The following is a 128,064-nucleotide window of genomic DNA, read 5'->3' on the forward strand; positions in this document are numbered from 1 at the left end:
GCGGATCTTGACTGGGCTCACCCATGTGTCTGCAGCTGTGGGTCTTAGTTGCTTCCAGGTGCTGTCTCATTCTCCAGCAGGCTCAGCTGGACTTGTTCACATGGCAGTCACAGGGGCGGGAGAGTAAGGGTTCACGTGCAAGGCTTCTTGAGTCCTGAGTCAAGAGCTGGCAAACCATTACATCTGCTCTATTTTATTATCAAAGTAAGTTAAGAGTCCAGACACTTCCTGAATGCAGTTACAAAATCACATCACAAAGGGCATGCACAGAGAGAAGCGAAAACGATTGTAGCCATTCAGATGGATCGCTCTGGCTCTACAGGGTGGAGAGCAACAGCAGGAAGCACTAAAAATTTGGCCCAAAAGTTTATTTGGGATTTTCTGTAAAATGTGCTAGAAAGAAACCCAAAGGGGCCTTTCAGCCAACCTAAATAGGATCCTCAGTTAGCCCAGGTAAAAGGCAAAGGATAGATCCTTTTCAGACAAATGCTTTTGAGTCAGTTTGCCTCAGCAATTCTGAGGTGCTAAGTACTGAACTGGTTCCATCTTGGAGCCTGGGGAGGTCACCTGAACCAGAAGGCATTTAATCTCAATTTGAAGGAGGAATAAGATTTGAGAATCTCCACGCCACACCCGCTCCCCCTCCAACCCCCACCCTGGCCCCAAGCAACTGCTTCATGGTTAGGGCCCTAGAGGCTGCAAGAGACAAGGGAGCAATCTGAATGCTGTCCCTGGGTGTGTTGGCTCAGGCATAGTCACCATTCTTTGGGATCATTGCTGAGAGTCTTGCCCTGGGTTGGAGGTCAGCCACCACCCTTGAAGGAGGGATGGTTATTATTGACACTGCCCACAAGAGGGCAGCAGAGAATTGTCAGTCAAATGGGTGCCTTTGGCCAGGCTCAGGCATGAAGTTAAACATAAGAAGCCCAGATAAATATCTTTAAACCATGTTCTGTGTAGGAAGGAAGAATTACTTTGCACCTATGGACTCAGGTTCTAGAGTCAGACAACCAAGCGTCGTATCCCAGCTGTGTCATGGATGTGAGACCTGTGCTCTTATACAACAACCACTTTCAGAAGCCTCCAGGCCCTGTGATTGCTTTAGTACTCTATTGTAATCTTGAAATTCTTAACAATTTTAAAATTATTCCCTGTGCAGTCTGGTCCCTTTTAACTAATCTTCACAAAAGCCTCGCTGTCCACATCCATGCTCAGTCACTTCAGTCATGCCCAACTTTTTGCGACCCTTTGGACTGCAGCTCACCAGACTCCTCTGACCTTGGGATTTCCCGGGCAAGACTACTGGAGTGGGTTGCCATTTCCTCTTCCAGATCTCCCCCAACACAGGGACGGAACCCAGGTCTCCTGTGTCTTCTGCATTGCAGACAGACTCTTTACCCACTGAGCCATCAGGGAAGCTCAAAGACTCACTAAGTAGACATTAATATGTCCATTTTACAGATGAGTTAACTGTGGAGATGGAGTCAGCCAATATGGACTTTCTAAAGGTGGAAAGCAGCAGTAGGGGACAATCATCTCCTAATTTGTTCTTACTCTGTTCTTCCCCTCGGTTCCAGGCCTCTCACAGTGTCACAGCACCAGGAAGGGGATTAAAGCCCAGTGCAGGCTGGGCTGTCAGACCACTGGTGGCCGGAGCACTGGCTCTGGACTCAGGAGACAGAGACAGAATTCAGAGCATGATTTTCCAGCTGACCTCGGGCACGTACATTTCCCTCTCTGAGCCTCAGTTTTTCCATCTGTAGAATGGTACAGATGCATTCCGAGGTCCCTTGCTGCATCCTTGTATTAACCATGTCCTCTATGTCCCGTATTCTGATGCTTTGACAGCTGGAGCCTTGAAGATTCTGGGGGGACTGCCCCTCCCAGAGTTAGACAATCCCTGGAGATAAAAATGAACTTTCCCTTCCAGCCTGCCAGAACCTGTTCCCCAACTTCTTTCTTTATTAGGCCCTCCACATGGGCCACTGTCATCCTGTCCTAGTCACTCGAGGTCAATTCAGTTCAGTCGCTCAGTCGTGTCCGACTCTTTGTGACTCCATGAATTGCAGCACGCCAGGCCTCCCTGTCCATCACCAACTCCCGGAGTTCACTCAGACTCACGTCCATCGAATCAGTGATGACATCCAGCCATCTCATCCTCTGTCGTCCCCTTTTCCTCCTGCCCCTAATCCCTCCCAGCATCAGGGTCTTTTCCAATGAGTCAGCTCTTCGCATGAGGTGGCCAAAGTACTGGAGTTTCAGCTTTAGCATCATTCCTTCCAAAGAAATCCCAGGGCTGATCTCCTTCTGGTTGGATCTCCTTGCAGTCCAAGGGACTCTCAAGAGTCTTCTCCAACACCACAGTTCAAGGACCTGACAACTGTTGGTAGTCCCTAAGCCCCAGAGCATGGGAGAGTGGGGGCGGGGAGCTGGCTAGCTCCTTCACCCTGCCTCCCACCAACCAAGATAAAGTTCTTACCTGCAATTCCTCCGTCCTTCCTCTGCCTCTGACACACCTAGTGCTTTGCCTTGTGCCCACCAGGTGGCGTCAGCCCCCTCCTCTGGGGAACTGGGAGTAACAAAACCCCATGGGAGTAACAAACTAGCTCTTAAATAGCAGTTGGCTCTTGATCCATGGACTTTATCACACCTCAGAGTGTCTGTTAATACACCACATGTTAGAACAACTTCTTTATTTATGAATCCCCCCCTAGTTTTTACTTTGCCCATTCTATGCACTTTTAAAAATAACCCATTTCAATCTCACAACAGTCCAATGACAACCCAGTGGTCACTCCCATTTTAGATGTGCAAAACTGAGGCACAGCAAAGGGACATCCCCTGAGTAAGAACACACACCTACTAAGTGTTGAGCCAGATGGGAACCCACACATCCTGGCTCCAGAGTCGGTAATAATATTCTGGTGAGCCACTCTCCATAATTTGGCCTCATCCATACTAACAATCAGGGCTTCCCTGGTGGCTTAGATGGTAAAGAATCCACCTGCAATGCAGGAGATGAGGGTGCAATCCCTGGGTTGGGAAGATCCTCTGGAGAAGGAAATGGAAACCCACTCTAGTATCCTTGCCTGGAGAATCCATGGACAGAGGAGCCTGGCGGACTACAGTCCATGGTGTCGCAAAGAGTCAGACGTGAGTGAGTGACTGGCGCACACACACACTATACTAATAATCAAGAGGAAAATAGGAGATGCTCTCCCACATTCTCAACACCAAGGCAGGAGTTTAGCTGATTTTTCTCTGCACGTGTCATAGCCCGTGCAGCTGTGACTTGGGGTGTTTACCCTCCCCTGTGTCTCTTGAGGCCGCCGGATTGGCTGGGTGCAAAACTCCAAGTCCAGAGGGCGTGCCGCTGCTAGGGAACATTTACCCTATATGCATCTCTGGCACCTTGCCCGGGCTAAATATTTCCAAACGTCACCCCGCTCTCTGCGCTTCAGGAGTACTCATTCCAAGCCGTGGAAGTGGAGAGCGAGGTCAGGATCAGAGCAAAGAGCCACAGTGCAGAAAGAGCGCAGCCCGTGTGGCTGCAGGTCTCTAGGAGTTTGGAGGGGCAATGCAGTCCCGTTCTCAGCTCTGCCCCCCTCCAGGTCCCACCCTCTCCATCTCTGGCCCTAGCTCCTGCCCTCCCCACCCGCCTTCACCCCACCCCCACCCCTGGCCACTTTTAAGATACTCTCCCCACGGAGTTTGCCCTCTTATATCAATATATTAACAGCCAGGACAAAAACTCTGCAATTACAGGTAACCAAAGACTCTTCAAACAACTTGTTTCATAAGTGTTTCTCCCTTCCTGGACTCTAACCTTCATGCTCTGTGAGATTCCCAGGGCAGGCGCAAGCAGACAGAAGCCTTCAGCCAAGGGGAGGCTTTGGTCTGGGGTCCTCAGAACAACTGGAAAACTCTCAGAGTGACTCCTAGCCCCACAGATGCCAAGCTGGGGAATTAAGGGCAAACCTTTTCATTTCCCTGGGCTTCTATTTCCATGCACTTATTTAGAGCTCCATAGTCTTATTTTGGAAGCATCCTGAATTTCTTTCGGTCTCCCTTCTGATGCCCGAATTAACTTTACAGTGTTCCTGCCAAGTCTCAGCCTCCTGTTACACAACTCCAGGGTCAGGGAACTCATTACCTCTCCAGGCAAGGATCTCTGGAGAGAATGTCCTTACAGTAAAGGGACTCCATCTCTCCATCATCTTTGGCTCTAATTATTCATCCATCCATCGATTCCTCCATCCTTCCTTCCTTTTGTTCATTATTTCATTTATTCTCACTATGCTAAGTGTTATAGATTCAAAGATAAATCTCAGACATGTTCCTGTAAACTGGACTGGATCCTGAATTCTAGTTTCCTCAAATATCTGGCCATGGCTCTCCAAACTAAAGCTTCAAGGGTTTTCCCCACCCTTCTAATTTGGAGTCACTAAGCACAAAGACTGCTCTTGGATCTCTTTGGAAGGGAACATTTTATATAGCAAGTTCTCCTCACTACCCAGATGACAGCCAAATATCACGGACTTAAACCTTGGGTCCTCATTTCTCAACTTCAAAGGACTCCTCTAAACTCTAGGAACTGCACACCAGCCAGAGACTTCAAAATTGAATGGACTAGGAAAAGTAGCTGATATTGAAGTAGACTACCTCCTGCCTTTGGACCCAGAAAGTTTCTTTCATTTCTCCTTCCCTAATTTACCATCTTTTCCTAATTCCTACACCATGAAGTTTTTTTAAAAATTTTTTAATTTTTAATTTTTTTTGACCTTGTAAAAGATTTATTTCTTTGTGACTGTGCTGGGTCTTTGTTGTTGCACACAGGCTTTCTCTCGTTGAGGTAGGCGGGGGCTACTCTTTGGTTGTGGTACACAGGCTTAGTTGCTTCTTGGCATATGGGATCTTTCTGGACCAGGGATCGAACCTGTGTCCCTTGCGTTGGCAGGCAGATTCTTAATGACTGTACCACCAGGGAAGCCCTATGATCTTTTGTCCACCTTTTGTCTTGTTCTGGCCTGGAAAGAGAATGCTGTTGTTTAGATATCTGACATTGCTGCTGCTGCTGCTAAGTCGCTTCAGTCGTGTCCAACTCTGTGTGACCCCATAGACAGCAGCCCACAAGGCTCCCCCGTCCCTGGGATTCTCCAGGCAAGAACACTGGGGTGGGTTGCCATTTCCTTCTCCAGCGCATGAAAGTGAAAATTGAAAGTGAAGTTGCTCAGTCGTGTTCGACTCTTCACAACCCCTTGGACTGTAGCCTACCAGGCTCCTCGGTCCATGGGATTTTCCAGGCAAGAGTACAGGAGTGGGGTGTCATTGCCTTCTCCGATCTGACATTGCAAATAACAGTAGTCCAACTGACTCAGTCGGTTAAGAGTCAGCCTGCAATGCAGGACACCTGGCTTCAATCCCCAGGATGGGAAAGTCCCCTGGAGAAGGAAATGGTAATCCACTCCAGTATTCTTGCTTTGGGAAATCTCATGGACAGAGAAACCTGGGCTACAGTCCTTGATGTCACAAGAGTCAAACAGCTGAGCAACTAAACCTACCTAACCTCCAGATGACTGTTGGGTTTGTTACGATGGTGGTGATTCTGTAGTTTTTCCTGTCACAAACTTATCCTGATTTCCAATGCCTCAGTTTCCCTGGAACAAATTCAGCCCCCTCTGTATTGTATCAGACAATCTGACCTGGGTTGGTGGGTGTCCATTTCCCTGTCTGATTTCCTGCCTCTGATCCCAAATTCTGTACAAAAAGACAGACTGAATAAATATGCCTGTGTGGTCTCCAGGCCCTCACATTTTCTTAACCTCCATGGGCGATGCCTTTCGAGCCCTGAGACACAGACTCGAGTGGGATTTATCAGGACACATTCATGATTCAATATTAGCTTCAGTGTCAGACTTTATTTTTTCGGGCTCCAAAATCACTGTAGATGATGATTGCAGCCATGAAATTAAAAGACGCTTACTCCTTTAAAGGAAAGTTATGACCAACCTAGATAGCATATTAAAAAGCAGAGATATTACTTTGCCAACAAAGGTCTGTCTAGCCAAGGGTATGGTTTTTCCAGTGGTCATGTATGGATGTGAGAGTTATACTGTGAAGAAAGCTGAGCGTCGAAGAATTGATGCTTTTGAACCGTGGTGTTGGAGAAGACTCTTGAGAGTCCCTTGGACTGCAAGGAGATCCAACCAGTTCATTCTAAAGGAGATCAGCCCTGGGTGTTCTTTGGAAGGAATGTTGCTAAAGCTGAAACTCCAGTACTTTGGCCACCTCATGCGAAGAGTTGCCTCACTGGAAAAGACTCTGATGCTGGGAGGGATGGGGGTCAGGAGGAGAAGGGGACGACAGAGGATGAGATGGCTGGATGGCATCACCGACTTGATGGACGTGAGTCTGAGTGAACTCTGGGAGTTGGTGATGGACAGGGAGGCCTGGCGTGCTGCGATTCATGGGGTCGCAAAGAGTCGGACACGACTGAGAGACTGAACTGAACTGAAGGCAGATTACTACTCTTCCAGGTAGTAAGTGCAAATGAGGCTATGATCAGGAACCTCTCCTCATCTGTTAAAAGTATTGCAGGATCTGGGGACTTTCCTGATGGTTTAGTGACTAAAACTGTGCTTCCAATGCACAGGGCCTGGGCTCAATCCCTGGTTAGTGAACTAGATCCCCTATGCCACAGTGAAGAATAAATATTAAACAAACAAACAAACAAAGAGGGGATTGCAAGATCTTCTGCTAACACTATGGCTGAAAGCCTGAAAGTGTTAGTCACTCAGTTGTGTCCGACTATTTTTGACCCCACAGATTCCTCTGTCCATGAGATTCTCCAGGCAAGAATGCTGGAGTGCGTTGCCATGCCCTCTTCCAGGGGATCTTCCTAACCCAGGGATCAAACTTGCATCTCTCATGTCCCCAGCATTGGCAGGTGGGTTCTTTACCACTGGCACCACCTGGGAGGCCCCTACCCAACAAAAATCCTTAGGCTCTCTGAACAAGTTGTTCTTGATAATAAAGTGCCCACTGATTATCTTTTATTTGAACAAATAGATGTCTGTGTTGTGGTCCAGAACACTTGAGACACCTGGATTAACTCTTCTGGGGAAGTTGAACATTACCCGAGCATGAAATCTTTGAGCAAGCCGTGTGGCTTAAGAAAGTGATTCTTTCAACGGAGCCTTTCCTTGACATATTTGATTTTGACTGATTTGGGTTTTGGAGGCCGGAGCTTTAGGGTATGTTCTAGGGATTGGGAATTATCTGGCTTATAATAATCAGAGTAATTTCCCAAGTGTGTTGTATCCTCTCAAAATCTTGAACCGCATATTCACAGCTACTAACCCCCAAGCAAATGATTTCCCCAAGACTGGAATATCAGAAAAGGAGCAAAGAGGGTAGGAAGAATTGGGAGATTGGGATTGACATACATACGCTACCATGTATAAAATAGGTAACTAATGAGAACTTACTGGATGGCACAGGGAAGTCTGCTTAATGACCTGTGGTGACCTGAATGGGGAGGAAGTCCAAAAGGGAGGGGATATATGTACATATATGGCTGATTCATTTTGTCGTACAGTAGAAACTAACACAACATTGTAAAGCAACTATACGCCAATAAAAATTAATTGTTTAAAGAAGAAAAGGAACAAAGAGAATAACCAAAAAAAAAAAGTGTGACTCAAAAACCCTGACCCCTGAATACCGCAGAGATTCCACAAAGAACATCACGGTTTGTGACTACCATGGCACATCGTGACCTGTGAATGTCACACTGAAGATCAGCAAAAACTTCAGAAGGGGCAGCTACGAGCGGCCTGAGATGTTTGCCACACCTCTTGGTTAAGCCGAGTCTCTGACCCAAAGCAGAAAATTGTCTACAGAGATAATGGTCCCAAAATGGGGTCACTTGCATTAAGCGCCTGTCACCAAACAGATTTAATATCTGACATGATTATAGCTTCAACTTCTCCCAGGCAGAGAATATTAAACCAGTCAGTCCAGAATTGCCTGGTTGTGTGCCCTCCCTTCATGGAAGGGAACCACGCCAAGAGAAATCCACTCTTACTCAGTTAATTCCTTGTCCTATCTCCTCCTGCCTGTGAGAGTCTTTCATTTTGTATAGCTCTCTGAGCATCTTTCTTCCTGCTTGATGGGATGCTGCCCAATTCGTGAATCAATGAAGAGAGCCAATAGGATCTTTCAATTTTACTCAGTTGAACTTTTATTTTTTTTAACACCTTTAATTCGTGGCAACTTATAATCTTCCATTTATGGCAATGGGTAACATTTTCTTCTTGAACAATTGTATTAAAACAAAAAGAATGCATTCATTTAAGAAAAATGGTTGGGCTTCCCTGGTGGCTCAGCGAAGAATCTGCCGACCAGTGCAGGGGATGCGGGTTTGATCCAGGAAGATCCCACATGCTGTGGCTCAACTAAGCCCGTGAGCCACAACTACTGAAGCCTGTGCTCTAGAGCTCTTGAGTCACAACTACTGAGTCCATATGCCACAACTACTGTAAGCCTGCATGCCCTAGAACCCGTGCTCAGCAACAAGAGAAGCCACCACAATGAGAAGCTCGGGCGCCACAACTGGAGAGTATCCCCAGCTCTCTGCAGCTAGAGAAAAGCCCAAACGGCAACAAAGACCTAGCACAGCCAAAAATTAATAAATGAAATTTTTTTTAAAAAAAAAGAAAGAAAACTGCTCATAATAGTATACAGATGGCGTGCTTCTATGGCTGAAAGTGTGAAGTTAGCATGAGAATAGCAGGTTCCAGAAACATGGTGTATGTCTAGGCTGCACTGAAAATTTTCATAGAATTCTAGGTTCATGGAGTATTGATTCAAGGTGGATGAAGACCTCACCTCACCCGTAGCCACCCCCCACCTCTCACCACTCCTTTTTCATAAAGGACCTCCAAAATCACCCTGTGGGTTTCCGGGACCTGTAGTCCCCTAGTGTGGCACTGTTCACCTTGAAGGCTGTGCCTGATTAATCCCGTGATTAATTAATACAGCCCAGTGAATGGTCCAGGCGAACATGAGCTCAGACTCGTCCAGTGCTTGTTCTAGTAAGTGTTCTCCATGCATCTGTTGAGTGAACTGATGGAGATGGTGAGGGGGGTGGGTGGCTGATTTGGAGTTTAGAGGGGTCTACTCTCCTAAGACCTGCCCAACCACTTAAGCATAAGGGCAGTCTAGGATTTTATTCTTCAGACCATCTAGTTCTATATGGGGAATTTGAGTTTCCAAAGTTAAAAAACATATCTTTACCAATTGAAACTGAATCAGTTTACAGCTGGTATGATCCCCGGAGAGGGCACAGGTTAAGCAAATTGAGATTTGGCTTGATGCCTCACCTATTTCTGCAGAGTCATCCTGAGCCAGGAGTGGGCCAGCGTTAGGCTGCAGCCAGATACATCAAGGTCTGGGCATTGCTGTCCATGTTTGCAGAATTGTGGGTGTCACAAGAAGGCATGTGTCAGAACAGGGGGACTGGGAGAATAATTCATCCTTACCTTTTATATCTGGCTAATGCAGCTGGATGAAGCGCAAGGTGGATTTAACAAGCTGGAGAAATATCAATAACTTCAGATATGCAGATGACACTACACTTATGGCAGAAAGTGAAGAAGAACTAAAGAACTTCTTGATGAAAGTGACAGAGGAGAGTGAAAAAGTGGCTTAAAACTCAACATTCAGAAAACTAAGATCATGGCATCCAGTCCCATCACTTCATGGAAAATAGATGGGAAACAATGGAAACAGTGACAGACTTTATTTTGGGGGGCTTCAAAATCATTGCAGATGTTGACTGCAGCCATGAAATTAAAATACACTTGCTCCTTGAAAGAAAATTTATGACCAACCTTTATTAAAAAGTAAAGACATTGCTTTGCCAACAAATGTCCATCTAGTCAAGGCTATGGTTTTTCCGGTAGTCATGTATGGATGTGAGAGTTGGACTCTAAAGAAAACTGAGCACTGAAGAATTGATGCTTTTGAACTGTGGTGTTGGAGAAGACTCTTGAGAGTCCCTTGGACTGCAAGGAGATCCAACCAGTCCATCCTTAAAGGAAATCAGTCCTGCATAGTTATTGGAAGGACTGAAGCTGAAACTCCAATATTTTGGTCACCTGATGCAAAGAACTGACTTATTGGAAAAGACCATGATGCTGGGAAAGAATGAAGGCAGGAAGAGAAGGGGATGACAGAGGATGAGATGGTTGGATGGCATCATCGACTCGATGGACATGAGTTTGAGTAAGCTCCAGGAGTTGGTGATGGACAGGGAAGCCTGGCATGATGCAGTCCATGGTGTCTCAGAGTTGGACACAACTGAGTGACTGAACTGAACTGAAATGAATGCAGCATCCTGGGGTCTTCATAGTCTGAGAGCCAGGATTGCATCACAAGTTGCAAAGGCCAGCTGAGCAGGGAAAAGGGCAGAATGGTTATGACTTGACCACTGTGTGGGGGTGGGACAGGCACACATATATAAGTACTAAGGCACACGCATGTGTACAAGAGCTAAGTGATTAGAAACAGGCTTGTTGTCTACTTTGGAAGACGGCCTGGATCGTTCAGTGTGGACAGAGATAGGAGTGCTCTTTATTAGGGTACCCTTTAGGGCCTGTGTTTCTTTCCTGGTGAAAGGGAGGAGCCCCAGCCCAGGTTGGTCTTTGTAGAAGAAGTCACGTCTTGGGGCTGACTTCGCTGCGGTCCCGAGCTCTCACCCCTCACCGGTCTGCCAGTTGCCAGAAAGAGTGCAGATGAGCATCACATTTAGAACTTGGGTCTCCAGAAGGTTCATTTCAGTCACAATCCATGATCTTGGCCAAGAACTCATCAACTTTTCTAAGACTGTCATGTGGTTTTTAGTTGCCCAGTTCTTCCCAGGCATTGCTCTGGCCTGGACCAGGTCAGCTTTGACAAATGATCATTGGAAGCATGGAGAAGGCAGAGCTTCCTCTTCAGTCTGCTGCCCTGGAGACAGTCCCTTTATTTCTGCTCCATCTCGTTCGCAAGGAGGAGCCTCATACCTCAGGACTCCAGTTCCCACGATGTTTAGAGTTGGGGCTGTAACATTGTGCTGTTGTAGTTCAGTTCTCAGCTCTTCCTCTTACTTACTGTGTGCCTGCGGGCCATTTCCTTGTCCTCACTGAGCACTGGGAAATCATGATATCAATTCACGGGTTAATTTTGAGAACTGAGTGAGATCCTGCATACACACCCTCCACACAGCGATCCCCACACTGTGCGCTCAGTGAGCACGGTGAGCTCAGTGAATTGTCATGTGAATGTCCGAATAAATACAAATGGAACATGCAAATAAGTAAAAACACATTTAGCCAGGACATGGCTGTTGCATATAGAAATTCAATACCTAACTTTCCAAATTTTTTCCTACAAAAGAAAGATATGTACTTTTTATTACGTGAATGAAAGTCACTCAATTGTGTCCGACTCTTATGACCCGCATAGACGGTAGCCCAGTAGGCTCCTCTGTCCAGGCAATTTCCCAGGCAAGAATATTGGAGTGGGTAGCCATTTTCTTCTCCAAGGGATCTTCCTAGCCCAGGGATTGAACCCAGATCTTCTGTGTTGCAAGCAGATTCTTTACCATCTGAGCCACTAAGGAAGCCCAGTTTTCCTTATTATAATGGGATATTATGCACGACTAAATTTTGAAAATATTTCTTTATTGAAAGATAATCCACACACCATAAAATTCATCTTTTAAAAATATATTTATTTATTTTGGCTACACCATGTGACATGTGAGATCTAAGATCCCCCACCAGGAATTGAACCCGCTGCCACTGCACTGGAAATGTGGAGTCTAAACCACTGGACCACCAGGGAAGTTCAAAATTCACCTTTTAAGGCTTACAGCCCAGGGGGTTTTCAGTATATTCACAGAGTTCTGCGATCATCACCACTATGTAGTCCCAGAACATTTTCATCACCTCAAAGAGAAGCCTCTACCCAGTAGCACCACACCTCATTCCTCCCCACAGCCCAGGCCCACAGCAACCTCTGAACTACTTTCTGCCTCTATGGATTTGCTTAGTCTGGACATTTCATATACATAGAATCACACAATCTCTGTCCTTTCATATCTGGCTCCTTTCATTAGCATAATATTCAATATTTTCAAGGTTCATCCCTGTTTAGCATGTACCAGTACTTCATTTTTTTTGTGGCTCAATAATACTGCATTGTACAGACAGATATTATTTAATTTGTCCATTCATCAGTTCTTGGACATTTAGATTCTTTCTACTTTGGACAATGACAAATAATGGTCCTATTTCAGTTATTGTAGGTATACACCTAGGAGTGGAATTGCTGGGTAATGTGGTGACTTTGTGTTTAATTTTTTGTTAATGTTTTGGCTGCACCACATGGCATACAGGAGCTTAGTTCCGTGGCCAGGGATCGAATTTGCTCTCCCTGCAGTGGAAGTGTGGAGTCTTAAGCACTGGACAGCAGGGAGGCCCCTGTGTGTGATTTTCGAGGAACTGCCAACAGTATCCTAATGCAGTCAAAACTATATTATAATTGTTTTCCCTTCACAACACATCATGCCTGCCTTTCCCTGTTAAGAAACAGAGGTGTACATCACTCATTTGAGTAAAAGCATAGTATTGCCGTAGCCGGCTGTACCAGAGTGTACTTAGAGAATGTCCCACTTACTGGATGTATAATGACTCTGTTAGATGGGCTTTGAGCATCTTCCTCTTTCCCCTAGTAGGTAAGGGCACTGTCACAGGTGTACTCAGAGCACTCTGCATCCCTCTACTTTGGTGCCGCCACATTGCATTGCAACCCACCTATCACCTCTCCCTGCCTCTGTCTTATCACATGGTGACTCCTCCAGGAGATGGACTATGTTTTATCTTTGTATCCATAGCACTTAGCATAGTGCCAGGCATTTGGTAAATGTTTGGAGATTGAATGAATGAAATAATAAATGGAAGGATGGAGGGATGGATAATTAGAACCAACGAAATGGAGAGATGGAGTCCCTTTACTGTAAAGACATTCTCTCCCCAGATCCCTGCCTGGATAGGTCATGAGTTCCCTGACCCTGGAGGTATACAATGGGAGGCTGAGTTACTTCGCAGGTATATTATAAAATTAATTCAGACATCAGAAGAGAGACTGAAAGAAATTTATGATGCTTCCAAAATAATAGCATGGAACTCTGAAATTGAAGCCAAAGGAAAGGAAAAGATTTGCCCTTAATTCTTTAGCTAGGTAGCTGTGGGGCTAGGAGTTGCTCTGAAAGCTTTCCAGTTTTTCTGAGGACTCCAGATCAAAAACTCCCCTTGTCTGAAAGCCTCTTGTCTGTTTGTGTCTGCCCTGGGAAGGTCACAGAGCTCTAAGGTTAGAGTCCAGGAAAGGAGAAGCACTTATGAAACAAGTTGTTTATAGAATCTGCAGCTACCTGCAATTGGAGAGTGAAGTCTGGGTTCTTGATTTCAACGAGGATAAACTCTTGGTAGGCGTGGCTCACACATTCCAACCACCCACAAGGAAGGGAGGAGAGATTTGCTTGTTATTGAGCAGCTGGAGCGGGAGCTTGTGGAGGGAGCTGAGGGCCGGGACTGAAACAGCCCCTGTGAGCAGCACAGACACCTGCGTGCACAGGAGCGGCTCTCTTTCCAGGATGTGGCTCTTAGCTCTGGTCCTGACCTCCCTTGGTTCCTTCACAGCTTGGGGTGAGTCCTCCTGAAATGCAGATAGCAGGAGCACCTTTGGAAATCCTTGTAGGGGAAAGGATGGGCACAGGGCAAAGCAGTGACAGGCCGGGTTCTGCAGCAGTACACGCTCTGTGAACTTGGATGGTCTAGCCCAGCCCGTGCCCCATGGCAGGAGACACAGGGGACCAAGCACACCCTAGACTCGGCTTGGCACAGCCACACCAGAGGAGGACAATCAGCTCCTCTCCCACATCCCGCTGAGGACTTTGATGAGCTCCTCCATGTCTTTCCCTCTTGATTATTAATGTGGACATGGAGTGGGTCTTTACCAGAATCCTGCAATGGATCTCTGTTATTGTTTAGCAGCTAACTCATGTCCAACTCTTTTGCAACCCCATGGACTGTAGCCTACCAGGCTATCTGTCCATGAAATTTTCCAGGCAAGAATCCTGGAGTGGGTTGCCATTTCCTACTCCAGGGGATCTTCCTGATCCAGGGATCGAACCTGTGTCTATTGGCAGGTGTATTCTTTACCGCTGAGCTACTTGGGAAGCCCTGAAGGGGTCCTACCAGAATATTAATACTGGTTCTGGAGACAGAGCGGTGTGGGTTCAGCCCTTAGGGGCTGTGTGTTCTTACACATGGCATGTCCCTTTTCTGTGCCTTGGTTTTGCATTTTGAAAATGGAGGTGACAACTCTACCTCTGTGGACTGTTTTGAGGTAGAAATGGGCTGTGTATTCTAAACAGTGCCTGAAATAGAGAAAGTGAAAAAAGAGATAAAGGAGTTGCTTTCAAAGACACTGTATTACTGCTATATTAAAATGGTTAACTAACAAGGGCCTATTATATACCACATGGAACTCTGCTCAGTATTATGTGGCAGCCTGGATGGGAGGGGAGTGTGGGGGAGAATGGATACATGTGTATGTATGGCTGAGTGCCTTCGCTGTTCACCTGAAATTATCACAATGTTGTTAATCAGCTATATCCAACACAAAATTAAAGGTTTAAAGCTTAAAAAAAGAGATATGTATTAATAGACTATTATGGTATTCTAAATGATGCTAAAGCTGAAACTCCAGTATTTTGGCCACCTCATGAGAAGAGTTGACTCATTGAAAAAGACTCTGATGCTGGGAGAGATTAGGGGCAGGAAGAGAAGGGGACGACAGAGGATGAGATGTCTGGATGGCATCACTGACTCGATGGACGTGAGTCTGAGTGAACTCCAGGAGTTGGTGATGGACAGGGAGGCCTGGCATGTTGCGATTCATGGGGTCACAAAGAGTCGGAGCGACTGAACTGAACTGAAGGCCCACAGATCAGGAGCCAATTGCCTTTTGAAAAGGTGGTTTATGACTCACATTTTCATGGAGGAGAGAGCATGGCCCTACCATGGTGTGCCAGGTGGTAAACACCGGGGTGGCTCACGAGGGAAGAAAAGAAATTGGGAGTAAGGGTATTTATCTTGGTCGCTGATAGGGAAGGAAGAGGCGAGGCAGGATAAATAGGTTTGGGAGTGACAAAGCAGAGAATTTCAGCAGGTTAGGGGTGCGCACAGTTTTCAGGTACTTTGTCCTGGAGTGGTTGGGGGGTGGTGGCGAATGTGGAGGACCTGATAACAAAGGGAATTGGGGTACAGGCTCTGGCAGGCTGGAAGGGAAGTTCATTCCTGTCTCCAGGGATTGGCTAATGTGGGGAGGGGCAGTCCCCCCAGAATCAGCAAGGTTCCAGCTGTCAAAGCATCAGAATACAGGACATAGAGGACATGGTGAATACAAGGGTGCAGCAAGGGACCTCAGATGCATCTGTACCATTTTGTAGATGGAAAAACTGAGGCTCAGAGAGGGAACTGTACGTGCCCGAGGTCTGCTGGAAAACCACGCTCTGAATTCTCTTTCTGTCTCCTGAGTCCAGAGCCAGTGCTCCGGCCATCAGTGCTCTGACAGCCCAGCGTGCACTGGGCTTTATCTCCCTTCTGGCTCTGTGACACTGTGAGAGGCCCAGGACCGAGGGGAAGAGCAGCTATGTGTTAGTCAGTCATGTCTGACTCTTTGTGACCCTGTGGACTGTAGCCCACCAGGTTCCTCGGTCTAGACAAGAATACAGGAGTGGGTTGCCATTTCCTTCTCCAGGGGATCTCCCCAACCTACGGATCAAACTCAGGTTTCCTACATTGCAGGCAGATTCTTTACCATCTGAGCCACTAGGGAAGCCCTAATTAGAAGCTGATTGTCCCCTTACTGCTAGTTATCCCCTGGCAGGGTCATACCGTTTCCACCTTTAGAAAATCCATACTAGCTGGCTCCATTTCGTCAGCTACCTCATCTGTAAAATGGACATATTGATGTCTCCCTAGCCAGGCTGCTCTGATTAGAGTGCCCATGTGGTACATAGTAAGTGCTCAATACACATTCATCACCTACAACACAAATGGTAATCGCTGCTGTCACCATCATTGCCTATACCTCACAGCCCATCACCCGCTTTTTCACTCTTGCCAATTGGGCATCTGTCCACGTCCTGTCTCTTGAAGGCTGTGTCTATAAGACCAGGTCTGGGTTATTCTTCTCTGTTCTGGCCACACACTTTGAGGGAGAGGTTGGCCTTTCATCTGTATCTAAAGGAGAACAATTGGGAGGGTGAGAGGTTGGAAATCATTTCCTGTAAGGATGCTTAAACAAACTGCAGCTGTTGAGGACGGACAAGAGAGAACTTGAGGGACGAGCGTGAACAGGGGTTGCTAAGGCCACCTGCCTCATGAAGGTGCAGGATGCCCCTGAGCAGCAAGGACCGGGCCTGACGTGGCAACTGCAGGAGACGCATTTAAGCTCAGTGAGAAAAAACCGCCTGCTCCATGGGAATGGGACAGATAGAATGTGCCCCCGAATCACCCTCCCTCTGATGACTCTGTGAGTTAGGAAAGACAGCTTCACCCTCTCTTACATAAGAAGCTGAGGCTTAGAGAGTTGAGAGGACATTCAAGATCACATGGCAAAGTATCAAAAGTGGCAAAAGTAACAAAATCCACCCAGAATCCAGTTCACTGTCACCACTGACGTGTCCTCATTTCCTCCCAACGTCCAGCAGGGCTGCCACCCTCACCGCCTGTTGTGGATACCGCTCAGGGCAGAGTCCTGGGGAAACATGTCAGCTTAAAAGGGTTTGCTCAGCCTGTGGCCGTCTTCCTGGGAGTCCCCTTTGCCAAGCCTCCTCTTGGATCCTTAAGGTTTGCTCCACCGCAGCCTGCAGAGCCATGGATCTTCGTGAAGAATACCACCTCTTACCCTCCCATGTAGGTCAGGGGTGTGGTTTTGGCATCTCTCAGTGGGGATGTTAGTCTCAAAGGGGTGCAGAAGGGAGCCAAGGCGATCCTCTGAGTGGCTCATGCTTTGCTGTGAAATCCTCACGCTCTTGTAGATCCTCACCAGCATTCCAAAACTCTCACAGCATTCTAGAGCCCTTTATTCAGCTAGGAGTTCACATGCTGTGACTAAAAGACCACACGTGTCACAGCCAAGAAACATGCAGCCGAATAAATAAATAATTTTTTGAAAAGTGAGGATGGTAAGTAAAATTAAGACAATGAAAATCATACACAATTCCACCACCTAGCAAGAGCTCCTGTTCATATTTTAGATTCTATTTTTCTAGTCTTTTATCTGTTCCATAATTTCTCCCTTAAAGTGGAATCACATAATTTCCTGTACCCGATTCTAATGTATGTGTGTGTTTCCCACACCAAAAAGCAATTCTTGCACACCATATGTGTGTCCAACAATTCAACTAATTTCTGACACTGTTTTGCCAGAGATAGCATCAGATTCCATCCGTGAAGGGCTCAGTCCCACAAAACCTCCCTCTCCTTCAAATGCCAATTCCAAGTTGTCAACTGTGCATCTGACCAACTGGCTATAATTCAGAGGTTCCTGTGACCCCCTTCCTAGGTTATATTAATTTAACAGAGCAGCTCACAGAATTCAAGCAACTAATTTCCTCACTAGATTACCAGTTCATTATGAAGGATATTGAAGGTTACAAACCACTAGCCAAATGAAGAGATCCATAAGGTGAGGTCCCTGACAGAGGACCCAGCACGGTGGCCTCCCTGGTTGTCCAGTGGCTAAGAATCTGCCCTTCCACTGCAACGGATTCAATCCCTGGTCAGGGAAGTAAGATCCCACATGCCACGCAGAGTGAAAAATAAAAACAAGTTCTGGTTCACCAACCAGGATGTTTTCTGAACCTATCCTTTTGAGTTTTTACGGAGGTTTCATTACATGGGCGTGAGTGTTCATTGCTCAGTTGTGTCCAACTCTTTGCAACCCCTTGGACTATAGCCCACCAAGCTCCTCTCTCCACGGAATTTTCCAGGTGAGAAAACTGGAGTAGGCTGCCATTTCCTCTTCCAGGTAATCTCCTGTGTCTCCTGCATTGGCAGACAGGTTGTTTACCTCTGAGCCACCTGGAAAGCCATTACATGGGCAGGGGATTGAAGTCATTGGTCACTGGTGATTGATTCCCCTCCAGCCCATCTTCTCTTTCCAGAGTTCAGGGGACTATGACAGAAGCTTTCCTTGTTGTAATCATGAGATTATTCCTCTGGCAATTGGTTCCCGCCCTTAGGTGTGGTCCAAAAGTTACTTCATTAACCCAACAGTATACACTGCTCAGGAAATTATGAACACAAGGGTTTCAAGAGCTCTTCAGCAGAAACTGGCCAAAGATCAAATACATCTTACAAATACTTATTTTTCTTAAATCACAGTAGCGTATTACATGGTATAGATAATTTAGATGAAAGCAGTAGATGAAGTTCATGAAGGTATCATGAACACCATTCTGTGTCATTAAATATCACAACCTGACATTTAATCACCATATTATATTGAGTACTGAATCATAATTTCTTTACTCCATCTCTTATTTGGAGTTCTTCACTGTTGTTGATATTTTTTATACTATAAATAGCACTCTGATGAACATCCTATACCTAATTTTCATGCATATTCATTTTTTGATAAGTTCCAAGACATAACATTTTGGAGTAAGAGTATTTTAAAATTTCCCTTCAGAAATATTCCAACTGCACTGTTTTAATTCATATATGAAAACCTCCATTAACTGAATTTTTCTCAATGCTTGGAGTCATTAAAATGGTTTTTATCTACTGAATAGGCAGAATAATGTTAATAATTGTTATCATCACCATTATATACAAAATTATTCTTTTTATTCTGTTTGTTTGAATACTAGTGACACTGAGTATTTTTCCTTTTTAACTCTTAATCTTCTTTTATGAACATTATGTCCCTTGCCTAGGTGATCTGGGGAAAGTCCCCACAGGATGGAAATCAAGAGGTTCTCTTTGAAATTGTGATTCTGTGACTTGACAGCTGAGTCACCCAAGCACATCAGTGCCTCAGTTACCTCATCGACACACTGAGGGAAGTCATGCCTTTTTTTGTGGAGGCACTGAGATCCAAAAATGTGGCTTATAATATCCTTGAAAACATAAACACTACAGAGTATGATTCTTTCTAGCTATGTCACCTTGGGCAGGTTCTCTAACTTCTCTGTGCCTCAGTTTCTCAACTGTAAAATGAGGATAATAGTAGAACCTATATCATGGGGCCAATGTGAATTTAAATGAGTTAATATATAAGAAGTATTTAAAACAACAGTTGGCAAGTTGTGAGGACTCAATAAACATTAAATATTATAATATCTGTAGCATCTTTAAAGTCTCCTATTGGGACAACCAATAGCTCTTGCCTGTGATGAGTTGCTGACAAATATTACCATGTCCATGTCGCTAGACCCTTAGAGAAATCACTCCCCTCATTTACATCAGACAGATTGGGACCCAGAGCAGGCACGGCATTCACCCAAGGAAACCCAGCAAATCAGGCTGAGGCAGGACTAGAATATAGTTCCCCTAATGCTGCCCCACTAATATTTGACCCTGATCTGTTGTATGCCCTAAATATCTGCCATTTGATTGATTTCTCCTGGTTCCTGGAAGTCTCCTGTGGACTAGAACGTGTTTCCCTGTGGGCAGAATATAGGCACTCTACAGCGGGCGTCATACAGTGCTGGTGTGGACCCTGGGATGTAGGAAATGGTCCTTTCTCACGCCCATCAGCACATAGGGCAGCCTCCTCCCTTGACCCAGGGTATTCCAGAGACCCCAGGAAGGGAAGAGGATCAGGTCTGACCATACATGGTCCTGGGAGACCTTGGTGAGCCTGAGCATCCCCATTGTATGCCCCAGGTATGGTAAGAACAACTCTATTTACTGGCCTGAAGCTGCCAGTCCAAGGCCTTTGATGACCACAGGAGACATCTTGTTCAGCTCTGATTGAACCTCAAGAATTCTTCTCTCCTTGCCCCTCACAGGTGCTCCCAAGACCCAGTGGGGGCGCAGTTGCTCTCGGATCTCTTTACCAACAGAAAGGAGAACATTAGTCTCACGTTTTCTGAAGACTGTCTTTACCTAAACATATACACCCCCGCTGACTTGATGAAGAGAAGCAGGCTGCCGGTAAGCGGCGGGAACCACTGGGCAAGGCTGGGGTAGACTGGAAGGGGATGAAGGCAGTGTTGGGTGGGGGCGTCTTGGGTCAAGGGTCTTCTGGGGCCCCAGGGCTTTCTTGTGCACCACAGCCAAACCTGCCATCAGGGAGCGCAGGTGGCCCACACCTCTGTTTCCCCTCGGCCAGAGTGGGGCCCCTGGGGGAGATTGCTGCACATATGTGATGCACATTTCATTTTTCCAGGGTCTCTCATGCTAACAGATGGACAAGAAGGATGACTCTTAATTTGCTAGATTAGGAATCTGATACCCAGAGAGGGTAAAACATCATTTCCATAAAGTTAGAGCTGGAAGGAACCTTGGAGATAAGCCAACAAGCCAACCCTTCCTTTACAGACAGAGAAACTGAGGTCCAGTGAGGGGAAGGCGCGGTCACAGAGTCGGGTTGGCAGGACTGGAGCACGGGGCTCCTGGAACAGCCGGGAGCGCTCTGACACGCGCTAGCACAGAGCCTGTGTGTGCCTTTCCTCAGCACACAGAGGCTTTCTCTGACAGCTTTCTGTGTCACAGGTTGGGGGGCAGAGCCTGGAGAAACAAAGATGTATTTCCCTTTGCATTTGCCAGCTATCAAGATTTTCTTGTAGTTAATTTCACTTCCTAATTGTTTTGGCTAAAGCTGACGACCCAGTGAGTCAACATTTCCAGAATGCATGGAACCCCAAGACAGAGCTGACTTCTAGATTCAGGCTGGAGATCTTTGGGGCAGGTCTGCTGGAAAAGGAGGGGTTAGTGGGGGTAGAGACAGGTGGGCACACCCAGCCATCACCCAGGAACACCCCTGGCATTGTGCCCAGATGTGGAGGAGGGTGTCTGTGAACTTGTGACTGGAAGCTCAGAGAGGTGGGGACAATTTTTCACTCATTCAGTTATGCATTCATTTCTTTTCCCTATTATGTACTCAGTGCTCCCATAGACACAGCTAGAATTAAGGGTTAGGTGAAAGGAAAATCATAAAACCACAACCACACAGCCCCTACCTTTGAGGATCTGCGCAGAACTGGACTGGCCTCTTCAGCAAATTACTGCTGAACAGCCCCTGGCTCAGCCTGGTCTCAGAGATGACTGCAAACTCAGTCCCTCCACCCGGAGGCAGGCAGGGGTCAGAGGTGTCGGAGGAGCAGGGGCTCCGGAAACCCGAGGTTGGAGAACCACAGGGTCTGGGTGTAATCCTTGTTCCACCTTTTACTGTTTCCTCAAATTGGGGATAATCACACACAAGTGTTCAGTGATGAATATAAAGATTTATGGCAGTGTCTGGCACAGCACCTGAGGCTAGTCTTCCTGATGCATTAGTTAGAGTTGAAGGGAAGGAATTCCTCCGGCCCCAAGAGCCAGCCTACGGCAGCACGGCCATTGGCTGCTGGGTGCTAGGTGGCTCAACATGTGGACTCTGCAACCAGACTGCCTGGGTTCAAGTCCTACCTCCACCACCTATTAGCAGTGTGACCTCAGGGTGGTTAAGTGCCTCAGTTTTCTTGTCTATGAAAAGGGAAAATAGTAATTCCTTTCTCATGGATGGTTTATTTTAAATGCTTCAATAATACTTGTCACATAATTTATATATGAGTTCTTTGAATTTTTTATTAACCAAATATTTCTATTATTTTAGTCATTCTCACTTTCTTGCTATGTGAACTTAAATTGAGGGCTGTGTATTAGGAATTATCATGTTCACTCTCATCCTCCGTTCTTACTCAGGTGCCCCTGGCACCTAGTAGGTTTTCAGATCATATTCATCAAATAGCTGAAGACTTCTTGGAGGAGGTGGTTTTAGCTGGGCTTTGGAGGATGGATGAGATTCGGGGAGGGGAGGAGGTAGCAGAAAGTCATATTAAGAAGAGGTACCACCCATGACATGTTCTTCTTGACACGATCATCCATTCACTTGAGAAGCTGCATTCGCCACTCAGAAGGCAACTAAGAGGAAGCTGAAACAAGCTTCTAGCCAAGGGCCTCTGCACGCTGAGTGCACTGAGCTGGGCGAGGGGTCCAGGAGTGAGGGTGGCGGGAGTGCTGGGGAGGAGACGGTGCTCGAGCCTTGGCTGTTCCCGTGATGATGTTCGCAGCATGAGGAGCGCTGAGCGCAGGTGGCACTGGGGCGGGGGAGACAGGCAGGGGCAGCCAGGGTGCCCTGAGTGGGGTGCTGGCCTGGGCCGCAGCTGGAGAACGGGTAGGTGACCAAGCCTGCCTCTGAGGTCTTCCCCAGCTCTGCTTCCTGTAACCCTGTGGTTGCATCCCCCCATCCAGGTGATGGTGTGGATCCACGGAGGAGGTCTCATGGTGGGCGGGGCATCAACCTATGATGGGCTGGCCCTCTCTGCCCATGAAGATGTGGTGGTGGTGACCATTCAGTACCGCCTGGGCATCTGGGGCTTCTTCAGGTAAGACCCTGGACTCTCCTGGTGGCACACTGCCCCCAGGGTGGGGGTGCTAGGACCCCACTCTGGTCATGCACGCCCTCAAGGGGCTCCTTGCTAGGCTCCCTGCTAAGGCATCTGAGTGCCCCCCTAACTGGGCTCCACCTGCCTTCTCGTTCCCCAGCCACCCTGGTGCACTGACTTCTGAGCTCTTCCCCATAAAGCACCCAGTCTCCCTGACGCACTCCTATCACTCCTACCAAGCCCAGCCCAGCTGCCGTCTCCTCTGAGCTGCTTACCCCTTTCCACTGTGCTGCCTGGCGTGCTGCAGCATCTTCAAGATGACGGTCACCATGCAGCACAGCACCTAGAGGCGCGCACAGCTTTCCTCCTGGGGAGGTGAAGAGGGGTAGACTCGTGGGAGCTCCAGGAAGTCTAGTAGGTGAAGGAGCGGGTGCCTGGAACTGGGAGGCTGTAAGGAGCATCTGACTCCAGGGGACATCTACTGGGAGGAGCCTTGGGCCCACTCACCCCATTTCCCTCCTGGAATTTGGCACATGCATGAGTGAAGGCTTGAGTCTCCTGCATGGATTCTCTGGGGACAGGAACCAGGTTTCCAGGAGGCAGTTACTGAGCTTTTCCCGAATGTACTGGTGCCAGGACCCCTTACCCTGAGATGCTGGAGGGTGGGCCGGGGGAGGGGTGGTCACCTCCTTGGAAAGACCTGTGGGCTGGGGGAGGGTTGTCCCAGGGGAGTCGTGTCCCAGGATGTTTCCCTTTCACGGAGACCCCTCAGCTCTTCCCCCCACGGCCCGTGTCTGCTCCCTGTGACAGTGTAACTGCGCGTACTTGCCCCACTTCCTCTCCCCTGGCCTCTCTACCACCTGAGCCAGGGTTGCACCCCAACCGCAGCAGATGCTCAGTCAGTAGATGCAGGATGGCTCTGCAGAGCCCTGTAGCAGAGCAGGACAGCAGGAGAGTGAAGACCCCGTGTCAGGGCTGTGGAAGCCCAGTCCTTCCAGAAGGCTCCCCTGGACCCCCAGCCCCATCTCTGGTCCTCAGGGCCCTGCCAGGACATCTCTGCTCCCAACCCCACCCTGTCTTCTCACTCACAGCACAGGGGACGAGCACTGCCGGGGGAACTGGGGCCACTTGGACCAGGTGGCCGCGCTGCAGTGGGTCCAGGAGAACATTGCCAGCTTTGGAGGGGATCCAGGCTCTGTGACCATCTTTGGAGAGTCAGCAGGAGGGGAAAGTGTGTCTGTTCTTGTAAGTCTTCCTGGCCCTGATGTGGCTACTGATGGGACCCCTTGCAGACCAGCCCATCTAGTCCTGGGACCTTTACTTCCAAGACCTGCATTCAAGGCTGACCCGACTCTGTGCAGCATCAGATGGTGGAGAGTTAAAGGCCAGACTCCCCTTGGCCCCCAGGAAGCTCAGGGCTCAGCTCAGCCTCCGGGGCCGTAGCTGCAGCCACAGCTGCAACAGACACTCTCTTCCTGTCCTGTGTCGGTTGAGCTCATCCTCTCCTTCTTAATCATTTTAATGTTAGGAGTCGCCTCACTTCTCTTGAGATTAGGGGTGGGTGTAAGTGATTAATCAGAGGAGCCGACCATGAGGTTGGTCTGAGTGTCCTTGTCTGACTTGAAGCCAGGCCTACAGTTCAGGAGACACGAGCACTAGGAACAGGTTGGAGGCCCCCTCTGAGGGCCCTGGTGGCTTGTCCATGCCCAGGAAGGAGGGCAGCAGTCTCTGGGGCTGAGGGATGGAGCTGGGCTGGGGAGAAGGAGAAGAAGAGGAGGGATGGGGGATGGGACAGGAACAAGGGACACAGACAGGACCTGGGAGTGTGGTGTGGGGAATGGGAATGGGGGAGACAGCGAGGGAAGCAAAGCCAGAAAGCCAGATTAGAGGGTGCTGGGAGCCGTGGGAAACACTCCAGCTCCCTCACGTTTGAGCAGAGGGTTAGTGCTATTACTGTTTTTTCTTTTTTTCCATCTCTTGGCTTGTGGGATTTTAGTTCCCCAACCAGGGATCAACTGGTTCCCCAACTCGGTTCCCCAACCGAGCCCCCTGCATCAAGAGCTTGGAGTCTCAACCACTGAACCACCAAGGAATTCCCTATTACTGCTTTTTAAAAATCTATGTTGGTTTCACAACTGAACACTCAGAGGAAAATGTTTTTATTTTTCATAAAGTGGAGAAATAAAAGTACAGAAAACCTCAAAGAAGAGAAAAATTCATTCACAATCCTGTTGTCTGTGGAGACTCACCATGAACATTTTGATTTGTATTTTTCTAATTTTTTTCCATGATTCTATGTATTAATCTAGGTGGAATTTCTAAAATACAAATTTTCCTTAACATTATAAAACAACATAAATGTTTATCTAACAATTACACACCCTTTCATATTTGTGTGTATAGTCAAGTAGTTCCACGGTAGGAATAAAAAATAGCTTAGCTGCCCAGTCTCACAATATTGAAACCTTGGGTTATTCCCAGTGTTTACTCTTATAAACAGCATGAGCAATATTAAAAGTTGTGTACCTCCATGCTCATTTTCCTTAGGATAAATTCTGAGTAATGGAAACAGGAAATCAGAACTGTGCCTTTATTTTATATTTCCCCAGCCAGGTTTAAAATTTTTTATTTACTTTTATTTTTTTAATTAATTCCTACTGGTGTACAGTTGCTATAAGAACTGTGCCGCTAAAGTGTTGCTAGGAGCTGCTGAGCTGCCCTTCAGATAGTGTTGATTGTTTCAGTCAGTGGGCTCCACGCACCGCCTGTTCTGTCCCTCACTCTGCTCCTGCCTCCCTCCAGCTGAGGTTTTCTCACAGATGCTGGGCTCATGGTCTCCACAGTCCAGGACAGGGTTGTGGATGGGTATAGTTCTTGAAGACCACCCTCCCCATGAGCATAAACTCCCTTCTCAACACGGTCCTCCAGGTGTTGTCCCCCCTGGCCAGGAATCTCTTCCACCGGGCCATCTCAGAGAGCGGCGTGGCCCTCACTTCCGCCCTGGTCAAGAAGGACATGAAGGCTGCAGCTGAGGTAGGTCTCACGCTGGACTGCCCGCACACCATTTGTTCTGCTTTCCTGGAGTTGTCAAGGGCTGTTCTTAGAATGGAGTCTGGCTGACATCCTTGAGGAATCACAGCGGTGAGGGTGGCTGAACATGTAAGACAAGGACACACCTCTCCCCACCTCCCCCTTACGCCACTGAGCAAACCAGGAAGAGAGCTGAAGCACTTGCCAAGCTCAGAGAGTGATGAGGGCAGAGCTGGACTTAGGCTCGTGACTCTGGGCTGCTAGCCCCGTGCACTTTCCACTGGACATGTTTCCCAACGTGTGCCAGGTGGGGTGAGGGGCTGCACAGTGGGCAGTGGCTGGTCATCTGTGTTGCCTTTCTCAGCGTCTGAGATCTGCTAAACTCATTGGCTCCATGTGACTCTGGAGTGGATTCTTCCTGGGGGTTTATGATTGGAGTAGTTTCCTGGAGGATTCATTCACTCAACAAGTAGTCTTGATATAATCTGACATCTAGCAACCTCATGAAGCTTCTATTATAATTTCAGTTCAGTTCAGTCACTCAGTCGTGTCCGACTCTTTGCAACCCCATGAATCGCAGCACGCCAGGCCTCCCTGTCCATCACCAATTCCCGGAGTTCACTCAGACTCACGTCCATCGAGTCAGTGATGCCATCCAGCCATCTCATCCTCTGTCATCCCCTTTTCCTCCTGCCCCCAATCCCTCCCAGCATCAGAGTCTTTTCCAATGACTCAACTCTTCGCGTGAGGTGGCCAAAGTACTGGAGTTTAGCTTTAGCATCATTCCTTCCAAAGAACACCCAAGACCGATCTCCTTTAGAATGGACTGGTTGGATCTCCTTGCAGTCCAAGGGACTCTCAAGAGTCTTCTCCAACAATTACACTCATCTCACACGCTAGTAAAGTAATGCTCAAAATTCTCCAAGCCAGGCTTCAGCAATACATGAACCGTGAACTTCCAGATGCTCAAGCTGGTTTTAGAAAAGGCAGAGGAACCAGATATCAAATTGCCAACATCCGTTGGATCATCGAAAAAGCAAGAGAGCTCCAGAAAAACATCTATTTCTGCTTTATTGAATATGCCAAAGCCTTTGACTGTGTGGATCACAATAAACTGTGGAAATTCTTCAAGAGATGGGAATACCAGACCACCTGACCTGCCTCTTGAGAAACCTATATGCAGGTCAAGAGGCAACAGTTAGAACTGGACATGGAGCAACAGACTGGTTCCAAATAAGAAAAGGAGTACATCAAGGCTGTATATTGTCACCATGCTTATTTAACTTATATGCATCATAAGAAATGCTGGGCTGGAAGAAGCACAAGCTAGAATCAAGATTGCCAGGAGAAATATCAATAACCTCAGATATGCAGATGACACCACCCTTATGGCAAAAAGTGAAGAGGAACTAAAAAGCCTCTTGATGAAAGTGAAAGTGGAGAGTGAAAAAGTTGGCTTAAAGCTCAACATTCAAAGAAAACAAAGATCATAGCATCTGGTCCCATTACTTCATGGGAAATAGATGGGGAAACAGTGGAAACAGTGTCAGACTTTAGTTTTTGGGACTCCAAAATCACTGCAGATGGTGATTGCAGCCATGAAATTAAAAGACGCTTACTCCTTGGAAGAAAAGTTATGACCAACCTAGATAGCATATTGAAAAGCAGAGACATTACTTTGCCAACAAAGGTCCATCTAGTCAAGGCTATGGTTTTTCCAGTGGTCATGGATGGATGTGAGAGTTGGACTGTGAAGAAAGCTGAGCGCTGAAGAATTGATGCTTTTGAACTGTGGTGTTGGAGAAGACTCTATTATAATTTAGGAGGCAGTTAATAATTATATAATTGCACAACTTAGAAAATATCAGCTGTGACTGGAGCAGTAGAGGTACCTGATGTCAACAGAGTCTGAAAGCAACACGTAGTCCAGTTTGTAGGGGGAGGTTATTATGAAAGTTTTCTAGAAAAATAAAATGATCATGAGTTGAGGTGAGAAGGATTGGTAGTGTTATTTGATAAGAAAAGAATATCCAGGAAGAGGGAAGAGTCTGTGCAAATGTCCTGTGGCAGGAGCAGGTATCTCAGGATAGAAAGTGAGGAAGGCTGATGTGGCCAGGGCAGAAAGTGCAGATAGGACCTGGAGAGAGCTGAGGATGGGATCATTGGCAGGGCCATGCTACATAGGACCGGGTGAGGGCTTTGTCTTTATTTGGAGACTGTTACAAAGACAAGAAAGGATGAGCAGCACAGAGACCCTGGTGAGGAGTGTGCCTGAGTGTCAGTGACATGGAACGTTTGGTCCGGCTGTGAGAGCTGGTTTGGAGGAGGGGTGGGGGCAGCAGCCAGACTTAAAGGGATGACTGGTAAGTAGGAGAAGAGGAGATAAGAGTCCAATAATGTTTAGAATTTTGGGGAACTTTTTTCAGAATTGTTTGGCTATTAACAACAGAAGCCCATTAATCAGGCTAAAGTTAAGAAGGGGGAGTTTATTCAAAGGAAATGGATGTGGTAGGGACGGACCTGGATTTTGCTATCGAACAGGACCAGAAACTGCAGAATAAAGAATCTTAAGTCCCTTATTTTGCGCTCTCGTTCTTACTCTCTCCTCTACTTCTTCCTGTGCCTTTTTATTTTCCACCAAATACATATTGAGCACTGATGTATGTCAGACCCAGGACCAGGCTCTGGGCAGCCCGTGCACACTCTCCAGGGCCCCGTCATTGTGGCGCCTGACTTCTCTTCTTCTGCATCTTCCCCTCTGGCTGCAATTTGCAACTGACTGGCCTGAGGCCACATGGCTATTAATTGAATGAGCCAAGATTTGAAATTAGAAACTGGGATTCTGGATTCCAGCTCTTTAGCACCCCCTCCATGCTACCTCTCTTTAGATGTTCAGCCTTGAGATCATTCTGCCCATGTTAACGGAGATTAGGCAGCAGAGGCTGAGGAATATAAGTGGCATGCCTGGGACCCAGGACCTACTGGTCTGGAGTATTTTCTGCTATCACAGGCTGCCTATAGAAACTGAGGTTGGGACAGAATACTCGGTATTGATGGAGGGAGAGGCATGGCTCTTGAATTCTGCTGTCGCCTGTGATTTCTACAGCAAATTGCTGTCATTGCTGGCTGTAAAACCACCACCTCAGCTGTCCTTGTTCACTGCCTGCGCCAGAAGACAGAGGACGAGCTCATGGAGATAACACTGAAAATGGTAGGTGCATCTACTCTCTTGGAAACACAAGCCCCCTACCCTAGAAACATGGCCCCAGGCTTCACTATTTCAGCTTCAGTCCTCTTGCCCTGGAAAAACTACCTGGGACAGTTTCTCACCTCCCAGGATGAGTGTCAGCCTCTAGATCTGAATGGGAAATTTCTTTCTTTCCTTCCCTATTACAGACTATCTCAGATGTTAGCAAAGACAAAAAAATAACGTAATAAACAACTGTGTAATGACTCCTCATATCTGTCAACACTTACTTGCTCCAATATTGTTTTTCTAATATTTTTAAAAATTTTATTTATTTATGGCTGTGCTGGGTCTCCTTTGCTATGTGCGGACTTTCTCTAGTTTTGGTGAGTGGGGGCTACTTTCTAGTTGGTGGTGCTCAGCCTTCTCATTGCCATGCCTTGTCTTGTTGTAGAGCACATGCTCGAGGTATGGGGGCTTCAGTTTCTGATATGTTTTTAAGAAATTAAACATTACATATTCTCAGAGATAATTACCACCCTGAATTTGAGGGATGGGACTATTTCAAACAAAGATTTTCAGAAATATTGTCACAATTTGTTTTGGTTAATTTAGAAACCACCTCAGTTATAACCCAGTGGTGGTCAAGTTTTCTAGATTTTCTGTGTCTGCCTCAGTTGTGACTCTAATAATATAACTGTGTATCTACCCACTCATCCACCCAACCTTCCATCCATTCATGCATCCATTCATTCATTCATCATTTTATTTTATCTTTCCATCCACCAATGAATCCAATTTATCGGTATTTTTTCATCAACCGTAAATAATATCAATTCATCTATAGCATTCATTCATCTGTTACCAATCAACCATATATATGTATTTCATCACCCATCTCTCTAAAATCAATGATGAATCCATCACCTAGTCTGCTGGCTATCATCCATCTATCCACTTATCCCCCCAGTTCACCCATACTCCTTGGATTGACTAATTTCATCCATCCAGCCTTCTCTGCTAAGTGTATGCAGGGAGATAACAGAGTAGGTGATGCAGACGTAATTGGATATAGTCCCTATTCACAAGGAACTATTCAAGGAGAAAGACACACATTGACTTAAGTGGATTAAGTGTGGTGGGGGTACAGAGAGGGGAAGCATTCATTATAATAAGCAGGGCTACTTCACAGAGAAGGTGACATTTCAGGATTGATGGATGGCTATGGTGGTGGGTGGTCACAGGAAGTTACAGCATGACAGATACCCAGAGAACACCAACTTTAGAGCCAGTGGGAACTGTTGGAGTAGCCTGAGCACCTGGACTCTCTGTCTGGACCCTGGAATCCTGAGGCTACTCCTGGACTCTCCAGGGCTAGACTCTAGCACTGGATTCTGCTCTATTTCCATGGGTTAAGTCCAATGTAGCCTTGGATCCCTGTTTCTCAGGCTCAAATAAGGTGGCCACTGTGCTCAAAGATAAAAACACAACTGTTTTCTGGTTGTGTACATTTATTTCAGAGGTAAATTTCTTTTAGAAACTCTCCATGTGGCACAAGAGATCTAGCTTATAAAGGGAGATTCGGTGAGTTTGGGAAAATCCAGAGAACGTAAGAGTCCAGGTTATTCTTATGAGATCTTCTGAGATCCTGTGGAAGTGTTTCCAGGATTATCCTCTCTCCCCAGTACACACACACATACAAGCACACACACGGACACACACACATCCCTGGACTGTGGGCCTACAACACACAATGGAGGGATCCTTAATGGGATTTCCTGCATACTGGTCAGGCCTGTTAGCTACAGTGTCACAATGAAACTAGCACAGTCTTGGTATGGGGTGGGCTGAAATTCAGTCAGCTTGTATGAGTCAGAATTTTCTAATGCAAGATAAGTAAACTCATCTCAAAGTGCCTTGAGAAGAGAAAGGAATATGTTGCGACAGAATCTTCAGGTAACTCACTGACAAGTCCAAGAGTGGATGGCTTCAGGCATGGCTGGGTCCAGATGCACATATGATGTGATTAAGAAACTGTCTGTATATCTCAGCTTTTACCTTTCTGTGTTGGCATCATTCTCAGACACATTTGTCCTGGGGAGGTTAAAGACAGCAACACTACTCTAGTCTTATATACTATCTTCTTAGAAACCCTATTTCCCAACAATTGCAGCAAAAATTTGGGTAAACTCTATTGAACTGACGTGGGCACATGTCCACCACTGAAGTAGTCCCTGTATTCAGGGATTTGGTGCACCTGAGGTCACATACAGATTCCTGTAATCATGTAGTGAGAGCGGGAAGAGGGGGTTCCCCAAAGGAAAATCGGGGTGCTGTTGCTTGGAGGAAGAAGAAGGGGAAATGGGTGGAGGGCAGGGCAGGCACCAACAGCAGTCCTCTGCAGCGCTCCCCTCCCCCACCCCACACTTGCTCCCTGTGCTGGTGCCCGGGGGAGGGTGTCCTGCCCGTTTCCTTTCAGCCCAGCCAGGGTGGCACCAGGAGGGAGAAGTTGATATCTTTGAGCACAGCTCACATAGGCCAGCTTTTCTCCCAGGAAGCCTCCTCACCACAACCGCTGTCTTTGTCTTCACAGAAATTTTTCACTCTTGATTTACACGGAGACCCCACAGAGGTAAGGACCTTTGGTTTCTTGAGTACACGTTTTAAGTCTTGACACCTTTGCTCAGTCGCTAATTCGAGTCCCATCCTTTGCAACCCCATGGACTGTAGCCCATCAGGCTTCTCTGTTCATGGGATTTCCCAGGTAAGAATACTGGAATGGGTTGCCATTTCCTTCTCTAATTGACACCTTTAAGCTCCAGTTAATGAAAAGGAAAGAATGAAATAATTCTTCTTTGTAGAATCATGGTATTTCCTTGTGTTTATATTGCTGAGGCCCAGAGAGGGGCAGTGACCCTGCCTGGGTCACACAGCCAGGAAGACCAGATATAGGACTGGAACCAGTTTCCCAGACTCCTAGTCCAATGCCCCCAGTTTTTTTTTTTTTTAAGCTTTATACAATGTTTATTTTTTATTATTATTATTTTTTTAATTTTAATTTTTACTTCATTTTACTTTACAATACTGTATTGGTTTTGCCATACATTGACATGAATCCACCACAAGTGTACATGAGTTCCCAAACATGAAACCCCCCTCCCACGTCCCACCCCGTATCATCTCTCTAGATCATCCCCGTGCACCAGCCCCAAGCATCCTGTATCCTGCATCAAACATAGACTGGCGATTCATTTCTTACATGATAGTATACATGTTTCAATGCCATTCTCCCAAATCATCCCACCCTCTCAAATCATCCCACCCTCTCCCTCTCCCTCAGAGTCCAAAAGTCCGCTCTACACATCTGCATCTCTTTTGCTGTCTCGCATACAGGGTCATCATTACCATCTTTCTAAATTCCATATATATGTGTTAGCATACTGTATTGGTGTTTTTCTTTCTGGCTTACTTCACTCTGTATAATCGGCTCCAGTTTCATCCATCTCATTAGAACTGATTCAAATGTATTCTTTTTCATGGCTGAGTAATACTCCATTGTGTATATGTACCACAGCTTTCTTGTCCATTCATCTGCTGATGGACATCTAGGTTGTTTCCATGTCCTGGCTATTGTAAACAGTGCTGTGATGAACATTGGGGTACACGTGTCTCTTCCAGTTCTGGTTTCCTCGGTGTGTATGCCCAGCAGTGGGATTGCTGGGTCATAAGGCAGTTCTATTTGCAATTTTTTAAGGAATCTCCACACTGTTCTCCATAGTGGCTGTACTAGTTTGCATTCCCACCAACAGTGTAAGAGGGTTCCCTTCTCTCCACACCCTCTCCAGCATTTATTGCTTGTAGACTTTTGGATCACAGCCATTCTGACTGGTGTGAAGTGGTACCTCATTGTGGTCTTGATTTGCATTTGTCTAATAATGAGTGATGTTGAGCATCTTTTCATGTGTTTGTTAGCCATCTGTATGTCTTCTTTGGAGAAATGTCTATTTAGTTCTTTGGCCCATTTTTTGATTGGGTCGTTTATTTTTCTGGAATTGAGCTGCATAAGTTGCTTGTATATTTTTGAGATTAGTTGTTTGTCAGTTGCTTCATTTGCTATTATTTTCTCCCATTTAGAAGGCTCTCTTTTCACCTTGCTTATATTTTCCTTTGTTGTGCGGAAGCTTTTCATTTTAATTAGATCCCATTTTTAAATTTTTGCTTTTATTTCCAGTATTCTGGGAGGTGGATCATAGAGGATCCTGCTGTGATTTATGTTGGAGAGTGTTTTGCCTATGTTGTCCTCTAGGAGTTTTATAGTTTCTGGTCTTACGTTTAGATCTTTAATCCATTTTGAGTTTATTTTTGTGTGTGGTGTTAGAAAGTGATCTAGTTTCATTCTTTTACAAGTGGTTGACTAGTTTTCCCAGTACCGCTTGTTAAAGAGATTGCCTTTACTCCATTGTATATTCTTGCCTCCTTTGTCAAAGATAAGGTGTCCATATGTGTGTGGATTTATCTCTGGGCTTTCTATTTTGTTCCATTGACCTATATTTCTGTCTTTGTGCCAGTACCATACTGTCTTGATGACTGGCTTTGTAGTAGAGCCTGAAGTCAGGCAAGTTGATTCCTCCAGTTCCATTCTTCTTTCTCAAGATTGCTTTGGCTATTCGAGGTTTTTTGTATTTCCATACAAATCTTGAAATTATTTGTTCTAGTTCCGTGAAAAATACCGCTGGTAGCTTGATAGGGATTGCATTGAATCTGTAGATTGCTTTGGGTAGTATACTCATTTTCACTATATTGATTCTTCTGATCCATGAACATGGCCTATTTCCATCTATTAGTGTCGTCCTTGATTTCTTTCATCAGTGTTTTACAGTTTTCTATATATAGGTCTTTAGTTTCTTTAGGTAGATATATTCCTAAGTATTTTATTCTTTTCGTTGCAATGGTGAATGGAATTGTTTCCTTAATTTCTTTTTCTATTTTCTCATTATTAGTGTATAGGAATGCAAGGGATTTCTGTGTGTTGATTTTATATCCTGCAACTTTACTATAGTCATTGATTAGCTCTAGTAATTTTCTGGTGGAGTCTTTAGGGTTATCTATGTAGAAGATCATGTCATCTGCAAACAGTGAGAGTTTTACTTCTTCTTTTCCAATTTGGATTCCTTTTATTTCTTTTCTGCTCTGATTACTGTGGCCAAAACTTCCAGAACTATGTTGAATAGTAGTGGTGAAAGTGGGCACCCTTGTCTTGTTCCTGACTTTAGGGGAAATGCTTTCAATTTTTCACCATTGAGGATAATGTTTGCTGTGGGTTTGTCATATATAGCTTTTATTATGTTGAGGTATGTTCCTTCTATTCCTGCTTTCTGGAGAGTTTTTATCATAAATGGATGTTGAATTTTGTCAAAGGCCTTCTCTGCATCTATTGAGATAATAATATGGCTTTTATTTTTCAATTTGTTAATGTGGTTAATTACATTGATTGACTTGTGGATATTGAAGAATCCTTGCATCCCTGGGATAAAGCCCACTTTGTCATGGTGTATGATCTTTTTAATGTATTGTTGGATTCTGATTGCTAGAATTTTGTTGAGGATTTTTGCATCTATGTTCATCAGTGATATTGGCCTCTAGTTTTCTTTTTTGTGGCATCTTTGTCAGGTTTTAGTATTAGGGTGATGGTCAATGCCCCCAGTTTTGAACTCTGTGTCCCTGTCCCCAGCCAGCCCCTGGTCTTGTTTACATTCCTAAAAATGCCCTGTTGGGAGAAGGTGAACGAGAAACCTCCATTGTGGGCAGTGGAGATGACTGGGTAAGGGGCTCCTCAGGAGCCTTCACGAGGAGCCCAGATTATCTCCTGTGGGGCTGCAGGGTTGACTGGCTGTGCAAGTCACTCTATTTGCAGGCATGTGGGGAAAGGAGCCATGAATCAGTCCTCAGGACACCACCCCCTCCCAGTCATGCAGGAAGCTCCAACAGCAGTCTCCCCAGGCTGAGAAAACATTGAGGCCTTGTTGGTTGGTGTTTTATTATCAATAAATATTACACATAACTAACTGTCTGTAAGAAATGTATATTACATAAGGTGTCTTTAAACAGGAACATACACAACACAAGGTTGAGAAAATGTGACCAGAGGCTCAGGAACCTGGCCCCATATTTCCCCTGTTGAAGTGACAGAGCAGTCCCTAAATCAGAGTCATGGTGACTTTACAGAACTTAAGTGCTACGAATAATGAAGAATGTTACCAAACCAATCAGGGGTCTTGCTCCTTACTGGTTATGAGATCAAATACATACTCACAAATCGTAAAAAAGAAAGGTGACTTTAATCAGAATGCAGCAATCTGGGGAGATGGCGAAGTCAGCATCCCCTCAAAACTACCTCCCAGGTTTCTGTTTGGCCATGAATCTTTTTGTTGTTGCGGCATGCAGGCTTCTCTCTAGTTGTGGTACGTGGGCTCAGTAATTGCATTGCGTGGGCTTAGCTATCTGAAGGCATGTGATATCTTAGTTCCCCAACCAGGGATCAAACCCAAGACCCCTGCATTGCAAGGCTGATTCCTAACCATTGGACCACCAGGCAAATCCCTGGTCATGAAATTTTTTAAAGAGCAACAGAGAAGTAATCTCAGTTCACCACTGAGATAGAAGGTCAGAGTGGTTGCCATTCCCCTCTGTCTGCAGACTCATATGCAGGTTGTTGATTCCTCATGATCTTCTGGATATCATCTTGTTCACACAGTTTATTTTGGAGATTACTAAAGGGGAAGTTAGGGAGGAGACTTGGTCATCTGTTAATTACTTATTCTTCATTTCTACTTCTTTGGTCTATGGGAAGGACCAAAAAGTTAGGCAAGGTATTGTGTGATTAAAAGATCTGAAAAGTGTGCTTGGACTGGAGATGAATAGAGCATGGCACAGGGGCCTGGTTGAAAAGTTGGTTATCATATAGCTTTGCTAAAGTGACCGAAGTAAAGGGACTTCCTGCTGAGGGTGGTTTCCTGTAAAGAGATGCTTGCAAGGACTGTAGATGGAGAAATGCACATAGATATGTTACCATGTACACTTCAAATTAAATGCACATTATATTATATATTTTCATACCAAGTTGAGTGGCGATCTGTCCCTATCACATGACCACTGATGTCCCCTGGTCAGAGTTCAGCCCTTTCGGATCTGCAGACTTAGCCCCATATGTTAGGACCCAGGTGTGTGGCCACCACCCACAGGCACCCAGGTGTGTGATACTGGCCTTGAGTTCCAGCAGGTGGTGAGGGGGATACAGGTGTGACTTGGAAGGGGAAGCATAGACACTCCCTCGCTCTCTTCCCCAGAGCCATCCTTTCCTGCCCACCATGGTTGACGGAGTGCTGCTGCCAAAGCTGCCCGAAGAGATGCTGGCTGAAAAGAATTTCAACAATGTTCCCTACATGGTGGGAATCAACAAGCAAGAGTTTGGCTGGATTATTCCACTGGTGAGAAAGCTCAGGCCTTGTAGACTTGTCTCCCAGCACATCACCCTCCCATCTCTGGTCACAGACCTCTCTCTAGGACCAGGCCAGCTGTCCCCTTCATACAGTTGACATTTCTATGGAAACCATCTCTGATGGTCCACACTGTCATCTGGGAGGTGCAGTTCTGGGGACCCATGTTCCCACACACTCTCTAATCGTCCTCCCATCCATGGATCCTGAAACGTTGGTTCCAACCACTGAGCAGATGAAAACCCAAGGCCTGGAAAGGGGAAGGGGCTCGGGAGTTACGGAGAGTGGGGCCTGGAACCTGCAGCCTCTCGCCTCGGGCTTGCTGCTTTCATGCTTTTTCCATAAATTACCTCCACCTCACCCATGCTCTCACTCATCTCACTGGAAAGAGTGGGAGGAGCCTGCTTCCTTCTGAGTTAAAATTGACTTCTAAAAGTTAGAAAGGGCTTTCCCTTCTGACAGAGATAAACAAAGCCAGACACTAGTTGAAGTGGTAATAGATTTGATTCAGTTACATCCCTGCTAGAGGGAAATGGTCCATAGTGAACTGAACCCAATCCATGAAATGAAAGCCTGGAGCCTCTTTAAGGCATAGGTGAGGCGGGGCGGATTGTCTGTGTGACTGGGCTCCCTGGATTTGTCAGCTGGCATTTATGTGGAGAAGAAACAACTCCTGCCTTTATGACAGGAGGGAGTGGTGTAAGTAGAAGCAAGACCCCCACTGAAGTTAGGCCTTTATCATCTCACAGGGACTGGAGGACAGAGCAAGATTTATCCCTGAATGTTTGTTTTTCATAAAGATGGCTCTCAGATCCTTGAGGAAACAGTTTTGGGTGGAAGATTTACATCTAAAGGGGCAAAGAAAAGATTTAGAAGGGGTTCATGGACCCACCTGCCTATCACCAGGTTTGGGCTGGAACAAACAGTAAAATCTCCTGGCAGCCCAGAGCTCTTTAAGGGGGCCTGCGGTCATCCTGGGGACATGGCCTTAAGCTCCCTGAAGCTGTCCTGGAGCTTGGTCAAGTCTCTTAGGACAGAGTTTTGATGGAGTCATTATGTGCAGAGTTCTGTGGTTCTTCAGCATGATTTCAGAGGTTTTACCAAAGGACCAAAGTTATAATGGCAGGATTTGGAGCTTTCTCAGATATCTGACACAGGCAGGGTATTTGTGGAGGTCTCTGTCATCTGCCCCAGAGTCTTCCACTTCAACACTAGGCTGGCTGAAACCTTCCCTTTCTGTCTTGATGGTTATTGTGGGGATTCTAGACTAATTATTTGTACACACACACACAAAGACTGGGGCACCTTCCCTTAACAATTACTTTATCCTTCTTGCACTCCTTGATCTCTAGATATAAAGTCCATTTGATTCATTGGTTTTGACCAACTCATCAAAGAGCCATGCCACTCAAGACATGACAAAGTGACCTTAAGTCTGCATTGGTTTGGTCTGTTGGGTTTTTCCTGCCATTGCTTAATGACTCACGGTTGTTTAACCTTTGTTTTAACAGCTCATGGGCTACCCTCTGTCTGAAGACAAGCTGGACCAGAAGACGGCCACATCACTCCTGTGGCAGTCCTATCCTCTCCTTGTAAGACTCTAGGAATCATAGGAACTGGTTGAGCCCCAAAGAGGGCCAGAAGCTTGTCCCCAGTTGCAGAGCAATTAATGGCAGAATGAAGACTGGAGCTGGGGGATTCTGATCCACTTTTTCTACTTTTCTTATTATTACTCAAGTTGAGGGGTGGGGGAAAGTTTCAAGTGGGCTTAAAAGGCTCACCATTAACCAAACAAGAGATGCTGTGGTGATGAGGTGCAGGGGTGGTGAGGTCAGAAATTGAGAAGGAGCAAAATTAAAACCACCAAGTGAATGAATAATATTTAGGAAGAATTTATTGTACATAAGCACCACTTTTCTCTCTGGGAGATTCCAACTTCAAAGGCTGATAGGTTTGAGGACATGAAGTTACAGCAAGGCTTCTAAAGTGAAAATGAGGAAGTTGTTCACCTTTTCAGTGGTTGCTTATTACAATAGAGTTTTTCAGGTGTCAAGGGAATGGTGAAAAGTGATTCTCTCATACCATTTTAGGGAGATGACTTAAGTTTATTTTGTGATTGTCAGAGGGCTTTACACAAAAATAACCTAAATTAGATTTTGGTTAGGTGCATGAAATAAGTGAGAGTTAGTTTTGCTTCGATGGCTTAAATGGTTTTGTCTGCACAGATAATTCATAAGTCTGGTCTCTATCTTGTATTTAATTTTAACAGTGGTCACTTTCACTTGATCTATTTCAGAGCATTCCTGAGGAACTGGCTCCAGTGGCCACTGAGAAGTATTTAGAAGGGACAGACGACCCTGTCAAAGAGAAAGACCTGTTCCTGGACTTGATAGCAGATGTGATATTTGGGGTCCCATCTGTGAATGTGGCCCGTTACTACAGAGGTGAGTCCTGGACAATAGGCAGGAGAGGGTCACCACCATTCCACCTTCACTGATTCCTGCCCGGCCCTCAGCACAAACACATGCGTGGAAACTGTTGAGAGTGATACATCTAACACAAACACGTGCATGGAAACTGTTGAGAGTGATACATCTAACACAAACACATGCGTGGAAACTGTTGCGAGTGATACATCCAATACTAACTACATTGGGCCTGAAATGCTAAAAAATAGGTGGAATTGAAAGCACCTGTTGTGCTGCAGGTATTCTCTACAGGAATGAAAAGCAGCCTGCTATCAATGAAATGTAGTGGTGTTTCTGTGGACATAAACTGTATGTATCTAGATGTTCTGGAGTGAGAATGCATCAGGGTGAAGAGGCTTATATGAATTGACCCGATGCCTCTATAATGATAGTTATTTTCAATCAGTTTCCCCATAGTTTCAACATTCATTTATTTATTCATTCATTTGCTCAGTCATTGAATAAATACTGGTTCAAATGTAGTTCCACCTCTACCACCAATGTACCCTTAAGCAACTCATAGAATTTTTTCCAAGCTCTTTATTCTCTACGGTGCTAATAACCAGGGACTTGGTGCAGGAACACACAAGGTTGGCACACAGTTGGTTCTCACAGTGGGCAGCTGTTATTAATGCTCTTGTTGTTCACTCAGGACCAGGCGTGCCCCTAATTTTCTGACTGCTCATGGCCCCCTGGAGCCCCTGATACTATCCAGTTGTGTGTCTGCTGAAATGAACCATGTATGAATCCTTGTTTTCCAGATGCTGGAGCCCCCACCTACATGTATGAGTTTCAGTATCGCCCAAGCTTCTCATCAGAGCTGAAACCCAAGACAGTGATAGGGGACCATGGGGATGAGCTCTTCTCTGTCTTCGGAGCTCCATTTCTGAAAGGTGATGGCCTTTTGGTGACTATAAACTTGGAGTTAGGAGCTCCTGGTCCGAGATTTGATTTGGTGACCTTGGGCAAGTTCCTCCTTCTCTGCAGTTCTTAGTTTCCTGAATTCACCATAACAGGGTGGAAGGACAAAGGGCCCCAACCATTTTTTGTTGTTGTTGTTCTACCGTACATGATGAAGAATGCATATCCTTGTACCCTCACCCATGGTCACTCTAGAATCCAGACCTGGGCATCAGCAAGACGGGAGTGTGTCACCCGCAGGCCCTGCTCAGGGGTAAAAGGCCATTATTCACGCCACACTCACTAGAGCACATCAGAGTGTGAGTGACCCTTGACTGTATATCCAACTATCCATCTGAAGCTCGTATCTTTTTAAATTAAATATCGTTAACATTATAATATTTTAAGGAATAACTCTCACAAATGTCTTTAATGTCTTCACCATCAACAGTTAACAGACAGCTTGTGTGTGACACACCCCAGGGCTGTGCTTCTGGACACTTTCTGATGGATAACTATATGGGGATCTTGCAGCTTGGTTATTCGTCAGATTCTGTGAAAACATATATGGGTGAAGGAAACTGAGAAAAGGCCCAAAGGAGAGCATCCCGGGAGGTGGGGTTAGTCTAGCAGCAACCCTGGGGTGTGTCCCTGAAACACTGAAGGGGGAAGGGCAATCGAGTGGGCACAGAAGACAAGGCAGTCAGCCCTTCACTGAGCCCAGCCTCAGTTGGTAACTGTCAAGCTTAAAGTGCATTTGAATTACCCAAGATCTTATAATGCAGGTTTAGACTCAGTAGGTCTGGAGTAAGGCCCCCATTTCTGAATTTATTAAAATTTCTCAAGTGCTTCTGTTGCCCATGAACCACACTTTGAGCAGCAGTGGCTTTGTCTCCTCCCCACAGATGGTGCCTCGGAAGAAGAGATCAATCTCAGCAAGATGGTGATGAAATTCTGGGCCAACTTTGCTCGGAATGGGTGAGCTGCTGGCAGAGATGGAGTAGGGTTGGGAAGGGACAGGGAGTGTCTATTGGGTGGGGGGAGCTTCCAACGTGCGATGGTCAAACACCAGGCCCTGTGACATGAGAGCTCCCTGTGATGGACTGGGTGCCCAGGACATGGTCAGCCTCCTGTCTCTGGCAGCATATGAGCCTTTGGCAGAAATGAAGCCATGGTGTCCCTGACCATCTCAGAGGGTTGTTGGGACCAAACCTTTGCTTTGGTGAATTTCTATTTGACTCTGTTTCAGGAACCCTAATGGGGAGGGGCTTCCCCATTGGCCAGCGTATGACCACAAAGAAGGGTACCTTCAGATTGGTGTCAACACTCGGGCAGCCGAGAAGCTGAAAGACAAGGAAGTGGCTTTCTGGAACGAGCTTCTGTCCAGGGAGGCGGCAAAGAAGGCACCACACTTAAAACATGTTGAGCTGTGAACGGGAGGCTCAACTGGGCCCCCAGATGGAGGTTTCTCTAGAAGTGTTTATGTGTCAAAGAGGCGTCTTATTGTGAAGTCTGAAGAATTATCTGATGGGAGTGGCAAAGGTCCGGGAGGGGGAGTTTCTGTTTCTGTGGCCTCAATTTGGAAATAAATGTTCTTTTGGAGACAAAGTCAATGTCTTTGTCTTGTGCTGAAATAAAGTCATCCTCCTCAGTGAGAGAAGGATGAAGACAGTGGGCACCATTGGCAGGAAGGAGCTCTGGCCGTTCTGGCTTGACCTCTGGATGTGCAGACTGGAGCGGGCTGGGCCCTGGGAGGTGCTGAGGGGGCTGCTGCATTGCTCCATGCCTCTGGGCCATCCACAACTCCAGTGAGAGGATGTGGGGGACCAGAGTGCCATGTCCTCCTCCATGCGGAGCTGCCTGTAGAGATGGAGGCGACACAGACTGAGGATGTCCTGGAGTGGGAAAGAGGGGGACGGGGCATGGCAACATGTGGCATGGCTGCCTGGCCCTTACTGGCCCTCCCGCAGGTCTGCACTGCTTTCTTCAACTTATGTGTTATCCTTCCAGGCCCCTCCCTGGGGCCATCTCTTCCAACAACTCATATGAACCCTCTCTGTGGCCTGGACCACATCAGGGCCAAGCAGTGACCACTTTGGAGTGAGTCCCTGAAGTGTCACCTGAAAACGGTCTCTCAGAATGCCTGGGGTGACTTCTGGCTTCTCCTGGGATGTAGAAGTCTCTAAGAATGTTACAGCCACCATTTCTGCAGGAAAAATCCAGATTATTCCCAGTTTCATGACTATTTCTGATTCATTCAAAGAGGTTGCAGGGCAATTACCCTGAAGTCTGAAGGAAGACGGGCCCTGTGGAGGAGAGATGGGACATGCACCCTGGCGGACTGTCTGCTGACAGGTGGAAGATGGAGTCACCGTGTGTGTGAGTACAGTGACTCTAAAACATGAATCGAGCCTAGAGGCCAACTGCAGTGAGTATCAGAGCCTACTGTCCTCAGGAGCCACTCACCCACAGGGCAGTTCACACTGACGGCAGGCCCTTCTCTCGACCTCCATCAGGGACCCATGAGAAACACTGGTGACAGTTGTTTCTGCTCAGTCTGCAAGTCATGTCCGATTCTTTGTGAGTCCATGGACTGCAGCCCCCAGGCTCCTCTATCCGTGAGGCTTTTCAGGCAAGAATACTGGAGTGGGTTGCCATTTCCTTCCCCAGAGGATCTTCCTGACCCAGGGATTAAAGCTTTGCCCTCTGCATTGGCAGGTGGCTTCTCTGCCACTGAGCCACCAGGAACGCCCAGCAGGTAGTAAGATCAGTGAAAACCTGCCTCAGGAATGCAGGATTGAAGTCCTGCTCAGGCACTTCTCCCTTAAAAAATAACATCCCCAAACCACTGAAAGACCAGCATACCCACTTCCCTTGGGGCCCTGGGTAAGATCTATTGTAGCTGAGTGAAAGGAAAAATTTTAAATTTTGTATAGTGATAGAAAATGTTAGGTAAAATCCTAGTACAAGTGATAGCAGGAGTGTAGGTACCCTCCCACATCTCTTAGGAGAACAGGGGCAGCCTCGATAGTGGCTTTACATCCCTAGTGCCAGCTCCTCATTTGTGGAAAAGATGATAACCCTCTCTGGACCACGGCACAATCACATGTAGTTTTTGAGAATGAAACAGGACACACAGCCATGAAGAGCAGCCCTGGGTTACTGGTTTGGAAGGTGAAAAATATCTCCTGTAATACGAATGATAAGAAGTAATATCTGATAGTTTGGTTGCTCAGTGTGTGCTAGGCTTCATTCTAAGACTGTCCATCTCTTAAATATTTCAATCTTATTGCATTCTTAAAAGTTTGTTCCCTAAAGTTAAATTCTAAAATAACCAGGAGTTATTGTTGTACCTGCCACAGAAGAGGAGACTGAGCAGAGAGGTGATGTCACCTGACAGGGACACAGGTGGGACCGGCACTCACGGTGGGTGAGTGCAACATCCTCGCCCTCACCCCTACCGGGCACCATGTCATCTCATGATTGGTAATCTGTTCCTGGTGAGGCGGGTGCCAGGAAGTCTGGTCAGTGTCCTGCTCCCACCTGCTGAGCTCCAGGTCCCTCCTTGGACTCAGCCCAGACCCCAAGTTCCCAGAGGAGGGCCCGCACTCACTCTTCTTGCAGGAGGGGCATCTGCAGGCCTTGCAGGAGCAGGAACCAGACAGGAAGGGAAAGGCCAGCAGTGAGCAGGGGGGAGGAGGAGCCACGCAGCCGTCAGCAGGACCCTCCCCCTCCTCCTGGGTCAGGACCAGCCCTGGGAGAGCTCGCCGCCACTCAGGCAGATGGAGAAGCCCCAGCTCACCTCCTCGGGTCTCAGGAAAGAAGATCCCCTTCCCAGGGAAGGCCCCAGGTTCCAGACCCAGCCCAGGTTGACTGGGGCTGGGGACCAGGTCTATGTCCTGAACCCCAAGAGGCACCATGTCCCCTCCTGCCATCAAGGCCCGGCAGCTCCAAGGTCTCCACCCAGCACTGGGTCCCCGTCTAGCTGTCCCCTGACCCCCTGGGTGAGGACAAGAGGTACAGTCTGGAGCCTCCGTGCCCTGAGATTTAGAATGGAGGCCAAGGGCGCCTGAAATGCTCTCAGGAGCCGGACTAGGAAGACATTCCTAGACCAGTAAGTGACAGCGGTCCCCCTGCGATCAAACTCCACACATTCCCTTCTGGAACCCTAGACACCCTCCGTCCTGTGCCTGGGAAGCAGGCATCAGTAGGGCTCAAATCCAGGGGTCCCTCACCAGTGGGGCAGGAGCACTTGCGGTCCATCAGGAGGAAAGGCGAGGTCCAAGGTCCAAAGCAGTTGTGAAGCAGCCCACTGGTCCGGTGGGAGGCCTTGGAGCCCAGTCCTGTCCCGCCTTCGGAGGGGAGGGGCCCGCGCGCAGAGGCCCCGCCCCCTGCGCCCGCCCCGCCCGCGGCGCCCGGGCCGAGCGCGCGGCTCCCCTTGGGTGCCGGCTGGAGCCCAGGGCCCTGTGCCCAGCGGTAAGCGGGGTCCCATTCGCCCCGGCCGCCCGTCCCCGTGTTCGCCACGTAGGCAGCCACGTGTTTCCGCGCTTCTAGGAACAGGGCTCCTGTGTCCTCGCGGCTTCCCCGCCACAGATCCCCGCGCCGCCGGCCTCGGGTCGCCCTTGCCTGGAGCCAGTGAGCCACCCCCGCCTCCCGCTGGCTGGTGTCCCGCTTGGCAGAGGCCGGGGAGTGGTGCCCCAGACCCAAGGTGGAGGTGACCCTCGCCACCATTTCCGCTTCCCCGGGGTCCCTGGGGATGGCCTGCCTCGGGCCCCACCACGGTCTCTTGGCTGCAGTTTCCCTGTAACGTCTCCTGTAACAGCCCCGCGACCCACAGTTCCTTAGGCCTCTGGTCGTCACTTCCGTTTTCCTTTCCTGAAGGGACAATGGCGCGTTTCTCCAGGCGCCCCTTTGCCTCAGTTTTCCAGCGGCTTCCCTCAACTGTAACGGGGCCTCTGCACTCCAGGATGGAGGTTCCCTAATCATAGGATGTCCCCTGCATGCCCGCCCCCCTGGAATTAGGCAGACCTGGCATTCAGTAGGAAAGACCAGTGGGTATTACCATGTCAGACTCCATCGGGTACACACCCTGGAGTCTGTACCAAGCCTTGTTAATTGCTTTTGCTCTTTGAATTCTCACAGCAACCCTGAGGGAAATACTAGTTAGGATGGCTTTTCTCAAAGGCAAAACTGCGCACAGTACAAGGAGGCTACTCAGGCAGGCTCACGGTGCTGGGAGATGGTGCCCTGCTTCTGGCTTTTTTTTTTTTCCACTTCCTCATGGAAAGTGAGAAAGCTTCCCTTTAGCCCAGAACTATGTCTTCAGCACTTCTCACTGTGTAAGGCTCAATCCTGGGAGTCACATGTGAGAAAGAAAAGAAATGTACATATGATGTTCTGGTTACCTACTGATTCTCTTTTTCACTAGTGGTCAAGGGTTTGGTTTTTTTTTTCCATATATGTAAGAAAGTGTATATTAATCTCATCTAATGTATGTAAGAATCATTGAAAAGAAAATGGTAAGGAAACCCTGAGGCAGGTGACAGCAGAAAGGGCAGGCTCCTTCTGTATCTGTTAGGAGGACCCAGACTGCCTTGTAATGCCTCTTTTCCTGAATGGAGGGTAACCCTCTCAGGGGAACTGGTCACATGTTCACAGGGTTGATGTGGATGACACAGAACCCAGAGCTAAGCCTCCTGTCCCTACTTGATTGTCTGGAAGGAGGAAAATGGCTCTTATGCTAATAATAATAGTAAATAAATAGCTGACATTATAGATACTCACTAAACATATTATGACAGTCTGCACATGTATTGCATTCTTTCATCCTGAGAGCCAGACACTATTATTTTGCCCTTTAGAGCAGAGGAGACTGAGGCCCAGAGCGGTTACATGACACTAAGTGACACAGGTTGGACTGACCCTCTTGCAGGCTGACTGCAGCCTCCTCTCCTCCCCCTGCACCAGGCACCATGCCATCCCAGGACAGGTGAGGACACTGAACACCTGGGGGGAAGCCCTGAGGTGGCAGTCAGAACCCTCTGCATACTTGGTGAGCTCTCTGGCTTCATCCTCCCATCTCTCCAGCCAGGAGCACAACTGGACCGTCTCTGAGCACTGTTGCAGCTCTGAATAAGGAGAGGCAGGGTCAGCATCCAGTGGCATCATCATCAACACAGCATGGCCAGGCGATGAGACCATGTGGTTTAGATTCAGCCCTCTGACTGGGGGCTATGTGACCTTAGGCAAGTTGCTTTACCTGTCAGTAACTAGCAGTCACTCCAGACCATGCAGGTCCACTTAGTTTGCTCAAATGATGGTACAGTGACTTATTCTGTGGGGCTTACTGAAGGACATGCACAGGCCCTAGGGGCACTGGATAAGCAAGGTTCCTATCTGTCTGTGGCCTCACCCTGAGCAAGGTTGCAAACCAATGAGCCTTTCTCCAGGGGCTTATTGGGAGCTGCATTAATGTCATTGTGGATATAGAGATCATAATGGACGCTGTTCAGGTAGCCTGTGCTAGGAATCAAGCCACTGTCTCATTTATTCCCCCACATAGAAATGTCATCTTTTAAATTACTTGTTTACTTATACATATTTGGCTGTTCTGGGCCTTCGTTGCTGAGTATGTGCTTTCTCTAGTTACAATGTGCAGGCTTCTCATTGCAGTGGTTTCTCTTGTGGGGGAGAACAGGCTCAACAGTTGTGGCTCACAGGTTTAGATGCTCCATGGCAGGTGGGATCTTCCCACATCAAGAATCCCACCCATGTCTCCTTCATTGGCAGGATTCTTTACCACTGAACCACCAAGTGAAGTCTTATTATCTTCTTTATAGGAAAGAGGACATGGAATTCCAGAGTGTATCAGTAACTTGCCTCTTTCAGGAAGTGACAAGGTGCCTGTGAACAAGGATGCCTGACCCCCAAACCCATGCACCCTGCACAGGCTGGCTCTTCACAAAGGGCACTTGTAGGCGATCTGAGACCTGACTTCTGAGCCACGTGACTCCCCTTTTTCTTGAATATCAAATAGCAATTCCCTCCAGCAACCGCCAGGGGACGAAACACCTGGAATTAATTGCCAGTCACTTAGCACATAGGACCCTGACAGGCTATATATAGTCCACAGAGTTGCAGGACTGAAGCCACTTAGCACACAAGCACCAGGCCCTTCAAACTGCAGAAAAGCCATCACCCTGAAGAGGAAGGTATGAAGTTCTCTGTCTGGACCCAAGTCTCAGGTACACTTGCTTTTGCTAGAAAAGAGACTGGAAAATCCCTCCAAATCTAAATCACTTTGCGACTTTCAGGTAGCACAGGACTGAATTTTCAAGGAAGGGTGGACCTCAGCCTGACTTAGGGAGGAACTTTCAAAGATTCAGAGCCAAGTCAGCACAGGGAGCTCTCAGGAAAAATGGGTGCCTTGTCACTGGAACTGGCCAAGCCAAGACTGATGTTCCCTCTGCGGATGCCAAGCACAGCATCTGAGGCATGTTTGGTCTCACAGTGGGGTATTTGTAAAGTGTTTCCTGCCAGGCTCCTCTGTCCACAGATTTCTCAGGCAAGAATACTGGAGTGGGTTGCCATTTCCTCCTCCAGGGGATCTTCCGGAACCAGAGATCATATCCGTGTCTCCTGTGTCTTTTGTATTGCAGGAGGATTCCTTACCCACTGAGCCTTCAGGAAGACTAGATTATTAAAATATTTCATTAATGAAAGATAATCCACACACCAGAAAATTCATCTTTTTAAAAATTTGTTTTATTCATTTTTGACCACACCATGTGACATGTGAGATCTTAATTCTCCCACCAGCAACTGAACCCACACCCGCTGCATAGCAACCGTGGAGCCTTAACTATTGGACCCTCAGGGAAGTTCAAAATTCACCTTTTTAAGGCTTACAGTTCAGCGGTTTTTCAGTATATTCAGAGTTGTGCAACCATCACCACTATATAATCCCAGGACATTTTCATCACCTCAAAGAGAAGCCTCTACACAGTAGCACTCACACCTCATTTCCTGCCACCCAAACCCCAGGCCTGCAGCAACCCTTGTACTACTTTCTTCCTCTATGGATTTGCTTAATCTGGATATTTCATATAAATAGAATCAGACAATATCTGTCCTTTCATATCTGGCTTCTTTCATTAGCATAATATGCAATATTTTCAAGGTTCATCCCTGTTTAACATGTACCAGTACTTCATTTTTTTTATAGTTCAATAATACTGCATTGTACAGATATTATTTCATCTGTCCATTAGTTCCTGGACATTTGGTTTTTTTACTTTGGCCATTATAAATCACTGCTACTTGTGTACAAGTTTTTGCTGGGACATATTTTCAACTATTGTTGGTATATACCTAGGAGTGGAATTGCTGGGTAATATGATGACTCTGTGTTCAATATTTTAGAAGAAAAATTTTGCCGCACCATATGGCATACAGGATCTCAGTTCTGTGACCAAGGATCAAACCCATTCCACCTGCAGTGGAGTCTTAACCACTGGACAGCTGGGAAGTCCCTGTGTGATTCTTGAGAAACTGCCAACAGTATCCCAGTGCAGTCAAAACTGTATGATAGTTGTTTTTCCCCTTAACAATAGATCATGATTGCCTTTCCCTGTTAAGAAACTGAGGTGTGCATCACGAGATTGAGTGAAAGGACAGTATTGCCTTAGCCGGCTGTACCAGAGTGTACTTAGAGAATGTCCCATTTATTGGACATATAATAATTCTGTTAGACGGGCTTTGAGCATCTTCCTCTTTCCCCTAGTAGGTAAGAGCACTGTCACAGGTGTACTCAGAGCACTCCGCATCCCTCTACTTTGGTGCCGCCACGTTGCATAGCAACCCACCTATCACCTCTCCCTGCCTCTGTCTTATCTATTATATGGTGACTCCTCCAGGAGATGGACCATGGCTTAGATTTATCTTTGTCTCCATAATACTTGGCATGCATGGTTAAGTCGCTTATGTCATGTCCGACTGTTTGAGACCTTATGGACTGTAGCCTGCCGAGGCTCCTCTGTTCATGGGATTCTCAATGCCAGAATACTGGAGCAGGTTGCCATGCCCTCCTCCAGGGGATTTCCCAACCCAGTGATCAAACTGGCATCTCCCTCTCTAGCAGGTGGGTTCTTTGCCACTAGCGCCACCTGGAAAGATGAATAACCCTTAGCATAGAGCCAGGCATTTGGTAAATGTTTGGAGAATGAATGCATAAATGAAATAATGAATAAATGGAAGGAAGGGTGGAGGGATGGATGGATAGATGAATGAATAATTAGAGCCAAAGATGATGGAGAGGTGGAGTCCCTTTAATGTAATAACATTCTCTCCAAAGATCGCTGCCTGGAGAGGTAATGAGTTCCCTGATCCTGGAGGTGTGCAGCAGGAGGCTGAGTCACTTGGCAGGAACACTGTAAATGTAATCTAGGCATCAGAAGGGTGACTGGATGAAATTCAAGGTGCTTCCAAAATAAGACCATGGAACTCTGAAAAAAGCCCCTTAATTCCCTAGCTGGGCAGCTATGGGGCTGGGAGTTGCTCTGCAAGGTATCCAGTTGTTCTCAGGGCCCCAGACCAAAGGCTCCCCTTGTCTGAAGGCCTCTGTCTGCTTGTTCCTGCCCTGGGAATCTCACAGAGCACTAAGCTTAGAGTCCACGAAGGGAGATGCACTTAGGAAACAAATTGAAGTGTCTGTGGCTACCTGTAATTGGAGAGTTAGGTCCAGGTTCTTGACTTAAAAGAGGGTGAAGTCTTGGTGGGCGTGGCTTCCACGCCCAACCACCCTCAAGGAAGGGAGGCCAGTTTTTCTGTTATTGAGCTGCTGGGATGGGAACTTGCGGAGGGAGCTTTGGACCCAGAGTGAAACAGCCCTCTGAGCAGGGCAGAGACCTGTGGACACAGGAGCAGCTGTCTTTCCACGATGTGGCTCTTCGCGCTGGTTCTAACCTCCATCTCTACTTTGACAGCTTGGGGTGAGTCCTCCTGAATGCAGATAGCCGGGGCTTCTTTGGAAATCCTTTTGGGGAACATGGGGGAGGAGATGTGCATGGGACAAAGTAGTGACAGCCCAGGATCTACAGAGCACGGGCTCTGTGAACTTGGATGGGGTAGCCCAGCCCGTGTTTCACAGCAGGAGACACAGGGGACCGTGCACAGCCTGGACTCGGCTGCGGGCCACCACTCCAGAGGAGGACAACAAGCTCACCTCCCACATCCCTCCCAGGACTTTGGCGAGCTCCTCCATGTCTTTCCCTCTTGATTGTTAATACAGATATGGAGCGTGTCCTGACCAGAATCCTGGAAGGGATCTGTGTTGTTTTCGGCTAAGTCCTGTCTGACTCTTCTGCAACCCCATGGAGCCAGCCAGGCTCATCTATCTATGGGATTTCCGAGGGAAGAATATTGGAGTGTGTTGGTGTTTCCTTCTTCAGGGGATCTTCTGCACCCAGGGATCGAACCCGCGTCTCCTGCACTGCAGGCAGAGTCTTTACCACTGAGCCCCCTGGAAAGCCTTGCCAGAATATTAACACCAACTCTGGAGACAGCTGTGTGTGTTGCCATCATGGCTCAGCACTTAGTAGCTGTGTGTCTTAGACAAGTTATGTCCCTTTGCTGTGCCTTGGTTTTGCATTTCGAAAATGGGGGTGACAACTGTATCTACCTCAGTGGGCTGTTGTGAGGTGGAAATGGGCTGTTGCTTCTAAAGAGTGCCTGAAATAGAGAAAGGGAAAAAAGAGATAAAGGAGTTGTTTTCAAAGACAGTGTATTAACAGAAAGTTTGGGGTATCCTGGGGCCCACAGATCAGGAGTGTATGTTAAGTCCCTTCAGTCGTGTCAGACTCTGTGAAACGCTATGGACTGTGGCCCTCCCGGCTTCTCTGTTCATGGGATTCTCCAGGCAAGAATTCTAGAGTGGGTTGCCATTTCCTACTCCTGGGGATCTTCCCAACCCAGGGGTTAAACCCATGTCTCTTACACCTACCTATACTGGCAAGTAGGATAAGGAGCCAACTGCCATTGAAAAGATGATTAAGACACATTTCTCTGAAGAAGAGGGCATGGCCTACCATGGTGGTGCAGGTGATAAAGACAGGGGTGGGTCTCCAGGCAGAGGGAAGACAAAGAAATTGGGGTTAAGGGGCTTTATCTTGGTTGCTGGTGACAAAAGAGGTGAGTCAGGATAAGCAGGTTTGGGAGTCCCAAGGTAGCCAATGTCAGCAGGTGAGGGAGTGTGCACAGGTTTCAGGTATTTTGCAATGGAGTGCTTGGGGCAGGGTGATAGTGCCTGAGTAGAGGGCCTGATAAAGAAGGGGACTGGGGCACAGGCTACGGCAGGCAGGAAGGGGAATTTCGTTCCTATCTCCAGGGATTGGCTAACTCTGGGAAGGGCAGTCCCCCCAGAATCAGCAAGGCTCCAGGTGTCAAAGCATCAGAATACAGAACACAGAGGACATGGTTAAGACAAGAATGTAGCAAGAGACCTCAGATGCATCTGCTCCATTTTATAGATGGGAAAACTGAGGCTCAGGGAGGGAAATGTACGTGCCAAGGTCAGCTGGAAAGTCACGCTGTGAATTCTGTCTCTGTCTCCTGAGTCCAGAGCCAGCGCTCTGACAGCCCCGCCTCCACTGGGTTTATCTTCTTTCTGGCTCTGTGACACTGTGAGAGGCCCAGAACCGAGGGGAAGCGCTGAGTAAGAAGCACACGAGAAGCTGAGTATCCCCTTACTGCTGCTTTACCTGGGCGGGTCCGTACCATTACCCCTTTAGGAAGTCCATCCTGGCTTCCTCCATTTCGTCTGTTATCTCATCTCTAAAATGGGCATAATGGTGTCTCCCTAGCCAGGTTTTTGTGATTAGAGTCCCCACGTGGTCCTAGTAAGTGCTCTCTACGCAAGCATGTGACACAAGTGTCAGCCTCTGCCGTCACCATCACTGCCTGCGCCTCTCAACCCAATGCCCACTTTTTCACTCCTGCCAGTCGGGCATCTGCCCACTTCATGTCTCTTGAAGGCTGTCTTTGGATGTGTGTATAAGACCAGATCTGGGTTATTCTTCTCTGTTCTGGCCACACACTTTGAGAGAGAGGTTGGCCTTTTGTCTGTATCTAAAGGGGAACAATTGGGAGGGTGAGTCTGGAAATCATTCCTGTTAGGATGCTTAAACAAACTGCAGGTGTTGAGGACGGACAAGAGGGACTTGAGGGACAAGCGTGAACAGGGGTCACACTAAGACCGCCTGCCTCATGAAGGTGCAGGATGTCCCCAAGCAGGGAGGACCAGGCCTGACCTGGCAAGTGCAGGAGACACATGTGAGCTCAGTGAGAAAAAACCGCCTGCTCCACGGGAATGGGACAGACAGAATGTGACCCCCAGCCTCGCCCCCCCCGTGATGAGCCTGCTCAGAGTCATCGGAAGGAGCCTCTTCAAGCTGATTGTGTGTCTCTCTCTTACTCCAGAATGGTTCACTGTCACTCATTTACCCCCTAAATAAAGCCCGAATTGTTGGCCTGGTGTTTGGGACTCTCCCAGCCTTGACCCTTCCAGGATTATGCTCCACCCCCATGACTCTTCCTGGAGTCATGAGGAAGGCCCATCGCTCTTCCTCAGGCAGGCCTTGTGCCTTGCCGTCTCAGAGCCTCCCCTCTGCACAATCTCATCTCTCTTTATACCCTTACACTCTCTCTTCCACCTCTCGGGTTCACTCCTTCCATGACTGCAAGTCCCAGATGCAAGGTCGCTGCTTCCATGCAGCCAGCAGTCAGAGGGCCTCGCTCCCATTCTGTCTCCTATGGGGCCTCACTCGGTGATTCTCCCAGGACAGGGACCACTGCTCCTTGCAGGGGGGTCAGGTGTGCGTATGCTCATTGTCCACGTAAGGTCAGATGTCTGAGAAGAGCAGCCGCCTCTTGCTCATCCTCTTATCCGGCGTGCAGCTCACAGCCAGGATCCAGTGGGTGGTTGATTCCAGAGGCTCCTAAGTGTGGAGACTGAGTGCCATCTTCATTCCCAGCAGCTCTTCTTCATGCGTTTATGTCTTATGTGATGCTGTTACACCTCCAATTGCAATTTGTTCCTTCAGATCGCCCTGTGAGTTAGGAAGGGCAGTTAGCTTCACCCTCTCTTATATAAGAAGAAACTGAGGCTTAGAGAGTTGAGAGGACATTCAAGATCACATAGGAAAGGTAACAAAATCCACGCAGACTCCAGTTCACCGTCACGACTGACGTGTCCTCACTTCCTCCCAATGTCCAGCAGGGCTGCCGCCCTCATCGCCTGTCGTGGACACCGCTCAGGGCAGAGTCCTGGGGAAACATGTCAGCTTAAAAGGATTTGCTCAGCCTGTGGCCGTCTTCCTGGGAATTCCTTTTGCCAAGCCTCCTCTTGGATCCTTGAGGTTTGCTCCGCCGCAGCCTGCAGAACCATGGACCTTTGTGAAGAATACCACCTCTTACCCTCCCATGTAAGTAAGGCATCTCTCAGTGGGGGTGTTAGTCTCAAAGGGGTGCAGGAGGGAGCCAAGGCGATCCTCTGAGTGGCTCATGCTTTGTCCTGGAATCTTCAAGATACTGCAGATCCTTATCAACCGTCCAGAACTCTCATAGAGAGCCCTTTATTTCTAGAGCCCTTTATTCAACTGATATTTATCGAGCAACTTTCCCAGGTATCTTCCGGTTTCCTGGAATCCGTTAGTGACCAGAACAAAGATCCCACCTTCATGGAGCTTGCATTGTAGCTGGGGCAGATAGTAAGAAGTACGCAAACTGATACATAGATTATGTAATGTATCAGAATATGATAAGTGCTGTGGGAAAAAATAGAAAGTGGAGCAGGTGAGGGCTTTCAAAAGTACTGATTCTGTTAACCTAAAACAAGAAAACAACCACATATTTTCCAGCAGAACCAGGGGTTTACTAGGGAGCCGCAAAGAATTGCCATTGAGGATATGCAACTATGGCAAACCGCATGCAAATTAGGTAAAACAAAGGATTTTCTTTTATAGAGGCCAAGGGGAAGTTAGGAGGCACTGTTACAAACAAAAAATCCACTGGAGCAAACTGGGAGTTTCTTACATAGTGGCTTTAATTGGCTGAGGAATGACAATCTCTCATTGGCTGAGCTGTTGCCAAGCCAGGAGTTAATCTTTCTCATAGTAAAGTCCTGTCACTTCCAGCCAGAGATGCAAAGTCTGTCTCTACCTCTTGGAATCTGTATTGAGGTGAAGCGGTATGTCCCTGAGAACTGCCCCTCCTGACCTCTGCATTTTATTTTAGGGAGGTTTCCCTTGATTAATTTTCACAGTTCTATTTATTTTCCTTCTTGAACTTCACCGCAGTGGGGAGTAGGGTAGGCCAGGAAATGTATGGGTGGTAGTGCTTTGGGGTGTTGATTGCACAAGTTCTCAGCTGCCTAGTGTGTCTTGCTGTCTCGGCACAAGCAGAGCCATGGTTGATGTTTTCTAGTTAGCTGGCCAAGTTGGGCAATGAAGCCACATAGCTGCTTCCCAAGGCATCTCGGATGTCTGCAAGCTTTGAGTCACATATTATTTATCTCAGCAAGAGATTTCCAATTCTTTCCAGGGTCCTGCGTCTTGCTACATTCTTTTCCTTCCTTCTCTTCTCTACTGTCCTTACTCCCTTCCATCTTCCCTTTCTTTTAAAAAACATTCATTCTTTTTCTTTCCTGATTACAAGTGATAAGTGGCACATACTTATTACGTAACAGTGAGGGAACTTCCCTGGTAGTCCAGTGGCTAAGACTCCATGCTCCCAATGTAGGGGGCGTGGGCTCAATCCGTGGTCAGGGAACTAGATTCCAAGGGCCGCGACTACGAGTTCCTGTGCTACAACTGAAAAATCCCACATGCCGCGATGAAGACCTGGTGCAGCCAAATATTAATCAAGAAAACTAGGTAATGTTTTTAAAGTGTGGAAGTACAGGTGAGTAAAGTTAAGAAAATGAAAATCCCACCGCCTAGCAAGAACTGCTCTTCATAGTTTAGATTCTAGTTTTCCAGTCTTCTATCTGTTGCACACTTTCTCCCTGAAAATGGAATCACATAATTTTCCCTACCCATTTCTAGCATGTGTGTGTGTTTCCCACACCAAAAAGCAACGCTTGCACACCATATGGGTGCCCAACAGTTCAACCAATTCTGACACTCTTCTGCCAGAGGTAGCATCAGATTCCATCCGTGAAGGGCTCAGTCCCACAAAACCTCCCTCTACTTCAGATGCTAATTCCAGGTTGTCACCTGTGCATCTGACCAACTGGCTATGAATCAGAGGTTCCCGTGACCCCCTTCCTAGGTTCTAGTAATTTACCAGAGCAGCTCACAGAACTCACAAACTAGTTTCCTCACTAGATTACCAGTTCATTATGAAGGCTATTGTAGGGTACAAACCACAAGCCAAATGAAGAGATCCATAAGGTGAGGTCCCTGACAGAGGACCCAGCACGGTGGCCACCTCCCTGGTTGTCCAGTGGTTAAGAATCTGCCCTTCCACCGCAACGGATTCAATCCCTTGTCAGGGAACCAAGGTCTCACATGCCACGCAGTACAGAGAAAAAGCCTTCTGTTTTGCCAGGACAATCTCTGAACCTGTCCTTTTCCGTTTTCATGGAGTCTGCATTATACGGGCAGGGTGATTGAAATAATTTGTGATTCATTCCCCTCCATTCCACCTCCTCTTTCCAGAGTTCAGGGGGTAGTGATAGAAGGTTCCTGCCCTCTGATTATGTGCTTATTTCTCTGACAACCGGTTCCTGCTCTTAGGTGCAGTCCACAAGTCACCTCATTCACCCAATAGTATACGCCACTCAGGAGATTACCGATTCAAGGGTTTTCTCTCTCTCTCTTTAGTCGCTAAGTTCTGTCTGACTCATGTGACCCCATGGACTATAGCCTGCCAGGCTCCTGGGTCCATGGGATTCTCCAGGCAAGAATACTGGATTGGGTTGCCATTTCTGTCTCCAATACAAGGGTTTTAAGAGCTAGCTATTTAGTGAGCTGGCTGAAGATCAAATACATTTTTCTTCTTATATCACAGTATCATATTACACTATACAGATAACTTAGATGCCTGTTTTGTTCATGAAAGTATATCATGAACATCATTCTGTGTCATTAAATATCACAATCTGACCTTGATCACTATATCACATTGGGTATTGACTCATAATTTCTTTACCCCATCTTGTGTTTGAGATTCTTCATTGTTGTTGATGTGTTTGATAATATAAGTAGCACTTTGTTGAACATCTTGTAGCTAAATCTTCCTGCATGTTGATAAATATTTTTGGATTAAGTTCCAAGAAATGATATTTTAAAGTAAGAGTATTTTAAAAAATTTCCCTTCAGAAATATTCCAACTGCACCCATTTAATTAATATATGAAAACCTCCATTAACTGAATTTTTGGCAATGCTTGGGGTTATTAAAAAAGGCTTTTGGGTATTGAACAGTCATTATATAATTTTTTTTATTCTGCATTGATTTGAATATTAGTGAGATTGACTCTGTTTCCCTTTTATTAAATGTTGAATTTCTTCTTTTATGAATACTATACCCTTTTCTTGGTCATCTGGGGAACACTCCCCCAGGATGTAAATCAGGAGGTTCTCTTTGGAGCTCTGACTCCACCACTTGACAGCTGTATCATCCGAGCACCTCATTGCCTCAGTTACCTCATTGACATACTAGAGGTCATCACGCCTGCTTTCTGAAAATCTGGAAATGTGGTTTGTAATATCCTCGGAGGCATAAGCGCTGCATAGTCTGGCTCTTCCTGGCTGTGTGACCTTGGGCAGGTTCTCTAACATATCTATGCCTCAGTTTCTCAACCATAAAATGGGTGTAATAATAGAACTTATGTCAGAGAACACTAAATGAGTTAATATATAAGGAGTATTTCAAACAACAGTTGACACGTTGAGAGGACTGAGTAAATATTACCTGTTATGACCTCTGGTGCCTCTTTTTCTATAAATCCACTTCTTTTACAATATATAACTTTATCTGTTCTCGGCCGTGCCATGTCTTCGTTGCTGTCCGCTGGCGCTCACGTGTTCTGGAGTTGGGTGGCGGGGGGGGGATACTCTCCTGTCACAGTGCTGGGACTTCTCGCTGCACTGGCTTCTCACTGCGGTGGCCTCTGTGTTGTGGCGCACGGGCCCTAGGGTGTTTGAGGTCCAGGCCTTGCTGCACGTGGACTTGGTCACTGTGGTTCCAGGGCTCTAGAGCGCAGGCTCGGGAGTTGTGGCTAGCGGGCTTAGTTTCTCTGAGGCGTGAGGAATCTTAGTTCCCCAATTAGGGATCGAACCCGTGTCCCCTGCATTGGCAGGCAGATTCTTAATCACTGGACCACCCGGGAAGCCGCATGTTGCATATTTAGGATATCCTGTTAAAGCAACCTGTAGCTCCAGCCTGTGATGAGTTGCTGACAGAATTTTGCATGTCCCTGCTGCAAAATCCTTACAGAAATCCTCCCCTCACTACACCAGACAGATTGAGGTCCAGAGCAGGCAAGGCGTTTGCCCAAGGAAACCCAGCATGTCAGGAAGAGGCAGGGATAGGGTGTAGTTCTAATGCTGCCCCACAAATATTTGACGCTGATCTGTTGTAGACCCTAAATATCTGCCATTTGATTGATTTCTCCTGGTTCCTGGAAGTCTCCTGTGGACTAGAACATGTTTCCCTGTGGGCAGAATATAGGCACTCTACAGCGGGCGTCATACAGTGCTGGTGTGGACCCAGGGATGCAGGAAATGGTCCTTTCTCACGTCCATCAGCACATAGGGCAGCCTCCTTCCTTGACCTGGGGCATTCCAGAGGCCCCAGGAAGGGAAGAGGATCAGGTCTGACCATACATGGTCCTGGGAGACCTTGGTGAGCCTGAGCATCCCCATTGTATGCCCCAGGTATGGTAAGAACAACTCTATTTACTGGCCTGAAGCTAGTCCAAGGCCTTTGATGACCACAGGAGACATCTTGTTCAGCTCTGATTGAACCTCAAGAATTCTTCTCTCCTTGCCCCTCACAGGTGCTCCCAAGACCCAGTGGGGGCGCAGTTGCTCTCAGATCTCTTTACCAACAGAAAGGAGAGCATTAGTCTCACATTTTCTGAAGACTGTCTTTACCTAAACATATACACCCCTGCTGACTTGACGAAGAGAAGCAGGCTGCCGGTAAGCGGCGGGAACCACTGGGCAAGGCTGGGGTAGACTGGAAGGGGATGAAGGCAGTGTTGGGTGGGGGCGTCTTGGGCCAAGGTCTTCTGGGGCCCCAGGGCTTTCTTGTGCACCACAGCCAAACCTGCCATCAGGGAGCGCAGGTGGCCCACACCTCTGTTTCCCCTTGGCCAGAGTGGGGCCCCTGGGGGAGATTGCTGCACATCTGTGATGCACATTTCATTTTTCCAGGGCCTCTCATGATAACAGATGGACAAGAAGGATGACTCTTAATTTGCTAGATTAGGAATCTGATACCCAGAGAGGGTAAAACGTCATTTCCATAAAGTTAGAGCTGGAAGGAACCTTGGAGATAAGCCAACAAGCCAACCCTTCCTTTACAGACAGAGAAACTCAGGCCCAGTGAGGGGAAGGCAGGGTCACAGAGTCGGGTTGGCAGGACTGGAGCACGGGGCTCCTAGAACAGCTAGGAGCGCTCTGACACGCGCTAGCACAGAGCCTGTGTGTGCCTTTCCTCAGCACACAGAGGCCCTCTCTGACAGCTTCCTGTGTCACAGCTTAGGGGGCAGAGCCTGGAGCAACAAGCTTTTCCTATACTTTCCTTTGCCAACTATCAAGATTTTCTTGTATCTAAATTCACTTCCTGATTGTCTGGGCTGGAAGAAGCACAAGCTGGAATCAAGATTGCCGGGAGAAATATCAATAACCTCAGATATGCAGATGATATCACCCTTATGGCAGAAAGTGAAGAGGAACTAAAAAGCCTCTTGATGAAAGTGAAAGAGGAGACTGAAAAAGTTGGCTTAAAGCTCACTAAGTTCATGGCATCTGGTCCCATCACTTCGTGGGAAATAGATGTGGAAACAGTGTCAGAATTTATTTTGGGGGGCTCCAAAATCATGGCAGGTGGTGATTGCAGCCATGAAATTAAAAGATGCTTACTCCTTGGAAGGAAAGTTATGACCAACCTAGAGAGCATATTAAAAAGCAGAGACATTACTTTGCCAACAAAGGTCCATCTAGTCAAGGCTATGGTTTTTCCTGTGGTCATGTATGGATGTGAGAGTTGGACTGTGAAGAAGGCTGAGCGCCGAAGAATTGATGCTTTTGAACTGTGGTGTTGGAGAAGACTCTTGAGAGTCCCTTGGACTGCAAGGAGATCCAACCAGTCCATTCTGAAGGAGATCAGTCCTGAGTGTACTTCGGAAGGAATGATGCTAAAGCTGAAACTCCAGTACTTTGGCCACCTCATGCGAAGAGTTGCCTCACTGGAAAAGACTCTGATGCTTGGAGGGATTGAGGGCAGGAGGAGAAGGGGATGACAGAGGATGAGATGGCTGGATGGCATCACTGACTCGATGGACATGAGTTTGAGTGAACTCTGGGAGTTAGTGATGGACAGGGAGGCCTGGCGTGCTGCGATTCATGGGGTTGCAAAGAGTCGGACACGGCTGAGCGACTGAACTGAACTGAACTGACTCAGGCTGGACGTTGGGGCAGGTCTGCTGGAAAAGGAGCGGTCACTGGGGTAGGAACAGGGCTGGGCACACCCAGCCATCACCCAGGAACACCCTTGGCATGGTGCCCAGATGTGGAGAAGGGTGTCTGTGAACCTGTGACTAGAAGCTAAAAGAGGTGGGGACAATTGTTCATTCATTCATTTTCCCTATTACATACTGAGTGTACCCATACACATAGCTAGAAGTGGGGGTTAGAAGAAGAGGGAAGTGAAAACCGTGACCACATAGCCCCTGGCTTGGAGGATCTGCACAGAGCTGGACTGGCCTCTTCAGCAGATCACTGCTGGCCAGCCCTTGGCTCAGCCTGGACTCAGAGATGACTGCAAACTCAGTCCCTCCACCCAGAGGCAGGCAGGGGTCAGAGGTGTCGGAGGAGCAGGGGCTCCAGAAACCTGAGGGTGGAAACCTCTAGTGTGGACACAGGCTCTGGAACTGTAGGGTCTGTGTGTAAATCTTTGTTCTGCCTTTTACTAGCTGCTTCCTCAAATTGGGATAATCACACATGAGGTTTCAGTAACAAATATCAAGTTTATGGCACCTTCTGGGTCAGAACATGAGGCAAGTCTTCCTGATGCATTAGTTAGAGTTGTAGGGAAGGAATTGCTTCTGCCCCTACAGCCACCCTCCTGAGCCATGGCCACTGCCTTCTGTGTGCCGGTCTGCTCAACATGTGGACTCTGGAGCCAGACTGCTTGGGTTCACTCCTGTCTCTACCGCTTACTAGCTGCGTGACCTTAGCGTGGTTAAAAGCCTCAGTTTTCCTGTCTATGAAATGGGACAATTAAGAGTCCCTCTCAAATGGATGATTTATTTTTATTGCTTAGAACCATTCTTAGCACATAGTTTGTAACTGATTTCTTTTATTTTATTAACCAAATGTTTATAATATTATTTTAATCTTTCTTGCCCTGTAAACTCCTTAAATTCAGGACAGTGTTGTATGATTTATCATGTTCTCTCTCATCCTCAGTTCTTCCCGAAGTCCCTGGCACCTAGTAGGTTTTCAGATCATATTCACCCAATACTTGAAGACTTCTTAGAGGAGTTGGTTTTATACTGGGCTTGGAGGATGGGTGAGATTTGGGGAGCTAAGTAGGCAGCAGGAAGTCATATTAAGAAGCGATACCATCCAGGGCGTATGCTTCTTGACACAATCATTCATTCGCTTGAGAAGCTGAATTCGCCACTCAGAAGGTAGCTAAGAGGAAGCTGAAACAAGCTTCTAGCCAAGGGCCTCTGCACGCTGAGTGCACTGAGCTGGGCGAGGGGTCCAGGAGCGAGGGTGGCGGGAGTGCTGGGGAGGAGACGGTGCTCGAGCCTTGGCTGTTCCCGTGATGATGTTGTCAGCATGAGGAGCGCTGAGCGCAGGTGGCACTGGGGCAGGGGAGACAGGCAGGGGCAGCCAGGGTGCCCTGAGTGGGGTGCTGGCCTGGGCCGCAGCTGGAGAACGGGTAGGTGACCAAGCCTGCCTCTGAGGTCTTCCCCAGCTCTGCTTCCTGTAACCCTGTGGTTGCATCCCCCCATCCAGGTGATGGTGTGGATCCATGGAGGAGGTCTCATGGTGGGCGGGGCATCAACCTTTGAAGGGCTGGCCCTCTCTGCCCATGAAAATGTGGTGGTGGTGACCATTCAGTACCGCCTGGGCATCTGGGGCTTCTTCAGGTAAGACCCTGGACTCTCCTGGTGGCACACTGCCCCCAGGGTGGGGGTGCTAGGACCCCACTCTGGTCATGCACGCCCTCAAGGGGCTCCTTGCTAGGCTCCCTGCTAAGGCATCTGAGTGCCCCCCTAACTGGGCTCCACCTCCCTTCTCGTTCCCCAGCCACCCTGGTGCACTGACTTCTGAGCTCTTCCCCATAAAGCACCCAGTCTCCCTGACGCACTCCTATCACTCCTACCAAGCCCAGCCCAGCTGCCATCTCCTCTGAACTGCTTACCCCTTTCCACTGTGCTGCCTGGCGTGCTGCAGCATCTTCAAGATGACGGTCACCATGCAGCACAGCACCTAGAGGCGCGCACAGCTTTCCTCCTGGGGAGGTGAAGAGGGGTAGACTCGTGGGAGCTCCAGGAAGTCTAGTAGGTGAAGGAGCGGGTGCCTGGAACTGGGAGGCTGTAAGGAGCATCTGACTCCAGGGGACATCTACTGGGAGGAGCCTTGGGCCCACTCACCCCATTTCCTTCGTGTAGTTTGGCACATGCATGAGTGAAGGCTTGAGTCCCCTGCATGGATTCTCTGGGGACAGGAACCAAGTTTCCAGCAGGCAGTTACTGAGCTTTTCCCAAATGCACTGGTGCCAGAACCTCTTACCCTGAGATGCTGGGGGGTGGCCTGAGGGAGGGGTGGTCACCTCCCTGAAAAGACCTGTGGGCTGGCAGAGGGTTGTCCCAGGGGAGTCGTGTCCCAGGATGTGTCCCCTTCATGGAGACCCCTCAGCTCTTCCCCCCACGGCCCGTGTCTGCTCCCAGTGACAGTGTAACTGCGCGTACTTGCCCCACTTCCTCTCCCCCGGCCTCTCCTCTGCCACCTGAGCCAGGGTTGCACCCCGACCGCAGCAGATGCTCAGTCAGTAGATGCAGGATGGCTCTGCAGAGCCCTGTAGCAGAGCAGGACAGCAGGAGAGTGAAGACCCCGTGTCAGGGCTGTGGAAGCCCAGTCCTTTCCAGAAGGCTCCCCTGGACCCCCAGCCCCATCTCTGGTCCTCAGGGCCCTGCCGGGACATCTCTGCTCCCAACCCCACCCTGTCCTCTCACTCACAGCACAGGGGACGAGCACTGCCGGGGGAACTGGGGCCACTTGGACCAGGTGGCCGCGCTGCTCTGGGTCCAGGAGAACATTGCCAACTTTGGCGGGGATCCAGGCTCTGTGACCATCTTTGGAGAGTCAGCAGGAGGGGAAAGTGTGTCTGTTCTTGTAAGTCTTCCTGGCCCTGATGTGGCTGCTGATGGGACCCCTTGCAGACCAGCCCATCTAGTCCTGGGACCTTTACTTCCAAGACCTGCATTCAAGGCTGACCTGACTCTGTGCAGAATCAGACGGTGGAGAGTTAAAGGCCAGACTCCCCTTGGCCCCCAGGAAGCTCAGGGCTCAGCTCAGCCTCCGGGGCCATAGTTGCAGCCACAGCTGCTACAGACACTCTCTTCCTGTCCTGTGTTGGTTGAGCTCATCCTCTCCTTCTTAATCATTTTAATGTTAGGAGTCGCCTCACTTCTCTTGAGATTAGGGGTGGGTGTAAATGATCAATCAGAGGAGCCGACCATGAGGTTGGTCTGAGTGTCCTTGTCTGACTTGAAGCCAGGCCTACAATTCAGGAGCCACGAGCACTAGGAATAGGTTGGAGGCCCCCTCTGAGGGCCCTGGTGGCTTGTCCATGCCCAGGAGGGAGGGCAGCAGTCTCTGGGGCTGAGGGATGGAGCTGGGCTGGGGAGAAGGAGAAGAAGAGGAGGGATGGGGGATGGGACAGGAACAAGGGACACAGACAGGACCTGGGAGTGTGGTGTGGGGAATGGGAATGGGGGAGACAGCGAGGGAAGCAAAGCCGGAAAGCCAGACTAGAGGGTGCTGGGAGCCGTGGGAAACACTCCAGCTCCCTCACGTTTGAGCAGAGGGTTAGTGCTATTAGTGCCTCCTTTTTTTTTTTTTTTTTGGCCACTTTGCATGTGGGATCTTAGTTCTCCAATCAGGTATCCATTGAGCCCCCTGCATTGGGAGCTTGGAGTCTTAATTACTGGACCACCAGGGAAGTCCCTGTTACTGTATTTGATGAATCTATGTTGGTTTCACAGTTCAACATTCAGAGGAAAATGTTTTTATGTTTCATGAAGTGGAAGAAAGGAAAGGTACAGAAAATCTCAAAGAAGAAAAATCATTCACAATTCCATTATCTATGGATACACATGTTGAGCTGTATTTTTCTAATTCTTTTTCAGAAGTCACCCTCTTTTTCTGACTATCCATCTATCAACCTAGCTAGAACTTTTATAATTCCTTTTCGAAATACTTGGCTGTGCTGGGTCTTCATCGCTTCACACTCTTTGCGTGCGGGGGCGTCTCAGTGCCATGCCTTGTTGCAGAGCTCAGTTCTAGGTGCAAGGGCTTCAGTACCTGTTGCCTACAGGCTTAGGTGCTCCACGGCATGTGGGATCTTCCCAGACTAGGGATTGAAACCGTGTCCCCTGCATTAGAAGGTGGATTCTTAACCATTGGACCACAAGGGAAGCCCTAGGTAGAAATTTTTAAACACAAACTTTCCCTAGCGTTATAAAACAACATAAATATTTCTCTGAGCATTAAACAGTCTTTCATATTTTTTGTATGTACAGTCAAGTAATTTCATTGTAAGAATGAAAAATACGTTATTTATCCAATCTCATAATATTGAAACCTTGGGTTATTTCCAATTTTTACTATTATAAACAACGTGAGCATTATTACAAATTGTTGTGTACCTCCATGCTCATTTTCCTTAGGATAAATTCTGAGTAATGGAAATGGGAAGTCAGAACTGTGCCTTTATTTTCTTTATTTTATATTTCCCGAGCCATTTAAACATTTTTATTCGCCTTAATTTTTTAAATTAATTCTTACTTGAGTATAGTTGCCATGAGAACTGTGCTGCTAAAGTGTTGCTAGGAGCTGCTGAGCTGGCCTTCAGATAGTGTTGATTGTTACAGTCAGTGGGCGCCACGCACCGCCTGTTCTGTCCCTCACTCTGCTCCTGCCTCCCTCCAGCTGAGGTTTTCCAACAGATGCTGGGCCCATGGTCTCCACAGTCCAGGACAGGGTTGTGGATGGGTATAGCTCTTGAAGACCACCCTCCCCATGAGCATAAACTCCCTTCTCAACACGGTCCTCCAGGTGTTGTCCCCCCTGGCCAGGAATCTCTTCCACCGGGCCATCTCTGAGAGCGGCGTGGCCCTCACTTCCGCCCTGGTCAAGAGGGACTCGGAGGCTGCAGCTGAGGTAGGTCTCACACCGGACTGCCCGCCACCACGCGCTGCTCTCCCCGATTGTCAGGGCCCTTCCTTAGAGTTCAGTCTGGCTCACATCCCCAGAAAATCATAGAAGTGAGAAATGGCTGAAGGGGAAGGGCAAGGACACACCTCAGCCCACCTGCTAGTTCTACCACTGAGCAAACTGGGGCAGAGAGCTGAAGTCCAAGAGCCTCGCCAAGGTCAGAGAGTGATGAGGGCAGAGCCGGACTCAGGCTCATGACTCTGGGCTGCCAGCCCCGTGCACTTTCCACTGAATACATGTCCCAAAGTGTGCCAGGTGGGGTGCTGCCCTGAATGTGTGCCATTGTGTATTATCTCGCTTAAGGTCTAAGATCAAGTGAACTCATTTACACTATGGTGGCCTGGAGTGGTTTCTCCCTGGGGACTTTGTGATGAGGTGGGTGCCTGAGAATTCTTCATGGCTTCATTGATTCATGCAACAGATAGTTTGGGGATAACCTGATACCTAGATTCTATTCTCAAGGAGGAGAGAGATTATGGATTACATAATTTTACCAGTTACAAAATGTCAATTGTACCTAGAACAATAAGGGAAGGTACCCGAGGTCATAACAGAATCCAAAAGGAGCACTTCGTCCACGGTACAGGGGAGGTTATCAGGAAAGGCTTCCTGGAAAAAAAAGAAAAATATGATCAACGAGTTGAGATGAGAAAGATCAGCAGTAAATTACTTGGCAAGCAAGGAATATCCAGGAAACAGGAACAGTCTGTGCAAATGTCCTGTGGCAGGGGCAAATGTCCGAGAGAGTGAGGAAGGCTCATGTGGGCAGAGCAGAAATTTCAGAGGAAACCTGGAGAGAGCTGAGCATGGGACCATGGCAGGGCCATACTACATAGGACCTGGTGACGACTGTGGCTTTATTTGATGAGCGTTAGGAAGACTAGGAAGGGTGAGCAACACAGAGGCTCTGCTGAGGAGTGTGCCTTGGAATCAGTGCTACAGAGCGTTTTGATCAGGCTGCAAGAGCTGATTTGGAGAGCGCTGGGGGTAGCACTGACTGAAGGGACTGGTAGAGAGAAAAGGGAGAGAAGAGGCTCCATGAATTTTTAGAATTTTTGAGAATGTTTTCAGAATTTGGGGATATTGACAGCCAGTGCCTATTAATCAAGCTTAAGTCCAAAAGGGGGAGCTCATTTAAAGGAAAGAAAGGTCTCAGAGATGGGACTGGATTTTGCTATCAAACAGGACAAGAAATCAAAGAATGGAGAATCTGAGACTCTTATTTTGCACTCTCGCTGTTTCTCTCTCCTCTACTTCTTCCTGTGCCTTTTAATTTTTCCACCAAATACATACTGAGCACTGATGTATGTCAGACACTGGACCAGGCTCTGGGCAGCCCGTGCACACTCTCCAGGGCCCCGCCATCGTGGCGCCTGACTTCTCTTCTGCATCTTCCCCTCTGGCTTCACTTTGCAACTGACTGGCCTGAGGCCAAACGACTATTAATTGGATGAGTCAAGATTTGAAATTAGAAAGTGGGATTCTGGATTCCAGGCTCTTAAGCGCCCCCTCTGTGCTGCCTCTCTTTAGATGTTCAGCTTTGAGATCCTTCTGTCCACTTTAACAGAGATAAAGCAGCGAGGCTGAGGAGTATAACTGGCATGCCTGGGACCCACGACCTACTGGTCTGGGGTGTTTACTGCTATCACAGGCTGCCTACAGCAAGGGAGGCTGGGACAGAACACCTCGGTACTGATGGAGGGAGAGGCCTGGCTCTTGAACTCTGCTGTCGCCTGTGATCTCTACAGCAAATTGCTGTCTTTGCTGGGTGCAAGACCATCACCTCAGCTGTCCTTGTTCACTGCCTGCGCCAGAAGACGGAGGATGAGCTCTTGGAGGTAACACAGAAGATGGTAAGTGCATCCAATCGGTTGGAAAAACAAGCCCCCCACCCTGGGAACAGGGCCCCAGGCTTCATCATTTCAGCTTCAGTCCTCTTGCCCTGGAAAAACTATCTGGGACAGTTTCTCAGCTCCCAGGAGTAGTGTCAGCCTCTGAATCTCAATGCGAATGTTTCCTTCTTTCTTTTTTTTTATTAATATCTCAGATGTTACCAAAGACAATAAATAACAAAATGAACAACTGAACAATGACCCCTCATATTTATCAAAACTCACCTTTTCCAGTCTTGTTTTCTGATATATTTTTAAGAAATTAAACATTACGTATGCTCAGAGATAGTTACCACCTTGAATTTTAGGAATGGGGTTATGTAGAACAAATAGTTTCAGAAAGCCTGCCACACCTTGTCTCAAAACCACCTCAGTTATGACCCCGTGGTGGCCCAGTTTCCTAGGTTTCCTGCATGTCTGCCTCGATCATCATTCTGTCATAGCTGTTTATCTGCCCATTCATCCATCCACCTGTTCACCCATCCATCGGCTCGTTCACCACCTTATTGTACATCTGTCCATCTATCGATGAATTAGAGTCCATCAGTATCTTCTCATCAGTCCAATATCAACTCATCTGTAACGTTCATTCATCTGCTACCAGTCATCTATATACCTATTTTATCACCCACCCCTGTGAAATCAGTGAACCATCCATCAGCTAATCCGCTGGGTAATCCATCTGCCCAGTAATCCCCCCAGTTCATCCATACTCCAAACAGTGATCAGTTTCATCAGTCCATGCATCCACTTATCCATCCACCCATCCACCCATCCATCCATCCCCTCTGCTAGGTGTATGGGTGGAGGTAACAGAGTGGGTGATGCAGACATAATTGGATATAGTCCCTGCTTACAAGCAACTATTCAAGGAGAAAGACGCACATAGACTTATGTGGATTAAGTGTGGTGGGAGTACAGAGAGGGGAAGCAGGGCTCCTTCACAGAGAAGGTGACATTCGGGATGGATGGCTATGGTGGTGGGTCATCACAGGAAGTTACAGCCTGACAGATACCCAGAGAACACATTTAGAGCCAGTGGGAACTGTTGGAATAGCCTGAGAACCTGGACTCTCTGTCTGGACCCTAGAATCCTGAGGCTACTCCTGGACTCCCAGGGGCTGTATTCCAGCACTGGACTCTGCTCTATTTCCATGGTTTAAGTCCAAAGTAGCCTTGAATCTTGGTTTCTCAGACTCAAATAAGGTGACCACTGTGCTCAAAGATAAACACAACTGTTTTCTGGTTGTATAAATTTCTTTCTAAAACTCCATGTGAAACAAGAGACCCACCTTATTTAGGGGGTGATTGGGTGACTTTGGGAAAACCCAGAGAACCTAAGAGTCCATGTTATTCTTCTAAGATCTTCTGAGATCATGTGGAAGTGTTTCCAGGATTATCTTCTCTCCCCATTACACACACACACACACACACACACACACACACACACACACACACACACCTGGATTGTAGGCCTACAACACATAATGGAGGGACCCTTAATGGGATTTCCCCTTACAAGGTCAGGCTTGTTAGCTTCAGCCTCACAATAGAACTAGTACAGTCTTGGCAGACTCACAACAAAGAGAAGTGTGGGCTGGGCTGAATTTCAGTCAGCTTGTATGAGTCAGGATTTTCTAAAGCAAGATAAGAAAACTCATCTCAAAGTGCCTTGAGAAAGGAATATGTTGGGACAGAATCTTCAGGTAACTCACTGACAAGTCTCGGAGTGGATGGCTTCAGGCACGGCTGGGTCCAGATGCACATGTGATGTGATTAAGAAACTGTCCTTATCCCTCAGCTTTTACCTTTCAGTGTTGGCATCACTCTCAGACAGATTTGTCCCCTGGGGAGGTTAAAGACAGCAACAGTACTCTAGTCTTACATATTATCTCTTAGGAAACCCTATTTCCCAACAATTGCAGCAAAAATTTGGGTAAACTCTATTGAACTGACATGGGCACATGTCCTCTGCTGCAGTAGTCCCTGTATTCAGGGATTAGGTGCACTGGAGGTCACATACAGATGCCTGCAATCATGGAGTGAGAGTGGGGAAGAGGGGGTCCCCCAAAGGAAAATCGGGGTGTTGTTGCCTGGAGGAAGAAGAAGGGCAAATGGGTGGAGGGCAGGGCAGGCACCAGCAGCAGTGCCCTGCAGAGCCCCCTCGCCCACCCCACACTGCTCCCTGTACTGGTACTCAGGGGAGGGTGTCCTGCCCACTTCCTCTCAGCCCAGCCAGGGTGGCACCAGGAGGGAGCCTTTGGTACCTTTTGGCACAGCTCACAGAGGTCAGCTTTCCTTCCAGGAAGTCTCCTCACCACAACCTCTGTCTTTGTCTTCACAGAACTTTTTCAAACTTGATTTATATGGAGACCCTAGAGAGGTAAGGACTTTGGTTTTTGATTACACATTTTAAGTCCTAATACCAAAGCTTCAGTTAATGATTAGAGAAGAATGAAAGAATTCTTCATGTGGAATCTTAGTAAATCCTAGTGTTTATGTGCTGACACTGAGAGGGGCTATGACGTCCTGGGTCTCACAGCTAGGGCGACCATATCATGGGACCAGAACCTGTTCCCCGACCCCCAGGCCACTGCTCCCCATCATCAACTCTCTGTCCCTGTCGCCAGCCAGCCCCTAGTCTTGTATACATTCCTAAAAACGCCCTGTTGGGAGAAGGTGGATGAGAAACCTCCACTGTGGGGACTGGAGATGACTGGGTGAAGGGCTCTTCAGAAGCCTTCAGGAGGGGCCCGGATCGTCTCCTGGGGGCTGCAGGGCTGACTGGCTGTGCAAGTCGCACTGTCTCCAGATCTGTGGGGAAAGGAGCCACGAGTCTCAGTCCTCAGGACACCACCCCCCACCCAGTCTCAGGAAACTCCAACAGCAGCCTCTCCAGGCTAAGAAAACATTGAGCCCTTGTTGACTGGTGTTTCATTATCAATAAATATTACATATAACTAACTATCTGTAAGAAATGTTTATTACATAAAGTATCTTTAAACAGAAACATTTACAGAGCAAGGTTGAAATAATGTGACCAAAGGCTCTCAGGAACCCGATTCCTTATTTTGCCGGCGCAGCGGCTCAGCATTCGCTGTATCAGAGTCATGGTGACTTTATAGAACTTAAATATCACGAATAATGAGAATGTTACCAAGTCAAGAGGGGTTCCTGCTGCTGGCCAATTACGACCTTTAATCAGAATGCTCACAATCTGGGGAGATGGTGGGCTCAATGTCCTCCCCAAAACCACCAAGTTTCTCTTTGGCCATGAAACCTTTTAAGGAACAACTGAGAAGTCACCTCAGTTCATCCCTGGAACGAGGGGTCCAGAGTGGTCGCCGTCCCTGTTCACCTGCAGGCTGGTGTGCAGGTGGTAGACTCCTCCTGGTCTTCCTCTAGGTGTTATCTTGCTCTTATATTTGGGAGATTCCAGATGCGTCAGCTAGGGAAGAGATCCGATCATCTGTGAATTTCTTATTCTTCATTTCTGCTTCTTTGACCTATGGGGAGAACGAACAAGCTGGGCAGGGCATTGGGTGATTAAAAGATTTGAAAGGTGTGCTTGGGCTGAGGATGAGTAGAGCACTGGGGGGCCTGGTTCAAAGCTTAGTTATCTTATAGCTTTTCAAAAGTGACCCAAAAATGGGGGGCTTCCTTGTGAGGCTGGTTTCCTGTGAGAGGAGCTTACAAGAACTGACTGTAGGTGGAGAGTTGCATAGGGACATATTAATGTATGCTTTTCAAATAAAATACACATTGTATTATGTATTTTTATACCAATTTGAGTGAAGATTTGCCCCATCACCTGACTATTGCTATCTCCTGGTCACAGTTCTGCCCTCTGGGGTCCACGACTTAGCCCTGAGCGTGTGGCCACCGGCCAGGAGCACATGCAGGTTGTGAGCTCTGGCATGTGGAGACGGGGATGCGGGTGTGACCTGGAAGGGGAGGCACAGACAATACTCTGCCCTCTTCCCCAGATCTACCCTTTCCTGCCCACCGTGGTTGACGGAGTGGTGCTGCCAAAGACGCCAGAGGAGATGCTGGCTGAAAAGAACTTCAACACTGTTCCCTACATCGTCGGAGTCAACAAGCAGGAGTTTGGCTGGCTTCTGCCATTGGTGAGAAAGCGCAGGCCTCGTAGAGTTGTCTCCCCTGCCATCATATCACCCCTCCCATCTGTGGCCATATCACCCCTCATATCTCTGGTCACAGAACACTTTTTTCTGCAGACCCCTCTCTGGGACCAGGGCAGCTGTCCCCTTCATACGAAAGTTGACATTTCCACGGAAACCATCTCCAATGGTCCACGCTGTCATCTGGGAGACGTAGCCCTGGGGACCCGCATCCCCACACACTCTGTGGTTGTCCTCCCATCCATGAATCCTGAAATGTCGGTTCCAGGAGGGCTGGTAGAGATCATCACTGGGCAGATGACAAACCCAAGGCCTGGGCAGGGCAAGGGGCTCGGGAGTTCTGGAGAGCAAGGCCTGGGGCCTGCAGCCGCTCCCCTCAGGCTTGCTGCTACCGTGCTTTCTCCACAAATCCGCCCCACTCCTGCACCCATGCTCTGTCATCTCACGGAAAGAGTCAAAGGAGCCTGCATCTTCCTGGGTCAAAACTGACTTCAAAAGTTAGGAAGTACTTTCCCTTCTGACAGAGAGAAACAAAGCAGGCCACTAGGTGACTAGTAACAGATCTGATTCAGTTACACCCCTGCTCTAGGGAAAAGATCCATCATGAACTGAACCCAATCCCTGAAATGAAAGCCTGGAGCTTATTTAAGGAGTGGGTGGGAGTGGGGTGGGGTGGGGTGGGGTGGGGTGGATCGTCCATGTGACTAGACCACCTGGATTTGTTAGCTGGCATTTATCTGGAGAAGAAACAAACTTCTGTCTTTACGACAGGAGGCAGTGGTGTAAGTAGAATCAAGGCCCCCACTGAAGTTAGGCTTTATCATCTCACAGGGACTGGAGGAGAGAGCAAGAATTATCCCCTGGATGTTTGTTTTCCATAGAGATGGCTCTCAGGTCATTGAGCAAACCATTTGGGGTGGAAGAGTTACATCTAAAGGGGCAAAGATAAGATTTAAAATTACAAGGTTTCTTAAGTAACTGCTCAAGATGGGTTTCATGGACCTACCTGCCCATCACCAGGTGTTGGCTGAAACAAACAGTAAAATCTCCTGGCAGCCCAGAGCTCTTTAAGGGGACCTGCGGTCATCCTGGGGACATGGCCTTAAGCTTCCTGCAGCTGTCCTGAAGTTTGGTCAGGACAAACTCTTAAGACAGAGTTTTGATCGAGTCGTTATGTACAGAGTTCTGTGATTCTTCAGCACGATTTCAGAGGTTTTACGGAAGGACCAAAATCTTAATGGCAGTATTTGGGGCTTTCTTAGTTATCTGACACAGCGCGGTATTAGTGGGGCTGTGTCCTCTGCCCCAGAGCCTTCCACTTCAACACTAGGCTGGCTGAAACCTTCCCTTTCTGCCTTGATGACCACTGTGGGGGCTCTAAGCCTAACTGTGTGTGTGTGTGTGTGTGTGTCTGTGTGTGTGTGTGTGGTGTGTGTCTGTGTGTGTGTGTGTGTGTGTGTATACATATGTATGTATGTATATCCTTCCCTGGTGGCTCAGTAGTAAAGAATCTGTCTGCCAGATGAGATGTGGGTTTGATCCCTGGGTCAGAAAGATTCCCCTGGAATAGGAAATGGCAACCCACCCCAGTATTCTGGAAAATCACATGGACACAGGAGACTGGAAGGTCCACGGGGTCACAAAGAGTCAGACACGGCTTAGAGACTGAGCATGCACACGTGTATCTGCTTGTGTGTGTGTGAACACACACGGAGCCGGGACAGATTCTGTTAACAATCACGGTATTCTCTCTGCACTCCTTGATCTCTGGATATGAAAGTCCATTTGATGCATTGATTTTACCCGGCTCATCAAAGGCCCAGGCCCACCAAGCCAGGACGGTGGCCCTCAGCCTGCATGAGTTTGCTCTCTTGGTCACTTTGGTTTTTCCTGCCATTGCCTATGATTTCACAATCGCTTAACCTCTGTTTCAACAGCTCGTGAGATATCCACTCTCTGAAGTCAAGCTGTACCAGAAGACGGCCACATCACTCGTGTGGCAGTACTACCCCATCCTGGTAAGAGGCCAGGAATCACAGGAACTCAGGGATGTGAAGTTGTAGCATGGCTTCTAAAGTGAAAATGAGGAAGTTGTTCACCTTTGCAGTGATTGCTTATTGCAATAGCACTTTTCAGGTGGCAGAGGACTGATTAAAAGCAGTTATCTCATGCCCTTTTAGGGAGATGACTTAAGTTTACTTTGTGATTGTCAGAGGGTTTTACAAAAAATAACAACATTGTTTGCTCATGTGTATGAAAAGCTACAGTTGGTTTCCATGGCTTCAGTGGTTTTGTCTGCACAGATAATTGATAAGTCTGGCCTCCATTTTGTATTTAATTTTAACAGTGGTCACTTTCACTCGATCTGTTTCAGAACATTCCTGAGCAACTGGCTCCAGTGGCCACGGACAAGTATTTAGGAGGGACAGACGACCCTGTCAAAAAGAAAGGCCTGTTCCTGGACTTGATAGGAGATGTGATGTTCGGTGTTCCGTCTGTGAACGTGGCCCGTCACCACAGAGGTGAGTCCCGCACACTGAGCAGGAGGAGGTCCCCACCACGCCACCGTTGCTGACTCCTGCCCGGACCTCGGCGCAAGCACACCGGTGGGAACTGCTGAGGCTCATCCAAAACTGACTGCATCCAGGGCACTGTCCTATGTTGGTTTCCACCAGAAGCAGACTCTGAGAAAGGATCTAACTGCAGGCAGTGTATCTGGGGGTGACCCCAGGTAACCCTGGTAGAGGAGTGGAGAAGTGACAGGGATGGAGAAGGAAGTCAGTCTACCCTGTGCTGCCAAGCGAGTGTCCGCCCTGGACACCTGGAGCTGGGGAACCAGCAGAAGACGCGGCTCAGGGTTTTCCCCAGTCAGTGGCAAGAGAGCTGGGCTCTTTATCCTCCAAATTCCATGAGTCATCGGTTGAAGGCTGTCCCCAAGGGCAGTTAATTCCCTGGTGCTTTGCCCATCTGTACACATGGGCAGAGTGGTCTCTGGCTACCAAAGACCTCAGGCAAAGAGCTGCAGATATGGGAGGCAGACCTGAGGTCAGTGTGCCGGGATGCAGAGAACATGGGGAAGCACCGACAGCCTCTGCCCAGGGGCCCCTCCCCTGAATTACAGTAGTCTGTGGGGCCACAGGGCACATACTGGAGGTTTTGTCTTAGACGCCTTCCAAGGTCAGAGCTAGCTGCCAACTAGTTTGTTAGCCAGTGGAGCCGGGGATGGCGTGAGGCCAAGCATAGGATCAGGAGTGTTGTCTGGGGGACTTCACTGATGATCTGTGGTTAAGACTCTGTGCTTCCGAAGCAGAGGGCAGGGGTCGAGCTTTGATCACGGAACTTATATCCCGCATGCTATGGGCTGCAGCCATAAAAAAGGAGTGTTGTCTGGGACCAAGAAAGTCAAAGGCCTGAGCACCGGACGAGTAGGAGCAGGTGGTCTGGTAAATGTCAGTGTCTGTGGCCAAGTTCAGTTTATGCCAGTGTGTGCCGTGTCTGCCACAGGACCTTCCAACATTGACCCGAGTCTGTGTGTGGGGTGTGAGGTCAGGGATGGATGAGCCCACCTGGAGAAGAGGTGATCCTTTTGGGTACCTTTTGAGTTCCTCACAGGACCCTTTCTTTCCTGGAGTCCTCACTCACCTAGTCTGCAAGCCAGGAGATGGCACTTTGGTCCAGACTTCTCTGCATAACCATGCTAGGAGGGTTTAAACCTGGAGACTTTATAAGCAAATAAAATGTAGCTACAGCTGACATATTCCATCCCCAAGCATTCAGTAATTTGGAGGTGCTAGCTACCACTGCCTCCTTCCTAAGGTCCTGATGACCAGCCAGGGGCTTCCCAGAGTCAAATCCTTCATGTACTTGGTCTTGCCTCTTGCCGTGTGTCGGATTTGTAGTATCGCGTCTGCATCCGTGCCGCTCCCAGCCATGCTAGGCTTGAGCTTTCTTTTATCTGACTTCTCATGACTTTGTTTTTCTTTCTTTTTTTTACACTTTTCATTTTATATTATAGTGTACCCAGTTACCCATCCTGTGATTGTTTCAGATGGAGAGCAGGGAGACTCAGTCACATATGTACATGACATGCCGTGACTTTGAATTCAGGGTCTTATTGCCAGCACTTCTTGGAGTTTATCAGGAAGTGATAAACCACCTTATACTTCTCTTGTAGCTCCTAAGTGTTATTATTGAAATCTCTGTCCTACATTTCTGTGAAGATTATGTTGTGATTCTGGGAATTTTTTTTTAAATAAATCTCAATAGTTTAAGGTGAAACAGTGAAAAAAAAACAAACCACAATAAGAGGAAGGGAAAGAAGATTATCATAATTGTAGTTCTCTCAATTCTCGTTTTGATTAAAAAACGTGTTACTCTAAAAGAAAAAAAAGCATTTTCTGAATATGAATTAATCTGACCATTGTAGAAATTTTTGAAAATAAGGGAACATATGAAGATGCAACTATACATCGCTCATAATTCCTTCACCTAAAGTATCAGCTATACATTTTGACATATTTTCTTTTATGAATCTTTCCATATCTTATGTATAATTTTAAAATTAATTGTTATGTTGTTCATGGAACACTGTATTGTAGTCATTTCCTCACTGTAAGTACTGTTTCATGAAAAATCTCAATTATTACATGGCATGAAGGATTACATTTCCTTTAGTGTCCCTGTCCTAGTGGATATTTAGCCAGGCTGCTCATTTTAATGCTACACACAGCATCATACTCAGCCTCATGCGCACATATCTTTAGCCAAGTCTCAATCATTTTCTTGGGGTTGTATTTGGAAGTAAAACTTAATCTGGGCTGTTGGAGCATTCTAATGTTCTTGATACATTTTGTGAAATTGCTTTCCAGTGTGTGGGAGTGCAAATTTCTTAATTATCTCACTTGGGATAGTCAGATGAAAAGAATAAAAATAATGCTGCCAATTTTATATCAGTCCTTCCTCACCAAAAAAAGGAGAGCATCGCTTTGTTTCAGTTCACATATTTTTTATGACTAGCTTTCTCCCACCTCCTACTTCTCCTGTAGCTCCTAAGTGTTATTATTGAAATCTCTGTTCTACATTTCTGTGAAGATTATGTTGTGATTCTGGGAATTTTTTAAAAAATAAATCTCAATCGTTTAAGGTGAAACAGTGAAAAAACACAAACAATAGGAGGAAGGGAAAGGAGGTTGTCATAATTGAGTTCTGTCACTCACACTAGGCCTTTCTTGTGTGGCTGGGCTCTGAGTTTCTTTCTCTTTTTTGCCCACAATATGCAATATGGTTCCCTGAGCAGGGATTGAACCCGCGCCCCCTGCAGGCGACGTGCAGAGTATTAACCACTGGAACAGGTTAATCAGGGATGTTCCCTGATTCTAACACTTCAGAGTGGCAGAAGCAAGAGTAAACACTGTCGATACAACAATTTCTGCTTGACCCTGAAGCACCTGTTTAGCACGTGGATTATGGAACCATGGGAGGATTGTTTCTTCCAAACAACACCTCTTGCTAAACTAAGGGTGACATGATGGGGTGGAAAAAGGAGGCAACTAAAGTATTCTACATCCTCCTGTCAGGGTGGTGTATATTGTTACACCATGGAGTGGACAAATATTTAATAATATAAAGAAGTTATTATAGTCATTACAAAACTACATATCCAATAATACCCTTATTTTTTATACATCAGTGCTAAAATGTTAGCAGAGGTTTCTCAGAGCGGTGCGATCATAAGTGGTCGTTTTGTTCATTCTCCTTTTTCTGCATTTTCCAAATGTGAGAGTGTCAAAAAGCAGGGAGAAGTTATGATATTCCGCACCAGTCTGCCTTGGGGCCTGACCCTTCCCCATTACAGTCACTGGCTGTGGCATAACGATCAGTGCAAAGCACAGAGCTCCCCAGGTGGGGGCCCACGAGTTAGCCCTGAAGGAGCAAGATGGGCATCTCTGCTGAAGCATCAGCAGAATAAGTAACACCTTCTTGGGGCTTCGAGAGGGAGTGGAGAGAGGGGAGAGGGGAGGCAAGGAGAGAGGCCAGGAGAGAGGGACTGTCCCCTTCCTCAGCCTTTTTGCCATTTCAGCACACTCCCTGGGCCATGCAGGAAGCAAGACTTGTGAGAGGACGGACAAAAAGGAATGCTGGATTGAGGTTTCCTGGGACACAGGCAGTAAATTGTCCTCTTCTGCATAAGTTTGTGTTTCAGTATCTGCACTTTCAGGCTAGCAACTTGAATTTCCTTGAATTTGCTCCACTCTTAGTAGGTGAGAAAAACACTGGAAACACTCAAAAACAGGCAGAATCGAAGGCACCTGTTGTGCTGCCCGTATTCTCCACAGGAATGAAAAGTAACCCGCTCTCAAAGAAATGTGGGCTTCCCAGGTGGCACTAGGGGAAAAGAATCAAGAGACCTAGAGATGCTTGTTCGATCCCTGGGTTGGGAAGATCCCCTGGAGAAGGGCATGGCAACCCACTGCAGTATTATTGCCTAGAAAATCCCATGGACAGAGAAGCCTGGCGGGCTATAGTCCATAGAGTGGCAAAGACTCAGACAAGCCTGAAACACCTTAGCACACACATATCGGTGAAATGCAGTGGTGTTTCTGTGTACATGAACTGTATGTATCTAGATGTTCTAGTGTGTCAATGCATGGGTAGGCAAAGACGTTTACATGTATTGACCCAATGCCTCTATAATGATAGTTATTTTGAATCAATTTCCTCAGAGTTTCAACATTTATTCATTCATTCAATAAACACCTGGCTCCATCTAGTTCTACCTCCGCCGCTAATACACCCTTAAGTCAGAGAATTTTTCCCAAGCTCTTTCTCTACTGTGCTAATAACCAGGAGCTTCCTGCAGGGACACACAGCGTCTGGTACGCAGTTGGTTCTCACAGTGGGCAGCTGCTAATACTATCGTTGCTGTTCACTCAGGACCAGGTGTGCCCCCAATTTCCTGATTGCTCATGCCCTCTCGAGACCTCGATACCATGCAGGTATGCATCTGCTGAAATGAACTGTGTATGAATCCATGTCTTACAGATGCTGGAGCCCCAACCTACATGTATGAGTTTCATTATCGCCCAAGCTTCTTAGCAGAGCTGAAACCAAAGACGGTGATAGGAGACCACGGGGATGAGCTCTTCTCTGTCTTCGGGGCTCCATTTCTGAAAGGTGATGGCCCTTTGATGACTATAAGCTTGGAGTTAGAAGATTGGGGTTCAAGTTTTGATTTGGTAACCTTGGACAGTTCCTCCTTCTCTCTAGGTCTTACTTTCACCAAAACAGCATTGAAGGACAAAGACTCCCAACCTTTTTTTTGCTCTAATGTACCTGATGGAGAATGCATATCCTTGGGTCTTCACCCATGGTCGCTCTAAGAATCTAGACCTGGGCATCAGCAAGATGGGAGGTGGGTCACCTGCAAGGCCCTGCTCAGGGGTAGAAGGCCACCACTCACTCCACACTCATAAGAGCATATGAGATTGTGAATGATAGCAAGGTTAGGACTGCTGTTAACCTTGAACAAGGACTAATGTGTCTGTATATGTAACCATCCATTTAAGGCTCATATCTTTTTAAATTAAATATATTTAAAGTGTAATATTTTAAAGAATACCTCTCACAAATGTCCTGAAGGCCTTTAATGTCTTCACCATCAGCAGTTATAGACAGCTTGTGTGTGACACACCCCAGGGCTGTGCCTCCGGATGTGATGGATGATTATTTGGGATCTTGCAGCTTGGTTATTTTTCAAATTCTGTGAAAATGTGTGTGGGTGAAGGAAACTAAGAAAAGACCCTAAGGAGAGCATCCTGGGAGGTGGGGTTAGTCTAGCATCAACCCTGGGGTGTGTCCCTGAAACACTGAAGTGGGAAGGGCAGTCGGGTAGGCACAGAAGACAAGGCAGTCAGCTTATGGATCGACTGCAGGCCTTCACTGAACCTGGTGGCTCAGATGGTAAAGAATCCTGGAACACGGAAGACCAGGGTTCGATCCCTGGGTTGGGAAGATCCCCTGGAGAAGGGAACGGCAACCCCCACCAGTATTCTTGCCTGGAAAATTCCAAGGACAGAAGAGCCTGGTGGGGTACAGTCCATGGGGGTCACAAAGAGTCCGAACGACTGAGTGACTTGCACTGAGTTTGGTGTCAGTAGGTGACAATCAAGCTTAAAGTGTGCTTGAATAACTCGAGATCTTCTTACAATGCAGGTTTTGATCTAGTAGGTCTGGAGTAAGGGCCCCATTTCTGAAATTCTAACAAGTTCTCAAGGGCTGCTGTTGCCCACGAACCACACTTTGAGTAGCAATGGCTTTGACTCCTCCTCACAGATGGTGCATCAGAAGAGGAGATCAATCTCAGCAAGATGGTGATGAAATACTGGGCTAACTTTGCTCGGAATGGGTGAGCTGCTAGCAGAGATGGAGCAGGGTTTGCAAGGGACAAGGGACAGGGTTGGGGGAGCTTCCAAAGTGTGATGGTCAAACACCCCACCATGTGACCTCTGACATGAGAGCTCCCTGTGATGGACCGGCTGCCCAAGACATGTCAGCCTCCTGTCTCTGGAGGCATATGAGCCTTTGGCAAAAATGAAGCCATGGGATTGCTGACCATCTCAGAATGTTGTTGGGACCACTCTGTTGCTTAGGTGAATTTCTATTTGATTCTGTTTCAGGAACCCCAATGGGGAGGGGCTTCCCCATTGGCCGGTATATGATCATAGAGAAGGGTACGTTCAGATTGGTGTCAACACTCGGGGAGCCGAGAAGCTGAAAAACAAGGAAGTGGCTTTCTGGAATGAGCTACTGTCCGGGGAGGCGGCAAAGAAGGCACCACACTTAACACATGTTGAGCTGTGAACGGGAGGCTCAACTGGGCCCCCAGATGGAGGCTTCTCTAGAAGTGTTTATGTGCCAAAGAAGCGTCTTATTGTGGAGGCTGAGAAATATCCAGTGGGAGTGGCAGAGGTCAGGGAGGGGGAGTTTCTGTTTCTGTGGCCTCAGTTTGGAAATAAATGTTCTTTTGGAAACCAAGTCAATGTCTTTGTCTTGCTGCTGCTGCTGCTGCTAAGTTGCTTCAGTCGTGTCCGACTCTGTGCGACCCCATAGACGGCAGCCCACCAGGCTCCGCTGTCCCTGGGATTCTCTGGGCAAGAATACTGGAGTGGGTTGCCATTTCCTTCTCCAATGCATGAAAGAGAAAAGTGAAAGTGAAAGTGAAATCGTGTCCAACTCTTAGTGACCCCATGGACTGCAGCCTATGGGCTCCTCCATCCATGGGATTTTCCAGGCAAGAGTACTTGGGCTGGGGTATATCATCCTCCTCAGTGAAAGAAGGATGAAGACAGTGGGCACCATTGGCAGGAAGGAGCTCTGGACGTTCTGGCTTGACCTCTGGGCATGCAGAGTGGAGCGGGCTGGGCCCTGGGAGGTGCTGAGGGGCCACTGCATTGCTCCATGCCGCTGGGCCACCCACAACTCCAGTGAGAGGATGTGGGGGACCAGAGTGCCGTGTCCCCCTCCTCCATGCGGAGCTGCCTGTAGAGATGGAGGCGACACAGACTGAGGATGTCCTGGAGTGGGAAAGAGGGGGACGGGGCATGGCGACATGTGGCATGGCTGCCTGGCCCTCACTGGCCCTCCTGCAGGTCTACACTGCTTTCTCCAACTTACGTGTTATCCTTCCAGGCCCCTCCCTGGGGCCATCTCTTCCAGCAACTCATATCAACCCTCTCTGCGGCCTGGACCACATCAGGGCCAAGCAGTGACCACTTTGGAGTGAGTCCCTGAAGTGTCACCTGAAAACGGTCTCTCAGAATGCCTGGGGTGACTTCTGGCTTCTCCCGGGATGTAGAAATCTCTAAGAAATGCCACTCCCACCTTAATACACAAAAATTATATTATCCTTAAAGTCGTGACCTTTTCTGACTGTTTCAGAGCGGCTGCAAGGCAAAAAATCATCCTAAAGTCTCAGGGAAGATGGGCTCTGTGGAGGAGAGATGGGAGGCAAATGCTGGCTGACTGCCAACAGGTGGAAGATGGAGTCACTGCCGTGTGAGTAGAACGAGTCTAAAATGTGAATCAACTGCTAAAGGCCGACGGTGGGCGAGTATGGGAGTATACAGTCCTCAGGAGCACGGGCCCATAGGGGAGTTCACACTCATTGCAGGCCCTTCTCCCTGGACCCCGATAAGGGACCCATGAGAAACGGTGGTAACAGGTAGTACTTGTTATTATTCTTAGGTCACTAAGTCATGTCCGACTCTTTTCAACTTCATGGACTGTAAACGGTCAGGCTTCTCTGTCCATGGGATTCTCCAGGCAAGACTACTGGAGTGGGTTGCCATTTCATTCTCCAGGGGAGCTTCCCAACCCAGGGACTGAACACATGTCTCCTGCATTGACAGGCAGGTTCTTTACCACTCAGCCACTGCAGAATCCCTTTCTCTTGGATTGAACATCAAATAGCAATTCCCTCCAGCAGACACCAGGAGGCAGAACACCTGGAATCGATTGCATTCACTTAGCACACCCTGCTCCTTAGTAAACACCACCAGGCTCTCCTACTGCTGAATAAACAACAGCAAGCAGAGGAAAACATGAAATCCTTCCTTTGGAACCAAGTCTCAGGTACACTCACCCTTCCCTGACAATGGCTAGAAAACTCCCTTCAGATTCAAGTCAGTGTGTGGATTTCCTCTACCTTTGAGGGAAGGGCAGCTTTCAGCCTGACCTAGGGAGGAATTTGCAAAGATTCAGAGTCAGGCCACTGCAAGGACCTGTCAGGGGTCCTGTCAGCAGCACTGGGAAAGCCAAAACCAATGTTCCCAGTTAGGAGGAGGGGAGGAGAGCCCCACCAGGCACGTGTGGGCCACACAATGGGGCTTTGGTGAAGGGTATCCAGAACAGCTGCACACCTTCAGTGAATATACGTGCAGCTTATAAACATTTCTAATGCTAGTAATTTGTTCTTCACATATTTAGGTCAATGTATCTGTTGAAGGGAAAATGGGTTTGATATATTTTGTTTCAAAAAGTTTTTTAGAAATCTTTTATTGACCAAAGTTTAAAATTGAGGTGTAAAAAAAAAAAAAATTGATTTTTTTCCCCATGGTGTTTTAGAAGCCAGCCCTGTGTAGATGTCAAGCAAGAGGTGTACTAGATTTCATCCCCTCCAAGTAGTTTTCCAGGCTCTCACCAAAACTGAGTTTGCAGGGATTCCCAGAGAAGGAAAACGAGGAATGGAAAATGTTCTCTGCAAACTATACCCTTAACACCAATAGAGTGAATCCTGCCATTGTCTGATGCCCTAATCATCTGGACGATGCTTTCATTTTGAGCTGAGAAGCTGAAGATATGAGAGGTGACCACAATGGCCACCACATCCATCAGCAGGGCCCTGCCCCTCCTCCTGGGTCAGGACCAGCCCAAGGAGAGCTCCCCTCCATTCAGGCAGATGGAGAAGCCCAAGCTCCCCTCTTCGGGTCCCAGGAAAGAAGATCCCCTTCCCAGGAAAGATCCGAGGCCCCAGACCCAGCCCAGGTTGACCGGGGCTTGGGGCCAAGTCTATGTCCTAAACGCCAAGAGGCACCATGTCCCCTCTGGCCATCAAAGCCTGGTAGTTTCAAGCCTTTCTCGTGGAACTGAGTCCTGGTCTTGCTGTCCCCTGACCCCCTGGGTGAGATGAAGAAGGACAGTGTGGTGCCTCCATGCCCTCAGATTTAGAATAGAGGCCAAGGGCGCCTGAAATATTCTCAGGAACCCGGCTGGGAAGACATTCCTAGACCAGTAAGTGACAGCGGTCCCTCTGTGATCAAACTCCACATACTCGCTTCTGCAACCCTAGACACCCTCCGTCCTGTGCCTGGGAAGCAGGCATCAGTAGGGCTCAAATCCAGGGGTCCCTCACCAGTGGGGCAGGAGCACTTGCTGTCCATCAGGAGGAAAGGCGAGGTCCAAGGTCCAAAGCAGTTGTGAAGCAGCCCACTGGTCCGGTGGGAGGCCTTGGAGCCCAGTCCTGTCCCGCCTTCGGAGGGGAGGGGCCCGCGCGCAGAGGCCCCGCCCCCTGCGCCCGCCCCGCCCGCGGCGCCCGGGCCGAGCGCGCGGCTCCCCTTGGGTGCCGGCTGGAGCCCAGGGCCCTGTGCCCAGCGGTAAGCGGGGTCCCATTCGCCCCGGCCGCCCGTCCCCGTGTTCGCCACGTAGGCAGCCACGTGTTTCCGCGCTTCTAGGAACAGGGCTCCTGTGTCCTCGAGGCTTCCCCGCCACAGATCCCCGCGCCGCCGGCCTCGGGTCGCCCTTGCCTGGAGCCAGTGAGCCACCCCCGCCTCCCGCTGGCTGGTGTCCCGCTTGGCAGAGGCCGGGGAGTGGTGCCCCAGACCCAAGGTGGAGGTGACCCTCGCCACCATTTCCCCTTCCCCGGGGTCCCCGGGCCTGGCCTGCCTCGGGCCCCACCACGGTCTCTTGGCTGCAGTTTCCCTGTAACGTCTCCTGTAACAGCCCGGCGACCCACAGTTCCTTAGCCGTTTTCCTTTCCTGAAGAGACAATAGCGCGTTTCTCCAGGCGCCCCTTTGCCTCAGTTTTCCAGCGGCTTCCCTCAACTGTAACGGGGCCTCTGCACTCCAGGATGGAGGTTCCCTAATCATAGGATGTCCCCTGCACGCCCGCCGCCCCGGAGATAGGCAGACCTGGCATTCAGTAGGAAAGACCAGTGGGTATTACCCTGTCAGTATTGCTGACAATTTCCTGGTAATTACACACCTTGGAGACTGCGCCAAGCCTTGTTAATTACTTTTGCTCTTTGAATTCTCACAGGAACCCTGAGGGAAATACTAGTTACAACTGCCTTTCTCAAAGGCAGAACTGCACACTCTACAAGGAGGCTGCTCAGGCAGGCTCACAGTGCTGGGGAGTTATTCCCTTCTGGTTTTGTGTCACTTCCCAATCAAAAGAGAAAGTCAGTGAGAAAGCCTCCCTTTGAGCCAGAACTGTGTTCAGCACCTCTCACTGGGAAAGGCTCAATCCTGGGAGTGATACATGAGAAAGGAAAGGAATGTATATATGATTTTCCCAGCGTGTGGGAATGTATATATGATTTTCTGGCTATGGCCTTACTCTCCTTTTCAGTAGTGGTCATTTTTCATATAATGAAATTTTCATTTAACTCCATGTTATATGATATACCCAAGAAAATATGAATCATTGAAAAGAAAATGGTAAGGAAACCCTGAGGCAGGTGACAGCAGAAAGGGCAGGCTCCTTCTGTATCTGTTAGGAGGACCCAGACTGCCTTGTTCATGGGCTTCTATCTCTAGGGTCAATACCTCTTTTGCTGAATGGAGGGTAACCCTCTCAGGGGAACTGGTCACATGCTCCAGGGTTGATGAGGACGACACAGAACCCAGAGCTAAGCCTCCTGTCCTTGCTTGATTCTCTGGAAGGAGAAAAATGGCTCTTATACTACTACTAATCATAATAAATAAATAGCTGATATTATAGATAATCACTAAGTGCCAACCATATTTTGACAGTCTACCTATGTATTACGTTCTTTCATCCTGAGAGCCAGACACTATTATTTTGCCCTTTAGAGCAGAGGAGACTGAGGCCCAGAGCGGTTACATGACACCAAGTGACACAGGTTGGACTGACCCTCTTGCAGGCTTACTGTAGCCTCCTCTCCTCCCCCTGCACCAGGCACCATGCCATCCCAGGACAGGTGAGGACACTGAGCACCTGGGGGGAAGCCCTGAGGTAGCAGTAAGAACCCTCTACATACTCGGTGAGCTCTCTGGCTTCATCCTCCCATCTCTCCAGCCAGGAGCACAACTGGACCGTCTCTGAGCACCGTTGCAGCTCTGAATGAGGAGAGGCAGGGTCAGCATCCAGTGGCATCATCATCAACACAGCATGGCCAGGCCAGGAGGTGAGACAGTAGTTTAGGTTCAGTCTTCTGACTGTGGACTGTGTGACTTTAGGCAAGTTCTTTTACCTCTTCGTAACTAGCAGTCACTCCAGACCTTGCAGGTTCACTGAATTTGCTCAAATGGTGGTACAGTGACTGTGGGGCTTACTGCAGGACATGCACAGGGCCATGGGCACTGGATGAGCAAGGTTCCTATCCGCCTGTGGCCTCACCCTGAGCATGGTTGCAAACCAATGAGCCTTTCTCCAGGCGCTTGTTGGGAACTGGATGAATGTCATTGTGGATATAGAGATCATAATGGACACCATTCGTGAAGCCTGTGCTTGGAACCAAGCCACTGTCTCACTTATTCCCCCACATTGAAATAGCATCTTTTAAACTGATTATTCATTTACATTTGGCTGTGCTGGGTCTTCCTTTCTGTGCTCGGGCTTTCTCTAGTTGCAGTCGTGGACTTCTTATTGCGGTGGCTCCTCGTTGGGGAGCACAGGCTCTAGTGCGCAGGCTCGTCAGTTGTGGCACACAGCTAGTCAGGAGGCTTAGATGCTCCGTGGCATGTGGGATCTTCCCGGATCAATGATCCAACCTGTGTCTTCTGGATTGGCAGGTGGATTCTTTACCCCTGAACCACCAGGGAAGTCCTTTTATCTTTTTTATAGGAAGGAGGAAATGGAATCCCAGAGTATCAATAACTTGCCTCTGTCAGGAAGTGGCAAAGTGACTGTTAGCAAGGATGCCTGACCACCCCCATACCCATGCACTCAGCACGGGCTGGCTCTTCACACTGGGCACATGTAGGCAATCTACATCCTGAGTTCTGAATCACAAGACTCCCCTTTCTCTTGAACATCAAATAGTAATTCCCTCCAGCGACCGCCAGGGGGTGGGACACCTGGAATGGATTACCATTCACTCAGCACATGGGAGCCTGGCAGGCTAGTCCATCGGATGGCAGAGTAGGACAGGACTGAAGTGACTTAGCACACACGCATGGCAGCACACACTGCTCCCTGATAAACACCACGGGGCCCTTCAAACTGCAGAATAGCCATCACATGCCGAGGAAGACATGAAGTCCTCTATCTGGTACCAAGTATCAGGTACACTTGCTTTTGCTGGGGAAAAGATGGGAAATTCCCTCTAAATTTAAGTTAGTTTGTGGGTTTCCAGTAGCAAAGGGCTAAATTTCAAGGAAGGGTGGATTTCAGCCTGACTTAGGGAGGAATTTTTAAAGATTCAGAGCCAGGTCAGCACAGGGAGCTCTCAGGAAAAACAGCTGTCTTGTCACTGGAACTGGCCAAGCCAAGACTGATAATCCCTCTGGGGATGCCAAGCCCAGCATCTTAGGTGTGTTTGCTCACACAGTGGGGCATTTGTAAAGTGTTTCTAGGGCTCATGAACATCTTCAATGAACATACAAAAATCACAAACTTTTAAAAGTTATCATCTTCATATATTAATGTTGCTTATTATGTGTTGAATCCAAAGTAGGTTTTACATACTGTAGATTTTAACAATTTTTTAGTAATTCATTTTTATTTTTCAAAATAAAAGTGTGGTAGAAAATAAAAACAGGTCATTTTAGTGTTTTAGAAGCAAGCTAAAACATGGAAATCAAACAAGAGGAGCATTAAATAGCATCCCCTGTGAGTACTTTTGAAGATTCACATCACCGAGGACTGAGGTTGTAACAAATCCCCACAGAATTTAATAAAAACTGAAGTTTCTGAGCCATCAATTCTCACAATGAGAATAGAGGGGAACCAGTATCTGCCCGATGTCATTGTGTCATATGGACAACGTTTTCCTTTTGAACTGAGAAACCGAAGCTCTGAGAGGTAGCCTGGCCTGCTAAGACCCTCAGGGGGCTAATATTTGGTCCGGAGCCCAGATCTCTGCACTTCTGGTCCATTCCCCACCCTCAACCCCAGTCCTCGTAGGCATAAAGTCTCTTTGTCCAAGATAAACAAAGGAAGACAGAGCCAGAATAAAGTCAACAACTTTACTAGAAATCACATGTCTCATAGAGAAAGGAAATTTAGCACCAGGTCAGGTTGTATGAAAAAATATATAAATTTGTCATGGTTGCTCTGTTGACAACTAGGGCAGGCTCTCCCCGACATCAGGCGCAGCAGCTGCACTTGTCCGAGGCCCCTTTGCAGACACAGCCCTGGGCACACTTGGCACAGCCCACAGGGCAGCAGGAGCAGCAGCCTGGGGAAGAAAGGAGAGAGTGAAAGTCAGAAATAATATTACACGAAAACACCTTTCCCAACAGCAGACCTGCCACAGTCTCTTCCTCCAGGCCTAGAGGACTCTGACTTCAGGATAGAGAGCTGTCTTAAGAAATTTGCTCTGTGACAAAAGGAAAAGGTTGCTCGCCCCATGTGAGTACAGAATAGTCAGAGGTCCTTGGAGAGACAGTGACAGGGCCTTGGGACCAAGGGAAGGCCACCCCCAGAAGCATCCAATGAAGTGAGAAAGTCTTCAGGGTCAGAGAGGAGGCAGACTAGTTACAGAGCTGGTCCCAGGAAGACCAGGAATGCTCTGGGCTGCATCTGCAGCAAAGGACATGGTTCAGAGAAGCTATACAAAGTCACCAAGCTCAGTATGAAGTACTCAGGACTCTGGAGGGTTCACAAAGTGGCATCAGAGAAAGGAGATTCTAGTCCCCGATCCATTCTTGACACTATTATGTGACTTCTATGGGCTCGGTTTACCAGTTTACCTTTCGAGAATGAGAGGTTGGTTGGGACTGAACAATCCGTATGGCTTGTATGGGTCTCAATCTGTTTCAGTGCTGGGGGTGGGGGTGGGCACAGGACATGTAGGGAAGTGTGGTCAGTGTCCTGCTCCTGCCTGCTGAGCTCTGGGTCCCTCCTCAGCCCAGACCCCAAGTTCCCAGAGGAGGGCCCGCACTCACTCTTCTTGCAGGAGGGGCATCTGCAGGCCTTGCAGGTGCAGGAGCCAGCGCAGCTGCAGGAGCCACCTGCCAGGAAGGGAAAGGCCAGAGGTGAGCAGGGGGGAGGAGGAGCCACGCAGCCGTCAGCAGGGCCCTCCCCATCTTCCTGAGTCAGGACCAGTGCTGGAGCTGCCAGTCCACTCAGGCGGATAGAGAAGCCCCAGCTCCTCTCTTCTAGTCCCAGGAAAGTAGGTCCCCTCCTGATTCACTCCCCAGGGAAGGCCCAGGCTCTAGACCCAGCCCAGGGTGACGGGGGTGGGGGCCAGGTCTATGTCCTGGAGCCCAAGAGGCATCATGTCCCCACCTCCCATCAAGGCCCGGCAGCTCCAAGGCCTCCTCGCAGCGCTGGGTCCTGGTCGAGCTGTCCCGTGACCAGGTGGGTGAGGACAAGGATGAGCTGGAACCTCAGTACATTCAATTCAACAAGAAGCGGGGATTTCCCCGGTGGTTAAGCCTCCCTGCTGCCCCTACAGGGAGGCACGGGTACCATCCCTGGTCGGGGAACTAAGATCCAGCACACCGTGCAAGACGACAAACTAAAAACCAAACAACAAAAAAAGGCAGCGGGGTGGCAAAGGGAGATAAACGGTCTCATAATCCTGACTAGGAAAAACCATTGGTTCAATGACAGGAGTCCCCTTGAGCACAAACTCCACATCCTCCCTTCTCTAGCTGCCGGGACCTTCTGTCCTACGCTTGGAAGCGCGCATCCTAGGGCTCAACGCCAGGGGACCCTTACCAGTGGGGCAGGAGCAGTTCGGGTCCATTTGGAGGAAAAGCGAGGTCCGAGGTCCAGAACAAGTGGCAAGCAGATCCACTGGTCCGGTGGGAGGCGTGTTGGAGCCCAGGAGCCGAGCGCTATTATACCCACAGGAGGCGGGCCGGGCGCAGAGGGTCTGCCCCCGCCTGCACCCGAGCTGCCCGCTGCGCCCGAGTCGGGCGGTGAGCACCACGCGCGGCCGAGCGCAAGATTCCCGGAACGCGGCTGGGCTCCGTGCGCACCGAAACGCCTCCGTCCCCCTACTCGCCCCCAACGCGGAGGGACTTTGTCCCGAGTGACAAGTAGCGCTCCAGGATTCCTGCCCGCCCCTTCCCAGCTTTCCACAATGTGGGCAGTCATCGGTGTTTACGGGAACCCAGTCCCTGAGTCCTCGCAGTCTTCCCTGCCCCCGCAACTCTTGTCTTTGCTTTCACCCTTTCCCAGAGCTCATGCGCAACCCGAGCCTCGTGCTCACATCCCAGGCTTGGCTGGAGCCCCTGTGTCGTGTGCAGAGACCCGTGATGGATGTGAGCTTCACCACCTATCCCCCGAACCCCGCTTCCCTAATATTTCCTCCCACAGCCCCCACCCTGGACTTTGAACAGAGTCTCTAGTTTCTCCTGTAACAGCCCAGCAGCGAACTCAGCCTTCTGTCGCCCAGCCTTCCTTACATTCTCCACGACTGAATAGATGAATGGGCCAGGGAATCCACTGCCTAGCCAGTCGACCTGGCTCCAGGATGGAGGTTCCCTAGTCATAGGATGCCCCCTAGGAAAAGCATCCTTGTAAGTGATAGGCAGAGCTGGCACTCAATAACGAAGTAAGACAGTGGGTATTTCCCTTTGAATAGTCCTCAGAATTACATACCAGGGAGTCTGTGCCAAGCCTTGTTTCATCACTTTTCCTCTTTGAATTCTAACAGCTCAAGGGAAATACTACTTGGGAGCCTGTTTCCCAAAGGCAAAAAGTACATCCAGTACAAGGATGCTACTAACCCAAGGTCACAGTGCTGGGATGTGCCCCAAATGCTATTCCTGTCTCTTCTTAAGGAAAAGAGGCAGTGATGAAGCTTCCCTGTGGCCCAGAGCTATGTGTTCAGCACTTCTTTACTGCCTTAGCTCAAGCATGGGTGCTGAAGTGGCATGAAAGGAATGTGTATATGTCTTAGTGGCTACCATCAGTGTCTAGAAGTAAATTGATCTTCATATTCATAGCCTTAAAGAGTTTGCTTTTCATGTAAACAAATTTATATGTATATAAAACGTTAAGTAAAATCTTGGTTCAGGTAACAGCAGCAATGGCAGAATCCTTCAGTATTTTGTTAGGAGAACTCGGATTGTCTTGCTGATGGCTTAATATCGCTAGCGCCAGCCCCTTTTTGTTGGGAGAGGGGCATAACCCTCTTAGGGGAACTAGTCATCTGCTCCCAATGTTTGATGAGAAAAAGAGAGAACCCTCAGCTAGCACACCAGCTCCAACTTATTGGTCTGGGTGTAGAGAAATGTATCCTATGCTTCGACTGATAATCATAACAGCTAATATTACTATATTACTGACTGTGTGCCAGGTCTCATTCCAGTTTCTTTGCAAATATTCAGTTCTTTAATCCTAAGAGCCAGACACTATTCTTTTGCCTTTTAAAGCAGATGAGACTGAAGCACAAAGAGGTTGTGTCCTGTGGATGTGACACAGGCGGGACTGGCGCTCATGCAGGCTGATTGCAGCCCCCTTGCCCTCACCCCCTACCAGGCACCATGACACCTCATAGCGGGTGAGGGCACGGAACTCCTGGCATGGAAGGAGCAGTGGGAAGCACTGAGCTGGCAGTCAGAACGCTCTGCATAGCTCTGTGACTCTCTGGTCCTCAGTCTCCCATCTCTCCAGCCAGGACCATAACTGGACCATCTCTGGGGACCCTTGCAGCTCTGCAGCCGGAGAGGCAGGATTCGGCCTCCAGGGGCATCGTAACCAGCAGTGTGGGGCCAGGAGGTGAGACGGCTGGAGTACAGGTTCAGTCTTCTGACTTCTGACTGTGTGTCCTTGGGCAGGTTGCTTAACCTCTCTGGAAGATGGTACAATGACCCCAGCCCCTGCACATGTATTCTGGCACTGGTTCCTGTGCAGATCAGATGACATGAAGGGTGGGAAAGTCTTCCGAGTCTGTCCTGACGCTGTGTAGCATCTTATCCTGTCGGTGTCATTGGAGGGCATCCCCACTCCCCCGGCACTCAGTCAGCAAGGTTCCAACCCATTCCCAGCCTCAGTCCTGGGGAATCCTCCCAAATCCATGAGCCATTTTCTAGGAGTTTGTTGGGGCCTCAATGGATTATCCACATATCCACAAAATTTCGTGGATAAAGTGATTTTATGATGGCCACTTCTTAAAGCCATATCTAGGAATCACCACTATCCCATTTATGTCCCTGCCATTGAGATGTAATCTCCCTTATACACATGTGAAAGTGGAGGCTCAGGCAATATCAAATACACGCCCAAGTCAGACAGTGGCTAGGTAGTTGTGAACCAGGATGCCTCACACCAAAACCCATCCCCTCTTCACAAAGGAAATCTGTGGGCAAGTGTGGTTCTGACTTCTAGGCCAAGTGACTTGTTTTATGGGTTTGTTTTTTTGTTTTTTTTTTTTTTTTTTTTTTGATGTACAACAAATAGCAATACCCTCAGTAGGAAGGGGAAACCTACTCCAGTATTCTTGCCTGGAAAATTCCATGGACCAAAGAGCCTGGGGGGAAACAGTTCATGGGATTGCAAAGAGTCAGACCCAACTGGGCCCCCTGAGCACACATGCACGCACACAACTTACATGAAGTGTCCTTTTACTATTAAAAGATTTCTGTGTTAAAAATAATAATAATAATGGCAATTCCCTCCGCAAATGGCCAGGGGCAGTGAGCTTTGATATAAATAACAAGTCACTGGGCTCCTCATTCCAGCCTAATGAACACCACCTCGACCGCCAAACTGGGCCATAGCTATCACCCTGTGGACATGAAGCCCTTCACCTGGACCCAGTTCTCAGGTACACGTCCTCTTCCTGGGAAACAGCTGGGCGGTGACTCCTTCCACTTTCAGTCGCTTTGCTGCTTTCATGTAGCCAAGGGCTGGATTTTGAGACAGGGACAGATCTCGGCCTGCCCTAGGGAAGAACTCCCAAAGATTCTAAGCCAGCTCACCACAGGAAGCTGGCAGCGGGGGTGGCTGTCCTGTCAGTGACCCTGGGCCAGCCAAGGCTGATGTTCCCTGCGGGTATGCGGGGGCAAGAGCTGCTTCAGGTGTGCATGGCCCACACAGCGGGGCATTGGTGAAGTGTTCCCAGGAGGGCTTATCCACGGCTTCGATGAACATATGTGTAGCATTTAAAACTTAAATGTTCTTATTGGTTCTTCATAGATTGATGAAATTCTCTGTATTGAATCTAAAAATGTTTTTTTTTCCCCCACTATGACCTCTAAAATTTTTTTTAGTATATTTACCAAAGTTTAAATCTTTAGCATTAGAAAATAAAAACTGGTCCTTCAGCAGTGTTTTAGAAGCAAGCCCTATGTAGAAGTAAAACAATTAGAATTCGGATTTCACCTGGTCTGAGTACTTTCGAAACCTACAAACCTAATAACACTGAGGCCTGAACTTTGGTAGGGGAAGCCCAGAGAATGAAAATGAGAAATTGAGGAGTTTTCCCATCATCAACACTTAAAATAATGAGGGCAGTGAGGACCTGTATGTGCCCAATGCCTTTATGTCACTTGGAGGATGTGTCCCCTTTTACCTGAGAAGCCAAAGCTCAGAGAGGTAACCTGACCTGTTTAAGGTACTCAGTGTCTTAGGGGCAACTGGTTAGGTCCAGAACCCAAGCCTCTGCATTTCCACTCAAGACACGCAAACAAAAACAGAAGCCAGAATAGAGTCAACAAGATTTATTACAATTCACATATTTTATAGAAAAAGGAATGTTGTATCGCATTAAGGTAGTGAGAAACAATTGTCAAATGCAAGTTTGTCCTGGTTGCTCTGTGGACACCTGGGGCACGGTCTCCGCGACATCAGGCACAGCAGCTGCACTTGTCCGAGGCCCCTTTGCAGATGCAGCCCTGGGCACACTTGGCACAGCCCATGGGGCAGCAGGAGCAGCAGCCTGGGGGGAGTGAGAGTGAGAGACAACATTACGTGAAACCACCCTTCCCAACAGCAGGCCTGGCACAAGCTGGCCCCAGGCCCTGAGGACCCTGACCTTAGGAAAGTATGCTCTATCCTAAGAAATTCATCTCTGACACTCTGAAAATTGCTCTGAGTTCAGGACAGGGCAGAAAGCCTAGAGACTGTGGTGGGGCCTTTAGGGGCAGTGAAAGGGCGGCTGCCACTCCTCAAAGGGCTTCCCAGGTGGCACTAGTGGTAAAGAACCCTCCTGCCAACGCAGGAGATGGAAGAGATGTGGACTCGATCCCTGGGTTGGGAAGATCCCCTGGAGGAGGCCATGGCAACCCACTCCGGTATCCTTGACTGGAGAATCCCATGGACAGAGGAGCTGGAAGGCTATAGCCCATTAGGGTCACAAAGAGACATGACTGAAGCGAATATACAGTGAAGTAAGCATGCACACACCCCTCAGAAACATACAGTGAAGTAAGGAAAGTGGTCAAGTTCAGAGAGGGGCAAACTGCTGCCACAGCTGTTCACCAGGGGTCAGGGAAGGACTGGGCTGCCTGTACAGCAAAGGGCTGCACGCCCACAGAGACTCTGCACCTGGTCACCAAGTTCAAGAATCTAAAGTGCCCAGGACACTGGAGGGTTCACAAGGTGACATCAGAGACAAGAGACCTGGGTTCTAGGTCTAGTTTCCATCCTTGACCCCATTCGCTGACCTCTCTCAAACTTTTTTAGCCATTGTAGAATGAGAAGTTGGAACAGAATCATCTCTCTGGCTCAGCTCAGATTCTGTTTCAGTGCTGGTGCAGGGGGGTGGGGGTGATGTAGGGAAGTCTGGTCAGTCCTGCTCCCTGCTGAGCTCTGGGTCCCTCCTCAGACTCAGCCCAGACCCCAGGGTCCCAGAGGAGGCCCCGCACTCACTCTTCTTGCAGGAGGGGCATCTGCAGGCCTTGCAGGTGCAGGAGCCAGCGCAGCTGCAGGAGCCGCCTGCCAGGAAGGAAAAGGCTAGCGGTGAGCAGGGGGAGGAGGAGCCACGCAGCCGTCAGTAGGGCCCTCCCCCTCCTCCTGGGTCAGGACCAGCCCTGGGAGAGCTCCCCGCCACTCAGGCAGATGGAGAAGCCGCAGCTTCTCTCTTCTGGTCCCAGGAAAGTAGATCCCCTTCCCAGGGAAGGCCCCAGGCTCCAGACCCAGCCCAGGTTGACTGGGGCTGGGGGCCAGGTCTATGTCCTGAACCCCAAGAGGCACTATGTCCCCTCCTGCCATCAAGGCCCGGCAGCTCCAAGGTCTCCGTCCAGCACTGGGTCCCAGTCTAGCTGTTCCCTGACCCCCTGGGTGAGGACAACAAGGACAGTCCTGAGCCTCAGTACTCTCCATTCAAAATTAGAGTCTGGGAATTCCCTGTGAGTCCAGTCCTTAGGATTCCCGTGCTCTCACTGCTCAGGGCCCCGTGTTCAATCCCTGGTGGAGGAACTAAGATCCCACAAGCCGCTTGACTAGGGGGGTAAAAAAAAGAAAAAAAAATGCTCTCTCGATCCTGGCTAGGCAGAAAGCACTTCTGGGTGAACCCTGGGCGTCCACTTTAGCTCAAATTCAAAATCCTCCGTCGTCTAACCCCACGGAACCTCTGTCTAGTGCCTGGGAAGGGTGTACCCTAGGCCCAGAGCCAGGGGTCGCCTACTAGTGGGGCAGGAGCAGTTGGGGTCCATTTGGAGCCGAGCTGAGACCAGAGGGCAAAAGCACGCGGCAAAGAAGAGACACCCGATGCGGTGAGAGGCGTGTCGAGTCGAGGAGCCCGCTCGCTGGGTTTGTAACCGGAGGAGACGGCCCGGGCGCACAGGGCCCGCCCCGCCTGCACCCGCCCCGAGGCTCCGCGCCCGCGCCGCCCACAGCTCCCGGGGCCGGGCGGTGAGCCCCACGCGAGCCGAGCGCAAGAGTCCCCCGGTGCCCTTGGGGCCGCTGTGCACACGGAGCGCCGCCTTTGGCCCCGGCCCGCGGGGAGGGACAGTTTGCCGGGAGATACACGGTGTCCTAGCCTCCCTGCCCGCCCCCTCCCAATTTTCCCGAGGGCGGCAGCCTCCCCGCTCCCGGCTTTTTCCGGGAACCCAGCCTGTGTGTTTTCGCCGTCTTCCCCGCCCCCGACCCCCGCGCTATCTCTTCGCGTTCACCACTTCCCGGAGCCAGTGTGCAACCCGAGTCTCGGGCTCACGTCCCAGGCATGGCTGGAGCTGTGTGTCGTGTTCAGAGCCTCGTGTGCAGAGCCCCGTGGTGGATGTGACCTTCACCACCAAGGCCCCGATTCCCTCTTGCCCCACCGTTCCCTGTCCTGGTCCCCGCGAAGGGCTCTAGGCAGCGTTTCTCTTTTCTCTCTAACAGCCCCAGGATCAACTCACTCAGGCCTCTGCCTCCCATCCTTCCTTTTGCTCTCCACGGCTGAATGGATGGATGGGCACGTTTTTCCAGGTGCTCTTGCCCTAAACTTTTCAGGGGTTTTCCTGAACCTAGCCAGTCCACCCCATTCCAGGATGGAGGTTCCGGAAGCATAACAACCCCAAGGAAGGGAAGATCATAGCCGTGACCTCTTGGACTTCAGTCTCCCATCCCTTCTGCCATTAGAACAACAAGCCTGTCTTTAAGGAGCCTGCCAGCTCTGAATAATGAGAGGCAGGGCTCAGCATAATACGACCTCATAATTATTCACCTTTGGCAAGTAGGTGAGACAGCTGTAGTATAGATTCAGACCTCTTGACTGTGACCTGTGTGCCCTTGGGCAGGTCGCTCAAACTCTCGGCAATTGGCACATCCCTCCATCCTCTGCAAGTTCACTCTGTGATGGGTTCAGTGTAGATCAGGTGATATGAGGGTGGGCATTGAATTTGTGGTTGTCCAAATGGTATGGCAGCGTCACACCCAAGGGGGGCTGTCGCAGGGCATCCACACTCCCGCTGGCAGTGGATTAGTACATTTCCAATCAGACTTTAACCTCCCACCTTTCCCAGAGAGCTTGTTAGGATTCAACAAGATTCTGTCCCAATAAAGTCACTGTTAACTGAAGGATCATAATAGACACTGTTTATTAAGACCTAGTGAGGAGCTACGGAAAAGGCAATGGCAACCCACTCCAGTACTCTTGCCTGGCAAATCTCGTGGACAGAGGAGCCTGGTAGGCTGCAGTCCATGGGGTCGCTAGGAGTCGAACACGACTGAGCAACTTCACTTTCACTTTTCCCTTCTATGCATTGGAGAAGGAAATGGCAACCCACTCCAGTGTTCTTGCCTGGAGAATCCCAGGGACAGGGGAGTCTGGTGGGCTGCCATCTATGGGGTGGCACAGGGTCGGACACGACTGAAGCGACTTAGCAGCAGCAGCAGCAGTGAGGAGCTAGGCCACTCTCACTTAATACCATGTAGAGATACAACCTCCTTTTAATAGGAAATGGAGACTTAGAGGATTTGAGAGACTCATTCAGGATAGGGGGCTTCCCTGGTGGCTCAGACAGTAAAGTGTCTGTCTGCAATGCAGGAGACCCAGGTTCGATGCTGGATCGGGAAGATCCCCTCGAGAAGGAAGTGGCAACCCACTCTAGTACTCTTGCCTGGAAAATCCCATGGACAGAGGAGCCTGGTAGGCTGCAGTCCATGGGGTCACTAAGAGTCGGATACGACAGCGACGTCACTTTCATACAGGATATGTGGCAGGAAGTGCCACTGCTTAAATGAACCAGCACACTGGGTCTAGAAATCCCCTCTTCACACAGGATACCTGTGGGTGAGTGTGGTCCTGACACTTGGACCATGTGACTTGTCTTTCTCTTTATCAAATAGCAAACCACTCCAAATGTTGTCCGGAGGGGACTAGCCATGACCGTCGTTTGCAAGTCACTCAGCACCTCCCTCCTTCCAAATACGGCTACAGTTTCGTACCTGCAGAATGTGGTGCTATGCAGACCATGCGCAGGCAGACATGAAGCCCTTCGTCAGGAACCAGGTTCCAGGTATACTCCCTCTTGCTGGGAAACGGCTGGGCATTACCTCCTAATTCCTAGCCACTTTGCTGGTTTCAAGTAGCCAAGGGCTGGATTTTGAAAGCAGAGTTCAGCCTGACCTAAAGGAACTTCCAATGGCTTAGAGCCAACTCAACGCAGGGAGCTCTCAAGGGTAGCAGGTGTCCTGGCACTGGGCCAGGTGAGATGGATGGTCCCTGTGGGGAAGTGGGGAGGGGCTACTCCAGGTATAGCTGGTCCACACAGTGGGGCACCAGTGTTTTCAGTGTTCAGCATACACCTCTGATGGAACAAATGTGTAGTTTCTTTTTTAAACTGAACTATAGTTGATTTACAATATTGTGTTAGTATTGGGTGAACAAACATGTGGGTTTTACTTTTTAAATTTTTCTTGTATTACTGTTCCCCATGTATTTATTCAAATTTGTTGAATCAATAATTGAACTTTGCATTGTGTATCCTTGTAAATTTTTATTAGTAATTCACTTAATTTTATTTTGCCAACATTTAGGTTTGTGAAGATAGAAAATAGAAACCACAGCCAGAAAATTCACACTAGTCTTTCAGTGCAGGGAGTTTGAGAGTCCCAGGTAGGGATTTAGGTAACTAGGGGTGTGAGTCCAACTTCTTTAGAGTCTATCAAGCCTAAAATCTATGTGGAACTGAAGTTATTCAAGGCAATCAGAGGATGGAAAATGAAGACACCAACCCTTGACATGAGCATGGAGGGGACCCTGAATCTGCTCAGCACACTCAATTTATTGGGGCCTAACGCTTTGTTCTAGTAGCCATGTCTCTATAGTTCTCATCCAGTCTCCTACACCAGCCCTGGATAGCACAAAAGCCCTTATTCCAAATGCACAGAAAAGAAAACTGAATCAGAATAGTGTCAACAACCTTTATTACCATTTACATATTTCCTAAGAAAGGGAATGTAGAGATCAAGTCAGAGTTGTATAAAAAGGCAGGTTGGCCCACGTTCCTCCACTGACACCTGGGAGCAGGCTCTACCCCACATCAGGCACAACAGCTGCACTTGTCCGAGGCCCCTTTGCAGATGCAGCCCTGGGCACACTTGGCACAGCCCACAGGGCAGCAGGAGCAGCAGCCTGTGGAGAGATGGGGAAAGCAGGTGTCAGCGATGCATTTCCCAGGCACCTCTCTGCCAAACAGCAACCCTGCGGCAAAACCCTGAGACCCAGAGAACCCTGAGTGCAGAAAAGCATGCCCTAAGACAGCTTGGAGGACCTTTGGCATGAGTTCTACTAGGAAATGGCTGCCTGGCTCCATCTAAGCCCAGGACAGGGCAGAAAGCTAGAAGCAGCAGTGACAGGTGGGTGCCCAGCAGCAAGAGGGCCAGCCCCTCAGAACCATGCACTCAGAACCCACTCTGGGTTCCCTCCCTCCCCCTAGCTACAGCACTCCCCACCCACCCCCTCTCTGGGTTCCCAGAGGAGGCCCCGCACTCACTCTTCTTGCAGGAGGGACATCTGCAGGCCTTGCAGGTGCAGGAACCAGCGCAGTTGCAGGAGCTGCCTGCCAGGAAGGGAAAAGCCAGCGGTGAGCAGGGGGAAGAGGAGCCACCAGCAGGGCCCTCCCCCTCCTCCTGGGGCAGGACCAGCCCTGGGAGCTCCTGTCTAGCACAGAACAGACAGAAGGCTCATCTCCCCCCGGCCCCCCCTACCCCCCCGCCCCCGTCCCCGACCCCGACCCCCCACCACCCTGCTTCTCTGCCCTTCGGTGCAAAGGGCACTGTCTTGTATTTACCCCCAAGGATGAGCCCAGGCTCCAGTGCCCATTCAGGAAGCCTAGGTCTGATGGCTCGGACCTTCTGTCTGAGCCCAGAAGAGGCAATATCTCCTCCCCAACCAGCCTAGGCAATACGGAGGCCTGGACAGAGCACTGGAGCCGACCCAGAGGCCCCAACACACCAGGATGATGTGGGACCGGGCAGCCTTGAGCCTCAGACCTCTTGCCTCTGAAGGGGAAGACTAAGAGGAAAGGAACGCTCTAACGGAAGATGAAGTCGCTAGTTTGGGGAGAAAGCACATGCTGGGTTAACTACAGAAGCTCACCCCAAATACTCCCTCTTCTAAACCCAGGGACGCTTCTTGATATTGGGGAGGGGACATCCGAAGTCCCAGAGCCAGGGATCCCTTACCAGTGGAGCAGGAGCAGTTGGGGTCCATTTGGAGATGAGGTGAGGCCGTCCAAAGCAAGTGGCAAAGAAGAGGTACTTGGGCCGGTTGGGGACGTGTTGGAATCCAGGAACGCGCGGTTCAGTTTATACCCTGAGGAGGCGGCCCGGGCGCAGAGGCCCCGCCCCGGCCTTGCACTCCTCCCGCCCCGCTCGGTGGGTCCACGCTGTCCGCTCCGCTCCGCCCCGCTGGGCTGAGCGCACCTGGCGGCGCCCGCCGGGCGCAGGTTCAGCGAGCAAGACTTCGGTCCGTGTGCAGTGCTCGGACCGCCCCCTTTGGCACGAGAACTAGCGGAGGGAGGGTGTGCCAAGTTGCTCTCGGTGTCCCAGCTTCTCTGCACCCCCTCTTCCCAATTTTCCCAAGGTAGGATGCCACCTTTGTTTTAGGATCTTCCAAGAACCCAAGCATCCGTCTTCGCCACCCCAACCTGCCCCCTCCAATACCCCTCGCCGCCCGTTCCTTTGTACTCAAGTTCTCAAGTTCGTCCTTTCCGGAGCCCGTGTGCAACCCCAGCCTGTGCTCACGTCCCTGCTGAAAGGAGGCGGTGGAAAAACCCGAACATTTCCTCCCCCAGTGCTCAGAAGGCCTTTGGCCCTATTTTTCTGGCTCAATTCAAGGCGGACACTGCGCCTGGGGAGCCTCCTTTGGGTATAAATGGAAATGGCCTCAGCTTCCATCCTTCCTCCACTCTCTAGTTTGAAGGGATATATGGGCACGTTTGTCTGGGTCCTTTGCGTATCTATACAGCCTAGCCAGCCCACCTCACTCCAGAAAAGATGTTCAGAAAGTGGGATGCATCCAGAGGAGGGATTTTTTTTTTTTTAGCTGATATTCAGACCTAGGCTTACATATCATTTTTTAATTGTTTCCCTTTCAGTATTACTATTTGACAGCATTTTGTGTGTGTCTCAGCTGGTTAATCTGTTTTTTTTTTTTTAATCTTTCATCCCTCAAAATGAATCAAGAGGAACACTATTATTTGTGAGCCCATTAGGCTGATGGGAAGGGAAGTCACAGGGATGTTAAGTAGCTTGCCCACAGAGCTAGGAATTAGAGCCACTGGATCTGAGTCCAGTCAGCTTCCCAAAGGAAGGAGAGGGTCAAGGATCAAGTTTTCCTTTGATGTGTCTTCAATATCCAGTACCCTTGCCTGGAAAACCCCATGGATGGAGGAGCCTGGTAGGCTGCAGTCCATGCGGTCACTAAGAGTAGGACACGACTGAGCGACTTCACTTTCACTTTTCACTTTCCAGCATTGGAGAAGGAAATGGCAACCCACTTTAGTGTTCTTGCCTGGAGAATCCCAGGGACGGGGGAGCCTGGTGGGCTGCCATCTATGGGGTCGCACAGAGTCGGACACGACTGAAGTGACTTAGCAGCAGCAGCAGTCTTCAATATCAGTGTACTGCTTGAGATCTTTTAAAGAGAGATTAGGCCCCAAGCTTATCAGCTCTCCAGGCTTGTGTCATGATTTTGTCTTCAGGGACCTAGACTGTCTTTTCCTTCTCCAAGACACCACACTGGTCCAGTACATTGATGGTATGCTGATTGGAGCTAGTTGCAAAACATAGCAAGTACTCTAGGCTTATGGGTAAGACTGCAATGGCGCTAAGAGAGCCTTTGTAACAGAGGAGATCCCTTAGGGCATCTCTTAGCACTTACCCTGCCCTGAGATTAAAGTCAGTGGGAAACCACTATAACAACCCAATCAAGACTGGACTGATAAAGGCCCAGGCCCTTCAAAAATGAAGGCTTAGGGTCACCAGATCAAGAGCCACGACCGAATGAGGTACGAGCAGGGGGCAAAGTGAACACAGAGTGGGTAGGAGAAGAAGGTCTTTATAAATGTCAGCTGTGACCATATGACTGGTTGCAGAAACAGAACTGACAACTGTAACTGTTATGAGTACTTCATTAGTTTCTTACAAATATGCAATATATATAAATATGTAAATAATGTGACATATTTGTTGTTGTTTGGTCACTAATTTTTGTCCATGACCGCATGGACCGTAGCCCGCCAGGCTCCTCTGGCCATGGGAATTTCCCAGGCAAGAATACTGGAGTGGGTTGCCATTTCCTTCTCCAGGGGGTCTTTCCTATCCAGGGATCAAACCTGCATCTCTTGCATTGGTAGGCAGATTCTCTATCCCTGAGCCACCAGGGAAGCGCATGTAATATATATATAAATAGGTAAATATATATGTATATGGCAAATATCTTTGTTTTCTTCCCTCTTTTATCCCCTTCTCATATAACATAGAATGTATTGACTGTACACTGTAGTATTTATGTATTGTTAATATCACAGCATTTAAGTTACATGATAGCAAGTACAAAAGTGACCATCACCCAAGGACTTTGCATCCTCCTTTGAGGACAGTTTTATACATTTTCAGTTGTAGGTAAGGTAGTTGTGTTGTGTTAGACAGAAGTATGACCTTGTTATTGTCTTTGTTGGGAGATTAAATATGGTTTAAGAAGTTGTATATTGTCACCCTGCTTATTTAACTTCTATGCAGAGTACATCATGAAAAATGCTGGGCTGGAGGAAGCACAAGGGGGAATCAAGATTGCCAGGAGAAATATCAATAACCTCAGACATGCAGATGACACCACCCTTATGGCAGAAAGTGAAGAGGAACTAAAAAGCCTCTTGATGAAAATCAAAGAGGAGAGTGAAAATGTTGGCTTAAAGCTCAACATTCAGAAAACGAAGATCATGGCATCTGGTCCTATCACTTCATGGGAAACAAATGGGCAAACAGTGGAAACAGTGTCAGAATTTATTTTTTTGGGCTCCAAAATCACTGAAGATGGTGACTGCAGCCATGAAATTAAAAGACACTTACTCCTTGGAAGAAAAGTTATGACCAACCTAGATAGCATATTAAAAAGCAGAGACATTTCTTTGCCAACAAAGGTCTGTCTAGTCAAGGCTATGGTTTTTCCAGTGGTCATGGATGGATGTGAGAGTTGGACTCTAAAGAAACCTGAGTGCTGAAGAATTGATGCTTTTGAACTGTGGTGTTGGAGAAGACTCTTGAGAGTCCCTTGGACTGCAAGGAGATCCAACCAGTCCATTCTAAAGGAGATCAGTCCTGGGTGTTCTTTGGAAGGAATGATGCTAAAGCTGAAACTCCAGTACTTTGGCCACCTCATGCGAAGAGTTGACTCATTGGAAAAGACTCTGGTGCTGGGAGGGATTGGGGGCAGGAGGAGAAGGGGACGACAGAGGATGAGATGGCTGGTTGGCGTCACCGACTCGATGGACATGAGTTTGGGTGAATTCCGGGAGTTGGTGATGGACAGGGAGGCCTGGCGTGCTGCAGTTCATGGGGTCGCAAGGAGTTGGACATGACTGAGCGACTGAACTGTACTGAACTGAAGAAGTTGTATGGGTGATGAGTGATGGTCTATAATGGTTAATTTTATGTGCCAACATGTCTAGGCTATCATACCAAGTCCTTGATTACACACGCTAGCCTGATGTTGCTGTGAATGTGTTTTGTGTTTTTTTTGACATGATTAACATTTAAATCAGTATACAGAAAAGCAGATTACCCTTCATAATGTAGAAGGCCTCATCCAGTCAGTGGAGGCCTTAGAGAAAAAATGAGGTCTCTTGAAAAGGAGTGAATTGGGCCTCCAGATGGCCTTTAAACTCAGGATTGCAACCAACATCAACTCCTACTGGAATTTCCAGGCTGCTGGCTGGTCCTGCAAATTTCAGTCATGCCAGTTTCCACAGTTACATAAGCGAATTTCTTAAATCTGGCTCTCTCTCTCTTTCTATCTACATCCTACTGGTTCTTTTTCTCTGGAGATGCTGATACCAATATATTTTAAAACATATAAATCATTTAAATGTTAAGTAAATTACTGGTGCAAGTGTGGTAGTGGAAATCACAGGCAATTTTCTGTATGCACCATAAGGGCACAGACTGTTGTGCTCAGGGTTATAAACCCCCAGTGCTGGTCACAATTTTGTGAGAATCAGTGACTCTTTTTGGACCACAGGTCACGTGCTCAAGTGGTTGAAGACCACAGGAGATACACCTAGGCACACCAGCACTTCTTCTGTGTCTAGAGGGTACTTGAATAGCCGCAATGTTATGAATAATAATAATAATAATGATAAATAGCTGACATTATAGACTGCTCACCGCATGCCAAGTAACATACTAAGTTTTTTACATGCATTAGTTCTTTAATCTCCTGAGCCATATGCTTTTGCCTAAAAAATATTTATTTATTTGGCTATGCCAGGTCATAATGGTCGCATGTAGGATTCAGTTCCCTCACCAGGAATTGAACCTGGGCCCCCTGCTTTGAGGGCGCAGTCTTTGCCCCTGGACCACCAGGGCAGTCCCTGAGCCTCAAACAGTGGAGGAGACTGAGCCACAGAGAGCTAATGTCCTATGACGCAGGTTGGATCGGTACTCTTGCAGGCTGACTGCAGCATTCTGCCCCGAGCCAGGCTCCTACACCCCAACTTCCCATGACCAGCAAGGATGCTGAAAGCTGGCACAGGGGCAGCAGCAGGAAGCGCACTGAGCAAGCAGCTCTGTGACCTCTCTGGGATTCAGTTTCCCATGTGTCGGAGCACATTCAGACCTTTTCGAAAGGTCCTTCGACCTCTGAATAGTGAGAGGCAGGTTTAGCATTCAGTGACATCACGATCTACCAGCTGTGGCCAGGGGGTGAGATCAGCTGTAGTATAGGTTCAGGCCTCTGACCTCTGAGCTGTGTGTCCTTGGGCAGGTTACTTAACCTCTCTGAAATTGGCAGTCACTCCAGCCTGCACATTTATGCTCTCACTGGTTCCTGTGCAGATCAGATGACATGGTTGGGAATGTGCCCAAACGCTGTGGCAGCATCTTGTCCTGGGGGTGCTCACTGGAGGTCATCCATACTCTCTTTAGCACCAGATCAGCAAACTTCCAATCCCATCCTTAACCTCCAGCCCAGAGTATTACTTCTAAACCAATGAGTCTTTCCCCAAGAGCTTGTTGGGAGCTGAAAGGATTCTCTCTCCGCGAATGTCCGTGTGGATCTAGAAATCAGAATGACCATTGTTTATTAAGCCAGGACACCATCATTTAATCCCCACATCGAGATATAATCTCCTTTCCACAAATGGGAAAATGGGGGCTTCCCTGGTGGCTCAGTGGTGAAGAATCCCGCCTGCCAGTGCAGGTTTGATCCCTGACCCAGGAAGATTCCACAGGCCGCGGAGCAGCTAAGCCCGTGTGCCACAACCATCAAGCCTGTGCTCCACAAGAGAACCCGCTGCACTGAGACACCCATGCACCACCACCCCGAGAGAGCAGCCCCAGCCCCACTAGAGAGGAACCCACGAGGCAGCAAAGACCCAGCGCAGCCAAAAGGAAAGAAATATGTGTGTGTGTGTGTGTGTGTGTATATATATATATATATATATTTTTTTTTTAAATATGGAGAAGGCAGTTGGAGAATGGAGACTCAATTGTTGAGTAACTTGCCCAGGGCTTACCACCTGTGGCAAAATAGGCTGTGAACTGCAACACCCATGGCCTCAGCACAGGCTGACTCCTGGGATCCCCACTTTACCTAGGGCACCTGTGAACAAGTGTGGTCTTGACTTCGGGGCCACATGACTTGCCTTTCCCTTTTATTTGACATCAAATAGCAATTCTGTCCGCAAGCAGCCAGGGGGGACTAACCGTTGGCATTAATTACAAGTCACTGGGCACCTCAGTCCTGCCTAACAAACACCACCACACCCTCCGAACTGCCATCACCTAGCTCTGGCAGACATGAAATACTCTCTTCTGGATCCAATTCTCAGGCATCCGCCCTCTTCATGGGAAATGGCTGGGTAATTCCCTCCGAATCCCTGGTTACTTTGCTGTTTTCAGGTAGCCAAGGGCTGGATTTTGGAGGGACCAGTTTCAGCCTGAGCAATGGAACAGCTTCCAAAGCCTGAGCGCCAAGCCCTAGCAGGGAGCCCTCGGGGCAGTGGGTCTATTGTGAGTGGCACTGGGCAAGTCAAGTGTCTGTTCCCTGTGTGGATGCCAGGGGTGGGAAGGCAGTGCTGTGCAAGGTGTGTGGGGTCCACACCCTGGGGCTGTTTTACGGTGTTTCCGGTTGCTCTTGGACACCTGATGAATGTATGCGCAGCATCCCTTTTGTTTTGTGTTTTTTTTTTTTTTTGACTGCCCTTGGTCTTAGTTGCAGCATACAAGATCTTTAGTTATGGCATGTGGGATCTAGGTACACCACCAGGGATGGAACCCCAGCCCCCTGCATTGGGATTGCAAAGTCTTAGCCACTGGACCAGGGAAGTCCCCCTGTGAAGTATTTTAAAATCTGATTTTGTTTGTTCTTCATATAGTGATTGAAATGATGTATGTTGAATCTAGAAATATGGGCTCTGTGTTGTTCCTTTATGGCATTTTTATAGTAATTATATTATAATATATATTATATTATAGTATTATAGTAATGATTATTATTATTTTTACCAATGTTTAGATCTGTGATGGATGGGAAGTAAAACATGTTCCTTCACCACAGGGATTTATTTTAGAAGCCCCATTTATATTCAAGCAGGTTTTAGTCACTTTCAAGCCTAAAACCCAAGAGGAACGGAAACTGAACAGGGAAACCATACAGAATGAAAATTCTAGATTGAGCAGCTTCTGTGCCACCAACCCTTGACTTGAAAATAGAGAGGACTCCACATGTGCCCAGTGTCCCGTGGCATCTGCCCTCAGGCACTTCCATTTCACAGACGATGGAGCTCAGTGCCGAAAGGTGGCTCGAACAAGGCACTAGGTTTGTCAGGGATTAACATTTCCATCCAGAAACCAAGTCTTTGTACTTCTAGCCCAATCCCTCACCGAAGCCCTGGTCAAGTCAAAGAAAACAGTCAGAATAAAGCCAACCACTTTTATTATCATTCTTGTATTTTATAGGAAAAAAAAAAGAGGGATGTAACAAACGGGTCAGGTTGCACTTAAAAAAAAAAACTGCAGGTTTGTACATGTTCTATTTACACCGAGGAGCAGGCTCTCCCCAACTTCAGGCACAGCAACTGCACTTGTCCGAGGCCCCTTTGCAGACGCAGCCCTGGGCACACTTGGCACAGCCCACGGGGCAGCAGGAGCAGCAGCCTGGGGGAGGGAAGGGGGCGGCACTGATGAGCCCGAGGGGCAGCGGATTAAGAAGGGTTCCCGCCCTTTCCGGTGGAGGCGCCACCTTCCCAGGGGAAGGGGCACCCACTGCCCGATTTAACTTCCCCTCCAGTGCTGTGGGGGCTTCCCCGTTGGCTCAGACGGTAACGAATCCTCCTGCAAGGGGGCGGGGGGTGTGGCGCTGGGCGCGGGGAGTGCGGCGCGTGAGGGGTAGACAGAGAGAAAATCCCACTTACTCTTCTTGCAGGAGGCGCACTTGCAATCTTTGCATTTGCAGGAGCCGGCACACGTGCAGGATTCACCTGCCAGGAGAAAGATGCAAGAACGGGCCCTGGAGAACCGAACGCGGGCATGCGGGCTAGCAGCCCGAGTTTGAGTCCCAGTTCCACAACCAATTCGTGGGAACCTGGGCGAGCCACGAACACGAATTGCCTTATCGGTCAAACGGGGTCTCCTAGTTGAACTCAGAGGAGAGGAGGGTACACGGAAACCCTTTCGAAAGGGCAAACAGTGCCCTGAAAGTGAGTGATGAGGAGTCAGAGACTCTCCTCTAGCTCTGCGAGGAGAGTCACCCAGCCCCAAACCAGAGGTCCTTACCCGCGGTGCAGGAGCAGTTGGGATCCATAGCGAGCTGAAGCGGAGGCTGGGGTCCGGAAACGGCTGAGCAAAGGATGGCGAGGATGCCGAAGGGGCGTGCTGGAGCGGAGCGGGCGGTGGGCTGCCTTTATAGCGGAAAGGAGCTGGGGCGAGTGCAAAAACCCTCCGGGGCCGGGCGCTGCCTGCACCCGCCCCGCGCTGAGTCACTGGCGGGCCGCGCGGCTCACCGAGCTGTGCACACGGGCCACCAGGCATCAGTTCCCAGAAGCCGCCCTTCGTGCGCCGGGGCGATGGAGGGAAGGGCCGGGCGCAGAGCGGGGAACACCGCGTGCAGGGAGGCCCGGGCCGTGCGCCGAGCCCCCTGCCCCTGCCCTCGCCGTGTGCAGTTTCCGCCACCGCCTGCCCCTCCCCCCGCTCTCCCGCCCCTCCCCTCCCCCTGCCCCCTGCTCTGTACCCTGTGCTTGCCGGGCCTGAGTAGTTAGAGAGTTGATCCTGAGGACCCTGTTCAGTTCAGTTCAGTTCAGTTCAATCGCACAGTCGTGTTCGACCTTTGCGACCCCGTGGACTGCAGCACTCCAAGCCTCCCTGTCCATCACCAACTCCCAGAGTTTACTCAGACTCATGTCCATCGAGTCAGAGATGCCATCCAGCTCGGGTGGAAAAAAAGGTTGGAACTCAGGACAGATTACAGAAAACTTTTTGTACCTGTCAAGACTCAAAAAATGTGTACATTCCTACTGAATCCATGGGATGATTACTGATGTTGTACTGTAGATGCCGTGGGGGAGGCAGTAAGCCTGTTTTGTAGGAGCTCTCATTTAATCCTCCATCAACCCTGTGAGGTAAGGGCTAGTCATCATTCGCATTTTAGAGTATGGAGGCCCAGAGAGGTTAAGTAACTTTCCCAAGGCCACAGAGCTAGTGATTCAAATCAGTGGGCCCAACAGATGCTGAAGTCCCTCTAAGGGCAGACATCACCACCAGGGCAGACCAAGGATCAAGAAGCCACAAGCTTTGTGCTCAGGAAACTCAGAGTCATGCGGGCAGCCTCAGTGGGGCATGGGGAAAAAGTAATGCCAGGGTCGTGGCTAGGATGGGGGCAGGGGGAGCAGAGTTGGGAGACCCAGCCCAACCTGGGAGGAGATGGGCAAGCACCTTGGGCTTGAGGGTGAGAAAGTCCTCTCCAGGCAGGGGAGGAGGAAGGAGTTGTATGCCAGGGCCTGCAAGAAGCAACCGGATGGAAAGTTGGGACATTGGGAAGGGAAAATACCACAAGAAACTTCTTCCCCAGTGGATGCAGAGGGGAAGCGGGGAGGTGGTGTCCAAATTCCTCTCTGCAGAGGCACATCCTGCTCCCTTGCTGGCACATGTCTGGATACTAAGCAACGGATCTTAGATCATCCTGTCCAGAGCGAGTCATCGGAGGACCAGGTTACTGGAACGTTCCTGGCGGGCTTAGAGGATGCTATTTGCTGCAGTGGGGAGTTGAGTGAGGCAGTGGGCAGAGGACAGGCTGTCCTCGGAGGATTTACTGTAAAGTCCTGTGGAAATACCTTCACAGCTCAGCTCAAACATCACTTCCTGCTGGGAGCCTGTCCTGACCCTAGCACCTAGGTGAGCTAGGTACTAGCTGACCTAGCCTGTGGAACATGCTGGTAAACAGCCTGTTCCTTTCCTTCCTGGTGCTTCCTGTGTCTGGAATGTGTTGGAACGTGTGTGATTCTGGGATCCGCGTCTGGGTCCCTCCACCCTTGCCTCCGCTGAAAACACCAAAAGAACTCACTGCCCCTGATATGTGTCTACGGCACGTAGCCCAGGGTCAAGTTTACAGTAGGCACTTAATAAATATTTGTCAAATCAGTTAATGAGGGTAAATCCATCCATGTGTCCTCCCTTCCCAGCCTCTCTTCCCCCCAGCATTAGGGCTGATTACAAAATGAAAGTAAAAAAAACTGTTTTCACCACTCTGGGACCTGTGTGGTCACTCAGAAATGCCAAGCAGGGCAGGAAAGTTGAACTGTCAGAAGGACTTAATTTTAATACTCACTGAACCACTCACAGGCTAAGTGACCTTGGGGCTGTTATGGGCCGGGGGTCCCCACGCCCCACCCCAAGCATCAGTTTACTCATCTATCAAATGATTAGATTGTGCTAGAATTGGAGGCTCACATGAAAACACCCTCTGATTTGAGAGCCAAGGTCTCAGAAATGTCACTGTCGGGCAGCCCCATGGACCAAGAGCATGGAAGGGCTGCTGTTTGGATGGTGGGTAGATTTTGTCGTTAGTTACATGTGCATTACATTTGCATTATATGCAAAATTCCAGGTCTCTAATAAGCCAGATGGTCACTTGCCCACTCAGGGGAAACAGTCCGACGCTATGAGGAAGACAATAAAGCTTGTTTTGGCCCCGAAAAGTGTTGAATCAAGCCCTGGGTTTGGGCCAGCTGTGTTGGCAGTAAAATTTGTTTTCAGGTCGAAGCTGTCTCGCCTGAGTTATTTTGACTCTGTGAGGGAAGGGATGACCAATCAACAAAGGTGAAGGGCAGCCCAGGCCCAGCTTTGCTCATCTCTGTACTCCTGAAAGCCTCATTGTGTTGGGGAGACAGGGGTGGAGAGGAAGAGTGCCTGCCCTCCTCACGTGGTAGGAAGTGAGGAAAATGAAGCCAAGCAGTGTAAAATGAGGAGTGTTAAATGCAGATTTGGTGTGAGTCATCAGTGTGAGGCAATGGTGTGGCCTTAGCCTGCATTAATTGTACTACGCCATCTAGAATGAAGCGTACTTCTACTGCTGAGTCATTCATTCATCCTTCCCCTATGACAGTATCCTTAGCCTTCCTTTGTAGAATTGCTCTTTCCTACACTTAGTCCATATGATTTGGATGGAGTAGGCCCCATCTGTGGGCTCTCAGGACATTCCCTCTTCCTGGCCACAGTGACTGACTCTGATTGGGTCACGTAGTCATGAACCAGAGAGAATCAATGAAACTCCTGCTGGAAATGCTGGGAGAACGATAGATATTCTTTCCATCTAGATTTGAACCTAGAAGGATGTGAAGCTGAGTTTCTAAAGCCTTTGCTCCATGAGAAGGAGTCAAGAATAAGTTCATTGCAAAGGAGATGGAGACTGATGATACCACTGGAGCACCTGGATCCAGCCAAGCCTGAAGCCACTGTGAGTCCAAAATTTCCTTTTTTTGTTTAAATCCTTCTGGAAATAAGATTCCTAACTGGCATAGTTGGGCAGACCACCCTGAGGGCTGTGTTCATGGCTGGACTTTAGTAGTCCAGAAGAAAGTTACTAACAAAAATCCTAAGACTCAAAACCCTATCATGTGAGTAACAGCTGAGAGGAGTGGGTAGTTTCAGTCTGCAAGAAAACAGTTACCTTCAGATATGTGGACAGTGGTTGCTCCAATTATCTGTAGCTGTGCAATAAACCAGGCTTCCTTGGTGGCCTAGAGGGTAAAGAATCTGCCTGCAATGCAGGAGACCCAGGTTCTATCCCTGGGTTGGGAAGATCCCCTGGAGAAGGTAATAACAACCCACTCCAGTATTCTTCCCTGAATAGTCCCATGGACTGAAGTGCCTGGTGGGCTACAGTCCATGGAGTCACAAAGAGTTGGACACGACTGAGAGAGTAACTTCGATTTGTGCAACTAATCACCCAAAACTTTGCAAGTTAAGACATGAACCAATTTATTCTCTTTCTTGGTTTTGTGGGTCAGGAATTTGCGAAGAGCTCATTTGGGTGATTCTTTTGTTTCGTGTGTCACTGTCTGAGGTCATTTGGTGGCATTCAGTCAGTGGACAGGCTGGTCTGGCGCCCACTCACGTGTCTGGCACCCTCACAGACAGGGCTAGAGGGCTGAACTCAGCAGGAATTAGAGACCAGAGCTCCCTCTTGTGGGCTCTTCAGCATGTGGCCACAGGGCAATTAGGTTTCTTACATTTGGCTCTGGGCACCAAGGGTGAATATCCCAAGAGACTGGAGGGGTATCTGTGAGTCTCTTAAGCCCTGAGTCCTGAAACTAGCACAGGTCACTTTCACCACATTTGATTGGTCAAGAAGCCACAGATTTGAGGGGAAAGGATGAGGACCCCTGGTCTTGATGGGAGGAATGAACGTTTGCAGTTATCTCCAATCTGCCCTAGTTGTCATGGGGCATAATATTGAGCACCTACTATGCATCAGAACACTCTGAGCTGACTTCACTGAGACCTCAGCTGTTAGTCTCTCCATTTTACAAACGCGCCGCTGAAGAGCTGTACAGTGGCCAGCTCTGGGTCACACAGCCGGAAGTGGCAGTGTGGGGATTTGAACCCAGGACTCTCTGACTCCACAACTACGTGTTTATGCCACACTGAAAAGAAGCAATTAGACTTGTGCTCTAAGGGCAGCAGAACCAGGAATAAGGATTCTCTTCTGGGCAGGAAAAGGCCTCTCTGGCCATTAGAGCTGGGGATGACGACGGGACGGCCTGGGGAGGGTTTCCTGTTACCATGGGAGCAGGGACAGAGGCCGGGGGATTCTGACAGATTAGCTGGTGGGATAGAAACAATATATTTCTCGTAAGAGGATCGTCAACATTATGGAGGTGATGAACTGGCCCACCTCTACAAGGCCTTCCTTCAGGTCACCGATGCCCTCTGTCACCACCGTCACAACCCGCTTATCCAAGACACCCTCACATATATATATGTATATTATATGCACACACACACATATATTTAGTTTAAATTTGCCTTTTAATGTGATTAGCATTATACTACATGTACATCTTGTTTTTTTCCCCCACTAAACGATAAGTTGTGGTGGTCTTTCCATAGCAGCACCCAGTATAGCATTCTTTTTATTAGAGGTTCATATGACCAATTTTATACTTCCCTCTTGAAGATTATTTAGCTTGTTTTGAGGCTTCTGTGGATACCAACAATGGGCACATTGTTGGTGCCCATTCTGGCCCATCCCTTCCCGGGTTGAAGGCATATGCATTTTAAATTTGAGTAACTACTGTTAAAATACCCTCCAAGATTCTGCTTTTGATTCATTTGGGTATACACCCAGAAGTGGAACTGCTGGTCATAAGATAATTCTATTTTTATTTTTTTGAGGAACCTTCATCTTACATTTTCTCCAGTGCTGCACAAGGATTCCAATTTCTCCACATCCTTATCAACAGTTGCCATTTTCTGGGTGGTGCTTGTAGTTTCTTTTTTGTTTTTTTTTTGATAGTAGTGTCATCTGCTATAGTCTGAATGTTTGTGTCCCCTGGAGCCTTTGAGAGGTGCTAAGTTCATGAGGGTGGAGCTCTCATGAACAGGATTAGTGCTTCTATAAAAGAAACCCCACAGAGCTCCTAGTCCCTTCCATGTGAAGATGCGATGAGAAGCCTTTGACCCAGAAAAGGGGCTGCACCCAACCATGCTGGCCCCCTAATCTCAGACTTCTAGCCTCTCAAACTGTGAGAAACAGATTTCTGCTGTTTGTAAGCTGCCCAGTCTATAGTATTTTGTTATACCAGCCCAAAGGGACAGACACCCTCCTAGTGGGTATGAAGTGATTTAGCTTTGTTTTGATGCTTTTTGTAACACAGAGCAAGCCAGAAGCAGAGGAAACAAGCTTGATTAGGTTTTAGGCAGACAGCCTGGGTTCAAATCCTGCCTCTGCTACCTTCGAGCTTCATTGCTAAGTTGTATCCAACTCTTTTGCAAACCCATGGACTATAGCCCGTCAGGCTCCTCTGTCTATGGGATTTCCAAGGCAAGAATTCCCTTCTCCAGGGGATCTTCTCGACCCAGGAATCGGACCCATCACCTGCTTTGGCAAGCAGATTCTTTACTACTGAGCCACCAGGAAAGTCCACCATCTTTTAGTTTTGTGAATGATGCTAACGCTGAAACTCCAGTACTTTGGCCACCTCATGCGAAGAGTTGACTCATTGGAAAAGACCCTGATGGTGGGAGGGATTGGGGGCAGGAGGAGAAGGGGACGACAGAGGATGACATGGTTGGATGGCATCACTGACTCAACAGACATGAGTCTGAGTGAACTCCAGGAGTTGGTGATGGACAGGGAGGCCTGGCGTGCTGCGATTCACGGGGTCGCAAAGAGTCGGACACGACTGAACGACTGAATTGAACTGAAACACAGGACAGCAGGCTCAAAATGGAGTTGCTTATGCTAAGCTCCATGTCACCAGAGACTTTGACTCTCCAGAAATGGAATCTTTAACCATTCAGGAATCACCTGATCAGCACGAGTTGGGTAATCTTCATGAGAAAGCCCTGCCACCCTGTGAAGGAAAGTAACTGCAATAACCAACCAGCTTTTCTGCCTGTTATAACTTCCTTGTGTCTTGCTGGCTATAAAAGTCTTCCATTTTGTGCAGTTCCTCAGAGCTCCTATCTATCTGCTACATTCAATGCTGCCCAGTTTGAATAGGTATTTGCTCAAATCAACTCTTAAAAATGTTAATATGCCTCAGTTTATCTTTCAACAGACCACAAATTGTACCCCAAGCCTTATTGGCCCATCTGTAAAATGGGTAAAATAGTCATACCATTCTCCTGGGGTTGTATGGATCAAGTAAGACAGGGTCCTTAATAGAATTTTGCACAAGATAATCTCACATGTATTAATCTTTTTGGTGTCTTATTTAAGAGAGTCACCCCCAGAATTCCCTGGTGGTCCAGTGGTTAGGACTCTGTGCTTCCACTGCAGGGGACATGGGTTCCATCCTTGATGGGGAACTAGGATCTCACAAGCCATGGCGTGAGGCCCGGGGTGGGGGGGGAAGTCATCTCCACCCCATAGTACTCAGCATGGTCCTGTTTTCCTCTTCCAAATTCTTTGATAGCTTTGATTTTGCTCCTGGATATTTAAGTCAATTGAAAATTATTTATCTGCTAGGCACAGGGGTAGGCAGTTGTTTCAACACTTTTCACTAACTAGTGTAACTTTTCGCCACTGAATTAATCACTTCTTACTTGCAGCTGCACTGGGATCTATTTTTGAACCCTCCTTTCTGTCCAATTGATCTATTCCTGAGCCGACACCAATTCTGAGAGCTTTAGAACAAGTCCTGCCATGGGGCTAGAGCAGGCCTTTTTTGTTATTTCAAAACTGGCTTGGCTTTTCTTGTACTGTTTTCTTTTCAAAACAGCCTATTAGGTTAAAAAAAAAATCCTGGTGGACTTTTGAATGGACCATCCTGATGAAGAAACATGGAGGAAAACTGATATGTTTACAGCATTCCATTCTCTTAGCTGGGATATTTTTCTTTCCCAGGACTTTTCTTTTCCATTCAACCCAGGTAGACCAGAGTGTTCCCTTTCATCAAGGATTATGCCACAACCACTGTGGATTAAAGCTCTCAGTACCCTACCTCCCCTTGAAGAAGGAAGGAGCTGGACACAAACTGCCAAATGAGAAGGTCTGAAAAGGAGCGGAACAATCTGTTTAGGGAGACAGGCTATTCAGGGTGGTGACCTTGGAAACACAGATGACAGTCTGCCAAGACAGGCCCCGGGGCCTCCTGGCCTTGCCTCTGATGACTCTGAAAACAGGCAGCTTTGCAGGGGTGGCTGGAAAATTGCAGAAACTGCAGGGCTTTGGGGCTGGGGTCTGGTTTTAACTTCCCCCAACCCCATTGGCTTCTCAGGTGGGTCAGTGGCAAAGAATCCGCCTGCCAAGCAGGAGACGCAGGTTTGATCCCTGAGTCGGGAAGTTCCTGTGGAAAGGGAAATGGCAACCCACCCCAGTATTCTTGCCTGGAAAATCCCATGGACAGAGGAGGCTGGCAGTCTATAGTCCATGGGGTCACAAAGAGTTGGACACGACTTCACGAAAACAGCAACAGCAACAAGTCCCATTGTACAGATGCAGACTGTGAGGCTGAGAAGCAGAAAAAGAAACAGACCCATATGAGTCTGGTCTCCCCTCTTTTCCCAGAGTTCAGCTTGACTTGGCAGGAGGGTCATGTGCCATCTGAAGGTGGGAGGATGTCCTCCCACTCCCAAAAAGACCAGTGGCCAATCTCCCGATTTTATCTTCCAACTGGGCAGTTCTGATGAGGCTCCTTCCACCACCACCCCACCCCCACCCCCACCCTGGCGTCCTTCCCCTTTAAGAAGAGACCAGTCCTTGGCTAATGCCATTCATAGGATTTATTGTCACTTGCCAATGGCTTGCAGGGAAGGGGACACACTGCTGGGCCTCACCACAGGGCAGGTGGCACTGGGCCACCCTGCACTATTTACACACGTTTCACACGGGACAGTGGGCACGTCCTCACTGGCAGCAGCTACACTTCTTCTCCTCAGCTTCGGCCCCCTCTCCACCTTTGCACACACAATCCTTGGCACATTTCTCACACTCTGCGGGGCAGCAGGAGCAGCAGCCTGCAGATAAAATGGGGAACGCCCAGTCTGATGGCCTGTCCTCCCCCACCTGTCCCCATCAAAAGGAAGGGGGGAAAGGAGGGGTGCCAGAGGTCACTGCCCCCCACTTCCTAGTCTTACACCTGGGTTGGCTCAGCATCTCTGGTGTGTCAGCTACACACTGGGCTCCCATGGGGGAAAGGTCCACAGTAACTAGCCCACAGCCCCATCTATGAGCCCAGGAGCCCTGGGGACGGTGGAGTGAGGCCGACACTAGGGGGAACCAGGCCTTAGGGAGAAAACATCCAGGGGAAATGACCTTGAAGGATGAACCTGTCGGGGCAGAAATGGTGCAAGTGTAGGGGTCAGGAGATTCGTGGAGGGCGTATACCTAGTGTAATTCACAAACAAGGGCGCCTTTCTCTTGCATATTGCACTGCTTTGGGGGAGATTCAGGGGAGGTAAAATTGAGGGGATCCACAAAGGCCAAGAGGGCCCAAGGGACCCCAACTCCAGAGCTAACCCCCGGCCTCACTCATGTTTCCCCACGCGTTGGAGATCTGGAGGGAAGCGGTGGGCTCAGGAGAGCAGTTCTGTATCCTAACTGCCCATTAGAACCTTCCGGGAATCCACAAACAATTGCCTGGGCCCAAGGTAACAATCACTGAAGGAGGGCCTGCAACTGAGTCTTCAGGCCTCTGGGTGGTTCTGTTCCCATTAGAGTCAACTCAGTGTCACAGCCGGCAGAGGGGCCGCCCCGTGCCTACTGCCTACGTGGACAGGCGTGGTGCTCGGGGGAGGACCGGTAGGGGGGGCGCGCAGAGGGGTCCCCGCACTCACTCTTCTTGCTGGAGGCACATGTGCAGCCCTCGCACTTGCAGGAGTCGGAGCAGGTGCAGGAGCCGCCTGGGGGAGGGGGGCACAAGATGGGTTAGAACTCGGGGTGGGGCCAGGCCTAAAAGGAGCCGCGGTACTCAGCCTCAGTGCCCTTGGGGATATAGCCATGCCCATCCTTCAAGAAATTCAAAATGGGAAATAAGGGTCCCTTCCCCCAAACGTCCTTGAGCAAAGGCGTAGGGTTCTTTGCAAGTAAAGGGGCGCGCGGTGCCGCAGGGTGGGGGCGGGGGCTCACCAGTAGGGCAGGGGCAGGTCTCAGGGTCCATGCCGGAGAGGAGCGACCACCGAAGGAGGCGAATCGGCTTCTAGGGCAATTGGATGCACTGGCGGCAGCAGGTGGAGAGACTTTTATAGCCCCAGGCGGGGGCGCGTTGGCACAGCCCTCTAGGCGCGCGCGCCTCCTCTCTCCATCCGGGAGCACAAGTCGGCGCGGAGGCGCGCATTGCGGCAGCGCTCCCCGCACCCCTGTCGTGTGTCCCGCGCCGTGTGCACGGCCGGGGAGCTCCCCCGACCCCACCCCGCTGCAGTGTGCACAGCCGGGTGCGCGCGCAGTCTCGTACTTCCTACCATGTGCACGGGGAACACTCCCCGCCCGCCTGTCCGCCCTTGTCCACCGCTGCAGCCGCCACCTCGCAGAAAGTGCTCACTTCCCGCCTCTGGAGGCAGAGGGAGAGCAAAAGGCTTTTTTATTTCCCAGCCCTTTCCTGCTTCTCATCCTCTCCACCGCCGTTATCCCTTATTCTGGGATTCCCAGGGTGCGCCGAGTCATTCCGCTGCTCCAGGACTCCCTGTTTGATGGGGAGAGAACACACTCCGCCCCCACCCAAGGGCCCTCACAAACTGTCTTGGGAAGGACCTGCTCTGGGAGCCCTGCAGCACAGGACTGGGGTGACCAGAGGGAGTTTTGGGGGGAGGGGTGGTGATGCTAGGTGGCTGCATCTCAGCTTCAGAGGGAAGCCTCTCTCCTTTTATCTGTTCCTTCTGCTGAGTTTCTCAGAGACCCTTGCGTGTGTGGTTGGCTGAAAACTGGCCCCTCAAGAGATATCAATGTCAAATCCTAGAATCTGTGGTTATTACTGTATTTGGAAAGGAGGGCTTTGCAGATGTAATTAAATTAAAAATCTTGAGATGAGATCATCCTGGATTATCCACATAGGCCCTAAATCCAGTGACGAGCATGCTTAGAAGGTCCACAAAGATGAGAAGAGGAGGGGGCGATGTGACCATTGGAGCAGAGACTGGAATGATGGGGCAGCAGCCACAGAAGCTGGACACAGAACAGTCCACGTCCTTTGTTATAAGACTGGGTCCTCACTCAGCAAGTCAGCACACTTAATCCCTAGGAAATGGAGGAGCAAAGGACAGCATTAGACAACTGGCCAAGGGTTACAGAAGGAGGAGAAAGGGTTGCTGATGGTGTTTCAGAAAGGGCAGCCACATGGTGACCTACCCCCTGCCCCTGCCCAGCCCCGAACACGGGGAGGCCTCACTTCTGCTTATAGTGTAAGCACCTTTCACATGGTTGTATTGGGCCTCACAGAGGCAAGGCTCATCTAGAGACCGTAAACAAAACAAAATTTTTCCCAGGAACCCTGCATTAAGGGGCTTCCCCGGTGGCTCAGCAGTTAAAGAATCTGCCTGCAATACAGGAGACGTGGGTTCAATCCCTAGGTTGGGAAGATCCCCTAGAGGAGGAAATGGCAACCCACTCCAGTATTCTTGCCTGGAAAATCCCATGGGCAGGGGAGTCTGTTGGGCTTCAGTCAGTTCAGTTCAGTTCAGTTGCTCAGTCGTGTCAGACTCTTTGTGACCCCATGGACTGCAGCATGCCAGGCTTCCCTGTCCATCACCAACTCCCGGAGCTTGCTCAAACTCATGTCCATAGAGCTGGTGATGCCATCCAGCCATCTCATCCTCTGTCATCCCCTTCTCCTCCTACCTTCAATCTTTCCCAGCATCTGGGTCTTTTCCAGTGAGTCCGTTCTTTGCATCAGGTGGCAAAGTATTGGAGTTTCAGCTTCAGCATTATTCCTTCCAATGAATATTCAGGACTAATTTCCTTTAGGATTGACTGGTTTGATCTTCTTGCAGTCCAAGGGACTCTCAAGAGTCTTCTCCAACACCACAGTTCACAAACATCAATTCTTCAGCGCTCAGCTTTCTTCACAGTCCAACTCTCACATCCATACATGACTACTAGAAAAACCATAGCTTTGACTAGATGGACCTTTGTTGGCAAAATAATGTCTCTGCTTTTTAATATGCTATCTAGAGCACCCCCACTCCAGTACTCTTGCCTGGAGAATCCCATGGATAGAGGAGCCTGGTGGGCTGCAGTCCATGGGGTAGCTAAGAGTCGGACATGACTGAGCGACTTCACTTTCACTTTTCACTTTCCAGCATTGGAGAAGGAAATGGCAACCCACTCCAGTGTTCTTGCCTGGAGAATCCCAGGGACGGGGGAGCCTGGTGGGCTGCCGTCTATGGGGTCGCACAGAGTCGGACATGACTGAAGCGACTTAGCAGCAACAGCAGCAGGTTGGTCATAGCTTTTCTTCTAAGAAGCAGGCGTGTTTTAATTTCATGGCTGCAGTCACCATCTGCAGTAGTTTTGGAGCCCAAGAAAATAAAGTCTGTCCTGTTTCCATCATTTTCCATCCATTTGCCATGAAGTGATGGAACTGGATGCTATGATCTTAGTTTTCTGAATGTTGAGTTTTAAGCCAACTTTTTCCTCTCTCCTCTTTCACTTTCATGCATTCCAAGGATGCTACAGTCATGGGATTGCAAAGAGTTGGACTTGACTTAGCAACTACACAACGACAACCTGTTGCCTCCTCAAGAATGGAAGTGCCTCCACAAGTCCTCCCAAAGAGACCTGATCACCTCTCACACCCAACTTCCACTTTTTAAAAAAGAAATACTGGGATAGGCTGGCACCTGGGACTCTCTACCAGAGTGCTTGCCCTGGACAAATGTCTCTTCATTTACAAAGAGACTGTATGAAACTATAAATAACCATGCATGCACATTTGAGGCAATTAGGAACAAAGAGATACAGGAGGGCCACAAACTGCCATTTTCGAGGTGCCCAGAGCTGATGCCCTGGAGGAAGGCTTAACCCACTCCAGTACTCTTGCCTGGAGAATCTCATGGACAGAGCAGCCTGGCGGGCTAAAGTCCATGGGGTCGAAAAGAGTCAGACACGACTGAAACAACTCCGCACACAGCAAAACCAAGGCACTGTGCATGATCCCTGCGCACAGCACACCTAAGCCACCCCTCTGGCCCAACCGGAGCCGCCCCTAACTTCATCCATTTAAGGAACCAGCCCACCTCCTGGGAGAACGAGCAAGGACACCCGTTTCTTATTCTCACTACCTCATGCTGCAGCCTGAACCCAATAAAGCCTTGCCTGGCCTCTTATCAATTTCTCTTGATTAAAGGGTCAATATCTGTGGAGGATTTGCAGCCCTCCCGCTTTGGAGGTGGTCCTGAGGCTGCTTCCCAGGAAGATGGAGCGACTGAGACTTGCCAGGAGAGGCCAGGCCCTATGTTCGCTCCCCTCTGGCAAAGCTGAGCCTCTTTTAAATCGGAGCTGGACAAGCACTTGAAAATGTTGGTTGGAAACTCTGCACCCTCAAAAATATTAGCTTCCAGGGGGCCTCCAAAGGGTCTCAGACAAGGAGCGAGCTAAGCTTTCTCCAGGCTTTGCACGTGTTGATTCTTGAGTCTTCAGTTTCGATAAAGTTGAAGGAAGAGGAAAAAGAAGGAAGAAAAAAAATTTCAAAGAGGAGACACTATCATCTCCTATCTGGACATGACTTAGTGGCCAAACAACAATAACCCCAAGGTATTTAACATGAAGCCCGGGTGGCTTCTCAACAGTGAGTGAGTGAAGTCGCTCAGGCGTGTCCAACTCTTTGCGACCCCATGGACTGGAGCCTACCAGGCTCCCCCGTCTATGGGATTCTCCGGGCAAGAGTACTGGAGTGGGTTGCCATTTCCTTCTCCAGGAGATCTTCCCAACCCAGGGATCAAACCCGGGTCTCCCGCATTGCGGGCAGATGCTTTACCATCTGAGCCGCCAGGGAAGACTCTCAACAGTGGCTTCAGACAATTTCAACTGAAGAGCTCACCACCTCGACCCACTGCCGTTTGTTTCCTGTTCGTTTTCGTTTTGCCTATGGGCACTCGGGCCTTAGACTTCTCTGGCCTGGGCCCTAACCTTGACAGTACTCAAGGTCTCCCTATCTGGAAGTTTTAGTGCCAGGTTAGGTGTGCAACCTAACATTCAAGCCAAGCTGTCTGCCTGCTGTTTCCCCTTGGACTGCTCAGATTTCCTCAGAATTGAGGTTTCAGAGCTAGGAGAACCATCTCTCACCCTGAGGGCTAATCTTGTTAACCTGCCTGGGCTCAGGGATGTCCAGAAAGCTGATTAAATGTTATTCTTTTTCCAGAAGAGATTAGCATTTGAATCAGAAGACTGAGTAAAGATAACCTTTACCATTGTGGGTGGACGTCTAATCAACCCCCAATCTAATGAGGGTCTAGGTAGAACAAAGAAGTAGAGGAAGGGTGAATTTGCTCTCTGCCTCATCTCAGACATCCATTTTCTCCTGCCCTTGGACTCCTGGTTCTCGGGCCTTTAAACTTGGACTGGGACCATAGGCTTCTCCATTCCCAGCCTTCCAGACTCGGATTGAATTTCACCATTGGCTTTACTGGATCTCCAGCCTGCAGATGGCAGATGTTGGGACGTTTCAGCCTCCATAATTCAGTATGTCAATTCCTAAAATTAGTCACTCTGTGTGTGTACATTGCCTACGGTTCTGTTTCTCTGTAGAGTCTTAATATATCACCCACACCCAAGGGTGGCCAGGATTTTGAGAGATCTGAAAGCCACAACATTCTACTGAAACATCCTCCTGCCCACCCCACTTGCCAATTCTTCACAGAACCAGGCTTCTCATCCTTCTTTCTCAGCTTCTGTGACCTCCAAAGAGCATTTCACGTAGGTGCGTCACTCCGGAAGGTTCCCCATCATCTCACCTTCATTTCCCTCTGACCCCTTGTTAATTCTCAGTGTAAATTTATTTTGTGTTCCCTAAGCCTGTGATGCTCCTTCCCCAGATATCCACATGGCTCGCTCCCTTCTTTCTTTTCTTCTAATCTCAAATCTTGCTGCCTCCATGAAGCTCAAATCTTGATCGCCTCCATGATCAGCCTGTTTAAGATGGCAACACGTACCTCGGTCCTCCATACTTTGCTCTGTCTTTTCTTTTTTCATAGCATTTAACACCTCTTAGTGAACTAAATAATTCATTTGTAAAGCTTATTGCTATCTCCCCCCTGCTAAAATTTAATCACTGTAATCTGATGAAGAATTCATTTCTTTTGTTTGTGGACATATAAAGGGCCTGAAACAGTGTCCTGTACATCGGAGACATTCAGGAGATATTTATTGAATAAATGAATGAGTGGCTCTGAAGTCAAGCTGTTGCCTTTGTTACCAAAAGGTTCTTAACCTCCTTAGTCAATAGAAACTGATGAGACCAGACAAAAAATTTAGGCAAGGCTTTTTAGGGTTCCTGCTGCAGCAGTGGGGAGCAATAACAAGTGACAGATTCCCATGCTTACTCCCTGAGAGGGGGCAAGCTGGTTCCTCCTATGGGGTGAGGGTAGGAGGGGATCCATATGTCGGGCCAGAGGGATGGCCTAGGTGGTCTGCCTTTGATGGTGCTGTGTGGGTTTTTGGTCTTTTTTCCTTTATTTTCATTTTCATTTAATAATTTTTGGCTGTGCTGGGTCTTTATTGTTGTGCCTTGATTTTCTCTAATTGTGATGAGCAGGGGCTACTCTGTAGTTGGGGTGTGTGGGCTTCCCATTGTGGTGGCTTCTCTTGTTGGAGAACACAGGCTGTAGGGTGTGTGAGCTTCAGTAATTACGGCTCATGGGCTTAGTTGCCCCTTAGTTGCATGTGGGATCTTCCTAGACCAAGGATCGAACCCATATCGCTCTCATTGGCTGGTGGACTCTTAACCGACTCTTAACCACTGGACCACCAGGCAAGTCGCTGGTGTTTTGTCTTGCATCTTGTTCATAATTTTCCCCAATTGCATACACAGGCTATTATTTTTAGTCTCTTATAGTTGACTTGTATCTTGCTGCTTAAAGACGTTTGTCCATGTACAAGCACTGCAGCAAAGGGTCCCAGGTGCCAGCCCGTTTCAGGTCACCTGACACTGACTAGTAGGGTGACAAGTGACGAGCAAGTTGCTAACATTTCTGTGTCTTGGGTTGCTTAAGGGTAAAATGGTGACAGTTTTTTCAGCAGCTTAAATTGGGAGGCACTTGGAAAGCTTTCAGAGTAGGGCCTTAACTATGTTGGCTCTTTCTGTTTGCAAATAAGTCTGAGACTCATGAGGTCAGGTGAGGACTCTGCAGGAGCCTGGGACCCCTAGAGCTCCTACCTGACACCCAGCTCCATTGTTAGCCTCAGTTCTGGGCTTCCCGAATAGCAGCTCCCTCTGATTGACATGGGTTTACAGGCATTGGCTTGGACCAGCTGAGTCACAGACATCAGTCCTCACCCTGAGCCCTGCACCCAATCCCAGTGCCTCCTGGGAGAAGGGAGCGCACGGAGATACTTATCTTTTAAATGAGATTGGAGCCAGGAGGCAGGATCAGATGGGTTGAGGGGTGAAGATCACTTAGGATCACACCAACTAATGGATGGAAAATCCCCAGGTGATCTCAGAAACAAGCCCAACAAGTCCCACCCCTGGCTGAAATTGGTTCAGTGCAGTATTAAGACTGTTGCATTGCTCTCTCAAAGAGTTTCCCAATTTATTATCCTGGGACTGAAAGTTGGCCAAGAGTTTAGGAGCCTGAGTAAACAGCAGTGTACCCAAAAGAGGTTGCAAACATGCTTATTTGCAAAGAAAGTCATTTCTTGGAGAGGTCTGGACATTCAGGATTGAACCCGGGTCTCCCACATTGCAGGCAGACGCTTTACCATCTGAGCCACCAGGGAAGCCCAGAGTAATCGTTAAAAGAGTAATATTGTTCACAGGGGCAGCTGAAGCAGAGGAATGGGCTCTGGTCTAAGAACCCCATGGTTCCTAGTTCCAGCTCTTTCAAAAACTAGCTTTCTGAACTCATGGAAATCTCTCCCCAGTTTTCACATAGTTTGACCAGATAACTGCTGGTGACTAATACGGATAATGTTCACCATTTGCTGGGTCTTTACTATGCATTTTGAGTACCATGTGTTTTATAGATATGTTCTTTTATGTCATATTTTAGATTCCACATCTAAGTGATATGTTATTTGCACTTCTCTGGCTTACTTCACTTATTATGGTAATCTCTAGGTCCATCCATGTTGCTGCAAATGGCATTATTTCATTCTAAGAGGGTTCCCTTTTCTCCACACCCTCTCCAGCACAATACGTGAGATTCTTCGTGCAGATCACCTAACACATAATAGCTGCTCACTAAGCAGTGCTCAGTGAACCCTTCTCTGTTCAGGAATCTTCCAGGATCTGGAACTAGCAAATGATGGATGCCAGTTCCCTTTCACCTACTTCTCCTATCTCTTCATGGTCTGCCCCCTACCTACCCTGGCAACCAAATATAGTCCATAAAGTGAAGTCAAGTCACTCAGTCATGTCCGACTCTTTGCGACCCCATGGACTGTAGCCTATCAGGCTCCTCTGTCCATGGGATTTTCCAGGCAAGATTGCTGGAGTGGGTTGCCATTTCCTTCTCCAGGGGATCTTCCTGACCCAGAATCGAACCCGGGTCTCCTGCATTGCAGGCAGACGCTTTACCATCTGAGCCACCAGGGGAGCAAAAACATGTAGTCCATGCTAACCCGAAAATGTGCCCCAAGCTCACCTGCTTCCATGCTTCTGCTCATACTTTTGCCACTTCCTGGAATTTCCTGCCCATGATTTCTACCTGTTTAAAATCCTATGTAACTTTCAAAGCCACCTCCTTCAGGAAGTCTTCACTCTTGTCTACAACCAAATGTATTGCCCTCTTTAGAACTTCTCCAGGGGTTTGTCTGGATACTTTCTGCCCCATAGAAGGGTACAAGGTAGTCTGACAGTCTCTCCAGTGGACTCTGAGGTCCCAGAAGGCTGAAGCTGGAAGAAGCAATTCCTTTCTCTCTCCCTGATTCTGTGCCTAGCAAAGCTCCCTATACACCTGAAATGTCCTTTGATTGTTGAGTGAATAAATCAACATGAGAACTGAGAGTGCCCAACTTTGGACTCACTCTTTTTGGGGAACACCTTTGAAGGCTAGGTCAGGAAAAGAGGCTGATTTAAGTATGTATTATTGAAGTTATTCTGTGGTTCCCAGCATCTTCCTTTGCCTAATGAGTCATTTAGTGGTGAACCCTTTCATATTGCAAATATTTATTGAGCAGACACGAAGGTGAGTGGAACAGTGTCTTTCTTCTCCAAGAACCCACAGTCTGGGTGAGGAGGCATTTAATAATAAAAAAAAAAAAATCAACCACAGTAAGATGAGCACAATTTTATTAACCAGTCCCCACGTTTGAAACATTTTTGTTGTTTTCAAATCTTCACTGTTATACTTCATACTGTGATAAACATCTTGGCATCTTTTGAGTGTGTCCATTCATAATTTTTTTCTTAAGACACTACATTCCTTGAAGTAGAATTTCTGGCTCAAAGTACACATTTTTTCCTTTTCAAACAGTATTTGTTTAAAAAATGCTACTTCAGTAAATGTTGGAAATTTCAGAGTAATAGAAAAGTGGAAAAGTAAAGAATCTAATCCATGATCTGAACACAACCACTGTTGATATTTTAGTATACTTCATTTCCATATTTGGTATGTTTTTCAAAAAAAAGTCCTGCATAATGAATTGTAGCCTAATATTTAAGATTGTGGCTGTAATCATTTTCTGTGTTTTTGCATTTTTAATGGGTTATATCCTCTTGTGTGCACAGACCATGGCTTACTTGAGCAACTTCATGGAATTGAAGTTATTTCCAGTTTTTCATAATTGTAAATAGTGAAAATGAAACTTTCTATGAGCGAGTGAAGTTGTGTCTTTTTTCGCCCTGAATTTGCGGTGAACTCTTAGAATAGATTTCCAGAAGTGAAACCACTGGGGCAAATGGGTAAAATGATTTTATGGTTCTTTGACATATCAATATATTGCCAAATTATTCTTTAATTTTTAAAAACTTTTTATTTTGCATTGAAGTACAGTCGATTAACAATGTTGTGATAGCTTCAGGTGGAAAGCAAATACATATAACATGTATCCATTCTCCCCCAAACTCCCCTCTCTTCCAGGCTGCCACATACTTTTGAGCAGAGTTCCCTGTCTATACAGTTGTTGTTTTAAGTCGCTAAGTCGTGTCTGACTCTACCCCACGGACGGTAGACCACCAGGCTCCTTTGTCCATGGGATTTCCCAGGCAAGAATACTAGAGTTCTGTCCTTGTTATTGCCAAATGATTTTTAAAAGCCTTACGCCTGTGAATCTAGGTGCTTTGCACCTTGTTAAGGCCTTTGGAGAACTGATTTATCCTCCCGCAGAGGTGACTAAGGATTCTAGCCCCTTACTGGGATTTCTTGGGCTCCAAACCCAGCCAGACTGAGGTTGAAACAAGTCTGTGCAATTCCCTGAGGCTCAGAGAGGACTCAGTATGCTCCTGCGTCTGGGTCTGGAGCGCCCCCTGCAGTTCACATGAGGAACTTCCCTCCCCACCCGGTGACCTGGGCTCCGTTCCTTCCCCATCAAACCTTGCTCTGGTCTCCATCCAAGTCGGAGCATGACCTGAGCAGGTCCAGCGTCTGTCACAGCCTCTCTGAGGTCTCCATTGTCCCTTGGGCAACACAGGAGCATAATCCGTATTGTGTCAGCCTGCTAACACGGCGTTTTCCTGCTCCAGGCAACTCTGCCATGAGAAAGCGTTTTTCCCCTGACTTCAAATCGTGTTCCTTGGTGTTTCTTCAACTGCTCAGGTGTTAACCATTCAGGGTCATATGTAACCAGTTTGCCCCCTTTTCACTTTGGCCTTTGCCCCAGCTCATCTTCCCTCCTGGTCTTCAAGCTTTCCTCTCAGCCGGTCCTGCCTGAGTAGGGAAAAGGTCTTTAAATTCTCTGAGTCTTGTTTCTTTACCTGTAGAATTAACATAATTGTTGCTATCCTGCACGGTTTTTGCAGGCATTCAAATAATACCAATAAAAAGCTGAGTACAGGGACTTCCCTGGTGGTCCAGTGGTTAAGAATCCACCTTGCAATGCAGGGGATATGGGTTTGATCCCTGTTGGGGAACTAAGGTCCCACATGCTGCAGAGCAACTAAGCCAGTGTGCCACAACTAGAGAGTCCTGGTGCCACAGCTAAGACCTAATGCAGCAAAAAAAAAAAAAAAACAACCAAGAGCTGAGCCCAGACATTTGGTTCAAGATGGAAGGCTGAGGACATGCATTTTACCTCTCCTTCCTCCTGAAGATCCATGGAAAGAAAAACTCAGAAGACAACAGGGACTTGGTGTTGGGGAGGATGACTTGGATTAATGAATCAGATGTTAACATTTTTCTGGAATATCGAAAGGATTCAAATCACATTTATGGGTGGATGGAAGGAGAGAAAGCCATAGCTCAGATCAAGAAGTAGAGACATCCACGGGGTGGGGTGGCTATTTTATTCTGTTTTAGTTGGGAAATCAAACTGGGAGAGGGGAAGAAGAGGCAGGCACAGCAACCAGGATGGTGACTGAAGGGGGATAAAGCTGGAGAGCCAAGACATGGCCTCCTTCACTTCTACTTGTTTGGATCTGCCATGTTGCCCCAGGCTGAGACTGTGAGATATTCTCCAAAGAAATGGAGTAACCAGTCTAGGAGGGGCCAAACTCACCAGCAAGAAATGAGAGTTCCTGTTGCCCATCCTTGCCAGCGTTTGGTGTTGTCCGTTTTCTGGACTTCGTCCATCCTCATAGGTGTGTAGCAGTATCTCATTGTTGTTTTACATTTCCCTGAAGACATATGATGTGGAGCATTTCATATGCTTCTGTGGCATCTGTATAGATCTTCTTTGGTGAGGTGTCTGTTAAGGTCTTCGATTCACTTTTTGTCATTTTGAGGACATAGGACAAGAGGTGGAGGAGTATTTTCTTAGGGACCCATGTTAGACACGAGAGCTAGTGTTTAGGGTTAATTGATCAGACTGTGCCAAACAAGTACTCAACTGTGAGTGACAGCAGCCCCCATGTATTCTTCAATAAATTTGTGTTTTGAGTGTTTGGATAAGTAGGCTCTTTAAAGCACAAGGCCTAGGCCAGGGAACTTTCATTCCTGGGTGTGGGGCTGGAGTACCTGCAGCCTTCTCTCTGCCCCATCCATCTCCAAAGGCATGAGCATGAACTCTAAGCCCAGCAGCCCCAAATTCAGGTCCCAGTTCTGCTGCCTATGAGCCTTGTGTCTCTGAGCAACCCATTGAGTCTCCCAAACCTTGGCATCCTCATCTGGGCAAAAGGAAAGATGGAAGGTTAGCCTGTAAGTTCATCCCTTTTCTTCTACCCCTGGCTGCATTCCATTCTGCAGACATCAAAACCCTAGTGCCCAGTCCCTGTCCACACATCCCCCTTCCTTGAATTCCTCCATCCCTCAGGTCAAGGAGCACACAGACTGCTGGCATGGTCTACCCTCAGGCAGGACTGACCTGGGGAAGAGGCCCACACAGGCCCTGAAGTTGGTCCCCAGTACTCAAAGCCTTGTCTCACTGGGGTAAGTAGGAGAGGGACAGATAAAGAGTTCTGGGTGAATGTGTCTTCATGACTCTCAGTCTCCTTACCTGTAGGGAGGAGAGCCAGAGACAGACCCTCTAAGGCAAGGGGTCCATAGCAGGACCCTGACTGTGCAGCTCTGAAGTAGTCCTAATGGTGCAGGGTCCATGAGATGATGTTTATAAACTGCTTAGCCCAGTGCTTGGTACTTGTTAAGTGTTCAGCACTCTGTGCTCAATAAATATTAGTTGTTGGTATTATTATTATTATGAAACTCTGAGGGCTCAAAAATGTGGTAGGAATAAATAAGATTGTTCAAATGAAGCATTTGAATGAGATGAGATGGCATCCCTTGGGAGCGCTGAGGCTGAGTGACCGGTCAGCCTGCTTGTTGGAGCCACAGGGAACCTCTCTGGCCCCTGGAAGGTATGGTTACCAGGATCGTGTCCTTCCCAAAGGGACCTAGAGCTCCACCATCACTGAGAGTGACTTGCCAGGGACCTTCTCAGAGACTCATGAACAGAAGCCTAAGAAAGCCCTGTGAATCCCCATTTAGGGAGTACCTTCCAGTGTACATTGATCCGATGCCGCGGGTTCTCCCTGTGAGGGAGGGACACTTTGCAGATGTGGAAACTGAGCCTCAGGAGGTAAGTGACTTGTT

General features: G+C 48.5%; 6 protein-coding genes and 1 long non-coding RNA gene across 10 annotated transcripts; 2 read left to right on the plus strand and 5 right to left on the minus strand.

The window, feature by feature from the left end:
- Positions 13,577–41,405, plus strand: LOC102188073 (liver carboxylesterase). 2 transcript variants are annotated; one of them, XM_018062001.1, is made up of 14 exons: positions 13,577–13,751; positions 16,823–17,030; positions 20,135–20,279; positions 22,578–22,711; positions 23,803–23,956; positions 25,640–25,744; positions 28,848–28,952; positions 31,522–31,560; positions 36,275–36,415; positions 37,936–38,016; positions 38,721–38,868; positions 39,654–39,785; positions 40,698–40,770; positions 41,042–41,405. In XM_018062001.1, exons 1-14 carry the CDS (start codon positions 13,700–13,702, stop codon positions 41,223–41,225), a joined length of 1,701 nt encoding a protein of 566 aa, XP_017917490.1. In that variant the 5' UTR covers positions 13,577–13,699; the 3' UTR covers positions 41,226–41,405. The 2 variants fall into 2 exon arrangements, with proteins under 2 accessions (XP_017917490.1, XP_017917491.1); XM_018062002.1 differs by having other exon boundaries at positions 13,578–13,751; positions 16,826–17,030.
- LOC102188887 (liver carboxylesterase) lies at positions 49,637–79,598 on the plus strand. Of its 3 annotated transcripts, none has more exons than XM_018062003.1 (14): positions 49,637–49,781; positions 53,063–53,270; positions 57,850–57,994; positions 61,046–61,179; positions 62,275–62,428; positions 64,373–64,477; positions 66,280–66,384; positions 68,768–68,806; positions 70,410–70,550; positions 72,503–72,583; positions 72,940–73,087; positions 77,607–77,738; positions 78,897–78,969; positions 79,241–79,598. In XM_018062003.1, the coding sequence occupies exons 1-14, from the start codon at positions 49,730–49,732 to the stop codon at positions 79,422–79,424; spliced, it is 1,701 nt and encodes a 566-aa protein (XP_017917492.1). In that variant the 5' UTR covers positions 49,637–49,729; the 3' UTR covers positions 79,425–79,598. The 3 variants fall into 3 exon arrangements, with proteins under 3 accessions (XP_017917492.1, XP_017917493.1, XP_017917494.1); XM_018062004.1 differs by having other exon boundaries at positions 53,066–53,270; XM_018062005.1 differs by lacking the exons at positions 78,897–78,969; positions 79,241–79,598 and adding an exon at positions 77,832–78,172.
- LOC102188618 (metallothionein-1A) lies at positions 86,476–88,483 on the minus strand. Its single transcript, XM_005692001.3, has 3 exons — positions 88,189–88,483; positions 87,411–87,476; positions 86,476–86,701 (listed from the first exon to the last, which is right to left on the minus strand). Exons 1-3 carry the CDS (start codon positions 88,214–88,216, stop codon positions 86,610–86,612), a joined length of 186 nt encoding a protein of 61 aa, XP_005692058.1. The 5' UTR covers positions 88,217–88,483; the 3' UTR covers positions 86,476–86,609.
- Positions 92,127–94,208, minus strand: LOC108637967 (metallothionein-1B). Its single transcript, XM_018062006.1, has 3 exons — positions 94,049–94,208; positions 93,292–93,357; positions 92,127–92,359 (listed from the first exon to the last, which is right to left on the minus strand). The coding sequence occupies exons 1-3, from the start codon at positions 94,074–94,076 to the stop codon at positions 92,268–92,270; spliced, it is 186 nt and encodes a 61-aa protein (XP_017917495.1). The 5' UTR covers positions 94,077–94,208; the 3' UTR covers positions 92,127–92,267.
- On the minus strand, positions 97,256–98,665 carry LOC102188339. Its single transcript, XR_001296756.2, has 3 exons — positions 98,533–98,665; positions 97,842–97,907; positions 97,256–97,480 (listed from the first exon to the last, which is right to left on the minus strand). It is a non-coding gene; the product is annotated as a metallothionein-1C (long non-coding RNA).
- LOC102188072 (metallothionein-2) lies at positions 105,489–106,700 on the minus strand. The gene is made up of 3 exons (XM_005691999.2): positions 106,345–106,700; positions 105,984–106,049; positions 105,489–105,726 (listed from the first exon to the last, which is right to left on the minus strand). The coding sequence occupies exons 1-3, from the start codon at positions 106,370–106,372 to the stop codon at positions 105,635–105,637; spliced, it is 186 nt and encodes a 61-aa protein (XP_005692056.1). The 5' UTR covers positions 106,373–106,700; the 3' UTR covers positions 105,489–105,634.
- Positions 114,496–116,140, minus strand: MT3 (metallothionein 3). The gene is made up of 3 exons (XM_013970987.2): positions 115,859–116,140; positions 115,567–115,632; positions 114,496–114,747 (listed from the first exon to the last, which is right to left on the minus strand). The coding sequence occupies exons 1-3, from the start codon at positions 115,887–115,889 to the stop codon at positions 114,638–114,640; spliced, it is 207 nt and encodes a 68-aa protein (XP_013826441.1). The 5' UTR covers positions 115,890–116,140; the 3' UTR covers positions 114,496–114,637.

Source organism: Capra hircus, chromosome 18 (genome assembly GCF_001704415.2).
Source record: "Capra hircus breed San Clemente chromosome 18, ASM170441v1, whole genome shotgun sequence".
Lineage (NCBI taxonomy): Eukaryota > Metazoa > Chordata > Mammalia > Artiodactyla > Bovidae > Capra > Capra hircus.

Coding starts and splice junctions, on each gene's coding strand:
- LOC102188072 (XM_005691999.2), bottom strand. CDS start 106,372: ATGGATCCCAACTGCTCCTGCACCGCGG. Junction 106,050..106,344: donor CAACTGCTCCTGCACCGCGG/GTAAGGACCTCT, acceptor TTCTCCTGGCAG/GTGAATCCTGCACGTGTGCC. Junction 105,727..105,983: donor GTGCGCCTCCTGCAAGAAGA/GTAAGTGGGATT, acceptor TCCCTCCCCCAG/GCTGCTGCTCCTGCTGCCCC.
- MT3 (XM_013970987.2), bottom strand. CDS start 115,889: ATGGACCCTGAGACCTGCCCCTGCCCTACTG. Junction 115,633..115,858: donor GACCTGCCCCTGCCCTACTG/GTGAGCCCCCGC, acceptor CCCCTCCCCCAG/GCGGCTCCTGCACCTGCTCC. Junction 114,748..115,566: donor ATGTGCCTCCAGCAAGAAGA/GTGAGTGCGGGG, acceptor TTTTATCTGCAG/GCTGCTGCTCCTGCTGCCCC.
- LOC102188618 (XM_005692001.3), bottom strand. CDS start 88,216: ATGGACCCGAACTGCTCCTGCCCCACTG. Junction 87,477..88,188: donor GAACTGCTCCTGCCCCACTG/GTAAGGGTCCCC, acceptor CCTTCCTGGCAG/GTGGCTCCTGCAGCTGCGCT. Junction 86,702..87,410: donor ATGCCCCTCCTGCAAGAAGA/GTGAGTGCGGGC, acceptor TTTCTTCCCCAG/GCTGCTGCTCCTGCTGCCCT.
- LOC102188073 (XM_018062001.1), top strand. CDS start 13,700: ATGTGGCTCTTAGCTCTGGTCCTGACCTCCCTTGGTTCCTTCACAGCT. Junction 20,280..22,577: donor TGAAGAGAAGCAGGCTGCCG/GTAAGCGGCGGG, acceptor CCCCCCATCCAG/GTGATGGTGTGGATCCACGG. Junction 22,712..23,802: donor GGCATCTGGGGCTTCTTCAG/GTAAGACCCTGG, acceptor TCTCACTCACAG/CACAGGGGACGAGCACTGCC.
- LOC102188887 (XM_018062003.1), top strand. CDS start 49,730: ATGTGGCTCTTCGCGCTGGTTCTAACCTCCATCTCTACTTTGACAGCT. Junction 53,271..57,849: donor ACCACCTCTTACCCTCCCAT/GTAAGTAAGGCA, acceptor TGCCCCTCACAG/GTGCTCCCAAGACCCAGTGG. Junction 73,088..77,606: donor CGTGGCCCGTCACCACAGAG/GTGAGTCCCGCA, acceptor CATGTCTTACAG/ATGCTGGAGCCCCAACCTAC.
- LOC108637967 (XM_018062006.1), bottom strand. CDS start 94,076: ATGGACCCCAACTGCTCCTGCCCCACTA. Junction 93,358..94,048: donor CAACTGCTCCTGCCCCACTA/GTAGGCGACCCC, acceptor CCTTCCTGGCAG/GCGGCTCCTGCAGCTGCGCT. Junction 92,360..93,291: donor ATGCCCCTCCTGCAAGAAGA/GTGAGTGCGGGG, acceptor CACTCCCCCCAG/GCTGCTGCTCCTGCTGCCCC.